Below are 128,075 nucleotides of genomic sequence, written 5' to 3'. Positions count from 1 at the left end.
ATCTGCTTGGAAGCCCCGTAAGGGGAAAGATAAGGGTGACTTTCCACCATGTGAGTCTGCTTGAGAGGAAAGTCAGCAGGAAAATACACCGAGACAGAGGAAGAGCTCAAGCCCTGAAATCCAGGGCTGGATCCAGCTGTGCCTGACTCCACCACCTGGGATTTTCGGTTTCATGTCAGTTGATTTTAATTGTATTGCCAGGGAGTCTGTTTGAGTTGAGGTTCCCCTGATTGTGGGTAGGAGCGGTCTCCACAGCACCCAGGAACAGTGCTGGTGGGCTTGTGCCAACCCCTGATGTGGCAGGTGAAGGGCCAAGGCACGGCCTGGGCGAGGGACAGGGGTGTGAAGCGATTCTCGGATCAGCCCTGGTGGGAAAGGCTGGGAGTCTCTGCAAAGTGACCGCAGACCCTGGCGCCAGCCCTGCAGCTGACGTCTCCCATCTCCCACGGCTGAATGGAGCACAGCTGAGTTCCGTGCCCCTCTACAGGGACTCAGGGGAGGGACTCAGTTCCCTCCAGGTCTCCTGCTCCCTGTGCCTTGGGCCAAGCGTGGAAGGAGACGTCAAGGTGACTGTGGACGGGTCTGTAGTAACGACGCCTCGTCCTGAGCCAGGATCTCAGGCGTCATTAAAGGATTGCACTCCATCCTGGTGGAGCGGAATCCTGTGGACGGAACCCAGGCCACGGCACACTGGCAGATGCAAATCATCCTACCGTAAACACCCCCATCTCCAGAGTCCCGCGGCGGACTTGGTCTTCCTCTGGCCCCGTTCCACTGTGTCAGTCTCTGGATGACAGTGTGTATTACAACATGCCAGCAAAGCAGAGTTACTTTAGTTACTTTGTACTCCTTCCAGAAGTGAGCCTCGAGGGTCTCGTGTGAGACGTGGCTTGGGTGGGCTGGCTCACTCCTTGTGCCAAGCATGAGCACGTGACCTAGACCTGGCCAATGGGTATGCTTTCCCCAGATCTGCCATGATGCCCTTAGAGTTCAGCTATTGAAATGAATTGGTAAAACTCAGAATCTCTAAGTAGGGCCAGTCCAAACAGACAATTGAAGGCAGCATGTGCTCTGAGCCCCTGTTTATCAGGATTCCTCTGTGACCATCAGTAGCCACTTAATGTAAACTGACTTATGGAAAACACTCACTGATCCCCTGATCCATCTTCAGGCACAGCTAGATCTAGTCTCAAACAGTGTCACCTAGATTCTCCCGTTCTGGTTCTGTCTTCCTGAGCTTTGCTCTCAGGCAAGCTCTGCCCTTGAGATGACAGATGATGGTCACCAGCATGTACTGGCCAGATTCTGCCAGTTCTGCAGACCCAGCAGGAAAGAGCATTTCTTCCTGAAAATCTCCAGCAAAGGCCCTGGGATCACGTCCGTTGGTCTGGGTTCTGAACCTGTGACTGAGCCACTTACTGTAGCCAAGAAACTGGGCTGCACTGCCTGGCCAGGTCTGGGTCATGTGCCCATGCTGGGCACGAGGAGTAAGCCAGCCCTGTCCAAATCACATAGATGAACACTGAGAGAAAGTCGGTCCCCAAAGGAAGGCAGGGGATTTCCTGAAGAAAAGAAAATAGAATGTGGGTAGCTAAAACTACCACTGTCCAGCACACGAGAACATCTGACAGTGTGCGTGTGTGTGTGCGTGTGTGCATGCAGGTTCAGCACCTCTAATCTGAAAAATTAACTTCAGAATCTGAAATGCTCCAAATCATCAGTGTTTTGAGTGTCCACATGATGCCACCAATGGAAAATTCCACACTGTGAAACTGTTCTGTGTACAAGACTATTAATATTTAAAACCACCATCAGGCTGTGTGTACAAAGTGTGTGTGAGACAACAACTTTCATGTTCAGATGTGGGCTCCCTCACCAAGACCCGGCCTTGTGGAGATGCAGAGTCCAAAATGTGAAGAAAACCTCAACTCCAAAACACTCTGTTCCCAAGCTTTTTGGACAAGGGACACTCAACCTGCATATGTAACATATGGAATTGTAGGGTGTTGGATTCAAGCTAATTTCATTAAATATACCACCAACAGGGCAGGGGATATAGCTCAGTTGGTAGAGTGCTTGCCTTGCGTGCACAAGGCTCTGGGTTCGATATCCAGCACACATACACACGCACACAACATATATATATATCTCAGTCACCAACAGCAATAATAATGAGGGCGACGGTCAACGAGTGTTCCTGGCTGGCCCTGTCCCGTGGAAAGCGTTACCCCTGCATAGCTCACCTGCCACTCTGACCCTGTTACGGTAGCTACTTCTCCACAGCTTTTCAGGATACATCTCAGGTGTGTCTGAATTCATTGGAACTCCAGGGTTATAGGGCCTCACATTTAGGAAGCACAAACAGAAGCACACTGAGGGTATCTGGCGTTTTCCTTTCTCTCCCAGCATCCTGCATCCCGTGCCCTGCAGTGTGCTGTCTCTTGCAAGATCCTCGGGAGACAAAAGTAACAGGGGGTGGGAGGTAGCTCGGTGGCAGGGGGCGTGCCTCGCAAGCAGGAAGCCCCGAGCGCAATCACAGTACTGAAAAATAAAAAAGAAATAGGACTGAAGTCCACCTCCTAGAAATTGTGCAGTCCTGGGCTGTCCTCTCATGTTGCTCCGGGCCCTTCATTCACTCATGCTGTAAATAAGTGTCATGCTCTGCTGCTCTGGGGACACACTCTGCTACGAAGCATCGGGGGTCCTCAGTGAACAGAACCTAAAAGATGCCCAACGTCCATGATGGTCCTTCCAGAGGAAGGGTGTCGCGGCAAATCGTCCGCCTTCCTTCCTCCCTCCCTCCCTCCCTCCCTCCTTCCTTCTTCCCTCCCTCCCTCCCTCCCTCCTTCCTTCCTTCTTCCCTCCCTCCCTCCTTCCTTCTTCCCTCCCTCCCTCCCTCCCTCCCTCCTTCCTTCCTTCTTCCCTTCCTCCCTCCCTCCCTCCCTCCCTCCTTGCTTCTTCCCTCCCTCCCTTCCTCCCTCCTTCCTTCTGTTTTTTGGCTGAAGCCTCCATGTGATCGGTCGACCAGGGACAGGAAGCTGTACCAGGAGCAAGGAGAGTGGCGGTCTGGGTCTGAGTTTAGATGCCAAGAAAGGCATGTGGGCCCCAAGATTTTGCAGGAGTTCCTGAGACACCCCGAAGAGAGGGAAGAGCTTTGTGCCCCACAGTACTGAACGGCGGGAAATGCACTTTCACGACGACCAAGACAGACTCAGAAGAGCTGAGGACGTGACCCGGCCTCCAGGGACATGGGACTGCTGAAAGTGGCCTCCTGACGGCAACTCGCGGGCAGAGCCTGCTGGGAAGAGGACAACTAGCCCAGTTGAGGCAGAACAAGCTCCTGGCTCCCGTCCCCTGTGCACCAGCACAGTCCCCAGAGGAGCCGAGCACCAGCTGAAAACTGGGCACACCTGGGTTCCAGGGGAAGTTTCTGTCTGCAATTCACAAGCAACAAGACTTCTGGGTTCCATTAAATCGCTGACCCTGCCTGGGCCTCCTGTGGGACCCCACACCTGGCCTTAACAGTTTGAATGTCCCCAACACAAACGAATGACAAAGGTCTGAAGTGACAGACGAGCTGATTACCCTGACTTGATCTGTGCATGTTTCGTGCATGTATTAAAATGTCACAATGTCCCCCTGAAATAAGTATGACTACTGTGTGTCAATTAAAAAAAAAAAGTTTTTTTTTTTTTTTTTTTTTTTTTAAATAAAGTTAAAAAAAAAGAAGAAGAAGAAAGAAAGAAAAGTGACAAGAGTCCCCTGCCCGGAGGCTTCCCGGTCAGGTGGGGGCCACAGACGCTGGAATCGGAGTGTGGGTGTTGGAAGCCGGGTCCCGTGGAGCAGCGTCCCTGTTGTCTCCTTTCACAGAAAGGCTTTAAGGAACCTGTTCCGGTCCAGTGGTGTCATGAACAAGATCAAGAGATGTCAGCTAAACCAAGGTGATTTCTACTAGGACCTCCCCAGCAGCTCCAGGTCCAGAGAAGGTGGCCCAGGGGGGCAGCCTTGGGCTTCTGTCACCTGCAGGGATGACAGGGACACAAAGCTCCCAGCTGCCAACCGCAGAGTGCCACATCCCTCCATCACTCATTTTCCATCACCTCTGGGGGCTGCTGAATTGTCCTGGGGCCCCGAGACCCAGAGACATCATTCGGATGGATCTGGTCTATTCCAAAGCTCGGGAGAGGTGACTGGTGAAGAGACTTTCAAGGCGTGACGGACCAAGTTTCAGTGTGCACGTGGTCACCGTCCCCAGGACTTCTGCTGCACTGTCGCGAGCGCCTGAGCCGGCCGGCCTCCAAGGCAGGGTGGTTCATAGGCCACTCGCTCTACCTGGCTGGAACTCGGTGTCCCGTGTCCCTTTCATGCATTTACTTTTAGAGCTGCCTTCTATTTATGGACCATTGTACAGCGTTTTCCAAGTATCATCACAGAGGTGACCAGGTTTGAGGAAGCACGTTCAAGTTGGAAGACGGCGTCCAGTAAAGCCCGCACAGGGACTGCAGTGGGCATGGTGGTGCTGGAGATGCTCAGACGGGCCAGGTCGTGGAACCTCACCTGAGTGTTTGCCTCCCGGCGGCTCCTGGCAGCCCTCAGCCCAGCGGGTTTCCCTCTCCCGCTCTGCGCCCTCCAGACGTTTTCTTAGATTCCCTTCGTAGCCTCCCAGTCACCTGTGGTGATCTGCAGGCAGGCTTCCTGGCCACGCGGTGAGCTGCCATCTTCCCAGCAGCACGCCTGGCCTGGAGTCGGCTCCAGGAGTAAGGCAGCTGCTCCTGAGCTCCCCGCATGAAGGCACAGGTTTCAGGCGTCCACCCAGGCTCGGGAGGGATGTCTGTCATGGTCCTGCTGGGTCACCGTGGAGGTGAGCAGGGGGCCTCAGCGAGGGCTTGCTGGGTCCCCAGGGGAGGACACGTACTCCTGGCTGACTCGCGGATGGAGGACAGGGGTGGCTTTTGCCTCTGAAGGGGGCATACTGCCCTCCCTGCACCATGGGCGGAAGCTGCCAGTCTTCAGGGGAATGCCCACACTCTGCCCGCTGCAGATGAAGCGGCTGGTGTCCTGTGTCCCCAGAGGGAAGGATGCTTGATCTGGTGTTGGACCTCATCTTGAGAGGATCATGATGGCGCACGCTGGCCACAGGTGCCTGAGCTGAGCACCTTCCCAGAGCATTTAGAGGGTGACATCAGCCACACGTGCCAAGTGCCTGACAGGCCTGGGACACAGTCAGTGCTTACAGAAGTGATGGCATTGACGTCTGTCTGTCTGTCTGTCTGGAGCTGAGGTGGGGCCCTGCCCTATTTCTTGGGCTTGTGTAAGGGTGTCCTGGGGAAGGACAGGGAGGGGACCACCGTCCCTGAATGCTGAACCTCAGCCTTACTGTAGCTCCCCAGTCCTGATTTTGAATATTTGAGCTTCACCTTGGAAATCCAGACATTCTCAGGCTGGCTTCCTACTTTGCGTTCCTTAAAGGTGTGACCACAGACAGCCCTGCATAGCATAGCGGGGCTCCTCTGCCAAACAGCCTTGAACGCATCTGCATCGAGGGCTATTCCCTCCTGGAGCCCCTGGGGCACCAGGCTTGGAGGGCGAGCCTCAGGCAGAGTGACAGGCAGAGCTACCTGTCCACAGTCCCTCCTCAGGTTCCGGGGTCTGGGCTGGGCCTGGAGCAGCCCGCTGACGCCAACATTTCTTTTGTCTCAAGTTTTATCTTAAAAATTCAGGCCAGGTTTGTATCCCACTGCATAATGTGTTCCTGCTCATTTTAATATGAACATAGGTAAAAATCACAATGGCCAAAGTGCTCAAATCTCTACTTCACACAGTTTTTCCCATTGCTAATTTTGGTGTAAAAATGAAGTTCCAGGAGTTGCTTTGGGTGTCTCCAAACACGGCCCTGCTGTGTGACTGGACTCCAGCGGCCCTGGCAGTTCCTGACATCCTTCCAGAAGATCCAGGGAGCTGCGGTGCTCTCCTCTGCCTGAGAGAGGGCTCTTACAGGATGGGGAAGGGGCCCAGCCCCTGGCCGAAGACTTGCGCTAGGGTCTGCCCTTCCCAGGGCCAGGGCAGAGGGAGGGTCAGATCCAAACAGGAAGACTGTGTGTCCTACTGGGGCAAACGCTTCTCTGGGAGAGTGAGAGAATCCTTTTCTTCCGTTCTTTTTCTAGTTTTCCTGGTGCTTGTGCATGCCAGGCAAGTGCTCTACCTCTCAGCTGCAGTCCCCAGCACAGAATGTGGAAATTCTGCCAGATGCAGGGGCACACCTGTAATCCCAGTGTCTCTGGAGATGGGGGATCACAAGTTCAAAGCCAGCCTCAGCAACTTAGCAAGGTCCTAAACAACTTAGCAATATACTGTCTTAAAATAAAAAATAAAAAGGATTGGGGATGATGCTCAGTAGTTAAGTGCTCCTGGGTTCAATTCCTGGTATCCACCCCCCCAAAAGAAAGTATAATAATTGTAGTTCAGCAAACCCATGTTCGCAGTGAGAGGGGCAAAGGACAGGAAATGGATGGACAGCCCTCCCCATCACCTGGGTGCTAACAGCTGCCGGGATGGGAGGATCCCATTTTCCAACACAAGCAATCACCCCCTGGGACTCTCCCTGCCCTTCTGGTCATTTTTGGTCATGTGGGCAGGATGGGAGGAAGGGGCATGAGAAGAAAGGAAATCCAAAATCTATAAAAGGGCAGGACACCCCCACTGCCTCGGGCACCATTTTTGGACCCCCTCCTCTGCAGAGAAGGCTCTCCCTCTCTCTCTCCCTCTCTGTCTCTCCCTCCCTCCCTCCCTCCCTCCCTCCATCTCTCCCTCCCTCCCTCTCTCTCTGTCTCTCCCTCCCTCTCTCTCTCTCTCTTTCTCCCTCCCTCCCTCTCTCTCTCTCCCTCCCTCCCTCTCTCTCTCTCCTTCCCTCCCTCCCTCCATCTCTCCCTCCCTCCCTCCCTCTCTCCCTTTCTCCATCTCTCTCCCTCCCTCTCTCCCTCCCTCCCTCCCTCCCCGTCTCTCCCTCCCTCTCTCTCTCTCTCTCCCTCCCTCTCTCCCTCCCTCCCTCCGTCTCTCCCTCCCTCTCTCTCTCTCTCTCCCTCCCTCCCTCCCTCCATCTCTCCCTCCCTCCCTCTCTCTCTGTCTCTCCCTCCCTCTCTCTCTCTCTCTTTCTCCCTCCCTCCCTCTCTCTCCCTCCCTCCTTCCCTCTCTCCCTTTCTCCATCTCTCTCCCTCCCTCTCTCCCTCCCTCCCTCCCTCCCTCCGTCTCTCCCTCCCTCTCTCTCTCTCTCTCTCTCTCTGTTCTATCCTTTACATAACATTTCTTGCCCTTGCTCTGCATTTCTCAGTGTTTGATCTTCAACACTGGGGACGGGATGGGATCCCTATATTCAACAGCAGCGTGTTGGCCCAGTTCCCAGAGCTCCTCCCAGGATGGCGAAGCTCGATGTCCCCTCCAGGGGCACGGAGCCACCAGCCTCTCCACTCTTCCCTGGGACTTCTGCAGGGCTCCGCAAGTGAACCACCTCGTGGGCCCGAGGTTGGCACAGGGAGGAAACCTGGCCAACCTTAGGCCTTTCCACACTCCGAAGACCAATGCACTGGTTACTCCGGGGAGGATGGGAGGACAGGCGCCCAGGTGGCTCCCTCCAACTGTGCCTCTGGGGGTACGAACTCAACCCAGTACCGTGACCTTCTGAAGGACGATCTAAATTTCAGAGCTACAGCGAATCAGCTCCCAAGCAGTAGTTGGTGAAAGTTTTTCTTTTTAAATATGTTTTAGATGTTGATGACCTTTATTTATTCATTTACTTATATGTGGTGCTGAGACTCGAACCCAGTGCCTCATACATGCTGGGCAAGTGCTCTAACCACTGAGCCACAACCCCAGCCCCTGGTGAAAGCTTTGAAAAGCCCCCTCTCCATCCTTCTGCCTGGGTTCAGAACAGAGAGGTCAGGGCGACGTGGGCAAAAGTCAACTTAATTTGAAGGGGCGCAGGGCATGCAGCAGTCATGGGGTTCCTGAGCCTGAACTCCAGCACCAGCTGTGCCCACTGACCCTCACGGGCACCCTTTGGGGCCCTTTTGTATGAAGGCTCCTGCCGAGGGGAACGTGTGCTCCCAGGACATCTGATCCCACTGTGGGGAGGAGCTGAGCCACTTCCCTAAACGTGGGCCACCTAGAGAATTCCTCCTTCCTCAGGGACACACGCAGCCCCTCTGACGAGCCCTGTTCCAGGGAAGGGCTGCAAGTCTCCACCCAGCAGTGCTGCCCGGGTTCGCCGGTTCTCGTGCTTCATACACACGTTGAAATACACGAATGTGCAGATGCTGAACCCGCCCCCGTTCTTACTGGCAGCCCACAGCGCCAACGCACAGGACAGCGGTGGTCAGTCCCACACAGTCGAGCGGGGGTCAGAGGCCGGTCGTGGTAGCACCTTTTGGATCTTGGGAGGAGATGAACCTGGGCTTCACCACCTGGACGCCCTGGATGCCGTCATGAATCCCACCGGTCTCTGAAGGAGAATTTGTGTGGGCGGTAGAGTCTCCTGCTGGCAGCGGTGTTCTGAAGTGTCCCACATGGCGCAGTCCCCCGGGGGTCCGCTGGGTCAGCTCCAGCTGGACACAGCCCAGGAAGCCCCGAGGTTCCCGAGCAGCGCCCCCTGCAGGCTGGGCCTGGCGTTGGCCGCGCTGCTGCTGTCAGCTGGCAGGCGCTCAGTGGGGACCTGGGTGAGGCCAGGGGAGGCAGGGTGGGGTCCCGATGGAGTGCGCTGGATGCGCTGGGAAGGGCTCTGTGGCCAAGTGCACTTGAGAAAGCCAAGGTAAGTAAACCCTGTCGTAATCTCCATCTAGAATGTCCCCCAAGGCTCCTGTGATGAAGGCTTGGTCCCCCAGGGGCCATGTTCACAGGTGGGGCTGCTGGGAGGTGATTGGGTCACCAAGGCTCTGACCTCGTTGGCGGGTTGATCCATCCCGGGGTTCCTAGCTGAGGGGCCCTCAGGAAGCAGTGAGGGGGTCAGTCCTGGGGTGTGCCTTTGGCCCCACCTCGGCTGCCCAGCCGTGAGGGGAGTAGCTTCCCTCCACACTCTCTGACCACGATGTCCTGTCTCAGCACAGGCCCAGATAGAACAGAACCAAATGACCATGGACGGAAATCTCTGCAACTATGAGCCAGAATAAATGTTTCCTCTCTTAAGTTGTTTTTCTCAGGTACTGTGTTACAGTGATGGAAAGCTAATACGTAAATATGAATCAAAGTAAAGAGTAACGTTCACACGGTGTTTGATTACACAAGAGGCTGCTTATGTTTATATAAAATCTGCAATAAAGACACTGTTGAACCCTATTTAATGCAGCATTTGCCATCTAATGTGTCCATGGAACAATTATTTCAGAATACTAATTGGCATTCGTTCTGGATACCCTTTGGGAAATGCTGAGTGGAAAGATTATAGATCTAGAAACTCTCAAGGTAATGGACTTAGGATTTATATATCCAAGTTCTTCCCCTTAGTAGCTGTGACGGTGGGTAAATTGCTTAATCTCTCAAGACTACTAATGTCCTTATTCCTAAAATGGGTATACTAATTCCCACTTGGAAGAAGTGTGGGGATGTTTAAAAGAGAGATCATTTTAAGGTACCCAACTAATAGCAGGCCCTCAACAAATTTAAATCATTTCTTTTAATTACAGTTAGGATTTGGAAAGAGGAAATATTTTTTGAACACCATTTTTAAGCCCAGGGAATAATTAGATTGGAGTCAGAGGCATGCTTTGGTTAAGGATCTGGAGGGACTTAGTGCAGGTACAGAGCTGGCTTTGGGATCAGATCCCTGCAGGTGGGCGGTGTGGACAGCACAGGCCACTGCTCATGGGACTGAGGTCTTGGCACAACTCCCGCTCTAGGGACGTCCCAGGAGGAACCTCCTCTTAGCTCTGCCACGCTGGGGACCAAGCCTCTCGCATGCCAACCCTTCCAGGGCCTTTGAGGGTGAGGTCAGTGTGCGTTCAGTGCCCCTCAGGCCCAGAACACAGCAGATACTCAGACGAACAGTGACGATGTCAATGACAGCACATCGTCACACACCTAGTCACTCCAGGTCAGGGCTGCACTGGGTGCCCATCCACCCGGGGCAGAGCCCTTCAGAACGTGGCCTCATGGAGGCCGATTCTGACTTCCAGGGGGCTAAGCCTGGGCACCTGCATTTGGCAAGCTCCCTGGTACACGGCGATGGCCGTGGCTTTTCTGGAACAGCAGACTGTGAGTGTGGCCGTCCCAGGAGCCACCCAAAGGCCGGCCAGGGATGGAGAAGAAGGGGGAGTCTTGGTCCCATCCCTGGAGGGCAGGTGGCCCTCCACGCCACCCCGCAGCCCACGTCTTGGCCAGTCCTGTTCTGCGCTCTGTGGTCTTGAGCCTGCTGTGGGGGCTGGCCCCCCGTGTTCTTCCCTCACAGGGGAACAGAGATTCGTATATTAATGGCCGTTGTTCCTGAGCAAGGCCTCCAGGTGACGGTATTCTTCAGGGTGTTGTCTTCCCTCAAGAGGGGTCCGTGTTGTGACACCCCGCTCCCTGTTGGCACTGGGGATGGAACCCAGGGGCTTAACCTCTGAGCCACATCCCAGCCCTTTTCATACTTTATTTAGAGACAGGGTCTCACTGAGTTGCTGAGGCTGGCTTTGAACTCCCAATCCTCCTGCCTCAGCCTCCCGAGTCGCCAGGATTACAGGTGTGTGCCACCGTGCCCAGCTGGGAGAGCCCTTCTGAAGTCCTTCTGTCCAGGGTCTTTGCTGGCTTTCTCTCACTCAGAAGGTGGGTGGTGCCGTCATTTTGTCCAGAGTTACCTGGGACCCGGGAGCTCCACCCTGGGGGTGAGTTGGAAATTGTATGAGTAATACACATCGACCAGGTGTACCTCCATGCCCGCCTGTAATCCTGGAGGCCTGGGAGGCTGGGGCAGAAGAACAGTGAGTTCAAGGCCAGCCTCAGCAACTCAGCAAGCTCAAGATGAAAATGGCTGGGAATGTGGCTCAGTGGTTAAGCACCCTTGGGTTCCATCCCTGGTGCAAAAACTAAAATAACTCACATCAGCCTGTACCTTCTATTTCTCGGGAGCAGGTGGCTTCCTCAAGCAGTCCCTGAGGCTGGACTATGCTACCCACTGCACCGCCGTGGCACGCAGTGCTGCCCAGCAGTAGGCAACGCCAGCCAGCTTCAAGCCTCCTCCGTGGTGAAGCCATCTGTCTTCAGGCAGAGCTGAGAACAGGTGGGAGAGCAGCGAAGAAAAGCACACTTTCCTTGCGTTTGTAGACGCTGTGGCTAAGAGGTGCCCTAGGGCCCAGAAAAGAGGCCCCCATTTCTGGACAACGCCCAAGCACAGCCTGCACAGGTTTCTTTTCTTTGATCCCCAAAGGCCCCAGGCTGAGACGCCAGGGCTGGAAGCCAAGCACCCTTCACCAAATAAAAGCCAGCCAGGGCCAGGGCCGTGGCTCACTGGAGAGTGGTCACGCAGCACGCGGAGGCACTGGGTCTGATCCTCAGCACCACATAGAAATAAGTGAATGAAGTGAATAATCGACATCTAAAAAATATATATTATAAAAAAAAAAAAAAAAACTCAGACACTTCATCCTCACGACAACGCTTGAAACCAGTCAAGCCCTTTTTATTTACTAAAAACAAAAACAAAACAAAACAGAAGAACAAGCCCGGGGGTAGGTGTACAGTCTGCATGCTACAGCTTGTCACCCTCACAGCGGCCACCCTGTGGGTCAGAAGGAAGCAAAGCCACCACCGAACTGTCACTTTCCCACGAGGTCACAGGCAGTGCTGAGGTACCCAGGGATCCCCAGCATCGTCCCGTGAGCAGACCCCAGGTGGTGGCAACGCCACCTGCAGGGATGGGGGAAGACCTGGAGGCGTCCTGAAGCAGGAGAGCGGCCGGCCAAGGAGACCGCAGCTCACCGTCACTGCTGGGGGTGGGCTGCTGCTATTAAGTACCGGCTGGAAGGCACAGCAGGCACGCGCCGGGTGGACAGACCCTCCGTCCTACCAAGCCGCTGCTGCTGTGGCGGCCCGGGCCTTCTTTTCCAATGCCGAAAGTGTGAAGGCGAGGCCCCTGGCTGCGGTCCGCCCAAGGACCAAGAGGCGGCGGCCCTCATCTCTGACGGGGCGGAGGAGGCTTCCTCTGCAGGACAGGAGCAGCGAGGAAGGTGGACTCTGAGTGTGGCGGCTGGAAGCCGAGCAGGCTAGCACCAGAACCAGGCACCACCAGCAGCAGCGGTGGCCGCTAGGAAGGATGCTCAGGGTTGCCACCAGCAGGCGAGGGGCTGGGGCCCTGGTGTGACGGCAGCTCCGCAGGGGACCCTGCTCCGGGTGGGAGCCATGCCTAGGCGGGGAAGCAGTGCGCCTCACCCTCAGGTCCGGGCACACACCCGTCTCCTACTCGCCTGGGCCTGGGTCCCCGGGTGGGGAATCTTTGGTCTGTGGCCTGGATGGCCACAGTGCACACCAGAGCACCGGAAGGCCAGGATGAGGCTGCCACGTGGCTGGGCTGTGAGGTGCCCGCCTCGGAGGTGGGCACAGTGGAAAGAGGGCAGGCCGGCCGTGGGGCTGCTCTTGCAGTGCTGGGCACGGAACCCAGGGCCTGGCACATGCCAGGCGGGCGCTCCACCACGGCGTCTCACCCCAGCCTCCTCTCAATGCCAGTGGCCAACTATTTGCGGGCAGGAACGGTTTTATCCGTAGCCGTCTCAGGGCTGGGCACTGGGCAATAAACACTAGACTGCCCAGCAGCGGCCAACGGCCTCCTCAGCCGTGCCCTCAGTGTGGCCGTGTAGTCTCCCACTTCCCACCTGGCACTGAAACCCCCAGGGGCTCAGAAATATTTTAAGGCCAAGAACTTCGCCCCGGAGAGGGATTCTACGGAGCACCGTGTGGCAGAGGTTTAAAATGACTCTTGGAAGCCTGGCAGGAGCGCTAGCGGTTTCCTAGGAGGGTGGGGACATCAAAAGAGGGTCTCAGCCTGGGACAATGACAAATGTCGCCAAATGGTAAAGACTGCTTTGGAGCAGGAAGCTGGAGCAAGTCCTGTTCTATCAAGTGGGGGTCTTCAATGCAGATTCTGCAGATTGGTGGCACCACAACAAGCTGCACATTTGCACTGGCACATGAGACAAGCAGCCATCACAAGGTGGGCGCAGCAGCCAGGAGGAGAAGACCCACCCTTGCCCAGGCTTCGGGCTGGCCCTTGTCCTATGACCTAGGAAATGCTGGATTGAGGGTGGCGATGGCCAAGTTCAGAGACTGGCTGAATTCAGCTGGCTCCCGGGAGCCCCACGCCCGTCATCCTGACAGGAGCAGGAGCGTCAGGGGCACGAGCGAGAACAAACCGGATCTGAGTCTGATCGTGGCCACTGACGGGATGAGGCTGGGCCCGCGCCGTCACCTCTGCACACCCAGTGGATCCTGCTCACCTCACAGGGCTGTCTAGAGAATAAGGGGGGCGTGTGGAAGTGCCAGGGACTGCCAGGGGCGCTGCTGACGGTCCCGGGCATCTTCCCAGCCAAGACTCGGGAATTCTGCATGAGCTTCATTGGTTGCTCCAGACTAGTGAGTGCCTTCCTGGTACCTGCTGTAAACCTAAGTCCTCAAGTAAAGACAGCTAGGAGGGTCACTGCCGTCGAGACCGTTGCCTGGGGGGCTGTCCACCACTGCAGCAGGGGAGCTGGACACAGGAGTCCTCAGGCCCACGAAGTGACCCCAGCAAAGAACAGCCAGCAGGGAATAAAGTGGATTCCATGCCTAGTTCGTGTCAGAGCTGTAACAGTGAAGGAGGCAAGTTCATTGATCTGCAGGAAAACGTTCTGCCCGCAGGAGGGCAGAGAAGGTCTAGTCCCCCGGGCTGACCCCGGGGAGAAGGACACGAAGCCACTGATACTCCTTCAGTGGACAAAGTGTGCGGCTCTTCACAGCTGGGGTTGGAGCCCCACGCACCCTGGTCTACCCAGCGTCTAGCACACAGTAGGTGCTTATGAAATTCCTGAAAAGGTCACTGGAAACCAAAAGTGAATCAGAGAAAACCAGTTTGTTCTGTCTCTTGAAAGGCAGTCAAGCCCTGCAAAGCAGCTCCACAGAAACGGTGTGGACCAAACTGGGTCAAAACTTTGGGAGAACCACGCCGGGATCCCTCCCTCGGGGAGGGCCTCCAAGAGGAAGGTGGCCTCTCCCACCTCCCCTCCCCCCGACGGCCACCTTCCTCCAGGTCCGGGGCACAAATCAAGCCCTGCTGAGACACCTCAGGCTGAGCCGAGGAAGCGCTGGCGAGGGGCTGAGGACGGGGCGGGGCTGCAGAGGCTCTCTGCACAAAATCTTTGGCACACAGTAGATGTGACTGTTCTGGGGAAGCCAGCTTCAGGTTCCAAAGGCCCCGCGGATGGGCGCTGTGATCTGGCAGCGGGTGAACGCTGTGCACTGGAGGTCTCTGGGGCAGGGCACCACCTCTCCTGCAGGGCCTGTGGATGGGGCTGGGTCCTGGTCATCACAGGCCAGCGGCGGTGCACAGAAAAGCTCTCTGGGAAGGGAGCCGGAACCTCGGGTCCTGATGCGGTTCTGCGTGACTCAGCTGCCTCGTTGCATCTCACTTCGACATCTCACCATGGCGGAGAGGCGGCCCTGGGTCTCTTCCCGGAGGCTGCATACAAGAAATCCCCTACACATGCCAGAGAGGAGCGGGAGGGCTGTAGGGAGGGATGGGCGGCGTCTGTCTGTCTCGGGGGCTGCCTCCTTACTGGGCTCCTAATTACTATGCTTAGTTTTGCAGAGACCCAGCTGCTGGCCCTTGAGTCACCTGAGCCCCTGGAGGCTGGCATGGGAGACCACCTCAGCTCCCTCTGCCCCATCAACATTATCCCTCAGGGGGTGCCAGCCAGGAGCAGGGACTAGGGCTCTGTGCCAACTGGCCAGGACCCCACGTCCCCCCATGTGAGCGCAGCAGCTGCCGAGCCTCTGGGCAGCCTCCTACATATGCTGCAGTGGTCTGGGAGGGACAGGGACGGAGGGAGCGGCTGCACGTGCGTCCCTGCTCACACCACAAGGAAGCCACCTGGCCACCTCTCCTGGCAGTCAGCCCCCTCCTTCTCTGGCGGGTTTGCCTCTTCCTGTGGGAGGGCTCAGCCAGCCTGGTCAGGAACCCCCCTTCTTTCTCTTGCTAGCTAGTGTCCCTGGCCACGCTGAGCCGAGTTTCCTCACCTATGAAGGGCGCCTGGGAAGGGAGGTCGCGGCGAGGGCTGAACCCTGAATGTGCAGAGCCACGTCCGTTTGGCACCTGCTAGCTACTCAGTGGAGGGGTGCTTGCGAGGGGCGTGGCTTGTGAATGGACCCTTACTCAAATAAACTGGGAGCCTCTGTCCTAGGAAGAAAAACATGAACTGTTGCAAGCAGGGGACAGGAGTTGGCATTTAAAAGCCTGGTGGACCCGAGCAGGCAGCAGGAAAGAAAAGCCTGCTGGGAACCACCCTGCGGGGCTGGTCAGGGCCCAAGGCAGAAGAGGGGCACCAGGTAGACCTCTAGGCCCATGGCTACGGGGCTGCACCTGGCCAAGCCTCAGGAGCTGAAGGGCCTGAGGCTCGGGGAAGAGGACACTTTCCCGGGGACTGGCCATGGAGCTGATGCCTGCTGGACACAGCTCTTCCTGGGACCAAGCATTTGGCAAGTAGTGAATAAAGCCTCTGAGCTTCTAGAAACATGGAGAACCAGCGCAGTCACTGTGGACTGGGTGGGCTGCCCCGTACCACGAGAGATGCCGTGAGGAGCTCCTCCAGGTCAGTCCTGGGGGCCGGGAGCGTCACCGCCACCGGTCAAGAGCAGGAGGTCTGTTAAGGCTGATGTGGATCCCCATCCAGCAAGGACCGTGGCTCTGAGCCCCTGGGCTGCCGCCGTGGGAGGGTCAGGCCCAGCTGCCGGCATCTTGGCCACTCTCCCCACCCTCGGAGGGAAGGAACCACCGTGCTCTCGGCTCTTCCTTCCTCTGGAACCGTGGAGACCGATGAATTAAGATGCCTGTTAAACACGCAGAGAGGCCAGCAGGGACCAGGGGACCTCGGGCAGGGAGGGCGGCTAGGGCTTCTTCCTGAGGTAGTTGGAAGGAATCCAGCCCTCCCAGGAAGGGGCCCCGCTGAGGACCTGGCAGAGCCACCAGCCGCTGCTGCTCTTCTCCCGGACTTCAAACACTGTCCCCTCCTGGAAGCTGCTGGTGTCTTCGTCCCCTTCAAAGTTGGCCACGGCCACGTACAGAGAGTCCTTCAGGCCGTCAAGGTCAGGAAAGGAGGCTGCAGCCACTTTCTCCCGGCTGCCTTCCGCCTTGCCGGCTACCCTCGGCCCCAGCCCGCCTTTGCTCCCTGAGGAGTTGGAGAGAAAAGGTTTGGCTTTTGGGGGCACGAGGAGGGCACGGCTGGGGGCAGGGGCTGCCCTGCTCTCGCCGGCTTCCTGCTGTGGTCCTCTGACCTCTGGAAGGGGCCTGGATGAAGATGAGGAGACTTTCTTGGGTGGGGGTGGTCTCCGGGGCGGAACCACAGGTCTCTGCTGGGCAGCCTCTTGGACAGGGACGGGCACGTTCTTGGGCCCAGGATCTGTGGTCTTGGTGGGCTGCAGGGGGGCTCTGCAGGACGGCTCCTTTGGGCTGAGTCCGTCCTGTCTGCTAGGCCTGTCCTGGGCGCGGCCAGGTGCCTCACCCGGAAGGAAGCCTCGGCTGAAGGCCACATCCTGGCCCCCAGCAGCCAGTGGGCCCTCCCCATCCAGCGCGGATCTCTCCTGGGCCTTGGCAGGCCTAAGCTTGCTCCTAAGGTTGCAGATGTCCACTTGGTCTCCGCCCTGAGCTGGCTCCGTCTTGGGGCAAGGCGCAGGCTTGGGCCTGACCTGAGGTCTGGACTTCAGGAACGGGTTCTGGGGGGCAGCTTCTGGCTTCTCCTCTGGCGGCTCAGCCTTGGATCTGGAGATGGGCCGCAGGTTGGGCTTTCTCACTTCCTTGGCCGACACCCTGTGGCCACACTCCAGCCCCATGTCATTCTTCAGCTGGAACAACTTGCCCTTGTCAGCTCTGGGCTCCGGCTTCCTGCTGTCCCAGGCTGGGGAGTGCTTGGCAGGGGCCACTGGCAGGATCGGGCCGGGCGGCTTAGGCGAGGAACCCCGCAGCTGCTCCCGCCTCTGCCGCTCGCGCTCCAGCAGCTCCCCTTCCGACTTGATGATGGACTCTTTCCGCGGAGGGAGGCTGGGCTTCTCCTCCGGGCTGGGCTCGGAGATCTCCTCGTAGCCTGCCGAGGCGGACATGTCTGCCGACGCCTTCCGCAGGGCCTCCTTCCCGCCCTTCCAGTCTTTGCTCCATGGCGTCCCTGTGTCCGTGGCCCCATGGGGGGTGTCTGGCAAGGGCCGGGAGGGGCCCACGGCTTCACTGCCCACGTGGTTCTCCACTGCTGCTGCGTCCCCTAGCCGGAGCTGGGTCACCTCCTGGGGCAGGGGAGCCAGGAAGTTGGGTCTCGAGGCCTTGCTGGTCTTCTTGTACTTGTCGATGAAGGTTGCTGGGGCCCAGCCCTCCTTATCGTCGATCTGAATGTACCACCAGCCACTCAGGTTCTTCTCGATCACCTGGAAGGGGGACAGAGGTTAGCATGTTGGCAGTCTGCCATGAGGGCCAGCAGATCAGAATGGTCGAGGGGAACCCACATGCAACCCAGCGCTTGCGGCCGTGCCTGTGACACCTGCAGGGTCTCCTACAAGGTCTACGGAGCCATTGCCATGCTGCTGCGCATCTTACGGGGGCAGATTCTTGTCCTATTTCAGTTCTGTGTTTGTTTTTGACATAAGTTCTGTGATGTTACCGAGTCCAGTTTGGAACTCCTGGGCTCAAGACATCCTCCCATCTTAGCCTCCCCAGTAGCTGGGATTATATGCATGTGCCACCATGTATAGCAGGTTCTGGTCCAATTTTGGATTCCTCCAAAAACAGCCCCTGAGCCCTGGGCCTGAGTACAGGTAGTTAATTGGAGAGGCAGTCCTAGGAAGCTCAAGCAGGGAAGCAGAGAAGGGAGGAAGGAAGAGAGGTCAGTGTCACTGCTCAGGGCCCACCAGGTGTAAGTGCACCAAGGACAGGGCCTCAGAAGGTCCCCTCGGGTGGCGCATCGATCCGTGGACACCAGCCCCAGGGCCTCGCCTCCCTGCCATTCGGGAGGCGGGAGGCTGGAGGCTGTCGGCCTGCAGGGACCGTTGCAGAGCCTGTGCTGCCCTGGATCCCACTTTTTGGTTGAGCCGGGATGAAGCAGTTGCCCAGTGGCTCCAGGACACCCTGGCGCTGTGTCCAGAGGAGCCGAGGCTGATGGAGTCCCTGAGCCCTCTCTCATCTCCTCTCCCTTGGGATCCACACACCCACTGAGAGCAACGGTGGCTGGAATCCGCCACGGAGTAGGGTCCTGTGTTCCTTGGTTCTCTCTGCAGGATCAGCCAGCTGAATTCACGTGGGCGAAGGGTATGAGGCCAGAGGCTCTGGCTGGACGTGCGCCCCCAAATCCACACGTTGAAGCCCAAACCTACCCAGACTTCCGGCTGTCACTGTCCTTGGACAGGGACTTTAGAAAGGAAATTAAGTGACAATGGGTCCTAAGGGGAGGCCCAAGTGCAACGTAACTGATGTCTTTATAGGAAGAGGGGATTCAGAAACACACAGAGACTGAGGCCACCACATGGGACACCATGAGCCATCGCAAGCCGAGGAGGGGCCTGGGGAGAAAGCAGAGCTGCTGACACTGCCATGGTGGACTCAGCCTCAGACCGTGAGAAGTAGGCCACGGCCACTTAATCCGCCCCGCCTGCAGCATTCTGCCAGAGCAGCCCCGGCGCACGGGCACGCTGCCCTTCCCTGCAGACCGTGCCAGCAGAGCTGGTCAGTGTGTGCAGCTCCTGCCAGACAGGACTGTTGTCCTATTTTACAAATGCAGCCCTGAGCCTCAGAGGAGGCGGGCGGGCCAGCTGCAGAGCCCATGTTCTTAGCACTGCCAGACCCTGCGGAGGAGCCAGGCCCAGGTGAGAAGCCACGGGGGACAGAAGGCTGTGGGAGTGGCCATGGCTGCAGGGCTCTGAGGCTGGCTGGCAAGGGACGGTGGGCACACAGAGCCAGGAGGCTGGGCCTGCTGCAGTTCTGAGGTCCAGTTCTAGCTCCCGGCTTGCTTCCTGAATGGCCTGGGCACCCACGTGCCTCAGATCCCAACAGTGGAGCCAGGATGATGATAAGCACAGCAACACGGCCTGCAGAACTTGACTGACCTCCGCAGCAGCACATGCACGCAGCAGCGCTCGGTGAAGGTGCAGAGCTGCGCGTGGGCTACTGCTGCATTAGAGGGGAGGTCCCTGGGAAAAAGCAGGAGGCATGGGGCCCTGCTCTGCTCAGCACAGGGTGGGCACCCTCCTGCACACTGGTGAGCTCTCCTGACCCCGAGGCAGTGCTGGCACACGGTCCTCGTCAGCACACCCAGGAATTCAACAGTGCCAACGTCGAGTCGCACGTGGGAGCACCACGGACAGTGTACCACTGGGGATCTGGGGATCTGTGAAGCTTCCGCTCTGTGCAAAGGACTGGGGCAGAGAGACCTGGGTTTGAATCCCAGCTCCACCACTTACTAGCTATGTAAGCCTGGGGACTAATTTGCCTAGCCCCTCCGAGACTCGTCTGTAATGAGGTACTCATCTGTAAAATGGGCTGATGCACTGACCTCTTGGGGCTGCTGTGAAGGATAGTTATCAAGTGAATAAGCACTGCAGAGGTACGTGTACCATTATCCCATCCTGACCACCGCCACCACCATGATCACCACACTGCGACTGTCACCACCACTGCCACCACTGTTGCCATTATCACATCATCACCATCAACATCACCTCCACTATCGCTTGTCATCACCACCATCATCACTGTCATCATAACCACCACCACCACCACCACCACCACCACCATCACCACCACCACCACCACCACCATCACCACCACCACCACCACCATCATCACCATCTGTAAAACATGTCTTAAACATTCTGGACAAGGAAGTAGGGTGTTGCTGACAGCCCTACTGCTAGAAAGCTGTGGCTCCATCAATATGTTTTGAAGACTAAGATGATTTTAATGAATCAGGAGCAAAAATGGGAAGGGAAAACAGAGCATTCAGAACTTATCAGAAGAAAAGAACACTTGATTAAGCCAAAATCCAGAGGCCACTATCTCCCACTCTTTCAAGCCACCTCTGGCAGGGCCTTTATTGACATCACAGAGGATTAAAGCAGGGGCTCGAGGCCGGGTTGGAGGGGTTTCCGGGGAAGAGCGCAGGTGTGAGAGCTGGTCACTGGATCGGCTTTGGTGAAAATGGGGGAGTGAAGCCAGACAGAAGAACAGGCTTCTGGCTGAGGAGCAGCCTAACCAAGCCGGAGAGAGGGCAAAGGAGGTGCTGAGGCCTAGGCCCTTCTGCTGTTTTTGCCTGCCTGGTGGCTGATCCTCCTCCTAGTGGCAGCAGCCTAGAGTTCCTTGGGCTTCTCTTTGTCCCATCTGAGATCCAGGAGTAGGGGCAGGGGGATGGCCAGAGCCGCTGGGCCCTAGAAGCCTAGAGCTGCTGGGCCGTCCTCCCTGCTCCTGAGGGAGGTGGACTTAGAGGAGAATGCTGATGGAAAACAGATGAAGCCCTGTTGACATCGTGTGACCCTATGCGGCCAGGTCTGAGGCAGACCTACAACACCTGTGTGGTGATGGTGACGATGGTGGTGGTGATGACTTCTGCTCGGGCAGCCTGAGCACACTGGTCCTAACAGCAGAAATTCCTCCCGAGACACCGCAAACCATGCTTTCAGGAGCCAAGCGCTGGCTTGCTTCCCTCCTGCCTTTGCCCCAAGCCCCACTCAGCCATGCCTTCCTGCCCCGCTTCCACAGCCAAGCTCCTTGAGTTTCCGACGACCAGTGGCCCCACTGCTTCACCTCCAGTCTCTCTGCCCACCTGTGATCGCATCGATGGCCCCGCCTCTCCACTGCATCACTTTTGCAGAGTTGCCAGCGACCTCCTTTCTGTGTCGCAAACACACTGTCAATCACCCGCCTCCTTCAACTGCTCCACTGATTTCTGTTTTCCCACCTCTCTGACTTTTCTGGATCATCCTTCACCTGTGTGAGCATTCACCCATCGGTCCATCCATTCATCCGTCTACTGTCCCTAGGGGCTTCCTCCTCAGCCCTCCCATTCGCTCATTTCTGGTCAGTTAAGCCACAACTTCCATCTGCCATCAATTGGTCGCTTTTGACCTTCAAACGATACCAAGTCCTACCAACAGGTCCAGCAGGGTGTTCCTCAGGCTGCTCTGCTTCCTCAGGCCCAGCCCCTTCCCCACCAGCTCCTGCGGAGATGACATCCTAATCATCCCTCACATCTCACGTGAGGCACTGGACACACCTGGGCGTCATTAATGATGACATCAGGGCAGATTTTCTGTTAAAAGAGAACTCAGAGTTTCTCCAAATTCAATCCTCCTATCCCTTGACTCAAATAATAGCAAAGTGAAATCACAGAAGGCATCAAGAAGCTTTTAATTTAATTTTTAAATCCGAGGAGGTTCTATAGGCCCTGAGGACCCAGAGGTGATCTTAGGGCAGTGTTCAGGAGGCCTGGGAGTACAGAGTAAGGACGAGACGGAAGAAGGAGCCCCACGGAGCTCTGGGGAGGGGGTTGGTCAGTGGTGCCCACTGGACTGGGCTGTGACCGAGCTCAGACAAGCACTGGAGCTGTGTCCTTCAGCAGGTGGAGGACAATTGTCCAGGGCCTGGGAAGCACCTGGCATGTACCCACTGCAGGACCAGGTACATCACGCCTTGGTATCTAAGAAGTGTTTCTAGAACCCTCTGCAGATACCAAAACCTGGGGACGCTCAAGTCCTTTGTAGAGCGGTGTTGTCCTGCCCAGAACTGGCACACGCCCTTCTTGTACCTTATGCTGGGTGATGTGATACCTATGGCAACGTGGATACTACCCAAGTAGTGGATGCCCGATGTTGTTCAGGGAACTGTGACAAGAACAAACATCCCCACGTGCCCAGTAGAGACGCAACACTTTAAAAGGTCTTTTTAGCTGAGGTTGGTGGAAACCCCAAACACGGAGGGCACCCTGCACTGCACTGGTGTGGGAATGAGTAAGTCAAGTCTGTGCCCCCAGGCGGGCGTGGGCAGGGTCCAGCAGCGTGTCCTCAGGACAGCGGAGCGAGGCTCCTGCCGCTGGCTCACCTGCGCCCGCGACGGTCTCAAGATCCACCTTTGTAGAGGGTTCCACGCGCGGGTCCTCATGGCTACCCTTTCGCTTACAGGCTGCCTGACAGCGTGGGAGCCTCCAAGAAGGCAGAAAAGAGGAACAGAGGAGAGAGGCCCTGGACCGCTCTCCGGGACCAGAGGGGACACGGGGAGGAAGGAAAGGAGAGAAGCTGGGCGAGAGCTGGGTGGTGGCCTGAGAGCCGTGGCCGAGGACCTCGTGGCGCATCCACCGAGTGCAATGCCGGAAGCAGGCGCAGCTGGCGGCAGGCGGAGTGGCAACTGCAGGCTTAAGGCGAGGGTTCTCTGTTTTGGAACTAGACGGAGGCACAGCTCCATGGACAGGACGAGGCGCCGGCTCTCACCCATGCTGACCGACAGCGTGGCCTGTGGATCATGCCTCAGGCAGACAGCCTCACCCCGTCCCTCACCCCGACCCATCCCCGGGAAGCAGACGGCAGAGGAGCAGGAAGTGGTGCTGAGGATCAAGATGCTGGGTGGGTGGCGCAGTGGTCAGCTCACCTCGACCTTCAGGCCGGCCTGGAAGCTGATGCCGTCAGGGATGGTGGTCTGGAACTCGGCGATGGTGTAATACTCCTCCTCCACCTGGGGCGGGATGGGCGGCTTGGGCAGGTTGAGACCCCGAGGCTAGAGGACACACAGAGGGCTCACTCCAGGGTGAGCAAGCCGGGGACGCCATCGGGGTGAGACTAGGGGCCTGGGACACACGGCCACACGGAAGGTGCTGGCAGCCTACTTAGATTCTAAGGGACACACAGAGCGTGACAGGCATCTCCCGGTGAGCTCGCTGAAGCCCGCCTTGGCGACGAGCACCGGGCACCATGGAAAGGCAGGCGACTGAGGGGCAGGAGGGCCTGGGAAGAGCAGCCCGCCAGGGGCCCGGCTGCCGGGGAAGACCCATGACCGGGTGGCCCCGGGCAAGCGGCCTCCCCGCGGGAGCCTCAGTCTTGCCTCTGGCAGGAGCATGGAAGGTCTCGCCTGGCAGCCGGCTGCAAGGTCACACTTGCCACCAGAGCATGGTGCCCAGCGGGCCTTCCAAGACGGGCCGCAGCTCCGAGCTCGGGTGGAAGAACCTCACCCAAAATGCTTGGGACCAGAAGGGTTCTGGGTCTCGGAACGCCGTGCTCCATAATGAGATGTCTTGGGGACCGAGTCCACGCACGACATTCTCCTGTACAGTCAGATCCAGAGCCTGACGGTGGACTCAGGCAGCACTGTCCGCACGCCTGCATCTGAAAGCAGCACGCCTGTGAGGTCAGGCGCCGGGGTGTCTGCAGGGTGTCAGGTTGGTGTTAAGGGTTCAGGGTCCGGAGACTCAGACTAGGAAGGGCTCGACCTGCGTCGGTCACCAAGGCCCCCGGAGAACAGAACATCAGAACGTGCCGCAGGGCCTGAGCTCAGGCCTAGAGGGCGAGGGGAGTGGGCGTGAGGAGCAGGTGCGGTGCAGAGGGCCCGGGCGAACTGCAGGTGGAGCGCCCTTCACCAGGTTGCGTGGATGGGAGGAGGGCTCTGGAGACCCGGGCCCGGGGGACCTGCGGGCATCCCTGACGGCCAGAGACCCGGTCTACTTACGATAGTCATATCCCGGCGAGGAGGGGGTCTCTGCCTCATCTTTGGTGACCCTGTGGAGAAAAGGGACACACTGCATTTGCTGCAGAGCTCCACGGGCAGAGTGCCTGACGCGGAGCCCGGGAAGGGGCCAGGCGGTGGAAGGTGGGACGTGAGCTCCGTGCGAGCCGGCTGGCCGTCTGGCCCCTGCATGAGCAGAGCCCGAGTGCTCGTCCTGTGGCACGGGACCCTCAGCCGGGCACTGACGGGGTCTTTCTCCATTTAGGAATCCAAGGGGACAGAGCTGTGTCCTCCAGCTGTGGATGACTTTCTGGGAAGGGCAAGAAGCACGGGCTTCAGAACCACGTGGACAAAGGTCCCAGCCTGGCTCCGAGGCTCATGGGCTTCGAGCACAGGACAAGTAGACGCCTGGACTCCCGGGGCCATGAGGCCACCTGCTGGGCAACAGGCACAGTCTGTGCCCCCGGGCAGGGGACACGAACACCGCCAAGGTGCCTGTCAAGCGGTGGGCATGCTTTGGATGTTGCCGGAGCCGAGCTGGTGCTCGGGAGAAGCCCAGATGGCTGTGCACAAGGGAGCCGAACCCAGCACACGGGGCTTCGGGGTGTGCACCCTGGAGTTGGGCTGCCTAGCTCTGGGGCTCGGGGTCCGCAGGACGACTGTAGAGGCCCAGGCTTCCAACCAGGGCAAAGTGACTCACTCTGCCTGACGTCGCTGTCGGGTGCCAGGCGGCCGTCCCTCTGGCTGTTGAGCAGCTCCTTCTCCCTGGCTACCGCGCTCTGCTGCCGGGGCACACCGTCCAGGTCGAGGGTGCCTGAGGGGGCGGACGAGCCAGGACCCAGCTTTGGGGGCAGGGGCTCCCCACTGGTCTTCTTTAGGTAGGAGGCAGGGGCCCAGCCTTCTTTGCCTTGGTACCTGGGAGGAGGCAGGAGGGGCTGGTCAGGCAGGTCTCTGAGGCCCACGGGAGGACACCAGGCTCCTGCTGAGAGTCACACTTCAGGGCCCAGATGGCGGGAACAACGGGCCTGACTGCCAGGGCCAGAGGCTGTGAGCACTCAGATAGTGCTGAGCCTCTGCCCACGCTCCAGGTCTTTCCAACCTGGCCTCTGCTGGCCTCGCACAGCAGCCTCCAGTCCCGCCCACCCTGCCCAGCTGCAGGCTCCTCGAGGCACCATGCCTCTTGCCCGCAGTAGGTGGCCTTGGCCACCCTCTATCTGGACAGTGCCTGTCCCTCTCCTTCCTGTTCTGCTCGATGCCAGTCCTCACGAGAGCTTCTGTCACCTGCCCAGGGGAGGCCCAGCCTCCAGGCAGCCCTCACGTCTCCTGCGGGCACTGCGGTCCCAGTACCACGACCCGTGGTGACAGCTGGCTGAGGCCCCACTGCTGTCTGTCAGAATGCAAGTGCTGGGGAGGGCGGTGGCCGAGTCAAGGCCACACCAGGGGCCTGGGTGTGTGAACGTGGCATCGTGGGAACCGCTGCAGACATGTCACGACGGCGCCCCCAGCCCCGCGGGGAGGATGGCAGTATGACCACAGAGCATTGCATCCTGTGGGCACTTCCTCTGTCCGTCTTGGCCTGAGCGCCTCACGGTCACTGTGCACTTAATCCCAGCGGACCCTGGGGGGCAGCTGAGCCCCTGACCTGGATGAGACGCTCCAAGACCTGAGGTTCCTGGGCACCGACAGGACACCAGACCTCACGTGACAGGTCACAGTCAAAACCAGCTGTGCCCGAGATACCGCCAGAGGTCACGTGGTGCGCGTGCAGTGCATGTGACCAGCCACGAGCTCCGTGCTCACGCTCGGTCCGTCCCCGAGGCGGCTCTCCTTTCTGCCGCCACCTGAACCCTCCCTGCTGCAGCGCCCAGCTTTCTGGGTGCAGAGATTCGACCCGTGCGGGGATCTGTTTACAGACGAGGGGGTGAGGGCAGAGGCCAGGGCGAGGCCAGAGGAGTGAGGCCACCTGCTCAAGGTCACATGGGCCTGGCAGGCACGGATTCAGCCCTGTGTTCTGCTGCCTCTTCCCGTCGGCCCTGGATGCTGGCACAGTGCTGGGCACTGCCGACGCTGGCCACGTGGGGATCGAATGCTCGTTCAGGCTGGCGGCCACTCAACTGGCTGCCAGGGACCCTGGCGGCCCAGCTCAGGGTGCCGCGGGGATGCACCGAGTGCAGTGGTCATCGATTCTCTGCACAAAAGACCAAGTTCAACAGCCACGACCTGAGGTGCCCAGGGGGATGGCGGGTGTGCCGGAGTCTCCGCACGCACCCTTCTCTGAACTCCGTGTCCAGCCACTTCACACTGTTAACTCGAAACTGGCCAGAGTGCAAGGGGCCACACTGAAACTGTCCAGTGTCCCGCCAGTGCACGTCACACCTGGGGAGAAGCTGAACAGACCACTGGCCACAGGCTGCAGGGCAGCAGGTCCAACTCGATCAAGAGGCCCTTACGTGGCAACAGCCCTGGCTTCCCATGGAACACAGGCGCTGTAGGACTGCAGGCAGACTGGCCGGGAGGCGGGAGTCCACCACTCAGCTCCTGTCCATCTACTCCCGTGGAGGGAACAGACCCTGCCCTAATTGGTCAGTGTCAGGCTACTTGTGATCCACGTCCCCAGCTGCAGACAGGTTGCCACGTGGGGACACAAAGCCACAGTGAAGACCCACGCAGTAGGACGTGGGTGGGCTGTGGGGTGAGGAAGGCCTGGCTGGCCCGGCTCCGTCGGAGCTTTGGTCGCCCCTTGGACGCCCTCTCTGCCCTCCTTCCCTGACCTCCTGGGAGACCCGTGTGCGCTCGAGTGCTTCTGGGTGCCGGGGCCGCTAGTGCTGGGATGCCTGGCTTCCAGCCCGGTGACAGGAGTGGGAACGGGTGCTCCTGAGAACCGCGGGCCCAGCGGCCCCCGTGCTGTGTGGACGCCAAGCCGGCTCACTCGGGACGCCACAGACGGCCGCTTCCAGGGCCACGAGCAAAACACAAGGCCGATCCAAAGGGAGAAAGGGACCCGAGAGACCCCGCAAGCACAGGTGTCCGGGGCCGCTGCTGCGGAACAGCTCGGGCTCCACGTGAGCCTGGCATCGAGGTGCAGCCAAAGAGCAGCGGCATGGGGACAGTGGCCTGCACGACAGACGCCTGGGACCGATGCCAAGCACCATGGAGCACTGACAACTGTGCTGCCACGTTAGGGTCACAGCACGCCAGGGACGGCTTCAGCTGAAGGCCGCAGGACACCCCTCCTCGGTGTCCATGTGGTCTGCTATTGTCTGCGACCCTGCTGTGCGGCACGTGACCGCATGTCCCCTCCATCGGGAGGCCTCCCTGACTCCCTGTGGGCGAGCCCCCTGGGCACCCCGCCAGCCCCCAGTGACCCCCGCCCTGCGGGTGATGGCGAGTCTCTCTGCGCTTGCTGGTGGCCACGGCGGGGCTTGCTCAGTGTCATCGCAGGCCGAGGAAGTGCTTGGGCAGCCCCCTGCCTCTGCGATGGGACTCAGGGATGAAGGGGACCAGCACCACCTGGGCCTCAGGGGGGCCGGAGGGCTATTACTGATGGCGGCTTCCCTCTGGTCCCTCACCACAAAACACATCTGGAGGTGAAGACCAGTCTTCCTGAACAGGGTTCCTGCTAACTGTGGCTCAGGGTGTCCGGAGAAGGTTTTGCCTGTTAAGGACTTTTTAGGGAAGGACGTGGGTAGGGAAGGAGGCCAACAGCACAGAGAAGTGCCCTTTGATGGCCCGGGTGGAAACTTCACCCACCTGCAATCACTTATAGATCACTTACAAACCCGTGAGGCTGGAGCCTGCATGGCCTGAAGCCCACCCAGCCACAGCGGGAGCCAGCGGGTACCTGATCTTCCACCAGCCCTCCAGGTTTCTCTGGATGACTTCCACCATGGCCCCTCTCTCCAGGTTCATCTCATCCTGGTCGCGAGCTGTGTATGGGTAGATGACTGTGTACTTCTCCTCTGCAGGAAGAAAGGACGCTGGGTGAGAAATGAAGGAAGAGTCTGGGACTCGGATCCCTGGGATGATGTGGCAGACTGCCTCACTTAGCCCTGGAGCCCTCCGTGCCAGCAGCATCAGGACACAGGACCTGGGCAGGCCGGTCCCTCGACACGCACAGCATTGCTTGCCCTCCCTTCCCGCAGGCCTGTCCTCCCAGGTCCCCCTCCTCGCCCACCTCATGCACGCCTCGGACCCTTCCCCCTCCTCAGGTGACCGCCTTCCAGGAACAACTTGCTACACAGAGGCCCCGTCCTGTTCCGCGTCTGCGACTGCTGGAGGGGAGACCCAGGAAGGCGAGGTGAGTCTGTCTCGGCCATTCCTCCACCTCCAGCGCTGGGAGTGTCCCTGGGACACACAGGGACTGCTCATTTGGTGAGCTAGCCAGAGCTTCGGAGCTGAACGGGCACCACGGGCCTGCCGGAGCCAGCCTGCTCCCAGGGCTGGCTGTGCCCCGGCGGCTCCCTGCCTGGGGAGGTGAGAATTCAGAGGGGCTGGACTTGGCGTGGAAGCTTCCGGCTGAAACCACCACTGAGGAGGGTGGCCAGCTGGTGTCACCTGGTGGACGCCGCTCCTAGCCTGTCACTGCTCACATTCAAGTGCCCCAGGGAGGGCTGCCCACTGCCACTCAGGCAGGTGCTCCAGAGAGCAAGGGCCAGCTCTGGCGGCCACGTGGAGAAACGTGGATGCCCACCAGGGGGCCTGCCAAGGAGAGGACAGGCGGTCCCATTTCATTTACAGCTCAGTCGCCAGGTGAGCAACTGAGCAGCGGTGACCTGGTGCCATGCTGTATGCTGGCCCGGCCCCGAAGTATGAAAACGCTACAAGTCATGGGGTTGCCCAGCTGCAGCGGAGGGAGGCGGGAGCCCTGGGGGTTACTGAGGGTCTGGCCTGTGCCCTGCTCTGCGGGTGGAAGGGGTGTTCCAGTCCTCGAGTGTGCAGTTCTGTTTGGCCCAGGCTGCGGGGGCGCCGGGTAGGTCCTAGGGTAAGTGCACTGGGTCCCGCGAGCCCTGGACTCCGAGGTCCCCTCACCCTGTGGCTGAACGGTGCAGGGGAGTCTGCAGCACCCACGAGGCCCCCTCTGGGGCCGTGGATGCCAGCTGATTCCAGACAAGGTGCAGGAGCCTTGCAGGTGTGTTGTGGGTACTGCTGACATGGCCCGTCTGCACCCACGCGCCCTCCCCCTGGCCTTGCTAGTCTCTGCCCGCGGGACGCTGGGGAGGCGGGGCTTGCCGCCTCCTGGAGGGGGAGGGGGTGTGTGAACCTGGCCTGTCACAGGCAGAAACCTCCCAGCCTGAAACTGGTTCAGGGACAGCGTGTGGGTCAGCTGGAACCAATCGAGAGGCTTGAGTTGAAGGAGAAGCCCTATCTTTGGTGGATGTCCCTGGAATGTGCCTGGAACTGCTGTCACCACGAGAGAAGGGGACAGACAAGGCAGAGAGCAGAGCAGGGAGGTGGAAGAGAGTGGCAGCTCCTGATGATACTCACAAGTCCCTGGATAGAGCCATGCCTGACGCCCGCCCTCCCTTGGGCTTTTCCGGGACACTACCCCCCTTTCTGCATAACCTGGTTGATGTGGATTTGTTTCTCTCCCAACTCATGATGGGAACAGGCCACTGGGTCAGTGTTGGGTTTTCAGGCTGGGAAACTTCTGAGCCCCAGGGCTGACAAGGCTCAAGGGCCCTCCTCCTAACCCACATGCCAGCAACACGCAGACAGACGAGACCACGCTTCTCACATGCAACAGGCACGGGCAGCGCCGGGCAGGGAGGCGCATGCAGACGCAGGGACGCGGTCCAGGCACTGCACGGGCAGGCAACTCCGCGGTAGGCACCTTGGCGCCAGCTGGAGGAGTACAAGTCCCCCAGGGTCCGGCGGCGGCCCACGGGCCGGGGCAAGGACCAGTACCTCCACGAGACTGGACGGGCAGCGTGTGGAGGGAGGGCAGAAGGCAGAGGTGAGAAGAAGGCACCGAGTGTCCGGAGGCCACGCGGCACAGGGCCCTGCTCCCTGAGAAGGGTCCCGAGTCGGTCCCCAGCCCCGGGGTCTGAGAAAGGCGAGTGCCTGCTCATCCACCTTGAACTTGAGCAAACGGGACCAGCAGACGCATCTCGTCCCCAGCACAACTGGAAGCGGGCGCCAAGGGGAACCCTCGTGGGAGAGGAGAGGAACGTCCACACCCTTAGGAGAACGGGTCTCCCCGCTGCCCTGGACCCCAGCAAGTCCCTCTGCCTTCCTAACCCTTCCCCATCTGTGGGTGGGAGCAGTGACCGGTCCTCACAGAGGCTAGCACATGCCGCTGTCATGGACCAAGGGACTCTAGGCCCACGTGGTGTGCCACCTCCCTCAGCCTGAGCTGGCCCCAGCACCTGGTGGACACTGAATGACAGCAGAGCAACTTGCTGCAGAACAACTACATGAAAACCACGTAGGGTCTTCTCTGAGCTGAGGACACCATCACTTCTCCTTACCCTGTTTTTGGCGATACTGGGGACTAAATTCAGCAGCACTTTACCACTGAGCTATATTCCAGTTGTATCTATTTTTTATTTTGAGACACAGTCTTGCTAAATTGTCTAGGCTGGCCTCAAACTTGCGATCCTCCTGCCTCAGCCTCCTGTGTTGTGGGATCACAGGTGTGTGCCATCCTACCAGGCTCTGCCCCTTTTCTGGTATGTAGACACTTACAGTGCCTTTGTGCTTTCTCCCAAGAGTCCAGGGTAAGCTGAGGCAAAATGCAGCTGATCTGATGCCTGCTTTGTGGTTACTATTCTAGGTTCTTTGCATGTAGCATCTCATTTAATTTCTTAAAAATCCCATGTTACAGATAGCATTACATCCATTTTCCAACAAGGCTGAGGCTTAGAGAGGTCATGTTTCTGGCCCAAGATCATCAGTGAGTATGTGGCATGGCTGAGATGCAAGTCCAGATCTGCCTAATTCCAAAGCACCTGTTTCCTGATGCAGGTGAAGGCAGGCTTTGGTTTCAGGAAGCTTCTGGGAGAAAGGGAGCCTTACTTAGCTTCGCTGGTGTGGCAGGTGTAGGGAAGGGTCCCAGGAAACAGGGCATGTGTGTGTGCGGAGGGGACACCCGCCAGGGACACTTACACCAGCAGAGAGCTGACCTCTGTGGGCAGGCGGGTCAATGTCTTGCACTGAGCCAGAAGCTCCAGTGTCCTGGCCACGGAACTCCAGGAGGAAGGGCAGGGCTGGACAACATCAGACCGGGCCCTTCTGAATCCCACGAAGGCCTCAGGCCAGCTGGGCCAGGCTCACCCAGGGGGCTCTCAGAGGCCACGGCCCCACCGCCGGCCTCCTTCGCGGGCTGCCCCGCTGAGCCCGTGAGCTCCTTCACCACAGGGCAGCGGCCGCCTGGGCCCCCTACCTTCTTCTGGCTGCAGGGAAAACTCGTCCTGCCCGCCGTCCTGCCCCTCCAGGCAGGTGGCGGGGACCCAGCCTTGCTCCTCAGCTGTGCTGACGAACCACCAACCTGTGGAGCGAGAGCAGAGTGACGTCAGTGCGCTCGAAGGTGACCATGCCACTGGCGTCCTGCACCTGGGCACCGGTTCAGGACCCTCTGAGGGTCCAGGCCCCGAGGATGCTCAGTCCCTCGTATGAAACGGGGCGATAACTGAGTATAAGCTAGGCACCTCCTCGCCTGCCCGAAGGCACTTCTACAGGGCCCAGGGCACCCCTCCGACGAAGTGCTATATTAACAGTCGTTACACTGTATCCTTTAGGGAACAGCGACAGGAGAAGAGTCATTGCCGTTTTCACCCTGAATATTTTCTACCCGCAGCTGGCTGAATCTGAGGACGCGGGGCCAGGGACGTGGAGGCTGTGAAATCCAGCCACTCCATTAGGTGACGCCAGGGGAGGCTAAGGAGTTACCAATCCACTGGACCAGCGTCAGCTGCTGCCCAAAAAACAGGCTGAAGAGGAACTGGCTTCCGAGCCTGGGACGGGGACAGAAGGGACACCTCAGGGAGCAGAGCCAAGAAGGCTCACCATCACGGGGCGTGTCAGGCCCCTGCCTCATCCCGCCATCTCACGTAATCAGCACCCACCACCCAGCGCAGTGGGAGAAACTGCAGCTCCCACATTCACCAAGTGGGGTTTGTGCCACCTAGGCCAGGCCTAGCAGCTTGTTGGAGACTGGGACTCTGTTTGTGCACGTCAAGGGACACCTAGCTGCAGACACCACTGCCGAGAGGCCTCACACCCCAATCCCCTCAGGCGTCCCTATGGGAAGGGCTGGTGGGGGCCTGGCCTTCCAGGATGTCCATGCTGGCCTGTGAGCACGGTCAGCCTTCCGTGCCTGCCCATCTGCACTGGCGATCCAACCCCCACAGAATCAGGTGTTCTTACAGGCCCGCGTCTGTGCTGGGCCCACGCGGATCTTTGCCTTCATCTCGGCCCCTACACGGCCTTGATGTCGCATTGGGTACAGTGAGCCGCGCAGGGGTGACCAGGCGGGTGGGAGGCCATGCCAGGCCACACCCAAGCCTGCACCATTTCATCCAAGGGACTTGTGCACCATGGAGTCTGGAATCAGCGGGGGGCTGGACCAGTCCCCTGTGCATGTCATAAGAACTGTGCTGGAAATGCACGTCACCAGCCTGCTGGTGGCTCAAGGACTGGACATTCACCACCACGGGGCCCCATGGACATAGGGACCCCCGTCCGGACCGTGCTCCTCTTCCCAGAAATTGGCCCCACCTGACTGCACTTGAGCAGGCGGCCAGGGCAGTGAGCGCGTCCTGCTGGTCTCCTGACAGCCTGTCCTCACCACCCTGTGTTCTGTGCACAACCTGCTCAGGAATCAGTCGCAGGCCTGAGACGCAGTGGCGAGGGGTCTGGGAGTCCAGTGGGGCTGCCTGGCACCGGGCTTGGGGCGAGTGACTGAGTCCCTTGGAGCCGTGGCTTCTTCAGCTGTGATGCGGGGAGAAGGGGCGGTCGAGCTCCTGGTCTTCACCCGTAGCTCTTGGCCTGCGGCTCCCACAGGTCCGCCAGCATTCTTCGCCCAGAGCCATGCTCGGTCATGTCGGGCCCCAGGCCACTCAGAAAGCCTCCCCCCCACCCCTGCCCCCTACCGCTGCCTCTCCCGCGGCGGGTCGTGGTAGCCGAAGCATGTTCACTCACGTCCACTCACCTATCTTCCCCGATGGCCACATGCTCTGTGCCTACTTTAACGGTAGGAAATCAGGGCCCCATTTTGGAAGGTCCTGCCCGAGCCAGGAGGAAGGCAGGCTCCAGGGAGGCCAGGAAGCCTGACCAGACAGCCCTGCTGGGTCCCCACCTGGTGGAGTGGCATCAGATGGGACCCTTCAACACTGGCATTTTGACAGGGCCACCTGTGTGTCACTCATGCCTACGCAGTGAAGTCTCCCTGAGACCCTTGGGGACAGGATCAGGGCCCATGGTGAACCCTGAGGCTCCTAGAGACCCTGCAAACTCTGCGCCTGCTAGCGCCCACCTGGCGAGTCTCTTCTGACTGTCGTGGCATCTTTCATGATGAACTGGTAAAGTGCTTCCTGGGTTCCGTGAGCCACTTGAGCTGAATAATCGAACCCCAGGAGGTTTCGGGGACCCGACTGTAGCTGTGGATTGGACGCACAGGTAAGACACCCTGGGCTTGGCCAGCCCTGGACATGGTGGGCAGTCACGACAACCAGGCCCTCGGCCTGCAGGATCTGACACCATCTCTGGCTGGCCAGCATCAGGTGAACTGGACCAGAGGACATGGGTGGGTGCCCGCTGCAGGGCCGCGTGCTTGCTGGGGGAGAAATCCCCAGACCTCTGGTCACAGAAGCGCCAGGCGTTGTGAGCGTGGAGGAGAAGCTGGGATCGGCTTGGAGCAGGATGTGCCTCTGGGTCTGCAGAGACAGCTCCTGGGCTGCAGAATCAAGGCTGGTTGGCAACGTGGGGCTCGTGACTGACGGTGGCGTGATCCAGAGGGTGCCAGAAATGTCACCGTCCCCGGTTCTTTGGAGCAGGGATGATTCTGGGTGAGCAGCTGAGGTCTCACACCCAACATGACTAATGGTAATGTGATCCACAGATGCTGGGCGTCTTCCTCCTGCTCCTCGATCCTCAGCTACCCGCGGGGGATCTCGGAGTCTGGCCCCTGATGACGTCATTAGCTCCGCCACCTTCTGCCACAGAGCCCGGGCAGTCCGCAGGCCTCTTCTGGCCCCTTCCTGCTTCCTGCTCTTTGCCTTCAATGGTGTGGTGGGTGCTCCGAGGCCTTGGGCGGCAAAAGGGAAGGAAACTCACACTTTTGGGAGCGCCTACTGTGTGCAGATGCAGGTTCAGGCCCGTGTGCACATCTCATTTAATCCTCGGGGGCTTGTGGGGGATTTCTCTGTATTTATGGCTGAGAGACCTGATGGTCAGATGAATGGAGCAAGCTGCACTGCTGTGAGGTGTGGCACTCAGGACGAGATCCGGGCCCCGCGCCAGGGGCCGTGATGGGCAGCAGTGCCGAGGACAGAGGCATCGGCCTCACCTGCACCCAGAGCCGTGGGAGCTTCTCCGACTCCCATGGAGAAACCAATGACAGGTTCCCAGTGCAAAGCTCAGCCTTCCCCAGAGTTCACAGAGAGGAAGCTCATTGCAAATCACTCGCACCTGAGCTAGTGGGGTGCTGGCAAGTGTGACCAAGTGGTTATTGAAGCCTTGTGCCCAATCTACGCAGGGCCCTCAGCTGGGTATGGGGAGATGGACTGGTGATTCATTCCCGAGTTTCCCTGTCCTTCCAGTCCGAGGGGCTTGCTGACAGGGCGGGGTGGGCGGTGCGTCCCTACCTGACTCGTTCTTCTCGATGATGTCCACCAGCTGCCCCGCGCTGAGGCTGATCTCCGAGCTCTCCTGCTTCTGGTAGTCGGCCACCACCACATACTGCTCCAGGACCAGGGGGTCCACCGAGGTCAGGTCGCCGCCTGTGGACAGGAAATGAATCAGATGTCACTCTGGCCACCACCCACGCGTGGAGGAGCAGGTGGAGAGGTAGGCGGGTCAGCAGGACATTCCACAGAGAAGGGAGTTGTCCAGGGCTCGTCTCCAAGGTAACCCACCCATGCGGTCTTTCATCCACTTGCCCACTCAGTCACCGGTTCACCCAGTGCCCAGAACGGGCCCTGGGGTTCCGAGAGACCTGCCCCCGAGAAGTGGATGGCCCAGCAGGATCTCACAGCTTGGGGTTCAAATGTCCTCTCCAAAAGTCAAGTGGAAATGTGACAGTGGTGGTGACAGTACTGGGAGGTGGGCCCTTAGCAGAAGATCTGAATGGGCTGAGGTACTTATCACGGCGCCAGGGGAGTGACTGAGGACTGGCTTTGCTATGAAAGTCCGTCTCTTTCCCGCCGTGATGCCTGCGCCACGCTATGCTGCAGCAGCAAGGCCCCACCAGGTGCCAGAACCGTGGTACTGGGCTCCAGAACTGGGGAAGGAAGTTATTTTCTTCATAAACCACCCAGTCTGTGGTGGTGTGAGAGCATCTGAATATGAACTAAGACACACACTCACTCATTTCCATCCATCACCTACCTGGCCCAACGTCCATCCATCCACCATGCCTCAGCCACCCAGCCGCCAAAATCTATCAAGCTATCTGCTCGTCACCCATCCAACACCGATCACCCTGAACTATTCATCCATCATCAGCTCATGAAGTCACCGTGATTTCCAGACACCTCGGGTACAAGGTGGACGTGGTGGGTACCAGAGTGGACGAAGTGGGTATGATGGCTGGCCTCCACCACTCGGTCCCGTCGGAGACAGGCACACCAAGACACGTCATCAGAGGTGTCCCCAAGGGTAGTGAACCTCGGGAAACCTCCAGGGCCCAGGCAGAGGACGACTGGGAAACCTGAGGCTGTACTGAGTGGGCGGTCAGAGGAGCGTCTGAAGGAGGTGACAGAGCGGAGGTCCGGGAGGGGCAGCACCAGGAGGGCTGAGGAGTGGAGGGCCAGGGTCTGGGGCCCAAGGCAGGGCAGAGGGAGGCACGGGGGCTTGGACGGGGCCTTCGAGGGCCAAGCTAAGAAGGTTGGTTTTTTAAACGTTGAAGTAGAAAGTCCATCAAGGGTTGTAAGAAGAGAAGGACAAGATGCATCTTCTGGCAGCCACGTGGAAGGTGGAGCCGAGGCTGGCAACGCAGGCAGCGGGAGCAGTGATGGAGGCCACACAGGTGTCAGGCAGGAGGGGACAGTGGCCTTGGGCCAGGGCAGCGCAGCAGGAAGGGAATGGCACGGGAGGCGCTCCTGGGGTCCTGGAGTCAGGCAGCCCTGCTACGTGCCAAGACTGATCTACGGACACACAAAAAGCCTGGGAATACGGGTGATTTAAATAAAGGGACACTGAGTTCAGGGATTCCAAAGGGAGGGGGCAGCGGAGTGACTCCGAGCAGTGGGCTGAGCTTCGTGGGAGGACGGCAGGACACCCGTGGCCACAGTCCAGATTCACGATACTCCTGTCATCTCCACATATCACCGGTGCACCCAGGAACCCGTTTCCGTGTCCAAATGTACCCAGGAGTAGAGTCACTTGCCCTGAGCTGATTTTGTGTACTTCTTTCCAGCTCTGCTGGGTGACATCTTGTGGGCAGCTTGAAATTGGCTGTGGCCGGCAACTGGTGGAGGCTGCGAGCTGGGCTCCCCCTCAGGAGAGCCAGCTGCTGGGCGTTTGCCAGCACACCACTGCGCCCAGCCTCTGGCACCCAGGAGCACGGAAGCCCCTTGTTAGCCCTGCATGGTGTGAAGTCTGGGTGTGGGCCACCGGAAGAGGGCACTGTGGCTGCTTCTTGGCTCTGTGACCATGTTCCAGCCACTACCCACCCCTGACGGGGGTAATGGAGGCAGAACTAACCCTGCCACCTGCACCCTGGGTGGAGAAAGCAGGAGGATGGAGTTGAAGAAGGGAGGGAAGACCAGACAGAAGCAAGAAGGTTTAGAAGATGGGACGAGGCAGCCTCAAGAGCGCGTCTCTCAGCAGCCGCACGCTGCACACAGATTTCTCAACACGGCTGCTCTGGAAGGTATTGGCTGTTTTCACCCAAGAAAACAGAGGCTGACTACTGTCAAAGCTAGGCCGTGCACCTGGCTCCAACTCTCCTCAGTGTGGTGGGGCATGGCCGAGGTGGGTGAGGACAGAAAAGATGACAGGGAAGGACGGATGTTCTGAGGCCTGCTGGCTGTCCTTCCCTGAGTCCCTGGGGTCCAGTCAGGCCAGGCCTCAGTTCCTTGCATCTCTCAAAGGTTATCTTCACTACTGGCAGTCCTCTCCCCATCTGCCTCCTCCCCAGAGTTCAGGCTAAAGGCTGACATCTTTCCAGCCTCCAGGACAATAGGTCACCCAAGCCAGCTGTGCCACTTGCATAAGGTCCTGAGATTAGGTGTCTTACTGTCTCCATTGACCTCCAGAAGCCACTCAGGTGTTACACGGAGACACCTCCTGGTGGAGTGTGGTACTGCAGCCAAGCTTTATCATGCATGATGATTCCAGACCTCAAAGTTGGGATCGGCAGCCAAGTTCCAGGACATGCCAAGAGTGAACTCAGAGGATTCTCAGGCAAGAAATGTCATGTGGTCCAGCAGGGAACAAAAGAAGGGGAAGAGGTCCAGAGGAAGGAGATTTGACAGTGGAAGGATGATTTTTATCATTAAGTGCTAAAAAAACTTCTCAAATGGTACAGTGCCTATTTGTCTTTTTTTTTTTTTTCTTCTTTGTGATGACAAGTCTTGAGTTTTAAAAATGATGAGTAATGGCAACGTGGGATTTTCCTTCCAGAAATTCACTATTTTGCTAGGCTTGCTGGAAAAATCCATAAACAAGAGAATACTTCAATAAGTAAAGGGTAGAACAACCAAGCAGAGAGACACCCCTTAAGTAATCAGGGGATCTTTTAAATGGTAGTGAGAAGATGTTTTTCCTACAGGATGAGCAGAACTTGAAACCACATTAGCTGAAGTCTGCAAGAACCAGCTAGCCAGTCATGACCGGAAATGCTAAGATAATCCTCCTCCGATGCAGCACGCTGGCACAGAAATCTCAGGAGTTAGGTCTGCTCATCTTAAGTCCTTTAAAATTCAGTCAAGAAGACTGGTTCTAAAATAAAGGCAGTGTCCAAAGGTCAGTAGAACATAGGGCCAAGCCCAGAGAGGGCTCCGGTCTGAATGAAGAAAGATGCCATTTTCCACCCGGTGGGACTATAAATAAATCCATCCCCCTCATTGCAGGTGAGTGATGTCAACAGAGTTTACCACAAATTAGAGCTGCTTCTCTCTTTTCCAGACAAGTCCCTTCATCAAGCCTGTTCCAACTGGCACTTTGGTTTTCACAAACCAGAGCCGCCTCTTTCCTCTCTTCCCTCCCTCCCACCCGCTCCTTCCAAGGAAAGTCTCCGCGTAGTTGAAGCCAGGAACTCTGTGACCAGCCCAGGAGTGGCAGCTCCTCTCTGCCCTTTTCTAAGAAATAGGTAATTATCCCCGGGGTTCAGGAGCTATTTGCAGCTTTAGCAGGATACCGCAGCGCTGGCCAGTACCTATTAAACCAGAGAGAGAGCGGCGTGCAGGGTGGCTGAGCAGATGCCAGGGTTCACGTCGGATGCAAGGCTCTCCAAACCTGCCTCCAGTGTGGCCTTGAGCCCTTAAAGCTGACCACAGGCCCCAGACCCAGGAGGCAATGGACAGACCAGAGCCACTGAATCTGGAACTGCTGCTGATGCTGGGCAGGGGTGCTTTTGGTTAGAGTGGTAGCAACGAAAGCTTGCCAGACACTATTCTAGGTACTTTATGAATATTATGAATTCTATAAGAATCCTAGAAAACATTATTACATTCCCATTTTTATACATGTGGAAACTGAGGCTCAGGAGAGAAGTCCTTCATTTTACTTCTGGGATCTCTGCTTGTGCCAAGCCCCATCCCCATCCTCACCAACCCCCTCAAACCCCCTGGAGTCCTAGGAAATTAAAGGGGTTAGAATTCTGGAAGCATTGGAGACACACTGGCTCCAGGTCTGGTATGGTCAGGCCTCTGCAGATGCAGGGGATGATCTTGGGTGGTGGGAGGACAAAATAAGCCTGCAGCTGGCGACAGCTCTGATAGAGCCCAGGCCTGTGAGAACGCAGCGCTTGCTCTGTGCACCCTGCCTCTTCCTTTCCCACGGTTGCGTCTGATGGAAGAGTTGTGTCATCCAAGAACCAGGAAGATTGTTAGGCAAGGGAAGAGCTCATGTAGGGGGAGGGAAGTGGGCACGGGGACCTCTGGATGCACAGGAGTTGCTGACCAGGCAGTGGCTGACTGGACAGAGTGGAGGCTGGGCCCGTGCTGCATGTCAGATGGCTTAGGTCCAGGCGTGCGGCTCACTCCTGCCTGCCAGCCTGGGGCATGCTGTCCCCTCAGCCCAGAGTGCTCTCTGCTAGGTGAAAGTTCTGCTCCTTCCTTATAACCCTGTGTCCCTTCTTCCTGACCTTCTAGCACCTGGAAGACTACTGTGAGCTTACCAAAGGATTGCATAAAGAGGAAAAGGCATCCGCCCCCACAGTGTGGTTAGGAAGCCCTCCCAGCTCACGTAGGGCTTCTCAGGGAAAGACGTCATCCTTTTTGTAATTTTTGGAGGGTAACATGATCTCAAATCCTTCTTTCAAGAAATGTGTTGGAGTATCAATCAACCAATCAATCAATCAAGCATCAACCCACCCACTCACCCAGCCTGCCACCAGACCCGTTCCATTCATGTGCATATCCAATTATTCATCCAACTATCCATCCATCCATCCATCCATCCACCCACCCACCCATCCCCTGCCCACCCACCCACTTACCCATCCAACTTTCAATCCATCCATCCATCCTCTCACCCACCTACTGACCCACCTACCCATCCAAATCTGTCTGTCCACCCACCCACCCATCCATCCATCCATCCATCCATCCACCCACCTACTCATCCATCCATCCCTATAACCCAGTGTGGAAGCCAGCACCTTGTACCTGGCAGGTACTGAGTAGGAGGATGCTAAACACTAAATGAAGAGAAAAAAATGAGGTGGGCATGGTGGCACGTGCCTGTAATCTCAGCTGCTCCAGGAGCCTGAGGCAGGGAGATCCTAAGTTTGAGCTCAGCCTGGGCAACTTAGTGAGACCTTGTCTCAAAGGAAGACAAAAAGGGCTGGAGTGTAGCTCAGCAGCAAAACTGGGTTCAATCCAAACAAAACAAAACAAAACACAACAACAACAACAATAAAAAACAGAGATGGGGGAATGAAAAATATTCTTACCAGATTTCTTTTTCCCAATGTGCTCCCTGTATAGGAAAGAGGGCAAGAAAGAGCAAGGAGCTGGTTAGTACTTGCTGCGTACAGACAGGAGAACCCTGTTAGAAAACCGATTCTCCATCCCACAACATTCCAGTGAATCAGTGAAATCCAAGCCAACCGGACCTACGTTCTTTAAACCAGTGTCTCCAGGCATTTACAGAGTGGAGGGCCCGGAAAGAGCTGGGGGGCCACACAAAACAGGCTTGCGCCCCGCAGTGCACGGGGTCTGGCGCCTGCCCTGGGAAGAGCAGAGGTTCTGCTGCTGATGGGGGCAGACTATGCTCGCCAGGAAATGGCAAGGCAGACACTGAAGCGGGAAGGAGTGCGGACAGCGGCGTGCTCAGTGCCTCTCCCCGATGGTGACCCGGATGGCTCTGAGGCTGGAGTCCCTAGGGAGTGGTGACCGATGGCTCTCCTAGGTTGCCAGCGGGTCAGAGTCTGTACACACATCTGTACTGCAAATACCAACAATCAGGGTTCGCACAGCACGTAAGTAAATCATCTCATTAGTGACAACCAGCAGCTCCCAGTGGCGGGGCGCGCTGTGGCCACAGTGCCTCACTCAGTCGACATGAAAGGCGACCTTGGTGCCAGGGCCCCGCGAGGCAACCGTGGCTCACGGGCTTAATACTCAGGACAACCCTGGAGGTACGCAGGACTTCATCCCACTTCACAGCTGAGGAAAATGGGTTGGGGAAGGTCAGGTAACTTGCCCCAGGTCAACAGCTGGTAAGCAAGATGGGCCAGTTCTACCGAGACTTAAAAATCGAGGGACGGCTGGTGCGGTGGTGCCCACCTATCACCCCAGCTACTTGGGAAGCTGAAGCAGGAGGATCACAAGTTCAAGGCCAGCCTGGGTAACGTAGTGAGACCTTGCTTCAAAATAAAATTTAAAAGGGCTGGGGTGTAGCTCAGTGCCTGAGGTTCTGGGTTCAACCTGAATAAAAACATATTAAAAATGAAATATCGAGAGATAATTAACCAACTGCCAAACTCATCCTTTGGAAGTACACAGTTGATTCGTTTTCGGTAGAGTCACGAGGTTTTGCAGTCATTGCTACTGTCTAATTCCAAAACATCTTTTTTTTTTTTTTTTTTTTTTTTTTTTTTATGTTTTTTTTTTTTTTTTTTTTTTTTTTTTATTGTAAACAAATGGGATGCATGTTGTTTCTCTGTTTGTACATGGCGTAAAGGCATACCATTTGTGTAATCATAAATTTACATAGAGCAATGTTGTTTGATTCATTCTGTTATTTTTTTCCCTTCCCCCCACCCCTCCCACCCCTCTTTACCCTCTATACAGTAGTTCCTTCCTCTATACTTGCCCCCCTCCCTAACCCTAACTCTAACCCTTCCCTCCCCCCCATTATGTGTCAACCTCCACTTATTAGCGATATCATTCGTCCTTTGGCTTTTTGAGATTGGCTTATCTCACTTAGCATGATATTCTCCAATTTCATCCATTTGCCTGCAAATGTCATAATTTTATCATTCTTTATGGCTGAGTAATATTCCATAGTATATATATACCACAGTTTCTTTATCCACTCATCAATTGAAGGGCATCTAGGTTGGTTCCACAGTCTGGCTATTGTGAATTGAGCAGCTATGAACATTGATGTGGCTGTACTTCTGTAGTATGCAGATTTTAAGTCCTTTGGGTATAGGCCAAGGAGTGGGATAGCTGGGTCAAATGGTCCAAAACATCTTCATGGCCCCAAAAGAAGCCAGATGCAGGCAGCAGTCACCTCCTCTTCCCCTCCTCCCAGCCATGGACACCACGGGTCTTTGGCTGTTGCTAATGACCTGCCTGCACCGGACACCTCCCATGAACAGAGTCACGTCACGGTGGCTGTTGGTGTCTGGATCCTCAGGCTGGGCGTTTGCAGGGCTCAGTGTCACAGCACGAGGCTGGTCTTCACTCCTTCTCGTGGCCGAGGACATTCCACATGCAGTGGGCCATCGGTGCCCTGGCTGGTGGGCGTCTGGGCTACTCCCACCTTTTGGCTGTTAGGAGTCATGCTTCTGTGACCATCACGGGGGGGGGGGGGGGTGTACATCCCGAGGGTGGGATTGCTGGGTCACGTGATCGATTTAGGGCTAACTTTTTGGGATGCTTCCAGACTATTCCCCATGGCAACTGTCTCACATTCCCACCAGCGACGTGTGAGGCCCTGCTTCCTCCACATCCTCCACAGCACCGGCTTCCTGTGTCGTGGCCGTGACGAGGGCAGGGCATGCGCGGGTGGCTGTGTCTCCTCCTAAGGATGCTGTGTTCCTTGCCGTGCTCACTGGCCCTTCTTGGGAGGATGTCTGCTCGATGTCTGACTTGAAGGTCTGGGTTTCAATCGTCGTGGGATGATGCTTCGGCGCCCTCAGGAGGGCAGGGAGCTAACCCAACCCCAGGAACCTGGGCTACGTCCTGTGTGTCTGGGGGCAGCTGCTGGCCAGGGCCTGGAGGATGCTCTCTGTGAGGAGCGACTTCTTGGCGTGGTGCAGAGAGCCAGCTCACCTTCCTTGCTCCAGCTCCTGGTGGGGACGCCGTGCCTGCACTGCCCACATGCCCGTTTTGCAGATGGAGACACAGGCCCATCAGCTGGAGTAGCTTTTTGCCAGCCCCGGCCTCCCCTGTGGGTGCAGGATGCCCCAGCAAGGTCCTGCCAGGCTGCCTCTGCATACCCGCTGCCCCCAGAATGGCACTGAGCCTATGACATGGGGCGCTGCTGAGGCTCCTACCCTGCTTGGCCTCCGCTAGCTGCTTTGCCATCCCAGCAGGAGCGGGGTGCAGGCAGTAGGACCTGGGGGCAGGCAGCACAGTAGCAGCAGCAGGGTCCCGAGGCAGGCTCACTATCTTCTCTGCGACCCGCTGGGGGCTCCTGCGCCCTTTGCAGCCCTCACCCCCTCCCCAGGAACTGCCAGAAAAGACCCCATTTCAAGCCCTAACTCGGGGTTGAGCTTCTGTTCCTGACTGAGAGATCAAACCCACTGAGTGGTCACCCTGCTGTTCATGGCACCTGCACCAGCCACTGGGGCCCAGACGCCCTCCGCCTCGACCGCCTGCCACCTTCCTTCCTTCCCTCAGAGCCGGCCTCAGGCGGGAAGGCGCGGCCGGGGGGTGCTGCGGCCCACGCGGCAGGTGTGCGCAAGTATAGGGAACGAACATATCTGAATGAGCTGACGCTGTCCACGCTGGTCCCCACTCAGAGACCTGGGAAGGGATGTCGTCGGGAAAGGCCAGGCAACGACAGCTCCCCTCAGCCTTCCAGGAAGGGCTCCTGCGCGAGGCGAGCGTCTCCCTGGGGACCCGAGTCCGTGCAGGACTTACAGCACACCAGGCAGACGGCCCACTTTCTCCATCACTGTTTCCAGGGGACTGCAGAATCCACGCACCCCGGCCCCGGCTTCAGGAGAAGGGCCGTGAAAGCTGTGCCCGGCGCCCGGCTGAGCCCGCGGTCCCCAGCCACACCTCCCACTCCCGCAAAGTTGGCACAGCTGCCCCCTGTGAACAGGACCTGAGGAGACCCGAAGTCCAGGCACCTGGTCCCAGCACTCAGGGGAAGGACCGGCCTGCAGTTCCTAAGCACACCTGGCTCCGCGGGCAAGGCGCTGAGGTGACCTGGCCACGGTCGAGGCTGCGCGGGGCAGCCTCCACCAGGTCCGACAGGTTGGCGAGTGCTGCAAGAGCAGAGCATGTGGGGTCACGGGCCCCCGGCCAGCTGCCTTCACCTGTTGAGGGGACCAGCGTGACCCTCACAGGCGGCGGGGGCCCTGTGGCCGGGCCTTGCAGGGACTGAACCAGTGCGATGGGGCCTGATGTGTACTGTGCTGACTCGGCCCTGGGGCTGGCTGGTCCAGCAGAGGCAGCGGGGGCAGGGTCTGGGGACTCAGAGACCAACTTACTCTTTGGGGGGATTCAGGTCCTCAGGTCTTGTCTCAAAGAACTGCAGCACCTCATCACACTGGGAGATGTAGGGGGGCAGCTGGATCAGGGCCTGGAGAAGAGACAGAGGTGAGTCCGTGGGAATGACAGGGTGTGGGACATAGGGGACAACACGGGTCTGACTCACCAGGTGGTGCATTTTATCAAGTTCCCTGGTGATGCTGATATTTTTGGCTTAAGAACACACACACACACACACACACACACACACACACACAATGCACGGGTACACCTGCACATGTATACTGTGGGCATATCTGGACAATTTCATGGACACACTCATAGAGTATCAGGCCGCACCGTGCCTGCTAGTTTGCAAAGAGAAACAACCAGCAGTGAACTCCACACGACCTCACAGCATCCCGGCATCGAGGTGCTGGCTGCTGCGCGTTTGCTGTGCAGGGCACCAGGCTCCACCCAGCTGCCCATGGCGAACACCAGGCTCTTCCAACACACAGCACGGGTGCCAAGCTCCCCAGTCTGAAGCGTTACACGAGGGCTGCTTCAGCATATGGCAGAGGTTAGACGGACGTCTCCGGGTTGGCGAGGGGCTGCTTCATCCTGGGTCTTCCACGGGCCCATTCCATGTGACTCTGCCACGGAGGCCTGGAGCTGGGCCAGGAGGCGCCTCCACTGCACCGGCCAACAGGCTGGATGGGGAGGGCGCAGCGCGGGGCGAGGCCTCGTCCTCCTGGCCTACCCACCGACACCGGGCACGTCCTGTGGGTTCTGTGGCCCCCGGGAGAGAAGGATCTGAGACTAGGGCCTCCCGGTCAACAGCTCAGCTTAACACATATCTACCGAAGCACCTCTGGCCCGAGTACTGGATGGGGAAGACAGGGACACAGATTGGTGGCAGCAGAGCTGCCGTGTGCACACCTCATCACAAACATGCGCCTGCTTGTGCGTGATTTAAATAGCACAGGTGGCTGGAGGTGGCCCGGGGGTGCGAGGCCCTGGGTCCAATTCTCAGTACCCCCACCCCCACAGCACAGGGCACTCAGCCAGCCTGTCATCTGCCAGTGGGGCTCTGTAGTGAGGGGGACTCTGCTGTCCCTGAAAGGGCTTGCTTCCTGGTTCCTTTCACCCCACTCTGGCCATGCTGAGAGTGGGCCTGACGTCTGGCATGGAAAAGATGCGTCTGCATTTTCTACCATCCCTTAAAAGCTCGCCACCCCATGCCCGAACGTGCCAATCCTACAGCAGCACTGGGCGCGGATGGACCAAGGGACAGGTGCGTGGAGGTCTTCAACACGGTGCCTCACGTAGGGCTGCAGGGCTGTTTGACCCTGTGTGGTTCCTCCTCCAATCAGAAGCGCTGAACTGGACACAGGATATGACCCCACATCTTCTCCACTCCCCAGTGTGCACTCAGGGGCCTGAGCACATTTCTACTGCCGCAGCACCGCCACCTCCCGTGCCCAGGACGCTTCACATCTTGCAAAACAGAGACTCTAACCGCCAGACAACAGTGGCCCTCCAGCCCTGGCCATCTGCTGGCTGTCCCTGTGAAGTCCCTCGGGGCCCTCACCTAAGCAGGACGCACGGTACTGTCCTCCTGTGTCTGGCTGATTGCTCTCAGCACCCCCACCCACTCGAGGGCCAGCCTGCTGCAGCACGCGTGAGACCCTCTCCTTGGGCTGAATGCTGCTCCACCGTCTGTGGACACCACACGCTGCTTCTCCACTCACCCACCAATGGACGCTGGGCTGCTGACCCTATGTGAGTTTTGACTCAGGCTCTAATTTTGCCAGAGTCCCCGAGCGTGACCTGCCCCACATTCCTAGTGGAAAGACGAGACATGAGGTCAGGCACCGTGCCTGTCGCTCTCCATTCTTCCATCCTCCTGGGGTGAGGGATGTGACCTACAGAGCTTGCTGATATTTTTATTGGCCATTAAGTAGCTGCTTCTCTGCGGCCGGTCCCCGGGGCTGACCTTTTCCAGGCTGGAGGCAGAGTCCCTCCTCCACCTCCTGTGTCTGACCTTCCGCGGCAAGCGGTCACCCTGCCCAGGACGCGCTCTGTCCCAGGCCCTGCCTTGTGGCCTCTCCTTCCTCTCTGGCCTGTGGCTCTTGCAGTGGGACCCCGTAATGAAGGGGCTGATGACACGCTGGACTGTGGTGTGGCCTTGCTGTGGGTGCGCACGTACCTCCCGGCTTCACGGGCTGCAATTGCGGCACCTCCTGAGGTTGGCTTGGCACCCGATGGATGCCAAGTGCACAGCATCTGTGTCACCCGGGATGGCTGGCGCATCTTACAGCAGGGAAATGGAGGCTCTGAGGAGGTGACCTGGACTCGAAGGACCAGGACTGGCTGGACCAGGGCCCGAGGGCAGGCATGGCAACGGCTCCACCGACCTTCGCCATCTGCCTCCAGAGCACTGGGCACATGGTGACATCGGGCGAAGAAAGAGGCCTGCCCTGCCACGTGGCCTGGCGGAGGGCAGCCAGATGGACGTGGGCTGTGAGCTCCAAGGTGGTCCTTGACCAGGCTGGAGGGTCCTGGGAGCTCCTGCTGAAGAGCGGAGGCCCCAGTGGAAAAGCACGGGGAGGGACAGGAGGCCCATGGCCACCTCTGGACAGAGCCGAGCGCTCTGCTGGTTTTGAGCTATTCCTAAGGACCAAACGCCAAACCCAACGCGGCACCTGGAAATGCACCAAGTCACCAGGGAAAGGAGTGCCGTGCTTGGGGACACCTCCCGGGTCACAGGGCTGGCCGGCCCTGCTCGGGGACACCTCCCGGGTCGCAGGGCTGGCTGGCCCTCACGGGACGGGACTCAGGAGGATGCTGCCTCTGCAGCCTGCGGGCCGCCCTGGGGCTGACAAAGCTCCGAGCTTCCAGCCAAGCTCTGCAGGCTTCAGAGGGAGCCCTGGCCCCCCGCGGATGCGGGGACAAGGGGACAGAGTCCCGCCTGCTGCGCTCCTGCTGCGGGCTCCCTTGCTTCCCGTTACTTCCCTGAGCCTCAGTCACGCTCTGGGGAGTGGAGTCGGCTGCCCCCGCCTGGGCGGCCGTGCTACAGACGAGCGAAGAGGCTCCCCGGAGTCTCTGGCTCCCTCGGCAGCACGCCCGGGCGAGACAGCGTCTCAGTTCTCTCCACCTGCTCACCTTCGCAGACCCAGGTCTTACACGCACCAGGCTCGGCTCTACCACGGAGCTACACACCCAGCCCTAAAACATATCATGTTAAGAAGTTTAAAAAACCGAGTAACACACTACAGCAAGGCGAGCACACTCACGCACGAGGGTGTCTGTGTGAGAGTGAGACTTAAGCTACACTCCGGTGGTGGCCAGTTAGCCCCTGAAGTCCCTTCCTTGGGAACGAATGCTCGGGAAGTGAAGGACTCTGCTCCAGGTTGACTATGGCTTGTCCCCTCGGGAGCTCATCTTGGATTGAGCTGCCACCGTGGTGGAGTAAGGACAGGAGCTCAGCTGAAGCTGCTGGGACATGGGTGGAGCCCCACCCTCCAGCACGTGAGCGTTTGCTGTTTGAGGGACTGCGTTGGCCACTGTGGGGGTTGGTCACCACGACGTGAGGCCGCCCACCATGTCTTCCTCTTCTGCACACACTGGCTTGCCCTTTGCTTCCCACTGTGAGCTGAAGAAGCAGGAGGCCTTCACCAGCACCCTGCTCCTGGACTCCCCAGACTCCGGAGTTGTGAGCCACAATAAACCTCTTTCCTTTTAACATTAGCCAGTCTCAGGTACTCCGCCACAGCAACAGAAAACAGACTAAGACAGGCCTTAATCCGAGGTCCTCGCTGTAGAAAGGCTATTCCGAGCCCCAGCTGCTTCTCAGGGTAGTACCACGCCTGTGTTCAGTGTATCAGTCACAAGAAAGGCTTCTTTTCCTACTAGTGAAATGTGGGATGTTTCAGAGAGTCCTGGGCACGCTGGCCCTTGCATGGTAAGCCCAGCATCACACACAACCTTCAGAATTGGGGCCTGGGTGTAGGATCCTGGGGATTAGGATTAGCAGAGTCAGGTTTCCACTGTCTTTCAATGAACACAGGTTCTTAAATGTTATGTGGTCAAACAGGCCAATCTTTTAATGGCTTGTACAATTTGTACCTTTAGAAATCCCTCCGTACCTGGAGATTGTGAAGACGCTCTTCTGTTTTCGTCTTATAAACTCTTTCACGGCATTACTGCTAACCCTCATGTCTTTCATTTCCTTTTAAATGGTGCCCTCGTGGCGTGAGGTAGGTTAGGCCTCGCCTTTGCCCCTCTATTGAGGAATCCAGTCTTACCTCAACGATCCATGAAGTCGCCTCTGCTGTATCCAAGTGTCCAGAAGGTGTAGGGGTGTGTGTGTGTGTATGTGTGTGTGTGTGTGTGAGAGATCTGCTTTCCGGTTCTCAGCTGCATTCTAGTCTTTTCCATCCTGGCCAACAGCACACTATGCTAGCTCCCGTCCCTCTCTCGTAGGTCAGGCAGAGCAGAAAGTTCCACTGCACACACACTGGGGGCCGAGTCTGGGGTACACACAGCCCTCTTCTTCTGAGCCTGCTGGGCGCGGCCAGCGTCCGCCACTGTACACTTAGCTGTGAGAGATCAAGTACTTGGCTGAAGTCAGTTCATGGGTCACCAGACAATACCCAAGGGTCAGGGACATCCTCTGAAGCCTGGACAGGATGGCGAATCTGGTGACAAAAGGGATATTCCCACTCCCTCTAGCACAGGGCAGGTCCCCTGAGGCTGAGCCCAGGAATGTGGCCAACCCAAACCCTCAAATATCTGTTGTTTCTCGTGATCCATTAACAGCAGGGATACTAATTTCCACGTGGCTCTTGTGACATAAGCAGCCTCTTCGCTGTGGTTAATCCAGATGGATCTGTGTTCTTCCAGGCACCAGCCAGCTGCAGACAGCTGTTCCCTCTTATTGCTTAAGGATTTCAAATTTCCTTTTCAAAAATCAAATGCCCAGAGGCTGGGGCACCATGGGTAAGAGGAAAGTCTGACTCTGGAGAGACGCAGGGGCTGGGGCTGGGTGAGCTGGGCCCAGGGGTGACTGCTTCCATTCCTGCAGGAACTCCCAGCTGGGTAAGGCAACCCCACAGGCCCAACGTTCCTGCCAGCAGGGCCTGGACAAAGGAATGCACTTTCCAGAATGTGAATTTCTGGCTTCAGAGGTTTGGAAAAGGACAAAGTAAAGACCCACGTTTTCCTCTGAGAGTTGGAAGGCAGCAATAGCATCCTTGAGGCTGAATGACTGTCCTGCCCTTGTCCCCATTCCTTTTCAAGGACATACTCGAGAGAGATGAATCTGAATAATCTGCTTGTATCAGTCTGTTTTGTACTGCTCTAACACAATACCTGAGGCTGGGTACTTTCCAAAGTGAAAAGGTTTCCCTGGCTCACAATTCTGGTGTCTGGAGAGTCCAAACAGCATGGTGCTAGCATCCTGGCAAGAGCCTGTTTCTGCATCTCAACACGGTGAAGTGGAAAGGGAACCAGCTCGCTGTGTAACAAGCTGCTCTGAGAACTCATTCCCTCTGAGGTGGGCATTAACCGCTTCCTGGGGCCCAGGACCCGATTCCCTTGCACCAGGCCCTGGTTATCAAAGGCTCACCACCTGCACACCAACACACCAGGGACCACGCTTCCAGCTCAAGAGCCTCTGGGGACACACTCAGCCAGCTCCACGCCCTGCTCTGCTGGGAGCACAGGCTGCACATTTCCACTCCTGCACCTGCACCTTCTTAGGCCCCTGGAGTGTGAGCCGCAGGATGCAGGAGGCGCGGGTTCAGTTCCTGACCCTGCTGGCTGTGAGGGTCCGGGACCTTCCTGGGCTCTGCCTCCTCTCCTTCGCCTCAGCCCTGCTGGAGGGATGGACGAGGTCACGCCTGGCCAGCGCAGACCAAGGAGTGGCTGTCTTCCCTTCCCTGACGTCCCCGGCCAAGTGGTGGGGGCGGGCATCAGTGCCACAGCGCCCCTCGGGTTACGTTTTTTAGATTTTACTGCAGCATGATTCACGAGCCGTGGAACCCGCCGCTGTCAAGGCAGGACACGGTGCTGCTTCCCGACGTGGGTAGTGCCCTCGTGGCCAGCACCTGGGGTAGGGCTCCCCTGGGCCTCCGACCTTTCCTCCCCCATTTGCTCTCCAGCTCTACCTCCACCGCCCGAGCCCAGGTTGCGGGTCTGCTTCACACACTTCGTACAAATGGCATCACCGAGTGTCGGGGCTGCATGGCCTGCTTGCACTCGGCACTGGGATTTGCCGGGGCTGCCGCTCGGTCGCGTCCTCACTGGTGCTACAGGTATGCGGGCGGCTCCCAGGCTTGGGCCATCCCGAGCCCCAGCTGCTACGTGTGCTGGCATGGAAGGCTCTGGCGGAGCTCTCAGGGCTCTGGAGATGTCCCCAGGACGGTCCTGTGACAGGGATCTGCCTGTTTTCCAAAGTTTCCGCCCTGGGATGAGGCCCCGGGGCCTGCACCTCGCCCACGATGGCTGCCCAGGCTGTGGCCCGCCAGAGGCTGCCTCGGCACGTCCTGCTCCTGTCTGCGTTCACCTGAGCTCTACGCTGGGCATCCTGCCCCGGTCCCTGTGAGGGAAGAGAGCCCTCTCCATTTTAAAGCTGGGTTGCCTTTTTATCCGGCGGGCGTTGGCAGTGCGTCTCTCACCCGCTCTACCGTGTTAAGATGCGCTCATCCGCCTGAGGCACGTCTCTCCACTGTCTTGACGGCATCTTTTGAGTCAAAACAGTTTTAAGTGGATTTGGTGGAGTTCAATCTATCAGTTTTTCTTTGGGGTCCGTTATTCTCGGTGTCGTATCACAGAACCCCTGCCGAGCCCAGGGTCATGCAGGCTTTCTCTTGGGAGTGCCTGTACTTACTTGGGTTGATTTGGTCCAATGTCCTTATTTCTGGCTACCTCCTCCCCATCCCTTAATTCACATATTACCTAAGTCCCGATCCCCAGTGCCTCGGAGGTGACGTACCTGGAGGTAGACAGGGCCTTTAAAGAGGCAATTTAAGTCATTAGGGATGGTCCTTCACCCAGGGTAACTGGTGTCTATGAGAAGAGAGATCAGGGTAGGAACCGGTGCAGAGAAAAGGTCACGCAAAGTGACAGGAAGAAGCTCTCTACAGGCCAAAGGAGGCAGCCTGGAAACCTGCTGCTCAGGATTCCAGCCTCCAGAAGCACGGGGACGTGGATTTCTGTTGTTTAAGCCACGCGGTCTGGGACAATTTGTTACGCAGTCCCGGAAACCAGAGTGATGCAGCCGGCCGGCTGCTTGTGAAGACCCCTGTCGTCCTGTCCTTGTCGTGGCACCTCCACTGGATACTGACAGCACGTATTCTGCATGAGCTCCTTTCCAGACCCTCAGTGCTGTTCCCCGACCTACGTGCTCACCCCCACGTCAGGGCCAGCCCACCTCCATCACTGCAGCTGTGCAGGAAGCCGTGGAGATGGTGAGCGCGGCTTACGACTCTTCCTCTCCCCCAGTGGTCTGATTAACCGAGGTCTTTTCTAGTTACGCGTATCCTTAAGGATCGGCTTGTCAATTCTACCAAAAAGCCCTACAGGATTTCAACAGGAGTCACACTCGACACAGATCCACTGGGAGAACTGTCTCGGCATTGGCCTCCCAATCCTCGAGCACGGACACCACCCGTTCATTGAGATCTTTGATTTCCCTTGGCAACGCTTTGTGGTTTCAGTGTAAACTCCGGCGCTTCTTTTTATTAAAGGTTTTTCCTAAGTATTTTATTCCTTCTGATGCTATGGTGAGTGGAACTGTTTTACTTCCAAGTCTGGATTATTCATTCGTGGATTACATAAATGCCAGTGAATTCAGTATGTCCATCTTGCACCCTGGGGTCTCCCAAGCTCACTTCCTAGTTGCGTATTTTGTGCGTGGATCTCTTGACGGTCTACATAGAGACTCGTGCCACCTGAGGTCACGGCAATTTCACACCTTTCTTTGCAACCTGGATCCTTTCCTCTTTCTTGTGTGCTCACACTGATCTGCCCCTTCAGTAACAGAGGTGGTGAGCGTTAACATATTCGCTTTCTTCCCCATCTGAGGTGCAAATCACTCAGCTCTCCATTTTCAAGGCATCTCCTGTTTATCCCCAATCTCACAGCTATTTAAGTTGGAGAAGTGAATACTAAGAGAAACTAAACGAATACATATATATTTCTTTCCTGACCACAGCCTCTGATAAAATGAAATACAACCTAAGGCAGGCACCTAGTTTCAAACATTCAAGGGATAGGAAGCCAGCTGCACCACCTGACAGCAGGCTGGCTGAAAAACTTCTCAAATGGTCACACACAGTGGAATACTACGCAGTCATTAAAGTAAGCTCAAGGGGACTTCTACTAACATGGGGACATTCTTATATCACAACAGCAAAAGACGAAAAGTAGCAAAAAGTACACACACAGGGTAGTCTCGACACCACAAAGAGGGGCGCACACGGAGAAAAGACGGCACGGAAGCACCTAAAAGCCTTGACAGCTGGTGCCTCTGGGCCGAGGGGTCAAGGTGATTTCTCCCTCGTTATTACATTTCTTTCAATCGTACAACATCTTTCGCCATGAGTGTCTTGTAGCCAGAAAAGGAATACAAAACAAAAACCCGCTCCCGCCCTGGGGGGCTGCGTTTCCCAGCCTCACCTTGCAGTATTCGTCGATCGGTATCAGGCGTTTGACTGCCACGTCCCGGATGTGGCTTCTCCGGAAGAGGATCTTGCCTGCGGGAGAGGAGAATGCGGGCTGAGCCGTCAGCGGTTCGGGAGCGGGTGGAGAGGCCGTCGGGGTGGCTAGGTGGCACGTAGCTGCTGCCTGCGGGACTTCCACACAGCCGGGGGGCCCATGAGTGGCCCCAGGCCCAGCTCACAGCTGCAGCGCAGGACGGGGCGAATGCACGTGAGGCTTGAGGAATTCATGAGGAGTTCTGAACATTTACCGACACGCAGTAACTACGTTTGTGGGGACCGTGTGACACTGCCACCTGTGCCTGCCGCTGTGAACCAGAGCTGGGTGCCGGTCCAGGCGCCATGGCAGACACCTGCCGTTTCTTTGCCCAGGGAGCATGCAAAATCCTCTCCGCTGGCTTTGTTGACACGTGCGCCTCGCTGCTGTCACCCACAGCTGCCTGCTGTGCAGAGCACAGGAGCGGCCCTCCTGGCCCGTGCCCCACCACCCCCCCAGGGTCTCCTGGCCGTTTCCTGCTCTCCATGTGCCCAGAAGGACACGCAGGTCTGAAGACGCCCACCCAGAGGGACCAAGGGCGGCGACCGCGGGGGTCCTGGGCCAGGGGCACAGTGGCCGTCCAGGTCCACTGGCCCCAACAGTCCAGCACCCACTCGCCTTCCGCCCCGCCTCCCGTCCCCCAGCGTCCATGCCCTCATGGGCCACCCGAGCTAGAGAAGCAAATCCAGAACAGGCATTGAAGGTCTTCTGAGGTCGGGACAGCGCTGTCTGCTCCTTGGGGTTTTCCCCAAGGTTTCTACCATGAACTGTTGCTGCTTCCAGAATCAGAAAAATTCCGGATCATTTGCGGGGCTGTGGGACCTAATTATGTGGCACAGAGAAGGAGGAGCGTGCCTCGGTCACTCGCTGCAGCCTCCACGGGACCCGGCTGTGTCAGTGCAGGGGCCACAGGGAAACAGTGCAGTGTGTTCCCCAGCATGGAGGGACCTGCTGGCGTGCGGGGGGGCACCGCAGCCCTTCCCTGGGCAGGCCTGCCCGCCCTGCTGACGCTTTGGCGTCCTAGTCTCAGACCAAGACAAAGCGGGGGCCTCGCCGTGATGACCAAGGACCCTCTGGCCCTGTGGGTAGGACTCTTGAATCTAGAACCCCAGGAGGGTCCCCGCCTCTGGGAGAAACCAAGACCGTCCTCCTGAAGAGCAGCCCGCGTGGCAAGGCCCCTGCCCCTCACTGACTTCTGCGGGGTGGGGGGGGTGGGGGGGGGACTCCCTGACCAGTAAGACTTTGGCTCTGTTTTGGTACCATTTCCCCTTTTGTGGCCCAGGGGACAGTGGAGGGCGGTGTGCCGGCCTCTTACTGACAGCTGTCAGCAGGCTCCAAGTGTTCACAGCCAGCACGGGACAGCACTGGCCCTGGTGAAAAGCAAGCTCGTCCCCGTCACTGGACCACTTCAGAACTCGAGGCTGAGGACCCGCCCCAGCTCAGCCCTGTTGCTGAAAGAGGACAGAAAACCCAGGCGCCTCCAAGGCTCCCTGGGGGTGCGACATGGGCACAAGAGTTCCACTCCTGTCCCAGCAAGGACATGGGACAGGGCTGCTGGGGAGGCCGGAGGCCCATCCCAGGGCTGCCTCTGCCGCCGTGAGGCCTTGAGGAATGTGGTCCTCTCAGAGCCTCCGTCTCCTCTACAGATGGGAATGCAGCCCCGTGGTCTCGGAAGTAGTGGGAGGACACTCCCAGCATGGGGCTGGCCCTTAGTAGGTGCACACAAAGGAATCATGACCTGCTTTTCCTTTTAAGGAGCAGTCTGGGTGATACTGCGCGGCACTCTGCAGTTAGGAGCACACCATCTTCCTCCAGGCGTCTGCTTGGGCCCAGCCTCTGGCAGGACCTTCACAAAGCCACAGCAGAGGAGAGGCGCCCAGGTGGGGGTCAGAGCCACGCGGCCAGTGGGCTCTGGAGCCCCCTGGCCAGCACCTGCCTGGTGAAGGGCCTGGGCGCAGTGGCCCCTGCCGCCTCTGTGGGATCAGGGCCTGAGGGCGTGCCTGCCGCTCACTGGCGTGGAAGGGGTGGGTGTCTGGGCGAGGACTCTGCTCAGCGTGGAGGAAGGCCAAACTGTACTTCTTATTTTCCAAGCGGCCTCCTCTGCCAACTTGGCCTCCCCAGCGCCTGCCGGGATGGAGAGCGGCCGGCCCCCTCCCCCGGCCTTTGTGCTAGCATGAGACGTGCTTTGTTCTGCTGACAAGGCAGTCTGCGCGGAAGGGACCAGGGAAAGGGGGCTGTGCGCCCAGCCCTGGGCACTGGCCTCTGGGAGCAGCAGAGAAAGGGGTTCAGAAGGGAGGTGCTGGGGTCCTGGGGCCCAAGGGGACCTCTGCAAGCCACAAGGGGTGCCTTGAGCAGGGACAAAGGGGCCGAGTCCAGGGGAAGAGTGTTTTCACTAAGTCTTGGGTGGGAAAGGATTACGTAACTGCGAAAGCGTCCAAGCGCCTGGGAGAGGGCCCGGCTCAAGTTCTTTTCTTGGGAAGTTTCTCCAGAGCTGCTTTTGCCTTTTGTGCAGAAAAAAGCTCTAACTTACTGCTTTTCTTTCCTTTCTTGAAGAAAACCCTATATTTAGAGCTCAGTTTAACTTGACTATCACTGAAGTTCTTGATGGTTTAAGGGCAGCTCTAACATAAGAGCTAACATAAGAGGGAGCTGGGGGGATAGCTCAGTTGGTAGAGTGCTTGCTTTGCAAGCACAAGGCCCTGGGTTTGATCCCCAGCACCAAAACAAAAACAGAAGCAAAAATTAAACTGACATAAGAGGCCATAAAATCCCTAGGGAATGTCCCAGGACCCTGTCTACAGAGCACCTTGCGAGGCAGGGGCCACTGCTCCTCTTTAAAGAAGTGGAAACTGAGGCCCCGGGGGCACGCCCTGCTCGAAGCCCCAGGGTTGGGCATGTGCTCTGCGGCCTCAGGGCATCTGTCTGGCAGATGCGCCTGTTCCTGGGTTTCCTCCAGCAGGAAAGGAATTCCAGCAGTGACTGGCTTTCCCAGGGCCAGGGGGACCTGACGTGCCAGCTCTTCAGGCAAAGGGCTCTCCCAGCGGGGGCATGGGAAACCATCCGCCCTGTCTCCACACCCGCCAGAGGTGCCGGCATCTGAAGAACCCACTATGTCCTGCATGGAGGGACGGGCGGACAGGTGCTCCTGCGGCCCGTGACTGTTCCCTTGTCTGAAGCAGGAAGCCTCTGCAGCCCTCCGGCTGCGACACCTGTGACCGGGTGCTGCTGCTCACCATCTGCCCTGCGCTGCACCTCCTCCTAAGAGCCCATCCTCAAGTGCCTTCATCAGCTCTGATTTGTGAACGAAGAAATAAACTCAATGCGCCTGTCATTCAAAGTAGGTGTCCCCACGGTGGTGACTGTAGTCCCAGCCATCCGGGAGGCCGAAGCGGGAGGAAGGGCCTTGAGCCCAGCATTTGGGAGCAGCCTGAACAAAACAGGGAAACCCCATGCCCTTCAGAAAAAGAGGTGGAGAGAGGCGCCCAGGCGTCCCGAGTGCAGGCGTGGAGTCAGCCATACCTGTGTCTGAACCCTAGCTCTGCTAGCTCTGCAAGCACTGCTGGCTTTCCTGAGCCTCAGTTTCCTAATCTGTGGAATGGGCTGAGGCATCCAGAAAGCGGTCCCTCCTGGACGGTGCTACCTGGACTTCAAGGAAGAGCACTGGCTCAGATGACCCCTTCTTTCGGCTGCAGCCTCGGCGCTGTTTCTGGTTTTCTGGGGACGGGACACTGAATGCCTTGAGAACGGGGACTAGGCCCAGTTGCTTTCGATCCTTCCTAGCATCTGGCCTGACACCTGGTCCTCGGGAAGTAACTGCAGCTGTGGCACAGACAGGCAGATTCCTAGAGGGACTCCACGATGTCCTCCCTCGTCCCACATCCTGTGCCCACGATGAGACATCATAGGCCTTAAGCTCCCCTTCAGGGACAGATCGCCCAGGTCAGCCAGGTGACCCATGAGCCCCGCCAGGCAGACTGTGTTCTCCGAAGGTGGCAGACGGGATGTCAAAGGGATCCCCTGTGGTGGGCCCGAAGAGAGAGGCCACGTGCCGAGAAGGCAGGCAGACACCGTGGGGCCCAGCAGCCAGCCAGCAGGCCAGCGGGGTGCACCAGGAGGGACCGAGGACAGCAGTGCACTCCCCAGACGCCAGGCCAGACGCGGCCAGCCGGCACCTGGACGCTGGCCTCCAGGCCCTAACCAGAGCCAGCCAAGCGGCCTGCAGGCTGCCTGCAGGACTGAGGGAATCGTGGGTGTTGCTCAGGGCTGCCGAGCGGGTGTCTGTGGGGCAGGGGGGAAATGAGCGTGGCGGCCGGGCAGCTGGGCAGCAGCGGGCAGAGCCTCGCTCCACTGAAACTGTTGACCCAGCGAGCCCCGTTTTGGAGCTGGAGGTGAGGCTCGGTGGTGCCCAGGGAACAGGTAGCCCGTGTCCTGGGCACTCATTTCCACCCACAACCGAGACTCCGGTCAGTGGGCCAGCATCCCCTGATGGAGGGGGAGGGGCTCAGGAGCCGTCCTGGGAGGCCTGGAGCTGCTCTGCAGTCCCCAGCCTCGGTCCCCGGGGTCCCGTCTGAGCCTGCACATCACCCACCTGGCAGGAAGGGGATGATGCGCTGTTTGGGGTCCTTCTGTCCTCCTTCCATGGGAAATTTGTCCAACATCTGCATCTGAAGGCGAGAGAACACCAAACACTCGAGACCGCCCGTGACACCACGGGGCGCCTCTGCCCAGAGGGCTCGTGGGAAACAGGAGACCCGACACGGCAGCGCGCTCTGCCCGGCTCTTCAGCACCCAGGTGCAGGGAGGGGACTTCAGGCACCGCCCGGCCCAGGAAAGCAGTGCCTTACAGCCACCGCTGCGGACGTGGAGCTCAGACTGCAAGAGCTGCTCCCGGCTTCCCGGAGCTTCCTGCCCTGCGACTTGAAGGAAGTGCAGATGCCACCCTCGGGGGCACCAGGATTTCAGGGACAGGGGGTCGTCCTGCTTCCTAGAGTTGCCAGGTTTTGCCAAGGAGCAAACCATAACAGGATCGGTTAGGTCTTGCCTGTGACGCCATGGCAGCCGCTGGACCCAAGAACTGCCTGGCGGCTCAGCGGACAGCAGGGTGCCTGGCTGTGCTGGCTGTGGGCACAGCAAGGAAGACGGTGGTCTGCAGGAGGCTGAAATGTCAACTGGCCACGGCCAGGAGGTGTAGGAGGCACCAGGAGACAGTGGGGAGGAGAGGGATGGGCACAGACAGCGACGAACCGAGACCTTCCAGTGTCCAACGCATCGGACACTTTCAAGATGCACGTGGAGCACCTCACCGTGTTCAGAAACCAAGGTCTGCCACTTACCCCCAGGGCCTCTGGGGAGAGCCTTGGCCTGGAGGCCTCACTTCAAGTCTGCCATAATGGCTCCACAGGTTGGAGCTGGGCTGTGGCGGTCACTGACGCTGTTCCCACATATTTCTGGTGACTAGGAGGTAGTTTGCACCTCCCCTTCCCCTGGTGCTGGGCCAATCCTGTGCCATCAGAAGGTACATGCAAGCGTGGAGGCTTCTGACTGGCACGTGGTGTGCCACCTTCTATTTCCCTCTGCCAGGGGGATGGCCACACTCCTAAGAATGACTTCTCTGCCAGCTGGGGTCCTGGGGTGAGGGTCCAGAGCCCCCAGCAACCTCTGATGCCACGTTGCAGGAGTGAGGCCCAACAACGTGCCCTGTTGTCTAGTGAGGTTACTTGTTGTAGCAGCAGGTCCTGAGCCATCCTGACTAGTACATGGGTCAAGAAGCCAAAAGAGACAGAGAGGGAGTCCTGAGCCTCCCAAAGGAATGGATGGCAAGTGAAAAGTTTGCCCACCATTGCATTTCAAGGAAAAGGCCAGGCTGCCTCTCAGATCTGTCCCTCTGATAGAATGAAAGCACTCTGGAAAAGTCAGGAAGGAATGAGGATAGCTGCTATGCAGGACTTTTGCAAGGAACAGTGGTTCCCCAGGTGGAAGAGAAAAGAGAAGCCTCATTGAGTATCTCCTCTATGCCAGGCATGAGCTAGGTTCTCAGAAACGCTCAGGGCCGGGTGTAGCTCAGGGGTCGAGTGCGGCCTGGCCCTCGCCAGGCCCCACGTTTGATGCCCACGCCACGTGCACACACGTACGCTCATGGAATCCTCAGGACACTCCAGCATGGACACCAGGGGGCAGGGCCAGAGATGGACGCCCACCCACCTGCCGCCTGCCCCCACCCTTGGTGCTAGGAGACATTATAAAGGAGATGGAGTTTTCTCAGGCTGAGTCCCTGCCCCTACTGAGCCGTTTAATGCAATGCCCCGGAGAGGTGGCAGCCTCAGCGTGGCTGAGATCGCAGGCCTGACCCAGCAGCTGGGCTCAACTCGTCCCTGGCTTTTTTCCTTGTGCTGAGGGCAGAACGCAGGGCCTCGGGCGCATGGTGAGAACACGCCACCAGCCCCGGTGTCTGTGAATTTATTTGTAGCTTTTGATTGTTGGCCCTGTTCTCTTCTGCGTGGGGACAGGGTAACCCTTGGTCCACTGTCCTTCAGAGACTGGTGAGGCCACTCTGGGGCCTGTCTGGAAAAGGCAGGATTCCCCTCGAGCTCAAGAGCTCTTCAGCACCAGCACATAATAGGCACTCAATAAAACGGACAGAACCAGGTGCCAACAGTGGGGAGGCCTGAGCGTGGGGCAGGGTATGGGAATGCTCGCCTTTGTATGTTCGCCTTTGCTGCGAACCTACAACAACTCTAAATGTAAAGTTCATTAATGCTAAAAAATGGCTGCATGGATGACCGCGAAGGAGAGCAGGGGTGGAGCTTCAGGAGACGCTGCCCAGAACCCCATGGCGAGTATTCGGGTTGCTCTCACAGAACGCGACGGTGATCGAGCCGACCCTGCGTGGCTGTCCCCGGGCCTCACACCCGAGTGCATCTGACCTTCACAGCAAGCCTGGGAAACAAGCGCCAGGTCCCAGTCACAGGTGGGGAGGAGGGAGCAGAGGGCGGTGACCTTCCAGGGCACGGAGCGCAGCAGGGTGCCACCGACCCAGCGCCCTGGCCTGAGGCCCATTCTCCTTCCTGAGAGCCCTCTGAGTGGCCTCGGAGTGTCACATGCACACCAACACGGCCAGCGGAGGTCAGTTCTGGGTCCGAGCCTGTGAGCAGGGTGCTGCCATGGCAGAGCCTGGCAGATTCCGGGAGCCGCTTGACTGGTCTCCTTTTCCCTCCCCAGTGGTGTCTGAGGGGACCATGTTGAAGCTCTGGGACTGGCAAACTTCTTTTAAAGAACGGCGGCTCCCACCGCCACCCGCGTGAACCCCTCAGCCGTGGCCGCCCAGGCTGGGTCCTGGAGTCGCCCTCACTCAGCTCTGACCCGCGTCCGCCCCACGTGCAAGGCGGCCACCTGGGTCACGTGCAGGGCTCTGACCAACGCCCGGCGCCTGCTGCCCGGCTGCACGTCCTTGGTCCTCTGCGAGCACTCGGAGCCTCGGTGCCCAGCAGACGTGCCCCCTCGCCCGCTCGTCCCCAGCACGTGGCGCTGACTTACTCGGCAGTAACTTTTGGTAGTTCTGTTCTTTCTAAGTCACGTTGAACACCCACACAGAAGACACACCACTGACCACGCTGAGGGCCGCTCGCCACCCCTCCGGCGCCTCCAGAGCCTCCTCACCCTCCCCGCCTGGAACAGGGCTCCTCCCTCCCTGGCAGCCCTGGGTCCCTTTCCTCTCTACCAGTTGGTTGGCCAAACCAGACCCCTCCGTTGGCCTGAGTCCCCCGTGGCTGGAGCTGGACCGTCCAGTAACGCTTCCTGTGATGATGGTGCTATGGTTTCCAAGTGTCCCCAGAGGCCCATGTGCCGCAGGCCTGGTCCCCCGGCTGGGGTGCTCCTGGGAGGTGGTGGCACCTTTAGGAGGGGCCTGGCGGGAGGCAGTTGGGCCTCTGGGGACGTGCTCTTGAAGGGGATATGGGACCCTGGCTCCTTCCCGCCTCTTTCTTTGCTTCTTGGACACCATAATACGAGCAGTCCTCTTCCACCTGCTCCCGCCATGATGTCCTGTGCCACCTCAGACCCAAGCCACAAGGCCAATAACCACGGTCTGAAGCCCTGAAACCCTAAGCCCAAATACACCTGCCCTCCTCTAAGCTGATCATCTCAGGCATTTTCTCAGAGTGCCCGCGGCCGACCCCCAGGGTGGCTGGCTCTGTGTGCGCCCCAGCTTGGCGGCCATGGCCCAGTGGCTTCTGAGCACGCGAGAGTAGCTCTCGCATCGGAAGAACTGACTTCTAAAACTTTATGTAACTTCAACAACTGGCCTTGCGTGCCTGGCGGCCAGCGTGCACAGCGCAGAGGTGGAGCGCAGTACTCCTGCGCGGCCCGGCCCGCTTCCCGCACCGCCTGTGGATGGGAATGCCCCTGCAGAACTGCTGTTAGGAGGTGACTGAGGGTCAGCTGGAGGGCTGCCTGCTTTGGGCTCAGCGTGTCCTGGTGCACAGGCCTGTGTCTATGCAGAGAACTGTCCCCCTGCACACAGCGGCCTTGAAGAAGTGCCTCAAGACCCCCACGTGGACTCCGGACCTCACTGCCTGCAGCTGCAGGGCCAGAGGCATCCCTGGATAAAGGCCACCCACAGACGTCACCCTTGGCAACAAGAAAACCCACCTCCCTGGCCTCCCTCCCAAAGGAGACTGCTGGAGACCAAGGGAAGGGGTGCTGGCGTGGGTGGGTGGGGGGGCGGAGACCAGGGGGAGGGGTGCTGGAGTGGGCAGGGCACTGGAGACGGGGGAGGGGTGCTGGCATGGGTGGGGGAGCTGGAGACAGGGGGAGGGGTGCTGGCGTGGGCGGGGGAGCTGGAGACAGGGGGAGGGGTGCTGGCATGGGCAGGGCAGCTGGAGACGGGGGAGGGGTGCTGGCGTGGGCGGGGCAGCTGGAGACGGGGGAGGGGTGCTGGCGTGGGTGGGGGAGCTGGAGACAGGGGGAGGGGTGCTGGCGTGGGCGGGGGGCGGCAGGCTGCCAGCTGCCACGTCACGGGTTTCCAGGGAGGAGAGAAAACGCACCAGCACTTTTTCAGAAGACCTCAGCTGGTGGAAGGGAAAATGGCCTCGCTGCCCAAGGCAAACACCCCAGGCTGGCGTGGGGAGCCGCGTGGGTCATGAGTGGCCATCACGGAGCCTGGCCTTGGAGGTCTGCTCTCTCAATATCGCAAAAGCCCTGGGCCCCCAGGAGCTGGAGTGGGGAGTGGAGAAGCGCTGGGGAGCAGGCAGGCTGGCGGGGGTCAGGGGGTCCTGGGCCGGGGCTTTGGAGCGCAGCACAGCCACGTGGTATCTGGGCCCCCTCGGTGACTGGGTGTGCTGTTTGGGGATTCTGACCCCTCGTGGGCTGGTCTAAACGTCAGAGTGCTTGGCGCCCTGCTGGACATGCCACAGGGAGCCCGCGCCCCTCATCCCTCCTCGCAGCACCCAGGCTGGCCTCCCTGTTGGCCCATGCACCCGCTCCTCTGCCTCCCCGCTCCTCGCGGGCACGTGGAAGGAGCCTGGTGTGTATCTGTGCCAAGAACGAATGAATGAAAGGAAGGAGAAACGTGCTTCGCTGGTTTGGTCAGCCATTGCCCAGGAGCAGAGAAACACAAGGAGCCGCACCAAGGCCTGGCTGCGCGTTCAGATGCCAGTGCCCAGGACTGTCACGCCGCTGGCTGTTTCAGGAAGAAAGGATTGCGAAGTGCGTGGAAAGGACCCCTACCGCACCTGCGTGGCTACCGCCATCAGTAAGGCAGGAACTTTCCAGGGGGCAGAGAACGTTCCGCTCGGGTGCACGCAGGCTAGCCGCACACTCACTTCAGAAGGGGACCTGGGGCAGGACAGCGTCGGAGTCTGACCGGAGGAAAGGCGGTTTCTGGATAAGTATGGCCCTGGTGTCCTAGGCTGGTGCTGGCTGGGCTCTCTCTAAGATGCCGCCCAGCCGTGCCAGGCTGCCTGCCAGCCCTGTGCCCGCCCCAAGAGGTGGAAGCAAACACTGTGGGGGCTTCTAGGCAGACAGCCCTCCGAAGGTGCACGTGGCTGCCACTCTCAGGAGTTTGGACGACCAGGCTCTCGAAGGGGAAGGTCAGTCCTGTCTCAACTGGAACAGGAAACAACCCCCTTTGGCTGGATGACCTGGGACGGGCTTCTCGGCCTCTGAGAGGCAGCTGCGCCCTGGGATCTGATGCGTCGCAGAACAGGGGCACTTGTGCGCGCCTGCCCGCTGCCCTGTGGCTCAGCGAGGGCTCAGAGGAGGCTGCAAGGCCTCTCTGGACCCCACAGCAGGGACCCCCCAGCCAGGAGCGCTCCTGCGACAGAGGAGGCTGGTGCTTCTCCCCAGAGCGGGCTCCCCGGCAGGCTGAGGCTCAGGACGCGTCCCACCCGCTCTGCCCCAGGGGATTCCGGAGCTCAGACTCCAGCTGCCCTGCGGGAAGGCCCTTCCCACCAGTGGGGGCAACTCTTCTCCACTGTCAGGGCTGTTCAGGGTTCACCTGCACCAGGAAGCAAGCCTGGTCCCAGGTAAGGTCCCCCTGAGCACCTGGACCTGGCACCAGCTGCGGTCATCCGCTGGTCCCCACTACGCAGAGCCTATAGAAAGCAGAGGCGCAGGGGTCCCCCTGTGCCAGGCCAGGGTCTAGGTCAGCAAATATTTAGCCGCTCGTGTGAGGGAGGCCCTGGCTTTGATGATGGCCATGACCCTGGGGGATACCATGGGCCAGGAGTAACTCAGAGGGCAAAGGTCACATATGAAGGCAAGGTGCCCCCCCCCCCACGTCTGAGGCCTGTTTGCAAAGACTGGGGGGCTGGTCAGAACCACCCTCTGCAGGCAGGACATGACAGGGCGAAGGGCAGCTTGGCCAGGCTCTGCACAGGCAAACCCATGCCTGAGCAGACCCGCAGGCAGTCCTGGCCCGGGGAGGTGGGGGAGGCACTGTTGGTGCCCTGCTGCTTCCTGAGCCTGTGCTTGCCTCTCTGAGCTTCAGTCCCCTACTTGTGACATGAACCCAAGCTGAGCTCACACCTGTGAAGGGGTCTAAGTGAGAGAAACCCTTTATTCCCAGTATGAAGACAGGTGCCTGCACCTCTGGGTGCACAGTGTGGACACCATTACTACTTGGCTCGACCAGACCTTATTTCCACTAGTGCTGCCCTCAGCTCTGTGGCCATCCAATGCCCTGCTTGGATGCCAGCTCCTCACGCCATACTCTGATGAACTCAAAGGAGAGGCCCAGGGAGGCTGCATGACCTGCCCAAGCTAACACAGCTGGGAGAACAAGGGGTGGGCCCGACTGTGCCGAGTGCCCTCATGTGATAAGACATGTGACTGGCTGTCACTAGCAGGGGCAGGCATGACGAGCGGGGTCTGGTTCCTCTAAGGCAAGCAACCAGGACACCAAGTCAGAGGCAGGTCTCCAGGCGGGGCGAGGGGGTCTCACTGCTGACTGAGTCTCCTCACACGAAGGACCTGGGTCATGCTCCAGTGTTTCCGAGTGGCCTCTCTGCAGAGACCACCTGCCCCCACGTCCACTGGGGAGGGGGCCACCTCGGTCTAGGCACATGGGCAAGGTGTGGATTCTAGTTTCAGTCCCTGGGCTGGCCCTGAATGGCCTGATCACGTGACCCCAGACGGGCCAACAAGATTTCTGCGCCAACTGCTGGGGCGTCTCTCTTCCCTGGCACCACTGTGCTGGTCTGCTGGATGAACTGGAGTGACCACCATCCCGCCACGCCTGGCCTGGGCACGAAGAGACCAACGGGGGTCCTCGGGTCGCGCCTCACCTGCAGCCAAGCGCCTGGGTTTCTCAGCCTCGGGTGACGAAGGTGGTGCCGGAACAGCCCACCTTGGTGGGCTCCTGCCATCTGCCCCTGAAACGAGACCTGGCGGCAGGAAGAGGCGGGGTCTGGGCCAAAGCCAGCCCGCCTCATTCCAGAGCCCGGGGTCTCGCCACCCTGGCATGGCCGGCCCCCGCCTGCAGCCGACTCCCCGCACGGCTGCGCCCACCACGACCCTGGCAGCGACGCCGTCAGTGGCAGCCGGAGGTGCCCTGGTGCGCCGCGCCCGCGAGCACCTGGGCACCGCGCCGTCAACACGCCCTCACCGCGCATCGGTGACCCCAGGACCAGGACCGTCACTGACTCCAGAGCATGTTCATCACCTGAGACCCCAGTGCCGACAGGCAGGGTCTCCCCTGCCCCCGGCCTTTAGCAGCTCCCAATCTGCTTCTGGGTCTGGCTTTGCCTCTCTCAGACACAGTCGTCCATTTTAACTCCCAAGCACCTCGGGGTGTAGCCACTGAAGAGAGGCAGTGAGGACCAAAGGCGCCGAGGGCGTGGACTGCTGTCACCCACCAGCCTCAAACCCGAGTCCTACGCACTGGCTGTGTGACCTTGGGCCAACGAGGGACCTTTCTGGGCAGGGTCCATGTGCGTGATGGGATGAGCCAGGTGGATGAGCGGGTCTGGGGATCCAGCACAGGCCCAGAAACGCCAGCTGTTTTACTGCCCCCACACCCACACCCTGTCCCCGAAGAGGACACCCAGGCACGAGGGGTAAGGGGTGCCCGAGGCCACACAGCTCGTGGAGGCTGGGCCTGGCCTCCTGACCGAGTCCTCTGCTTTCTTCATCACCACACGCTGGCCCGTGGCTCCTCCGTGAGCCCAGCCCTGCCCACGCTCTGCGCCAAGTTACTGCTGCCAACACCAGGGCTGGGAGCCAGACGGGAGGGCGGGGGCCATGAGCTCATCCCCGGGTGCTGCGCCCTCGGGGCTGGCCTCCCGCCCGGCCTGGGGAGCAGCCGCGGCCCTGCCTGACCTCACTCTGCCTCCCTGGGCGGGAAGGCTGCTCCCAGGGTGACCAGGACCCTAGGATCCCGTGACTTCCCCACAGCCGCCCATCTGGGACTCCTTAGGCCAGCCCGTCTGCAGCCCAGACTTGGAGGACGGGGCTGCGGTGGGGCCACAGGGCCCGGGCAGCCACTGATGTGACGGCAAATGCCCAACTGCCACCAAGTATGCTGAGCTGGGAGGAAAACCTAAGAATACAGTCGAGTCAGCGCAGGGGGGAGCCGGCGCCCAGGCCCGGGGTCAGGAGCCTGGCCAGCCTTCCCCAGGCGTCGCCAGGCAGCCCACATCCGTGCAGGCTGCCCCGGGGCCTGGCGCTCCCGGGCCTCGGGGTTCACTCCCCCCACAGCCTCCCAGACGGCACCCCGCATCCTCAACACACGTCCTGTTTGTTTTTCTATTTAACTCACGCTTGCAGAGCAGGAGAAATCGCAGTGTCTGACGTGGCTGCCTACGGCTGAATAAAAATGAGCTCGTTCCATCTTAACTAATTAAGCCACTGGCCTCTCAACTGCCTTACGTGATGCCGGATGTCTCGGGTGCCTCCTGAAGGCGCATACATTGCTCAGGGAGCCTGGAGAAACCCGTCAGGAGCACGTCTTTTCTCCCTTCCTTGGCACTAATGGGACATGGGCTCTGAAAATTCTTTATTCCACATTTTCAGGAGCAAGGATGCCTGAGATTAGTACCACCCAAATTTCTGGAGACCCACAGGGTGAAGGGACAGGATGGGGGCGGGCCAGGGGCCATCCTCTGCCACCCAGCACTGCCACCTAAGCCTTGATCATGGCTGCCACCTCTGTCCAGGGCTCAGTCCACACCCAGGGACTCCAAGGTGGAGCAGGGACCCAGGAAAGCCCACTGCTGTGCACAGTGTGGAGCTGAGCCTATGACACACGGCACGCGCTGGCACTTCTGAGAGGTGACTCTGAATTCTCCCTGTGAGTGCAAGCTGGAACTCTGGAGTCTCTGTGTAGCCCTGAGGCTCAGGACGAAGCCAACACCACGGAAGTGGGAATGCAGGAGAGAAGGGCAGGGCAGCTGCGCTGCGGAGACACTTGACGCAGCCGTGCCTGAAGCCCAGGAGGACATGCAGTTACACCAGCCGAAAGCCCTTCTTGCTCACTCTGGCAAATCCGAGCTGGTTCTGCCACTTGGAACAGAGTTTCCTGAGGGATATACAGGAGCAAAGACCTCACCCGCAGTAGAGCGAAAGCTGGGCAAGTGCCCCTGGCCCGTGACCACCCATGCAGACGCTTTCTAAGAGCTCTGTCCCACTCCACCCCAAGGGTAGAGCTCCTCACACCTGCTCCAGGTTCCTTGCCTTCGAGACAGATGGAGCGACTGGCCCAGGGCTCAGGATGGCACTGCCCTCCTGGGCTGGGGGATACTGGGTGCCCTGTGCACGTGGGGTTGGCTCACTGGCTCACCCACTGTCCGTCCATTGCACCCTGGCTGAACAGGCACTGTGCACTAGGCACTGAGTCAGATATCACAGAGGCAGGCTGAGGTCATGTGCCCCTGCCCGTGACCACCGCCATCTAGAAGGGAGACAGGCAGGCAGTCGACACCGAGGAGCCCACGGGCCTCTGGGTGCTGAGCAAGTGGGGCTTGCTGGCTGGGGACAGCAGCCGAGGCTTCCCAGAGGACGCGTGCCCCAAGGAGCTGCCTGAGCCAAGCCCTGGCTTAGGAGGGGCCGAGTGTTCAGGCAAGGAAAGTGCAGAGGCCTGGCATGGGCAGGGAGCAGGGGGCATTTCTGGGGCTGAGAGTGGACGGGCAGAGGCTGAGCCGACCAGAGACAGGGTCGGCTTCAGAACCCAGGGGCCCCAAGAGCCCAGCTACACCGAATGAGCTGAGCTCACCAGCAAATGCCATGAGCATTCAAAACTCAAGTTCAAGATGGTACCACAGGCCACCTGGAAAGGCCCTTCAGACCCCACTGCCTTCTGCACAGTCCACAGGGCTTTTTCTCCGATTTGGAAAATATTAATACAGAAGTCTGAAGCAATGACACACGACTTCCGTGGGGAAGTAACGCGTGGCATTTTAAAGTCTGGGAAATAAAGGTCCAGACTCTAAAGCCATAGTGGGGACTCGGCCAGTGAACCCCTTCCCACCCTGCAGCTCAGCTGGGACCCCGCGTCCTTACCTGCAGGTCAAAGAACTTGCTGTAGCGCCGGTAGATGGCCTCCGTGGAGCCACTGGACCACGTGACGCGGATGATGTAGACCTGGGGGAGGAACAGAGGGTGTGAACAGAGGCCGCCAATGCCGGGGGGCGGGGGGGGTCCCTCTCCGGAGAGCTGCTGCCTTTCTTCGGCTTGCACTGGAGATTGAGCTCGTGGGCACTGGCCACGGAGCCGCACCGCCAGCCCTTTTCCATATTTCACTTAGAGACCGAGTCTCGCCGAGTTGCTAAGTGCCCCACTAATCCGCTGAGGCTGGCTTTGAACTCGCCATACACCTGCCTCGGCCTCCCCAGCGTCTGGGATGACGGGTGTGGTCACCGCGCCCAGCGCAGCAGCCGTCTTGGGATGGGGTTTGGCGGCTCTTCCTCTCTCGTGTCCTCCCGCCCCTCCTCTCCCCGTGGATCTCCAGGTGCCCGCCCCTGGAGCTTGGACTCCTCAGGTTCCAGAACCTGCCCTGTGCCATCCCAGAGAACGATGGCGAGGTCCTGGGTCTTGGGAACCCAGAGGCAGCATGGGGTCAGAGTCTGCAGCCTCCACTGCAGCCTGCCGAGGGCATCTCGAGCCTCAGTCCCCTCGGACCGTGGGGCCAGAGCCGCGGCCAGAGCCGTGCAAAGAATGAGGAGTCAGCTCAGGGGCAGCTGTGGGCTCCTTGCCCCGGCTGGCTCCTTCGCCAGTCACTCCTGGAACTCTGACTTCACCAGGAGGGATCTGAGACACAGCTGCTGGCCATCTTAGACCTGCAGGCAGAGCGTGCCGCATGTCCAGCGCCGAGGACCTAGGCCTGTCACTATCCCCCTCTAGTTCCAGAGTCCCCATGAACTAGGCTGACGGCACAGGCCTCTACCCCTCCCAGGACAGACCTGAGGGTCTGACAGACCCCAGGGCTGTGTTCCCAGCCTTTGTCCTGAGTCACGGCACCCAGGCACCCAGAGAAGACAAAGGGTAGCTGGTTGTGGCAAGTGAGGCGGCAGCTGGAGTTGGGGGCGCCTGGCTGGAGAGCCAGGGCCGAGGCGCCTGTGCACACGTGAGCTGCTCCTGGCTCGCACAGACCACCTGCTGTCGTCAAGCAGTGCCCATGGGGATGGACACAGCCTCCCCGCGTGAGGGTCAGCTGCAGAGGGCTGGAGCCTGGATCTGCGGCGTCACACGAGGCCAGCCTGTCGGGCCGTGGGGAATCTTGAGGAGTGGGCCTGGGGGGAGGGAGTTGGCCCTGGGGTCATGCCCTTGAAGGAATACTGGCCCCAGCCCTTCCTGTCCCTCCGGCCTGTGGGCCCCATGAGGAGGGCCGCCTGCCCCACCTGCTCTCCAGGCTGTGACCCGTCGTCCTGCCACAGGCCCCAAAGCAGGTGGGCTGACCGTGGACCCAAACCTATAAAACTGAGCCCAAACACCCTTCCTCCTGGTAAGCCGGGTTACCTCAGCATCTGTTGGAGGGAGAGGAACCCGACGGACAGACGCGCGTCGGAGAAGGCCACCAACCCGCGGGCTGCGGACGCTGGTTCTCACCCGGGACCAACTGACCTTCTCCAACCAAGAACACGGACACTCCTCCTGGGAGCCTCCCTCCCTACCTCAGCCCCTGCCCAGGAACGGCCTTCGGCTGGAAGGTGGACGTGGGACCCGAGCCGGGCCAGTCACGGCAGAAGCCCAGGCTGACTCAGGCATCTTACCAGCACCTGAGGGGCCTGTCCCACGAGGAACGTGAGGACACGTCTGGCCTTGGTCCGGCTCTGCTTGAGGCTAAGCCTACCCCTGGACTGTCCCCTTCCTGGGCCCTGCCCCTTCTCTTGAAGGTCCTCTGAGGTTCTAGTTGGTTTTCGACCGTCACCCGGCCTTAACCCATGGAGGGGGCAGCAGAGAGCTCCCAGAAGCTTCTAGTCAATGCCGGCACCTTGTCATGGTGTGCGGCGTACAGGGAGGAGGGACATCGTGGGAGGAGCCCAGCGGAGTCTCTGAGTGAGTCCTGCCAAGGATGCCCACGTTCGAAACAGGAAAAGGGACGACAGCTTCGGGGACTGGAGCGGGAGCCCAGGTAGAACTTCGTGGGCTTCACGAAAGAGAGAGTCAGGACAAGATGGGCAGTGGTCTCGAGCGCCAAGCTTGGGGACCCCTCCAAATGCAACGACTTTATCTCAGAGACGCCGGGCCGAGAGGAAGGGACCCCAGCCCAGAGCCCAGAAGCCCCGAGTCACCGCCCGCCTCCCGGGGCCTCCTCAGCTTCCTCACCTGCAAAACCAACCACAGGCGAAGCTCCCCTCGCCATGCAGACCCGAGCAGCCAGGAGGCCTTGGCACCCACGAGCCCGGTGCCCCCCACCTCGCCTCTGCCGAGCTGGCGCACCCTGCCTGCCCTCTCCCCTGCGTGGGCTGCTGTCCCCAGGCAACTGCCCAGGCCTGCTCGGGAGGCGTTTCCTGTTAACCCTGAGCAGCCGCGGACCTCTCTGGATGCCCCGCCCTCCCTCGCCACACCCCCCCAGGGGGACTCTGAATGGCTCCCATCCATTTCTTCATGCGCTCACCTACTCCAGTGCATTGGTTAGGCACCACTGTGTGCCAGCCCTCTGCTCAGATGCACCCAGCCCCTGGAGAGTCGACAGGAGACACGTCAGCAAACCAGCAGGTGCGTGTATCTGGCTGCCACTGTGCCGGGGTCGCAGGCCCGGGTCAGGAGCCTCCGTGGCTGCTGACTGTACCACATTGTTCCTCCACAATGCGCCCGCGCCTGCACTGAATGCATGCAGCCCTTTTCTCACCGCTATTCCTGAAACAACGCAATTTAGTGACGATTCCCATGACGTTTGCGCTGTAGTGGATACCCTAAATAGTCTGGGTGTGATCTAAGTTACACGGGAGGATGGGGCAGGTTCTACGGCGATTATGAGGCTATTTTATATCAGGCACGTGAGTCCCCGCGGATCCCGGTATCCGCGCAGGTCCTGGAACCAGTGCTCCTCTGATACGGGGTGACTGTGATCACGAGACACAACAGTGCTGGGAGGTACCAGAGCCTGCTGATAGGGCGCCAGGGGGTCGGCGCTCGGGAGGGGTGGTCTTGGGGGTGAAGGCCTCCAAACCGAGACCTAAGGGATAAGGAGGGAGGAAAGTGAGGCTGAAGATGTGGAAGGTGGACTTGGCTGGGCCTGTCTCAAGACAGGCAGACCTGTGGGGGGAGGCCAGGGAAATGGCGAGGCTGGGCACATGGCGAGGCTGGATGCTGGGAGGCACGTGGGTCTCGGAGAGGAATTGGGCTTTCATCCTGTTCAAGAGCTTACAGGGGTGGAGGGAGGCAGCCAGTCGACCAGAGCATCTGCGAGGGGCAGGTTCTGGGACCTGCAGACTTGAAAATGGAGGATGCTCCAGCCCCTTGTGTAAACAGGAGCAGTGTTTGCAGAGGACTCACAGGATCCTCCCCCGTGGCCTTTGCGTGTCTCCAGGGAACCTAAACACCTGGCACAACCTGGAGGCATTGCTTGTGGATTCTTCATGCACAGCATGTGGCAAATTCGAGTCGTGTTTTGGAACTTTCTAGATTTTTCCATTTTTTAGCACTTTCTGAGTTGGTTGGCAAAGGATGTGGGGCCTGGCCGTGCATACACGTGCGTTCCTAGGTGTTGATCATGTGCATCTCACACAGTCATGGAAAGGAGGGTGGCAATTCCATGCAGGTAAAACGCGCACTGACCAAATCAGAACAGTGCCGGCTCCATCCAGCTGTGCGTTTCCAGAAACGCCCGTGGGATCCCCCAGCTGTGGGTGGAGGGCGCTCTGGGGGGTGGGGGGCACAGACGGGGCTTTCGCACCCCTAGGGGAGGGTGGACACCGATGGAAGCCAGAGCTGACCGCCCCCTCTGGATGGGCGGCTGAGGCCCAGCCGGGGACAGCACCGAGCCCAGGGCCTGCCCCGGGGCGTCCACACAGCTGCCGACAGGATAAAAAACAAGGAAAACGGTGAAAAGAAAGGTCGTCAAACGTTATGCTCTTTTAATAAACCGACAGAGCAGACACCCTAGAACTCACATGTCCCCGTCCCTTCCTGACCTCTCTGACCCGTGCAGTCTGCACACGCGGTACTGGGACGCCGCGGCAGGCCTAATGGGCTTACTGGCACCAGTCTCTGAACAAAATGTGACAGCTGTGCGCTCAGGCCCAGCCTAAGTCGTTAACGAGAACTGGCCTGTGGCAGGGCCCTGGCACCGCCCGGGGCTTGGGCTGGGGAGATGGCACACACACCAGGCTCCGAGGTCAGCTCTGCTGCGGCAACGATGACCTTCCCCGAGGACTAAGCACAGTAACTAGCGACCCCGGGGCTGTGGTCAGTGCCCGGAAGGCACCAGGAGGCCCTGGCAGTTCCCCCACAGGGGGGCCCCAGGTCTGGCCTGCCTGGCACCCTCCCCTCTTCTGGAAACAGCACCCTGAGGTCCCCTGGGCAACATCGCCTCCCGCCCCTTGTCTTGGTGGCGGGGTGGGCATGTCTCCCAGGCCCTGGTCAACCAGAACACTGGCCGGCACGGGTCAGGACTGGGCGGTTCCAATGGCCCTGGAGGGAGCCCCTCCCCACTGCCCGGCTGGTGAGGAGCTGGACACCAGGAACAAAGAGGTGCCCAGGCGAGGGCCGATCCTTGTGACGCTGTCCGACTCCAGGTCCGGCCCGAGTCACTGGCCGTTCCCTGGCAGGAGCAAGACCATCTTCCATGGAGTGGGTGCAATCTGGGTGACACCCCCAGGTCCACGTGTTGAAGTTTGGTGCCCAGGTTGTTGGTGGTGGGAGGCACTGTGGGCCTTTAAGGGGCGGGGCCTAGCAGGAGGGTGGGTTGCTGGGGACATGCCCCCCAGGACTGTCCAGCTGGGTCTCTGGGTCTCCCTCTTGGCTTCCTGGCTCAAGACTCCACTGTGTGGCCCACCATGGCCACACGCAACCCCCTGAGGCCCTGAGTAGCGGGCTGCAGCCTTGAACTTGAGCCTCTGAAGCTGTGGGCCGGACGCGCCACTTCTCGTCACCAGTTCAGGCGCCTCGCCTTCTAACCGACGGCCCGCACCCAGCACCCCTCCTCCTGAACCAGTCAAGAATCTGCTGTGACCTGCGACCTGACCATCCTGACACGCCAGGCCCTAGCATTTGGATTAGAACCCAAGTCCAGTGGCGCGCCGGGCAGGTGTTAGGGAGGGTCAGCGACCTTCTCAGCAGCTGTTCACGACGACCCGAAGGCAGGAACACCAGGTGTCCCTGTGCAAGGGCTCCGGGAGCCGGGGCCCCGGGAGAGGTGGTCCAGCCACAAAGCCTGTCAGCCCAGGAGCGGGTTCCTCGCCGCCACAGTGGGTTCCTTGCCAAGGGCGAGTCGGGCCCCTTTATCTCCTCCCATCCTCCTGGTCCTTCCGCCGCCTGCTGTCTTGGCCCCATGGGGTGACAGGACGAGAAAGCCCTCACCAGACACCCCTTGTTCTGAGACTTTCCAGCCTCCAGTGACATAAGCCAACAGACCTTGTTCGTTATAAATTGACCAGTCTCTGGTATCCTGTTACAGCAGCACAAAATGGACCGGGACACACGGATGAAGACGTGCAGCGCACGCACGCAGTGGACACTGGGCAGCCCTGGGGAGGAGCTGACACACCCTGGATGGACCCCCACAGTGCCGTGTCTGCTGAGCGGAGCCAGTCACAACAGAGCAGGCCTGCGGGACAGGGGAGGCGGAGCATGGACAAGTCAGACGGCGGTCGCCAGGGAAGTGGAACACGGAGCTGCTGTTCACCGGGGACAGGGTTTCAGTTTAGCAAGGGGAAGCCTGTGGAGATGGACCCGCGGCACCTGCGTGACAAAGTGACACGCACTTGAGAGTGGCAGGCAGGGTGAGTTCCTGTGTCGCCACAATGTGACACCACATATTTCACCAGCAGATTTCCTGCACAGATTCACTATTCCACGTCATGGAAGCGACCCTAAAATGCTGTCCCCTCAGGACACGTGTGACCTCTGGGGAGGGCCCTCCCTCCAGAAAGCATTTTAGAAATCTCTAAACTCAAAGTAAACCCGATGACAAGACGGGCAACAGACGTGAGCAGACCCTCCCCAGTGGGACCCTGGGTGGCAGGGCCGCCCAGGGCAGGATGCCACGAGGAGAAGCCAACACTGCCACGGTTTGGAAAGCCACCCTCCAAAGGCCCATTGCCACAGCTTGGTGCCAGCCTGCGTTGATAGCGGAGGTGGCGGGCTCTTCAGGAGGGGCCCTGGAAGGAAATGAGGTCACTGAGAGCGCGCCTTTGAGGAGCAGACTGGGACCCAGTCCTTCCCGTGTTCTCTCCCTCTTGTCTGCAGCGGGTCATTAATTCCACCATGACGTGCTGCCTCACCTCAGACCCAGAGCAACAGAGCCAACCAAACATGGACTGGAACCTCTGAAACTGTGAGCCACAATGAACCTTTCCTTCTTGTAGGTTTCTTATCTCAGGCATTTTCTCACAGTAACGGAAACCTGACTAACACAACTATGCATCTGTTAACGTGGCTACCATAAAAAATGCTGCCAATAACAAGTGCTGACAAAAATGTGCAGCAACTGGGACTCTTACGCTACTGCTGGGAAAGCAAAATGGCAGAGTAGCTCTGCAAAGACCCTCAGGGGATTGTGAACCACTGGGTAAACCACTGGAAAACAAGGCAGTCCCACGATGTTGACGTGCTACCCCAGGCCTACTTTCCTAGCACAGGGAAAACGTGTAACCTGGTACAACTGATCAAACCTAGCGCTACCCACAGAGGGACAAGCAGACGCTGTATGGCCCTTGAGGTGATGCCCACAGCCATGCAAAATCTGACTGCTGCCAAAAACACTTAACCTGAATCTCGAGCTCCGTGACCCACGTTTCACCGTTCCGGAAATGTAGGGACAAGTTAAGTGACACCTCACAGAAACATCAGGTGAGCCCAGAACACGGGGCTCCACAATTCAGGGAACAGGGCGCAGCTCAAACGCTGCTCCTTGCGGGGCCTCTGCCACACGGCCCCGCGGCAGCCGGTCGCCGCGCAGCCCAGCACGTCTACTGTCCTCGCCTGAGAGCTGGCTTCCCAGGGGTCCCAGGTTCCACGAGGGCGGGCCCCGCTTGTCTTGCCCCCCGGCTGCTGTTCGCCAGTGAAGGGCACAGCGGAACACAGACAGCAATGCAGACAGACGCGTCCCCCAGGCGCCCCGCCCCCTGGCTCCCCGCCGTCCCCCGCTCTGCTTCACCAGTCGGCAAACCCCTGGTCCCGGCTCCCACACTGAGCGGTCCTGGGGAGCAGCAGGGACCTCCCCCTCGGGGGTGTGGAAGCAGAGGCCGCGCTGCAGAAATCACTAGAACGAGGCTGGAAGATGGCAAAGCACTGTGTTCGGGGACGGAGGGGGTGCGGTGATGACGGCCGTATTACTGGTGCCACGTGAACCCCACCAGAACACCAGGGCGCTGCCTGCAGAGCCAGAGAACCAGCCCTGACCTTGACAGGGAAAAGGCTCTGGGCCCAGAGAGCACCATCCCGACCCCTAACAGCCTGGGGCAGCGGGCACGGGCCAGACAGGCTGCTGCCACCCGCCACCCGGCTCAGGGCCAAGGTGCCAGAGGCAGGCTGGAGAGGGGCCTTGCCACAGCGCCGGGAGAACTGCAGGATGGAGCAGGCCCCTGCGCCTCCTCTCGAGCCGAAGTCGACTCCAGAGCAGTCAGAGACGGACGCGCAAGACCTGAAACTCCTGGCGGAGCCCAGGGAAGCACTTGGGACCCGGGCTCATACGGCTTCCGGAACAGGACGGAGCAGCAGGGCCACGGCCAATGGAAAGCTCCTGGCCAGCAAGGGGACGACGGGCAGGGTGAAGAGCCAGCCCACGGGAGGCACCGAGGCTGGCGAGGAGGGTGGACCCCAGAACACGCAAGGAACGCAGGCACACCCCGGAAGATCTCAGACAGCTCCACACACGGCAAAGGACCGAACAGTCCCCAGCAGAGGAAGGAAGAACGGCCAAGAAGCTATGAGAAAGCACTCAGTGTCGCTCACCATCTGGGAACGCAAATCCAAACTGCACCAGGGGCTGGGGTGGCGGCCCAGTGGCGGAGTGCTTGCCTGGCCCGTGTGAGGCCCTGGGTTCGATGCTCAGCACTGCATATAGATAAATAAAGTCAAGTCCATGGACGACCAAAAAACCAAACTGCACTGAGCCCAGCTCTCTGCACTCAGAATGGCAGTCTTGGAAAACAGCAAGCAAACAGCACCAGCACGCCGGCGAAGGCGGGAAGGAGCCCTCAACAACAGCCGTGGGATCGCAGACAGCTACGGCCGCTGCGGGAAGAGCGGGCGAGCTCCTCAAAACACTAAAGGAGAACCAGCGGCGACCCAGCTTAGCTGGGGGTCAGGGCAGCACACCCCAGAGCCCCTGGCACCAGCAACTCGCAGCCCAGCGCCCTGGCCAAGTCACGGCGTGAGCCAAGGTGCCCACCAATATGTAAGTGGACAAGGAAAATACAGACACGAAGGAGCGTTATTCAGACATGAAGAAGAACGAGCTAAGCTGGGCGCAGTGGCGCACGCCTGTAATCCCAGGGGCTTGGGAGGCTGAGGCAGGAGGGTCATGAGTTCAAAGCCAGCCTCAGCAATTTAGGGAGGCCTTGACTCAAAATCAAGAACAAAAAGGGCTGGGCATGTGGCTCAGTGGGTAAGCACCCCTGGGTTCAATCCCTGGTACAAAAACAAAACTAACAGGAAGGAGGAGGACCCGGGCACAGTGCACTCCTGCAGTCTCAGCCGAGGTGGAAGCGCTGCGGGTTCAAGGCCAGCCTGGGAAACTCAGCAAGACCCTGTCTCAACACAAAATTTTACAGGGCTGGGGATGGAGTGTGGAGGAAGGAAGAGCACTTGCCCAGCATGTGTGGGGCCTGGGATCCATCCCTGGTTCCAAAAAAAAAAAAACAGGGAAGGAGACGGAGAGAGAACAAAATTGGGTCACGTGCAGGAAAGTGGGGGAACCCAAGAGCACTGTGTTGCGCAAACGAGCCTGACTCGGGGCCGTGTGGCAAGTGTCCCCCATGTGTGGACTCGGGGCAGAGATGATCTGAAGGTGGCAGGAGGGAGGGAGGGGGCGGCGGGCTGTGGCGGAAGCACATGTGGTGCCTCAGCTGCAGCGAGGCCCTTAGTCTGTGCTACTGAAGTGCTCGCGGAAAGTGGCCCTGGGGGACCAGGAAGGGGACATGTCTGGGGTGAGCCACGGCTCCCGAGCGCTGCGAGGACTGAGCTGAGGTCGGGAATGAACAGGGGCACGCGTGGGATCCAGAGGTCACGAGCTCTGACCGACCAAATGACCGCGTGTGCAGGGCTGCGGGTCCCGGGCTGGCGGGAACACGCAGGGCTGCACACCTCGACCGTGCTGCCTTTCGTATTTCTGGAGTCTTGACGGTGCAGTGGCTCCTCCGCCCACCCTAGGTCTCCCCAGCACGCCCTCCGACCCACCCGCCCTGCCAGGCCTCGCCTGTGTGGCTGTCCGCCCCCTCATGACACGCAGCTGCCTGGCCGCAGCTCCCTGGACCGCCCAGCGTCACGAGGGCGTTGGACCGTACATCGCTAGCCTGGGAAAAGGTCCAAATTCCCAATCTCCAGAGTGATTTAAAGCCAAATGGCAAGTCAAACGGTCCTGAGTCAGGAAGAGCCCGTTTCTAACCAGAAAGAAGGACGTCACCTCCTGGGACTGGAAGAGCCTGTCCAGGGACATCTTTCACGGAGTCCAGCCGCTTATCGCCGATGCCCTGGCTCAGGCCCTGGGCCTGGTTCAGTTGAGGGCAGAGGGAGCCCCAGCGTGGGTGGGCACAGCAGGGTGCAGGAGGACGGTCCAAGCTCAGGGACCTGGGCGAGACCACCTCCTGGCGCCTCCACGTGCTCTGAAGGACGGCCTGGGGCGCTGTCCTGCCACCCTCGGGCTATCCTAAGACTGAGCGAGGACTTTCTGCGAAGCTCCAGAAATGGAAGACACGCTGGTTAGAATCTCTGCTCACGCTGGGACTCGAGGGAGCACGCTCTGTGGCTTGTCCTGTCCTCACCTCCTGTGGCAGGTCCAGCCCCGGCCAGTGCGCCGAGGTCCCCATGAAACACCCAGGAATGTGGGCCCCATTTCCAAACGTCAGCCAAGGAGTCAGTTCTGCCATGAATAAAGACGGAAGCCAGAATCAGGCCAAGTGGCCGTTGAGACAGGAGTGCCGGCCTGGGCAAAGCCAGGGGCAGCGAGAGGCCTCTGTGAGCCCCAGAGCCCCGGGGGACGGACAGCCTTGCTCCTGCCACCCACTAACCCAGACCTCTGCATGTGGCCATGGCTCTCACAAAGGCCCAGAGCCCCGTGGACAGGCCGCCCGCCAGGATGATGTGAAACAGCTGGGCCTGGCCTCAGCACACAGTGAGCTCACAGGTTTCCACGGTGTGGACCAGCACGCCAGGAGGGGCTTCCGCCCTGCTGACCAAGTCTGCGGTCACTCGCCTTGCAGACCTCTCTGGCAGGATTCCTAGTCTCAGAGGCTGCTTCAGAGTCACCTGGTGGGGCTATCACACTTGGGGTGCACTGGCCAGTCCGACTGGGGGGACGGGGCCTCCCGCACTGTGTCTCCTGGGTGAAGAGGGAGCGGGCCTTGGGCGGAGGAGTCTGGCACTGGCTCCTTCCTGCCCCGGATCCCCTCTCCGGGTGGCCCAGCCAGGGGTACTCGCTTGCCATCTATGGCGGGTGGCTGAAGTTCCCCTTTAAGAGCGACCCAAGTCAAAACGTGAGTCAGCGTGGAGAACAGAGCCGCGTCCAGAAGGAGGGAATCGGGCCGGCTCGGGGGCAGAGCGCTTGCCTAGCCTGCGTGAGGCACTGGGTCCGATTCTCGGCCCCACATGCCAATAAATACATAAAGGTTCATCAATAACCAATAAAAATATTAAAAAAAAAAGGAACAAGAGACTCCGAGAGCCCTAGAATCCCGTGGCCGTGATGGTGCCGTCAGGGCCAACAGGACAGGGGCCTTCGGGGCCTGCCTCGCCCCGCCCTCTCTGCAGCTGTGGGTCAGGGCAACCGGCCACACACTGCTCAGGCACGGCCCTCCCCTGGCTCCAGAGTGCTGGTGGCAGTGACCTGGGTGACAGCAGAGACGCCTGAGGAGAGGGCACGGGTGGGCTGGGGGCCACCGGCAGTGGCTCTGAGGCATCAGCAGGCCTGCCGTGGAGGGCACCCGGGCCAGGCCGCGGAGCGCCCGCATCCCCGATCTGGATCCACCCTGCGGTGACTTGGGCCTGCCCTCGGCTGCGGACACTCTTCTACTTTTGCGACGGTGTCTGAAGCTGCTTGCGAGTTCCTCATGCCCTCTGGGCCTCTGGCCCGAGGACTTGCCCAGAGGACTGAGTTTGGACAGCTCTCGGAGTTGACGGGCCAGCTGACAAGTGGGCCTCCAAGGAGCTCCGGCATCCTGCAGAGGAGAGGCAGGCAGGCGCCAGGCGGCCACCTGGTTTCCACAGCACGGCACTGCCGGCTCTTCTGCGCACGGCAGAGGCGGACCCTGCAGCCACAGGCCAAGTCCTCAGACAGCATGGGTCCGTTCGGCGGAGACTTGAGCCAGGGCCTGGGTTCGCTACCCGCAGGCCTGCCGAGCCCGCTTCAGGCAAGACTCCAGCATGCAAACGTCCCGCCCTGGACCGTCCTTTATTTTACAGTTGGGGTGTGAGGCCAGAGACCTGCTGAGCCCCACGCCACTAGGCAGGAGGGTCGAACCACAGCTGATGCCCCCTTGGGAGGTGCCAGGGATGGGGGCCCTCCCGGATGCGACTTTTCATACCCGAGACAGGATACAGCCCTTTCTAGATGGAGGGAGGAAACCCACGGTCTCTGCAGTGTGCCGGGGCCCTGGCTTCTGTGCGGGCTGCGCACCCTGGGCAGCAGGGCACTGGCCCAGGACAACCAAGGGCGTCCTGCTTTGCAGCTTAAACACAAAGCACACACAGCCCTGAGGCCACCATGTTAGGTGGAAAGGCTGGGCAGAGAGCAGGCTGGTGGCCACCAGAGCCTGGGGCCAGGTGCTGCCGAGGGGCGTGCTGCCTCTGCAGGAGGACAGCTCTGGGGTTCGACTGCACAGCAGAGGGACCACTGCCCATCTCAAAATAGCCAGGAGGTTCTGAATGTTCTGACCGCAAAGAAATGGCCAGTGCTTAAGACAACGGACATGCTGCTCATCCCACCTGACCCAGCGCGGCCGTTCAGGTGTCACACCAGAACTGGAAAGTCACGCTGTCTCCCTAAGGACATACCTTATTTTTTGTCAATCAGAAGAGCTAGTTCAAAGCAGAAAGATCCAGAAGAACCCACTTCCTGCAGAAGGGTCTGGGAATAGTCCAGGGTGTCCAGGGGTCTGCACCCTGCATCAGAAACCGTCTTTAAAAGGCGGTGTGATCCCCACCCTCGGCGCTCCCACGCTGGCTGCCTCTGGGCTGGCAGAGCTTGCTAAGGCCTCCAGGCTGCTGCCCTGGCCTCAGGCCCGCAGTGGACAGCACAGGCCTGGGGGTGGGGAGCAGGCAAGGGGGGAGCCGTGGTGGCCAGGAGAGGGGGCGGGGCAGAGGCCTGGCTGATGGGAGCAGGGCGGCAGCGTCTGGCCTATGTAGGTCAGAGCTCCGGGCCTCTGCGTGGAACTGCGACACCCTGCAATCTGTCTGCCGCCCCGACACCCACGGCGGCCTCACCACCGGAAGTGCTGAGAAACAGGGCTCCTCTTTTAAATGGAAGCACAGGAATGTGTTGCTGCAGAGACACAACGCCCAGCGCCCTCAGGCCACTGGGAGGGCCGGGGTTGGGGGAGGGGCCAGGGTGAGGGGAGCTGGGCTCCGCGCTCCCACGAGGAGGCTGGCCTGCCGTGTGCTGTCCCGTGCTGGGGACACCACGTGCCCCTCTCATGGCTGCAGAAAGGCGGAGGCTTTGGGCGGGAGGGGAGGACAGGAGGCACCTGCCCTGGGCTGAGCAGCTGGGAGCGGGCACCTGGGGCAGACCCCAGCCCCCAAGCCTGGGATGCCCAGCCCCTGCGGCCGGGCTTCAGCTCCGCTGTCCCCACGTCAGCAGCGGGATCACCACGCTCAGGCGCGGTGGCAGGTGACCTGCTGGGATGGCTGACTGCCCAGTTTTCTCTTCTTCCAGTTTTTTTCAATTAAGTGAGTACTTGGATCAGGGCCCAGACTCCAGTGTGTGTGGTGCTCAGATCAGGCGGGGCCCTCGGGAGCCAGGGCTGCGTCCGGCCGTTTTGTCCACGTGGCGCAGAGCAGGCGGGGGGGGGGGGGGGGGGCTGAGATTCTGACCCACCTGTGCGCAGGTGTGCAGGGGGCAGTAGCCAGGAGGCGCAGGTTTGCTGTCCTAGAGACTGGCGGCTCCCCCAGGCCCAGCTCTCCTGTTGGTCGCTCCCGGGGCACGGGCAGCAGAGACCCACGCATACCCAGCTCCTGGCCAAGGGCTGGGTGGTGCTCAGGTCCCAGCAGGACCACAAGCAGCATATGGGGGCTGGGGGCCTCTGCCGCGGGCCCTGCTGGCCCTGCCCAGGGCCTCCGGCAGGACAGTGTCCTTCTCTTGCTAAGATCTCCTCTTCTCTGTGCCCATCCGGGTGCCCTCCCCCTGCGAGGGGTCTAGCTGCCAGCCCAGGTGCCCATGGCCACTTCGCTGCCCTCTCAGCACCTGTTTCCGTGGGTCCCTGGCTGCCACCCTGTCTGCTGGCGCCCTCCAGGGCAGGGCTAGGTCTGTTCTCCTCACCACCGTCCCCCCAGGCCCACGGAGAGTGCGTCTGGGGAAAGATCCTGGGGGCAGACACACAGACACGGAGACGGGCAGAAAGCTCAAACGGGAGCGGTCCAGCATCACGGGCCCAGCTCCAGGCTCTGGGCCTGGAGGGAGGACTGCTTGAAATGGCCGGATGGACAGCTCAACTGCCAAGGGACCAGAAGCAGAGCTGGCTTTGTCACAGGGGAGCGCAGGCAGGGAGCCCGACCCTGGAAGCACAGTCCCCAGTCCTGCCCAGGCCCTTCGGGCCAGTGACCGAGAAGCAGAGAAGACCCGCGGCAGCTCACGCCCCTCAGGGAGGTCTGGCCCACCCGGGAGGCAGGACCAGGGGCCTGGGAGGTGGGCATCGCTCTGGGCCCTGCCTGCGGGGGGCCCCTTAGAACCTGGCGTTGGGGGTCACGACACCCTCCCCTCATGCCGGAAGGAAAACATCAGAGCCAACTGGCTGCTGGACGCCGTTGGGGTCCAGAGGTGGAAGGGTCCAGCCTGGCTCTGCGGTGCCCGGACGAACCTGGCTCTGGGGCTCGAGGCTCGACATGTCCCTCCGGGGCTCTGGCCTCGCTGTCCTCATCTGAGCCATGGGAGAATGGCAGCAGGGCCGGCAGGGGACCGAGGGGCACAGGCCTGGCACACACGCCCACCAGGAACCCCAGGGCATGGGCAAGTTAGGAGGGTCAGGAGCGCCCCCGGGCTCAGCCCACAGGGGCTCCCCACACTCGGACACGCACCCTGGCGCTGGCTGGGAGACCCGCGCACAGACCCGCGCACAGACCCGACGCCGACTGGTGGCGAGGCCGTGGGCCCAGCGGCCAGCTCACACACCTCTCCACACATCTGGCCGCGGCGGCACGGGCGCATGCCAATGGCAAGCACAGGTGCTGGCAGCGGAGCCCAGGCAGGCTTTCTAGGAAAACCTCCAGGGCGGCACTCGGGCCTTGCTGAGGTCTTGAAGGCTGCCAGCCTCTGAAGAGCCTGGGCAGGGCGGGGAGAGACGGGAGAGACGGACGGGAGAGATGGGAGAGATGGATGGCAGAGACGGGAGAGACAAATGGGAGGAACGGGAGAGACAGACAGGAGAGACGGGAGAGACGGACGGGAGATGGATGGGAGGGATGGGAGAGATGGGAGAGACAGACAGGAGAGACAGACGGGAGAGACGGGAGAGACGGGAGAGATGGACGGGAGAGTCAGATGGGAGAGATAGGAGAGACAGCAAGCTGCGCGCCACCCCAGTGAACCAAGCAGCCGAGCTCGGCACCCACCACGCACAGGGTGCACAGGGTGGAGATGGCCAAGGGCAGCCCACGCAGGCTGCAGGCATGAGGAAGGACGAGCAGGAGCCACGGGGTTGGTCCTACTGTGCACGACACTGAGTACTTCCCTAGGGTGTGTCGTGGGAGCCGGAGACTCAGAGGGGGACTGGCTTACCCAAGGAAACACAGCACCATGTGGAGGGCAGGGAACTGGACTCGGCCTGGGCAACGTGTGAGGAAAAGCCAGGCCAGGCCTTGGTTCCCACCCAAAAGGCCCAGCCTGGTGCCCAGCACAGTGGGCACTCAACAGAGAAGGGTTCTGCAGGGTTCTCTCTCAGGCTCAGCCCTGGGCACTCTGCAGAGGGGATGAGGGCAATCCTGCCACAAGAGTGGGGAGGCCTTCTGGCTGGAGACGCATGTGCCCTGGACCTTGAGGGGTGCCAGGAGCTCTCAGCTGGGGACCAGCACCTGGTGACCACTGGCTCTATCCCCAGCACTCTGCTTCCGGGAAACCCTGCAGAATGGAGCCCATTTTCTGCCCCATGTTATTAGCAGACAAAAGTGATGTTCAGAGAGGCTAGGCCACGTGCCCAAAGTCACACAGCTGGTTAGGAAGGGTGCCAGAATAGGAACTCAGGCTTGCCTGTGTCCAGAATGGCCCTGCCTAACTGAGGGCACCCGATGAGAAGGGGTCATGTGGACCCTAGGCAATGGCACTGATGTCCTCCAAGATAGCAGAGCAGACTTTGACCCACAGTGGAAGAGCAGCTCACTCCGGTTAGAATGGGAATTAAGAAAAAGATGGAAAATAGCAAATGCTGGGCAGGCGCACAGAAAGGGGCTGTCGTGCTCGGTGGGCGGGAAATCGATCGGCACAGCACCACGGAAAGTCAGGGAGGGTCCTGGGACACCAAGGAGCAGCACTGCCACGTGACCCGGCACCAGCACCCAGTAACAGCACTGCCGTGTGACCCACCACCAGCACCCAGGAACAGCACTGCTGTGTGACCCAGCACCAGTACCCAGAACAGCACTGCAGCATGACCCAGCACCAGCACCTAGGAGCAGCACTGCAACATGACTCAGCACCAGCACCCAGGAACAGCACTGCAGCATGGCCCAGCACCAGCACCCAGGAACAGCACTGCCGTGCGACCCAGCACCAGCACCTCGGGCAGGTATCCATAACTGAATCAGCACGCTGGGTGGAGGCCTGGAGGACCACCGAGGGATGAGTGGGTGAAGGACACATGAGCGTTCACAAGGTTCCATCAGAATGGATCCCGTCACCCAGCACGGCAGGACCCGAGGAGGCTCTGCAGGTGAACTAAGTCGGCAGAGCAGGTGAGCCCACCTCTCTTGCTGCGTGTGGACACTGAGCAGCGATCTCAGGGGCAGAGTGGGACAGAGGTGACCAGAGCGGGCAGTGTGGGAGGCCGGGGAAGGTTGGCTGACAGGAGAACGAGCTTCGTGCCTGTCAGCACGGCAGGGCGACCACGGCCGATAAGAACTAGCGACTAGAGGGGATGGTGACTGTCCCCAACACTGGGCGAGGCCTAGAGCTGGAGGCAAGGGGAGCAGGCTGGATGCGGGCACAGAGGCCTCGCGGCATGCACGGTCACATGCTCACCTAAGGACCTTCACCAACCTCCACCACTCAGCAGCCATGTGACCACCCGTCCCGAGAGGCCACGGGGCGGCACCTGTGCAGCTGGTCAGTGTGGTGGGCAGCAGGCCTGTGCGCACAGGGACAGGCGGCACTGGCCACGCGGACACCCCAGATGCATTTCCAACTGGCTGCTCGGGACCCTGTGGAGCTGACCCTGACCCTGACCTTGCCCTTGACTTCCCAGCTGAGGGGGGCAAGTCCTGCCAGCCCGACTCCTGCACTGTGCAAAGAGGCCAGCTGGCGGGGTGACAGCCAGGACAGGCATGCAGCAGGTGCCAACACAGGGTGGCTGCTCTCCGCCCCCTCCTCTGCTGAGCCGTCGGTGGGTTCAAGATGTCCAAGATGACCAAGGGGCACAGAGGACTCGTCCCTCCAGCCAGGATTCGGGAGGCCTCCAAAGCCTGGTGTAGGAGGTACGGGAGCTCGGAGGCACCTCCAGGTGGCAGGGGGCCCGGGAGCGGACGCAGGTCAGGGACGGGGAAGGGACAGAGCGAGGAGCCGGGCAGCAGCTAGCAGGCTCCTTGCCATCTCCCTCCCGGGCCTTTAGCTCAGGCCTGGCCTGCAGGGCAGATGGCGGACTCCTCGCCACCCTCCGCCTGTCTGCTCACCTGGCGCAGGTGGCTCCACGGCAGGCTATGGTTTGGATGTGTCTGTCCCCAGGGCTCGTGTAGGGAGCGTGGTCTCCAGCATGACTTTGGCCTGCTGCAGGGTGACTGAGCCATCCTCGCCTCCAGGAGGGGCCTGGCCAGGTCTGCCACAGTGAGCAGTTACAGAAGGCGGTCTGGCCTCCCGGCTCCCTTCTTCACGTGGTCTTTCCCTCTCAAAGCTGCAGTGCCACCCACCAGGAGGTGACACAGCCAGGTGGACCCTCACCAGAGCAGGCGCCATGCTATTTGGATTTTTTCAGCCTCCAGAACTGTGAGCAAAACAAACCCCCTTTCTTTGTAAATGACCAGGTCTCAGGTATTTTGTTGTAGCAATGGAAAACTGATTACTCCCGAGATTATCTAGCCTGATTCCTCTCCTCAGAGTCTCTTGGTGACTCCTTTTAAAGAAAATGTGGATTTGTATTTAACGAGCACTTCTTTACTACTGACCAGGCTCTAGTGCTGGATAAAGGAGAGGGGCTGCCCATGTGGCTTCCACTCTGTGAAGACAGGCAGCCCCTTTTTCAGCAGAACTGTATGTGGTTCCTGAAGGTCGGACTCTGTGGGTACTCTGGGCCACCCCTGATGGTGCCTTGCTGGGCTCCCCATCAGGCAGAGAATCATCCCTCCACCCCAGTAAGAGCCCCAGTGGACTCGGCTGTCATGTCACACTGTCCCGTCCTCCCCAGGGAGAGCTTGGACAGTAATAAACGTGCACAGAATTCCATGTGATCCCTGACGCCCAAGGGTCAAGGTGCGGGACGCGCCCATCTTAGCAACACTATGAGGCTGCCTGCGTCACTGTTTCTAGACTGCAGGGGACGGAGAAGGGCCAGGAGTGAAGTGACCTGCCAGCCAGCAGTCCTGAGCAGTACGGGGAGACTGGGGTCTCAGCCGCCTCGTTGCCAGCCCAGGGTGATGTGCGGGGCGGCTTCCTGGACCCCTTCTCCACACACAGAGGTACTTCCGGAACTGAGATCACACTGCCGTCCATCCTCGGCACGAGGGACGGGTCCGCGTGACACCCCGATCCTAGGGTGCTCAGGCCCTGCTCTGGATGGCAGAGTGCCTGCTTCAGCCGCTTCGCGGCAACTTAAACCCAACGCTGCAGACGCCACCTCGGCGGTGGCCATCCGTGCTGCTTGAGGGGCGAGGGCAGGACCTCCACCTCGCCCAGCAGAGGAGGCGAGGGGCCGCGGGGCCAAGGGCAGCCAGGCGGCTGCTTTGGAAATATCTCTGGTCCACAGTCGGTGGTGTCCGAGCGCGCGGTCCACGGAGGCCAGCACCGCCTCGGGAATGCTCTGGAACGCCCTGTTATGGGATTCTCATGTCCCGCGGGCGATCTGCACTGGCTTTGCTCGGGCCTTCTGAACACTGTCCATTGCCACCCTGCTGACTGTCCAGACACTCCAGCCTTTGAGGCAAGCCCCTCTGTACGTTTCAAGGGGCTCCTTTCGGGACCAGCTCATTGAGAGTACGCGTCTCAACGTGGTCCACACAGCCTGTGTCGGGTCCATCAGTCCTCCCCCTGATGTTACTCTCAATGTACAGAAAAGAAACCGGCAAAGAGAGGTTAAACCACTAACTCAAGGCTGCACAGCCAGGAGCTGGCAGAGCCAGGTCAAACACATGCCACGTGGCTTCCAAAACGTCTACGCAGGGTCCTTTCCAGTTTTTGGGGAGGTGGACCTCTTTGGAAATCTGATGAAACCCACAGATCCCTCCTCAGAATGATTTAAAATGAGTGAAACACATAGGATTTCGAATTAAATGAATTAAATGGAACTACAGTTACTGAAATGTTTGAAAAACAAAACCATGACTGTATGTGCGCTTTGTTACCACAACAAAATCACAAAGTCGCGCGGTGGGTCAGAGGACGCCATGATGGCTCAAATGACCTGCGAGGTTCCAGGGAGCAACTGTGAATTTCTACAAGTGGCAAAAGTCCCAGGTGTCACTACCGCCACTGAAGGCTGCTGCCTCATTACACAGAAGGCAGGCTCGATTTCAGTTGGAGGCCTGGGAACATTCAGAGTAAGCCCCCCTCCAAGCTCAAGGGCCGCGCTGGGAAGGTTCTGCGGCCTCCTGGAGCCCCGAGGCGGCTGTCCTGTTGACGCCACCTGGACACCTTGGCAGTGGGGTGGGCAGCCCAGGCCTCTGGCCCTCCCTGTCTGCAGCCAGCTGGCCTCGCTGGGCCCCGAGGCACACTCAACAGAGGGCCACCCCCCTGAGGACAGGACTGAGCCTGGTCACCTCCACCTCTCAGGCCCCCGGCCAAAGCGCAGACAATAAACCCACATCTGCGGAACTGTCGCGAAGCCAAGGGCGGCCAGTCGCAGGCTGCTGATTCACACCCTGGCCCGGGAGGCGGAAACGGTGACGCGCCTGCTGGTCCCAGCTTCCCCGGCCCACGAGGCGGGGGCCACCGCTCAGCAGCTCTGCTGGGTGGAGCAGACCCCATTGCCGTCCTCCTGCACCTCGGGGACGCCAGGGTGTGCCGGGGGGTGGGTGGGGGGGGGGGCGGCTGGCTGGGCCCCTCTTCCGGGTCAGTGGTGGGGAGCGGGGCCAGTGTGATCCTGGGCTCCCCGCTCGGCCTCGGTTTCCACATCTGTGAAATGGGCTGCTGATGGCCCCCAAGGTGCTGCCCGGGCCCCGCCTCTGCCACCCGCGACTGGCTGCTGCCTCTGCCGTCAGTACCAGCCATGCCAGTGGTGCTGTCGATCGTGACGCCCTCCACCCTCCGAGTGTGAGGTGACCAGTCAGAATCTCTCTTCCCAGAACTGGACTCGGGGCTGAAAGGTGTGACAACAGAGGGAACAGGGTGGCCTGCCAGACTCACGGTCACTCCGAGGCCTCCAGCTGCCCGCGGTCTTCCCGAGGCCAGGTGCCGAGCTCTCCGCTGCCTCTGCCAGCCAATCTGCCCGAGGCATCCTGTTGGCTCATGACAGCAGGGTCTGTGCCTGCCACTAGCAAACCAGAGTCTGCTGACTCGTGCCCACAGAGGGGCAGCTCAGGGAGGAAGCAGGAGACCCCGGAGCACAGGAGAGACCTGGACGCAGCTGCCCGCCCCGGGAGACGGTGTCATGGGGCACGGAGGACAGAACAGGCCAGGGCTCTTTATTCCGCTGGCTTCCTGGGGCGGGGGCGCCAGCGCCTCCCTCCCTCCCTGCTCAGCTCCGCCGTGCACACGCGCCGCCCTGAGTCTGGACAGTGCTCCGTGCCTGGTCTGCACTCGGGCTGGGAGGGCCCTGGGCACCAGCTCCCGAGCCCGGGTGCCAGCCTGCAAGCATTGGACTTTGGCTAGGGCCTCCCTGAGGTGGGGCCCTGCCCCTGTCCCCTGTGGTTCTTGGTGACCAGGAGCCCCAGGTCCTCCTACCACCAAGCCTCGTCTTCTGTCCAAACTCTCCTGCTTCTTCAAACAGGCCACAAGCCAGCTCGTCCGCTCCTGCCCTCCCGTCCTTTGCCTGTAGTTCCTCTGCCCTTGTCCCTGGATAACGGCCTCCCATGCTTCGAGAGCACCTCGGGTCGCCTCCTGCTTTCCCCAGGTCTCCCCAGAAGCCAGGAGGGAGGCTGGCCCTAGGTCGCCCCTGGAGGCCTCCGTGCCCAGTGCACCCAGCCGGCCACCCGCTGAGCTTAGCAGCGCCTGGCCCAGAGGGACTTGTGTTTGTCACCCACTCTCCAGAGTGACTGCTGATACGACCGTGTGGACGTTTTCTGGTGGTGGCCGTTTCTACAAAGCTATGGCCCTGGGCAGCTCTGCGCCGAGTCTGGGATGCCTGGTGAAACCTGAATTTCAGATGCGTGACGGAGCAGCGGAGCACTGTTTAACATAAACGTGTCCCAGATATTGTGAGTTTATCTGAAATTCAAATTGTGCTGGGTGTCCTGTGTTTTCATTTGCTAAATCCGGCAGCCCTGTGCCCCGGGGTGGCTGGAGATGGGCAGAGCTCCGCCCGCCCGCCCTCCATCGCCACCACTGGAGAAGGCGGCCAGCTAGGAACCAAGGCCAGGCCTGCCGCAAGCTCGTGGCCCGGAGCCAGGGGGAGAATGGCCTGCAGCCCGGAGACCAGGCAGAGGAGCCCAGCTGTGGCCAGTGGGGACTCTGCAGGACCTGGAGGACAGAGTCCTAGGGGGACAGCCACCCTGCCCACAGTGCCCCTGCCATGGGCTCTGCACCTCGGGCCTCTCCCCCCACATGGTTCCCACGACACACCCAGGGGTCAGGGACCACAGCTCCACGTGGTTCTGGGGCCTGAGCCCAGGCAGGGGGGCTCCAGAACCAACTGACCAGCAGCACCGAACGCAAGCTCCCGAATCTTCCAACATGCCACTGCTCCCTCTGGGAGGCCTAGGGCCAGTGCCAGCAGGGCAAGAACCAGGCTGCAGCCCAGCCAAGGCAGAGCCACAGTCTTCTGAGTGGGCCTCCCATGTCCCTGGCTCCCAGCTGGGCCCTGCGGACCAAGAGGCTCCAGGAGCCCAGGGTGGGTCCCCATCACCAGGGGGTGGGAGCGCTGAGCCAACCTCCTGGACACGGGAGAAAGGAGTGTGTCACCTGCAACCAGGACGCGCTTGGCCCAGAGAAGGCCCCCAAAGGGAACCTCATCCTCTTGGAGAAGTCTCCCAAGGAAGCCCCGTCCTCCTGGGGGAGAAGTCCCCCAAGGGAGCCCCGTCCTCCTGGGGAAGAAGTCCCCCAAGGAAGCCCCGTCCTCCTGGGGAGAAGTCCCCCGAGGGAGCCCGGTCCTCCTGGGGAGAAGTCCCCCGAGGGAGCCCCGTCCTCCTGGGGGAGAAGTCCCCTGAGGGAGCCCGGTCCTCTTGGGGAGAAGGTCCCCCGAGTGAGCCTGGTCCGCTCGCTCTGGCTGCACCTCTGGTGGTGACAGGTGGGTGAGTACTGGCTCCAGGGAGGGGAATGGACACCCCCTAACTTGCAGGGCCTCTCTGGTGCCACTGTGACCTTGGGGTGCATTGGGGCCAGGCCGCAGGCAGGACGGCCGGCGGGCCAGGTGCACCGTAGGAGCAGACGGCCAGCTGGGTCACTTTCTGCTTCTTCAGCTGGGACAGGAAAGCCACATCCTGAGACCTCTCTCTGCGTGGGGCTGGGAGAGCGGAGGGGCCGGCCTGGGAGGACAGGATGTGGGGCTCGGGCGCCTGGCACAGCTTCTTTCCCAAACGAGCATTCCTGTTTTCTTCTTTTTTACTAAAAACAGGACCGTGTTCACTGCAGACATTTGGAAAACAGAAAAAAGAGCAGACAAGCAAAAAAAAAAAAAAAAGCAACATACATTTTGTCAGCTCTATTCCTGGGCACTTGGGGACGCTCGTCCACCCTCCCTCGGCCACCAGGTGGGACTGGCCGCTCGCTGCTCTCCACCAGCTGCTGTCTGTGCTGCTCCAGAGACAGAGGAAGGGCCTTGGCCACCCTGGTGGCACCCTGGCATGTGAGGACAGCCACGTTACTCTCCTGGCTCTGTCCCTACCGCAGGTGACAGGGGCCAGTGCTCCTGAGACAGCAGCTGTCATCGAGCCCTGACCAGGACCAGCCCCGCCCCTCACCCGAGCCCGATGGCACCGGAGCTACCGCCATCCCCATCTTACAGATGAGGAGGCCGAGGCGCGGAGAGGGCACGTGCTGGGAGGCGGCACAGTGGGGCGTGACCGGAGCTGCCTGGTGCCGGGACCGCAGGTCTGCACGCGGGAGACGAGCGACACTCTGAGGACGCGGCAGTTCCACAACTCTGGCCCCGGGACGCCTGCGGGAAGCGGCGTGCAGGGGAGGCCACGCGCGGGCAGCGGGGCAGGGGCCTGCGGGGATCAGGACCACAGCGCACAGCTGCCAGGCCTGCAGGCCTCCTGGAAGGACGGCGTCAGGGACAATTAGGCCCTGTGCCCGCCCCTCCTGAGGCACACCTGGCCTTGGTGACAGGCAGCGGTCACTAGTCATCCCATCGGGGTCCACGGGCACTGCCTCTGCAGCGAGGGTCAGTGCCGAGCAGGACCTGGCTTCATCTGGCTCACGGGTCTGTCCAGCTGCAGCATGGTGCCCAGCCCGGACCACACAGGAGCCCAGAATGGCCTTGGCATGCCCTGGGGGCAGCAGGCAGGAGGGACGTGGGGACTCAGGCCTCGGCCGTGTCTCTGACAGTGTCCATGGCCATCATCGCCACCTGCCTCCCCCGGGCGCCACCAGGCTCAGCCCGATGACCACCCTGCCCTGTGCAGGCATGAGCCGCCACCCACGCACAGACACTCGGGCGTGTTGGAGGGCAAGCAGGCCTTTCCAGGAACGGGCTACCCGCTGGCACCCACCCCGAGCAGGGACGGGGCACAGACGCGCGTGGGCACCCTGGAGCCCTTGACCAGACGCAGCGGAGGGGGAACTGGCTGCGCCTGCTTTACAGACCTGGACGCCCAGGTCGGGGCCGAGTCACGGCCAGCAGAACTCCCTGGACACGCAGCCTCTAACACGGAGTCCTTCCCGTGTCTGCTGCCCACTGGGGGTTTCCACGTGGGTGTCCACGGCAGGGCCCGGAGGGAGGCGGCCAGAAAACACACACAGGGAATCTGGGCAACAGACCCACGGCTGGTTCCAGACCACAGGGCCAACCTGCCAGGGGCCCTCCATGCGGTGGGGACGGGGCACAGGAAGGCGGATCTGCCCTGACCCCGTGCACCGCCCGGCCCGGTGCCTGCAGCCTCCCCGAGTCTGGTAGACCAAGGAGGGGCTTCACAGGCCAGGCTCACCCAGCACTCCAGGATCACCTTCACCCCGAGCTTCCCGGGGCGCAAAGATGACCTAGGCTGGGGGTGATGTCCAATTCCTCTCTCCTGGCTGGATGAACTGGGGGATCAGGGGAGGGCCCGGGATGGCTCCAACACCTTACGTAAGGGAAAACTGGGGCCCAGGAGCCTAAGTGAGCCACTCAAGGTCACCTGGCTGGGTGGTGGGATCACAAGGCTGCTCTGTCTCCCCCAACACAAAGGCATCTAGCTCAGTTTCTGGGCAGCCATTCCTTGCTGTGTGACCTCAGGCATATGCCTCGACCTCTCTGAGCCTCCAGCTCCTCAAGGGGAAACCAAGAACACTAATATAACTACCTGAAAGATTAGTATCCTTAAATGGAACCTTCAAGTCTAGAGAAGACAAATAAGAAAACACGCTGGAACAGAGGAGGGTGACAACAGGCAAGTGACAGAAGAGGACCCTGACGTGTCCCATGCAGGTGTGAAGCCTGAGCAGATGGGGGCAGACAGTTCAGAGGGTCAAGGAGGGTGAGGAATGAAGGTGCCAGGGCAGGGCTCCCGGAATGCCCACGGTCGAGAACGCACACAGCCCAGGCCCCAGGCCCCGGTACCGCACAAGGAAGCCTCAGGCTGGCTGCCGGGGCACCCGAGCCCAGGAGAGGCCACCACCGAAGCCATTGCCTGGCAGCGGCCAAGGAGCGCGGCGTCAACAGGATGGCCAAGGCCAGACGCTCCCTCCCGCACAGGGTAAAACGGTCAGGACAACATGAGCCGGCAGCACGTGGAAGGCAGTCACTGCGCAGTGCCCGGAGCGCAGGAGGACGTGAGGCATCCTGGGGAGGCCGGGACGGGAAGGTCCGAAACCGACTGCGGGGATGGCTGGTGGGCTCTGGAAACTCACGCGAAGGACCAGACCTCACTGAAGCGACTGAGGTCTTGACCTCATTGTTGACCTGAGGTGTTGACCTCTACACGTGGGTATTTTGGGGCACGGAGGATTGAGCCTTGGGGCGCTTCACCACGGAGCCACGTCCCCAGCCCTCTACAGTTTTAGTTTGAGACAGGGTCTCGCTGAGTTGCCTGGGGCCTCGCTAGGTTGCTGCCACTGGCCTGCAAATCCCGCCCTCCTGCCTCGGCCTCCCCGGCGGCTGGGATTACATGCCCAGCTCTTTTTGGTCTGCATTTTTCGAGTGTGTGGCCGAGGCAGACATCGAACGCAGCACGCCAGTTCTCTCACAGAGGTTCTGCCCCGTGGCTGGGAAGGCACCAGGGCCTGGCGCCCACACCGGTTTCTTGTTCTTTTTTTCTTTTAAGAAGTTGCCCAGGCTGGTCTTGAACTTTCAATCCTCCTGCCTCAGCCTCCTGAGCAGCCGGGATCACAGATGTGCACCATCACGTCCAGTTTAGTGGTTATTCTTAAAAATCTAAAACAGCTCTGCAGCAGCCGTGGAGAGCGTGGACTCCCGTCTCTGTGCCATCTGTGGTCGGAGCACTGGACTCACCGCAGGCGCCTGAAGGCCCGTGGTGACTGTGGGCACAGAGGCCACCTGGTCGGTGCCTGGGCACAGCGGTGGGTGCAGCGTGGCTCCAGGAGGAGGACCTGTCGGCCCCCGAGACCCCGAAGGCTCCCCAGCAGAGCAGGCGCCTCTCCAGGGCCCGCAGGCCAGACTCTGCTGAACCGAGGGCCGCCGGGTACCCTCTCCAGTGCAGGAGGTGGTGCCCCTACCTGAGCCCGGCCGGAGAGCGCCATCGGGGGTCTCCAGAGGATGGCGCGCTCAGGTGCCCCCTTCCCGTTCACTCCCAAGCCCGGGGCCGGGGCAGGCGCAGCTCCAGGGAGGCCTCTTCACACAGTTCTGCCACCACTGCCAGCCCAGGCGCCGGGGTCCAGAGCCCTGCCAGCTCTCGCCCTGCACCTTCCACCCCGGGAAGATGCAGGCGAAGCGGGCTGGCCGGGGCCGGAGCCAAAGCCATCCTGGTGTGGAGAAGGTGACCCTCGGGTGGGACAGGTGGCCCAGCCCCGATGGGCAGTCCTGCATTCCAGGCCTGCCCTCTCCTGACATCTGCAGCACCATGGCCTGTCCCTCCAGGGGCCGGGTGGTGACCGACTCTCTGAAACCGCTCTGCATATTCTAGTGCTGACTGGGGGGCTGTGTGAGATGCTCTCTGCTGAGGTCAGAGGTCAGTGGGGGGGTTCCTGCGTCGGAGGCTGCACCACCAGCACGTGGTAGCTGGTGGAATGGAAGAGGCGCAGCCCAGTGAGTGGTATAAGGTCAGGGCTGCTGTTGAACGCCCTACCATGGGACAGTCCCACAACAAAGCTGGATCTGGACCAGAAGGTCAGCAGTGCTGAGGTTGAGAAACTTGGTCGAAGAGTAATCTAGCAGTATTTTCAATTTGCAGATCATGAAAGCCAGGGCTCAGAGAGGCAAACCAACCAGTGCAAGGTCACACAGCAGGAAGTGGTGGAGACCAGGACTGCCCAGCTCCCTGGCTCATGCTCTCTTCACAGTGGTTTCCTAAAGGGGACATTAAACGGAGTCCAAGTCCAGGCCTTTAAATAACTGTCCCCTTGCTATTCCTTCCTGGGTGTAGGTGGGGACAAACTTTGGGAAAAGGAGTGGTAGTGGTCTGGTTCCTGCAGGTTTGAACCCCTTCCTATCATGGCACCAAGCTTTCTGTCCCTGCAGACAACTCAGCTTCAGTTGAGCCACATTGCCCCTTCAGGCAGGCTAGAAGGGAGACGTCCCCTTGAATCACAAGAGTGACTAAACACACACACAGAAAAACAAGTCCCTGGTGGAATCCCCACCCCCATGTGACTTCGGCATGCTCCCAATCAGAGTGACGTGGCCACCATGCGGCAGGCAGGCTGCAGGGACCTAAGGAGCTCCACTGCTGCCAGTCACAGGGTGGCCACAGTGGAAGAGAGCACCAGCATCCCCATCTCACAGATGAGGAGACCAAGGGGCAGAGAGGCCACACAGCTGGCAAGCTGGGAGACCAAGATCTGAGACAACAAACGGGAACACAGACTTGCTTCAGGGGGACCCTGAAGAGTGGCTGAGAGCTTAGCAAGATGCCCCCAAAGTTGCAAAACCTTCAAACCTGTAGCACAGAGGCATCTGCTGGAGCAGAGAACCACAAACTTATGGTTTGTCATAAATGATATGGCAGATTTCCCAGTTTTTGAGAGGACTTTGCCCAGGGAAAGTGTAGGGACCTGGGATCTAGTGTGGTCTGGAAGGGCAACAATTTGGGGGCCCAACAGACCTGGACTGTCCTACTTGCTCTGCTCCTGACTGTGACCTCAGGCATAGAACCTCAACTTTCTGAGCCCTGGTTTCCTCATCTGTCAAAGGGGCACAATAACAGTCCTCTGATACACTTGAAGGGAGAGGACAGGAGGGAGACATGGATGCCACTGCCCAGTCTCAGCAGCTCACAGACCCGGGGGGAGGCAGCAGGAAGAATTCCAGACTTCCTCCTGTTGCCATGTTGGTGAAAACTGTCTTCATACCAAAAAGGCAACTCAGTTAACACACTTAACAGGCTCCAACAAGAAACCAAGATTTGGCAGCACTTGAAGCAGTTAAAAAAAAAAAAAAAAAGGTTGGGCGGGGGGAGACCATTTAGCTCAGCTGGGATCGAGGGAAACTTCACTCTATTTAAAGATGCCACAGGTCCAGGAAATAGCTTCCCACCAGGCTGAGGGCTGAATAACTGGCTGCCTGGCCAATAACAATACAGACTCGCAGCACGCCCTTCTCCTAGACTGCACAGTGGATTCCCCACTATCTCCAGATTTTACAGGCTATTCATGGAAGGCATGTCGCTCTGCTGTGTAAGGATGAGTCTCTTTGAAAACTGGATGCAGACAGGGCTTCCAGGGAGGCCCAGTCGACCCTCCACAGCCAACGCCCTTTCCAGTCATTGTTCTCACTTCTCCACAGGATTCTTTCCCTCCCTCCAGCTCTCTCCCCCTTCCTGGCTAACTTCTCTGCTGCCCCTTGTCGTCCCCAGAGACACCACAGCCCCTTCCTCCTGGAAAGAGGCCCTCCCCAAGACCTCTGGACCTATCACCTCTGTACCCAGAAGCTCAGAGGTGGTCCCAGGGCCTCCTGGACCCAGACATGGTCCCTTTCCACCTGCAGGTCTCCGGGAGCCCCAAGTTCACCTTCCAGGAGGGAAGGGCTGAAGGCAGCTCTGTGTTTTAGAACCCGCAGCCTCTGAGCCTCACCCTTCCCATCTGCAAAACGACACTACTGACCCATTTTTTCAAGTCCTCGCCAGCTCCGAACAAGACTCGTTTTACAGAGGGAGATTCCCAGAGAAAACTTTCCTACAGTTTTACACGGAAGTTATGGGGGGGGGGGGGGCACTCCAATGATCCATTCCCAGAGATCTAGGTCGCTCAGGCTGGCTCTCCCAAAAGGACCGGGCCAAACTCGGCGGTGCCGGAGGGGCTACCTGTTGGCCGGGCACTGCGGGTCAGGTACCCCTGGACAATGAGGGGTGACCTGAGAGCGGGCGCTTCCCGTGTCCCTTCTGTCCCCTACACCGGCTGGGGCCGGACCTTTCCAGGGATGGGCAGCTCCGGAGCTGCGGGGGCTGCGGGAGACGGAAAGGGGAAGGGGAGCGGCAGAGGCGGGCAGGGGCCCGGCGGGAGGAGGCGGAGGAGGGGACGGGGCGCGGAGGCGAGGGGGAGGGGAGCGGGGCGGCGGGCGGCGCGGGGCCGGGGCTCGGCTGGCCCGGGCGCCGCGGGCTCGAGGGGGCGTGGGGGCCGCGCCGCACTCACATAATGCTTGTTGGGCACCCGCCGCTTCTGCACGTCCAGCACCTTCACCTCCACGATGCTGCGCCGCGGCGGCATGGCGGCTCCTCCGCGGGGCCGGGCGCGGGCTGCGGGGCCGGAGGGAGCCGGGAGCCGGGAGCCGGGAGCCGGGAGCCGAAGCCGGAGCCGCGAGCGGGGACGAGCGCGATCCGGAGCCCGCGCCGAGCACGAGCCGCCGCCGCCCTTCGCTCCGCGCGATCTCCGGCCGTCCCGCTGCCCGGCCCCGCCCCCTCCAGGCCCCGCCCCGTACGGCCCCGCCCAGGGCCCGCCCCTTAAAGGGCCCGCGCCGCCCCGGAGCGCGGCCCCGCCGGCCACGTCCGGCCCCCGCCCGGCCTTTGTCCCGGCGCGCAGCCGTCGCGCCCCGGGAGGGGTGGGCTGGCGTCCGCCGTCCGTTCTTGGAGTGACGTGGGTCGCGTTCCCGCGCTCGCACGCCCCGGGAGCCGCGGGGCAGGGCCGGCCGGGAGAGCCCGACTCCAGGGTTCCCATTCCAGCTCTGCCTCTTCTCCCGTCGCTTTGTCTCTCTGGGATACGTTTCTTCACCCATAAAATGGGCCCAGCATTACTGTCTACCAACCGGGGCTGTCCTCGAATGCCCGCGAAGCCATTGGCAGTGTCCAGCCACTGTATACACGTTGGTAACTACAAGCCCACCCCAAGCCCTGGGGATTCAGGGAGGAGCAAGAAGCTCCTGACCAGGTCTTCCAGGTTTAGTCGGGGAAGTAGGGAGAGAGGAAGAGAAAAACTGAAACAAACTCACTCCAGGGTCATCCCGGATGAGAGCAGCACAGAAGGGCAAATGGGTGGTGCACACAAGCCAGCGGCCAGGTGGTGCTTAACAGGGCCCTGAGTCCCCACTGCGGAGTCCTGGCTCCCACCAGGGGCTGCACACCCGTGCTCTTGAGAAAACTGCTCAGGATCCTCAGGACCACTGGTGTGTGTGGCGGGGTGCTGGTAATTGATCTGATTTTTCAGGGGGTGCAACTGGCAGCAGTGGCCAGAGTCCGGCGCTGGCAGGCAGAGCCCATGGTGCTGCTGCCCAGTGGGCTGCCACCCGCCCTGGCGCTCACTTTCCAGGGGTATTGTACTGGCAGAGTGGGTGAAGGATGAATGAAGGACCTGGCCAGTGCCCTGGTCCTTAGCAGGGGCTCTCTCCAGCAAAACTCGCAGCTCTCCCTCTGCTTGGAAGAGCCCAGGGCTCCATCCCCAGCACCTTCAAAATCAGCCATTGAAAGAGGGCAGGGACTCGTGGCAGCAGGAGCGGGTGCTCCTCAGCCACCCTGGTCAGGTCAAGTGGACTGTGTGGTGCTGATTCATTTGGAGCCACGCTGCCATTTACTCCTGGGACTTCCTTCTCAGCTTTTGCCAATCTGCTCTGGCCGCAGAGGCCTGAATGCATCTCCTAGCAGGCTCCCTGTCCTCTGGCTTCTGTTGGACTTGGCTAGTGGGAGGCCCTGAGGTGGGGAGAGAGATCTGGGTACCCACTTCCTCCTCCCCTGGTTCCCTTCCTGCAGGATTGTCCTTACCTAAGGCGACCTTCTCTACATGGACTCTCGCAGGGTTCCTGTAACCACTGTGGCACCGGGGGTGGTCACAGTCTTGCCGTTGCCAGCCACAGTACAGCACTGTCCTTTTGATTCCCTTGGCCCCGTCCACCTCTTTGTAAGTGGACTCTTTGCACACTGTCCTCACTGGCCCAGTTTGAGGGCAGCATCTGCAACCAGGACCCTCGCTGAAGTTGTAATTCCAGTGAGGCCCATTCTTTGCCAAGTCAAAGAGTCCTGCGGCCTCACTGGACCGTCCAGTGTGGTGAAGGTCTGGTTTTTCTGTCATCTTTACCGCCTCCTCTGTGTGATTCTCGCCTTCCTTCCTAATAAGGCAGAAGCCCAGAGTGCAGAGCTAGAGGAAATCTGTGAACCAGATAGCTTCCGGATTTCCCAGGGAGGCAGACCTGCCCCAGGCCCACCCTGAGGGCAGAGCTGGGCTCGGGCCTCCTCCGGGCGTGTCCACTTCTGCAGTGGCAGGGGCAAGCCTGGCCCGGGGAGACCAGGCTGTCTCTCCACCTGCTGCACCTGCATCTTCCCACATGGTTGGTGTTTTTTAAGGCCATTGCAGTAAAATATCCATAACACAAATCTTTAGCATTTCAACCATTGAAGTCTGCAGTGAGGTGGTCTGAACCCATTCACCTCGTGGTACGGCGCTCACCAATGTCTACCTCATTTCCTTCTCCTAAACTGAAACTGTCTGGATCCATTAAATAATGATCCCAACTCCCCTCCCCCAGCCCCTGGCAAAGACCCTGCCATTTCGGGCCTCCACGACTTTGACTACTCCAGGCGCCCAAATAAGGGGAACCAGGGGGCATCTGTCCTTCCGTGCTGCTTGATTTGCTTCATGTAACGTCCTCGTGGTTCACCCACGTTGTAGCAGGTGACAGAACTCTCTTCATCTTCATGGTTGAGTAATATTCCATTGTCTTTACATATTCACAGCAGATGGTCACTGAGTGGCTTCCACCTTTTGAGTGGTAGGAAGATGCTGCTGTGAACACTGGCGTAGGCGTCCGCTCCAGACCTTGCTTTCAATTCTTTGGGGTACCTAGCCAGGTGAGGTATTCCGTGTCCCATAAATCTATGCCTAATTGTTTGGAGGTGCTGCTGGGCTGTCTGCCCCCGAGGCACCATTTTTCACTGCCCTCAAGGACGCACGGTGCTCCGCTCTTCTATGCCCTCACCGATGCTTGTGATGTTCTGATCCTTTGGTTTTGAAGCAGCCATGCCAATGGGCGCAGAGAGCGATTTCTCTGGTTCCGATTTGCATTTCCTGGTAATTAGCTTTGAACCATTCCACGTCTTCTTTGGAGAAATGTCTAGCAGAGTCCTTGCCTGTGTTAGAGTTGAGCTGTTTCTTCCCTGTTGGTTTTCAATACCTGCCATTGGCCTCCCCTGGGCTTTTCTGAGTGGACAGCCTCTTTCTTTTGGGAGAACTGAATTGTGCATTAGCGGTGTAGTTTGGGTTGGTTGTTCAGACTGGAAGGATCCACACGGGCAGTGACTGGGAGAACGGGGGGCCATCTGCAAACACGCATCTCAAGCCGAGGTCACTGCAGTTCACTGCGGCCAGAACGCTCTGATTCCTGGTGAGAAGCACAAACCACTTCTGCAAATTCAAGTCCTCCAGGGAGTCCAAACAGCGGGGAGCGCTCAGACAGAGGGTAATCCCGCTGGGACCTGAACCCTGCGTGTAACGCGCTCTCCAACTGCTCGCTGTCCTAATATTTGTGGTGTTCGCCAACAGGCCTGGATCCAGCTCTGGGCTTCACACGCATCATCCGTCCCTTCAGGGGCCTCCCGAGTCACACTCCACCTTCACGTATGCTGATGGGATGGACGCTGTGTGAGGAGAAAGGGCGCCCTGAGACCCAGAGCCCGGATGCAGCAGGCATTGGAGGCCAGTCTGACTGCAAAAGTTGAACTTGACCGTCCATCTGTGCCAGCGCTTGCCGGGCCCCTCTCCAGGTGTGTGAGCGTGGGCAAGTCCCTTCCGCCCTGTGAGCCTCAGATTCCTGTGACCCTCCAGGCCTGGGCTGGGGCTAGGGGAGGCCAGACCAGCACCGCTCATGTGTTCTGAAGGACGTTGCTGCTGGCTAAACTGATAACGGCCACACATCCCTTTAACCTGCATCCGAATCCCAAAGCTGAATTTCATCTCCCTGCTGCTCCGATGGACATCTGCCCTTTCCTCCACCTGACTTCTTCTCCCCTGGCTCTGTGTCTAGACTCATTCCCTGTGACGAGCAGAAGTGACTCGTCACCTCCAGAGGAAGACAGGGTGGCTTCCCCAAGTGCGTCTTGACGTAGCTGGTCCTCCTGCACTGTCTGCTTGTGACCTCTTAGTCAACCTTCAGAGCCCTGCTGGCACGTCCCTTCCTCCAGGAAGCCCTGCCTCCCAGACACGCGGTTTCCTCCTTCCCCCGGCTGCCATGGCGCCTGGCCCCAGCCATGATTCTGGGATGTAATCATGTCTTAGTATCTGACTCTCAGGTGGCTGGAATGGCCTTCTGTCTCAAATTCCCAGCGTCCAGCACGGAAGGGCCTCTGCTTGCGAGCTGGGTGAACCTGCGCTTCCTTCACTCCGAGTCCTTGCGAGCACTAAGGAGCCTTCCGGGCTGGGCTTGCTGGGGTGGCCCATTTCCAGAGACCCCCTGGGTCCATACTGCCTCCGGGGGCTCTGGTACCTCCCTCGAATCAAGTGTGTGAGGACGGGAAAGAGCAGCTCCGTCTCTTGCCTTCCTGATTTATTCTCCCGAGTTTCTGTTCTAGAAGTGCATTGTGGACCCTCGAGCATCAGTGACAGGCCCGTGGGCTGCGGAGTTCCATGTGGCAGGATTGTTGGGAGAAGGGCTGCAGAACGGCGGGGCGCTGGGGCCCTCCACTCAAATTGGGCCTGGGTCTGTGATTTGGGTGCCTTCCTGGCCGGCAGTCTGCCCTGCTCCCAAGCTCCAGGTCCCCAGGACGACAGCTCATTGCTGCCTCTCCCCATTACCTGTCTCTGGACCAAGTTGAGCTTTTTTCCAGGACAGGAGAAGCTGGGTCTGGTTGGCTGGTGTGGCAGAATGTTGGTCACTAAAACAGCCAAGCCCCAAACGCTTAGCAGCCACCAGGTTGGGCCTGGGGAAGAGATCAGGGCCATAGGGAAGCAGGGCTTTAGCAAAATTCCAGGTGTCCAGGCTGCAGGGCAGAGCCTGGGGCGGGGGAGGGGAGGCCCGTGATCTCACTTCCCAGGGGGAGAAAGAGCCTCAGCTGCTCCCTTCCCTCTTTCCCTCTTTCCTGACTGCCATGTTTATCTTCCCAAGGGGAAACCCTGTTCACGATCCTCCTCCACTCGGAAACCCTGTGGCTCCTGTTCATGGCTTTAGGTTGCCATTCAAGGCCTGCACGACCGATCCCTTAGTTCTGCTCTGCGTCCTCCTGCTTGGTGTGTACCGACTGTGGTGTACAGCGTCTCTGCTTCCTGCTTTGTAAAGGGATGTGTGTGTTGTGCTGTGATTTTCCTTGAGCGCCACCCAGATGCCACCTATGGTACCACACCTCATGTCCATTTGTTTAGCTAATGTGTCTGTATTAGTCCATTTTCTGTTGCTATAACAAAACACCAAGGTCAGGTGCTTTTTGAAGAAAAGAAGCGTATTTAGCTTGCAGTTCTGAAAGGTGGAAGCCCTAGGTGAGTGGCCCCATCTGTTCAGGCTCTATGAGGGTCTCACTGTGGATGGTAGCCCAGGGGGATTGTGTGCAGAAGAGGCAACACAGGAAGCCAGGCAGACTCGGGCTCATCCTTTTATAACAACCTGCCTTGGTGGGAGCTAACCAGCGTCCTAGGAGCACTGTGCTGATCCTCCTGGGGCGCCCCATGGCCTGACCACATTCCACTAGACCCCACTCCTACAGATGCTCCACCCAACACGCCATGCTGGGGACCAGCTTCTGGCTCAGGCACCTGGGACACACACCCAAACATACCCAGGCCATAGCGATACCCAAAAACTCTGCAGCATGAGTATTTGTCTCATTTTAATGAGAAAACAGAAGCACAGAGCCATTGCCCAGGGTCACAACACAGGACAACACAGTCACAATACAGTCACAACACAAGTGGAGCTGGGACTTGAACTCAGACCCGGTTCCGCAGGACAGGACTGCAGCCTTCCTGGTTTGGTGTACCCTGCCCTCCACTGAGCCCGCGCTCCTCAGGGCTATTGTCCACCTCAGCCAGAAGGGTCTTCAGCAGAGCAAAGTCAGATCGCATCTCCCACCTGCCCCGCCCAGAATGCCGCAGCCCTGCCCATGGCAAAGATGGCACCACGACAGACCCCGTAAGCCTGGGGATCCCGCCTCTGACTAGCGTGGACTGCATCTCGCCCCTCCCCACACCTCTGCAGGTGCCCTTCCTCGTCCTGGGATGCTCTTCCCTCCCAGGTCCTTCTCTTTCAGGCTTTGGTCTAATGTCACCCGGCACTCCCCTCACACCTGATCCTTGCCATCCTGTCCTGGTCTGTCCCAGCTAGCACGTCCACTTCCTGAGGACAGTGCAGCCTCTCACTAGTGAGTGCTGTCCAGCGCCTGTCCAGGGCCAGCGGGCTCTCAGCCAGTAGTCACTGAAGAAGTGGAGGCTGTATTTTCCACGGGAAGAGAGGGGCCTCCTCCTCCGCGCCGTGTCTGGCCCCTGGTAGCTGCTCAGCTGGCAGACTGGCTGGCTCCACGAACCCATGGATGTGTGTGAGTGCACAAGGTCGTGTTGATCACAAAAAAGCCTGGGGTTGCACTTCAGGTCAATGGGCACCTGCTCCAGAGGCCTCTGAGAGCTCTGAGCCGGGTGAAGTCTTGTTCCCAGAAGTTTCTGAAGCTTTGCAGAAATACTGTTTCAAAAGCGGCTTTCCAGGCAGACTAGCTGCACTTCCTCATTCAGCCACAAGGTGGCAGCCTGTCACCAAGGAGCAACAAGTAACTGAGCGAGAAGGGTTCCCGCACCTCCCATCCCCACAGTCCCAGGCCAATCTGCTTGGTTGCTATGAGGTGGTTCTAGCAATGAGGAAGACAGTGGCTCAGCCTTGTTGTGCTCAGATCAAGTGTTTCAGAGCATGATCCTAAAGTGCCACTCAATTGGGCAGCCCAGAGCTGCCTTTGCTAATTGGAAGTATTTACTGGGCACCTACTAGGTGCCAGGCACTGTACCAGGTGCTGGGGAGATATCAGTGAGCTCAATGGGAGATTGCTTTCCTGTGGCGCTGCAGGGCTCGCTCCTGGGGAGAGGCCAACAGAAGGAGGGAGCAGGCTGTGCCAAGCTGGAAAGTGGCAGCCTTGCAGGGACCCTGGGAACCCTGGTATCCCGTGGACCAGGGAATGGAGGGAGGGCAGCAGGATGATCTGGTGTCTGTTTAAGGAGCTCACTCTGTCTGCTTGGCGAGGACAGATTCCAGGTCTTGTGAGCTCATGCCCGAATTGTAATCTGCCACCGCGCCCCAGAACTCAGAGTCAATCATGGGACACACTTCGTCACTGAAAGTGAACAGAAGCAGAGGGTCTCATCTTCAAGCAGGAGGGCCCACAGAGAACCTGGCCTCTGCTCTGCACCTGGCAGGGTCTGGATGGTGGCTGCTTCCTGGGCCAGCACCCTGGAGGACCAGGGTAGAGCTCTGTTCGATGTAAGTGTGAGAAAATCTTTGGCAGTTGAGTGATTGGGCTTTTTGGTGCTATTTGTTACAGCAGCATGAGTCAGCCTATCCTGACTGCTATCAGGGAGGCAGCTGCTGCAATAGTGCAGAGGAGAGCCGTGTGCTCCAGGCTAGGATATCAGCAGTGACAATGCTGAGATGTGGCTGGATTCTGGAAATAGTGAGTTCTACCTTGTGGGGTTGGATATTTTTACAGGTAAGTATAAGTATTCTTGAACTTTAGGATACAGTGAGACTGTTTAGAAATGGTTTGATCCTTTCAGATCTTGCCCTTATGTTTTATTGGGAACATCAAAGCTGCATTTAATCTAGGATTGATTTTTCCTCATTACTGAGGCTAGGTCCTTCTTGGAAGGCCGACTGACGCCTGGTGAGTTATAAGGTTTCCCACTCTCGTTGTTGAGAGTGGACGCTGTTCCCAGCCCTGTGTGCTTCTCTGAACTCCTGAAGGGTGGCTCTTCCCTGGCATGGGTGGTGTTCTCCTGTGCGTGTGTGATTCCATGTGGGAGCTGTCCTGGCTCCTGGGCACTCACAGCCTCTTGTCCAGGGCTCAGGGCTGCTGCGGGGTTTCTCCCATCTGCAGTCCAACATCCTGACTACAACTGCTCCCTATGTTTTGTCCCATTTTTTAGTTCAGGAGGGAGGGTAAGTCTGGTCCCTGTTTTTCCCTCTTGGCTGGACATCTATTACTTTTTGATACTGAACTCGTGCCAAGGAACACACCCATCCTCACCAAACAGTGCAGCTGGGTGGGAGGGAAACTGCCCAATCTCTGGACAAGATAAGACTCATTTCCAGACAATGAGGGGTTGGTGTGACTGGCAGCTGATTTTTAATTTTTGGTGGAATGTAAACTAGTGCTGTCCCTAATCATTAATAGCATTTTGGAGTCGATGAAACATGCTATAGCACAGTCTTTCTAAAAATTCCAATATCTGGGGATTCTATAGGTCTATTTCTATAATCTATTGTTTCTGTTGTACCTAATTCATTTTTGCTTTTTCTCCTATCTTATTTTTTTTTCCTGGTCATTTTATTTGAAAAAATACTAGTAGAGCTAGTTTGGGGCCTAATGTGACATTATCGTCCCTTCGAAAGGGTTTGGGGACCTTTTTAGCCTACACTCCAGGCTTGATGTTGCAAAGCCAAGCTGCGGTCTATTCTGTGGTTGGCATCTTTCCTAGTTGCCCTTGCTTCTCAAAGGCAGCCTGTCAGAGCCCCAGATCATGGTGGTGATTTACTAAGATCTCATGGTCTTAAATATTTCCTGTCAGACGATGAGAGCCGCATCAGACAGTGTGAGAGTTTTGCTTCACTATCAAATATAATTTAGAAAACTCAGCATCACGGAATGAAATAGGTAAAACAGAGGAGAGAAAGGAAACTAGGCCCCAAAGGGGAGGCATGAGCCCGACACCACGGCACCCTTTCTGAGAACAAATGGACAAAAAATAAAGAGGGGCCCAGAGCTGCGTGGACCCTGGGAGCCCTCAGCTCTGGACCCCAAGTCCCTGCGGGTGCAGACACCTGGGCATCTGTTCATCCTCCGGCTCTCCTTCAGTCCCTAGCCAGGAGCCCCGGATGTGGAGGACGGGGGAAGCTGGCCCACGCTTCGGAGCCAGGTGAGTCTGAACCCCACCTGCACGCCTCTGCTCGTGTGACCTTAGGCAAGTCATCAGACCTTGCTAAGCCCTGGTTTCCTCATCAATATTAGGAGCCTGCAGGGTCCTGGGGGATGAAGTGAGAAGATTCATGGAAAGGCTGATCGCCCAGCAGTTCTCACAGGACGAGGTCAGAGACCAGCACCATCACGACCATCAGGCAGAGCTAAGCCACACACTCAGTCCCAGACTTTGCAGACAAAAAGCCAAACTTCTTGGTGCTAATGAATCAGGCACGAAGCTATCCAAAGCCACCAAGAACAGTATGATTAAGCACAAAAGACAGAGAGTGTATTGTCCATCTGCATTGGCCACCATGCCGTGAGAGCCACCCAAGAATAACAAGTTCAAGTTATAAGGAAAAAACAAAATCCAAACCCAAAGCTGTTCTCCTAAGCAGAGCTGGGACCCAGGAGGAATCACCAAGTCCTCTCTGATGGTGGTCAGGAAGCGGTTGGCACTTCCGTCCCTCACCCCAGAGTGCAGGGGATCCTCGGCTGACCAGTGTCTGGCCACGCCTGGGGCCACCTTCCTTCCTCAGCAGAGTTTAGGGTAGACTCGGAGGTTCCTTTAGGCACCGAGACCTCTAGGACGGTCTGAGGACCAAAGCCAGAGTAGAAGAGGGCCTGGAGAGCCAGGACCAGCAATGCTTGACGGTGGCCGGGGGCCCTGGGCGGGTGGTCAGCCCGAGGAAGCAGCCCGGAGGAGGGAGGCGTCAGGACCGCTGGGTAATCGGGGTCCTAAAGGGAAGGGGCAGTCCATATCTGTGGCTTGGGCTGAGCAGCCAGGAAGCACAGAGTGTGAAGATACGGGACAGAGAGCACATCGGCCCGGGGAGAATGGGGGCGGGTGTGTCACAGAGCAAGGAAGGAAAGCAGTCACTCAGATCGTAGAGCTGCAGTAAAGGCCAGCTAGCAAAGGAGGGGTGGCGGGAGCCCAGCCCTGGTCCCAGCTCCACGCCGTGTTCCACAGGGACAGCGGGCTTCGCCTGCCTTCCCCTCCACCGTCAGGGCTGGCTCTTTCCTGGACACCCCAGACGCTGCACTGGGCCCCAGTTACAATGAACACCGTAGCGCGTTGCTGGGGTGTGGACAGGGCTGGGCCCCAAAACCCACGTGAGAGATCGATGGACTGCCGTATCGGAAGGTGGGGCCTTTGCAACGCGATTACGGCACTAGGAGGGATTGATGCCTTTCTCCAGGAGGGGGCTGGTCATTGCCAGAGAGGGTTGTCATGAAGCAAGCCCAGGACCTTGTGCTTGTCTGCTCCCTGCGCACCAGCTTCCCATCTGCTTTCCCACCTGTGACGCAGCATGAGCCCTCACCAGATGCAGCTACCTCACCTTGGACTCCTCAGCCTGCAGGACTGTGAGCTAAATAAACTTATTTCCTTTATAAATTTCCCAGTCTCAGGTATTCTGTTATAGCAACAGAAAAGCCATGGGCATTGGGAGCCCAGAGACGGGGAGGATGACTTCAGTCTTGCAAGATGGAGATAGGCTTGAAAAGTGGGTGAGAGTTGAGTTGGGCCTTAAAGAGTGAGGAGGGCTTCACAGAGAGCGTGGGGAGATGCCGAGTCCTCCCTCCTTGTGGGGTGAAGAGAGCTTATCGGTGAAATGATGCCTACTCCAGGTGCCCACAGAGGTACATCCATGTGCAAGGCAAGGTCCCAATGTCTAGTTAGCCAGCTGCCTGCCGCTCAACAAGATAGGACAACTAGGAAGAAAAGGTTGGTCTGCGCTCCTGGTGTTGGAGGTCAGTGCAGGGTTGGCTAGACCTGTGCTTTGCTCTCCTCAGAGCAGGAGAACCTGCTGCAGCGTGTGGCTCACCTTGAGGAGGCGGGAAAGCAGGGAAGAGAGGGAGAGGCCACAGTCCACGGCGCCCCAGGGCAACGCCAAGACCTAAAGACCTAAAGTCCTCCCGCCAGGCTCCGCCTCCACAGGATCCAGCAGCACCAACCTGAGGACCATGCCTTGACCCTGGGCCTGCGAGGACACTCCAGGCCCAAACTGGAGGACGCTGGTCTCCGAGGACCGCAGGAGGGTGTGGGAGATGGGAGACCCCGGAGAGAGGCCTGGGCGTGCTGGCAGTGTTCAGCTTCCAGGCATCAGAGGAGGCCGTGGGGTGCGGTTTCTGAACTACACCGTTAAGTGTGAAAAGGAGTGCTTTTTTTTTTTTTTTTTTTTGGCACAAATGGAGCACGTGCAGGATGAACTGACCATCATGAGGCGGGGCCTGGCGGTGGTGAGCGGGAGGGCAGGAGGAGGATGCCGTCATTCGCTCTCGGCTCTCGAGCTCGCCAACGTCCACAGGACTAGAAGAGGGGGCACGGCCAGGGGCAGAGTGCTTGCCCGCGACGAGGGCCCGGCTCAGTCCCCGCTGACCCTAAGCGGGTAAATATGTGGGAGGAGTGGAAGCGGCCCTAACATGGAATCAGATGGAAGGCGAGAGCCGGTGGGTGGATGGTGACCAGCAGGCTGGGACCAGCCGTCAGGAGGGAGCCTTTCCCAGCAGAGAACATGACCAAGTCACGCTGGGCCTGGAAGGGGCCTGGCTCTCGCTGGGCAGGGACACAGCCACCTGTGCCCTGTGATGGCCCTGTGGTGATGTTGCAGCTGCCAGCTCCCACAGAGAGGGGGATGTGCACAGGTGTGGGGTGGGCCAGGGCATCCGGCCTTTGAAAAGCGGCTTAGGTGGCTGTGGCCTGCAGCCAGAGCGGGCAAGCGGGCACCGACAGCCTGGGAAAAGGGCTCAGTTAGCCCTGGAGTCAGTGTTAACCCGACCCACTCGGGTCCCTCCCCTGCTCAGCCTAGCCCGCGCCCCGTTGGCCCCGGCCCCGGGGGAGACCGAGCACGCAGACGGACGGTGGCCAGCTCCTCTGTTGAGGCAGAACTCAGACCTGCGGCTGGAAACCAGGCAGCCCACAGCCCGGCAAGGCAGCCTGGCTGGAAGGAAGGGGCACTGCTGGCCAAAGGCACAGGCCGGGGCCTCTGGGACTATTGGTCCCCAAGGGTCAGGGCTCCGTTAGGACTGGGAGAGGCCCTCACCTGGGCCCCTGCTTCCCACTTGGGACCGATTGTAGCAATCCATGCCCTTGGTCAAGCACACAGGACACCCGGTGCTGCTCAGCCCACCCAGCCTCTGAAACCTGCCCAGCTGGAGGCCTAGCGGAGGCCCAGTGGAGGCCCAGCCAGGGCCCAGCCAAAGCGGCCCTCACCTGCCATGGCGTCCTCGGGGCAGGCGCTCAGCACTCCAGCCCAAAGGCTCCATCCGACACCTGGACTTTCACGTCAGGGCCAGAAGTGCCCCCAAGGCCGCGCCTGTCCTCAAGTGGGCAGATAAGCATGGGACAGACAGGATCCTCTGTGAGCTCTCTTGCGAGCTGTGACAGGCAGGGTGGCCCTGGGGCGAAGGTAAAAACAGGAACTGATTGTTGGAAACGCGTCCTGGCGTCATCTCACAAAGCTGCCCTGTTCTCTGATTCAAAGATGAGAATGTGGGGCCCAGAGAGGTTCGGCGACCAAGCTGCGGTCACACAGCCGGTAAGAGGCAGAGCTGGGACCTGCACCCGGGTCATCTGGCTCAGAACATGCAGTCCGTATTGCAGCTCCCCTGCCTCGGAGGACAGGCCAGTTCCTGACTGGGACACGCTGAGCGTGGACATGAGGCCAAGGGCTGTGGAGACGTGAGGCAGGCGGGCAGGCGGGCAGCACCGAGCCAGGATGGGCCTCCACCCCGGCAGTGGGGACGGGTTGTGTGGCTTGGTTCCAGTCCCTCAGGGTCAGGTGGAGGGTGGACTGGAGTGGGGCTGGCAGGGCAGGGGGCTGGGGGCAGGCGTGGACAGGACGTGGCCATCTTGTCCACAGTCCCTGACACACACAGGAAACCTGTGGCCACCGTTGAAATGGACGTGTGGGCAGGGCGGGCAGGGGCCCTGGGATGGGCGCACAGGAGGCAGGAGTGCCCCAGCGGGCCTCGGGGCTGGCGTGGGGTTGGACGCAGGCCACCCGGCGAGGGCTCGGAACGCCGGCTGCGCAGCAGGCGCTGGCCCCTGGCGGTGCCGTCTCCCCCGCGGGGCGTGCAGAGCGAGATGGCAGACAGCCCCGCCTGCGGCCCTGCCACCCCGGGACTCGCCGTCCTGTCTGGCTCCAGGGTCACGTTCCTGTGTCCCCATCGCCGGTGGCTGCCATCCCAAAATGCCACGGACGGTGACCTGGACAGCAGACAGGGGCTGCCCAGGGCTCTGGAGGGTTGGGGGTCAGGGTGGAGGCCGGTGAGGACTCTGCTCAGGCGGCGGCCACCTTCTCCCTGGGTCCTGGTGTCCTGGTGTCTCCTACAAGGACACAGCCCACTCCAAGGGCCCTCAGGACCCCACTCTCCGCTTGAAGGACCACCTACAAATACATCAGGCCGGGCTGGGGCCCTTGTGAGGGATGGCCACTCGGCCACCAGAGTGGGATGTGGACGGCCGTCGGGGGCCTCTGGGCTCTGGCTCTGGGCTTGGCCTCTGGGCTCTGGGCTCTGGGCTCTGGGCTCTGGGTTCTGGTTCGTTCAGAGCAGCTGTGCGAGCTGCACCTCTGGGGGCCTCGGTATCCTCTTCCGTAGCATGGGGCCTCGCAGAGCGATCCGGAGGCTGGGGAGATCCGGTGGCATCCGGGGGGAGCCTGGCCGCAGCAGGTGGTCCCCAGACCTGCTGCTGCACCCAAGGGGCTGGCGCCTCCTCCGGGCTCTGGGCTCGGAGTCCCTACCCGGCTCCGTCCAGAGGGGGGCAGTGGCGGCCCTCTCTTCTCTCAGGAGCCCTGGGCCGCTCACCGCCAGGGCCACGCCTACCCCGGAGCCGCTTGGAGGGACGGACAGAGGGACGGACAGAGGGCCCAGCCGGCCAGCCATGCGGTCAGGCCCATTGCTCACAGGGGCCTCCCGCTGAGCCCCGCCTTCCAGAGGTCACGCCCCGTGGGCCCAGGTGAGGGCCATCGGGTGGGTGCACATGGTCTGCTGCCCGCGCCTGCTCGGGGCGCCCGGTGTGGTCAGCGCAGCCCGAAGTCAGCTTGCTGGTTGCAGTGCGCCTGGCCTCGGCCTCCACCGGCAGGGGGAGGCTAGTGCTGCTGGGCAGGCGTGGGGCGTCCTCCCTGCCCGGGACTGGAGGGGTGCAGGCTGGGCGCAGCCACCCAGGGAGGGGCCAGCTGGACCAAGCCCACCTCCAGGGGACCATGGAGGGCCCTTGTGGGTGTCCCTGCTGTGCCCAGGCCCCGAGGGGGCTCTGTGGGGGCTCAGGAGAGCAGCCCCCTGCCTGGCAAGCCAGGGCACACCCCCAACACTGGCACCTGGGACTTAACCGCCAGCCTCTGACCCGATCCTGAGAGCAGAGGCACAGAGGAGGAAAACCCAGGAGGAGGAGCAGCCAGAGTGGCCATGCCTGTCCTGGGCAACTGGGGAGGCTGAGGCAGGAGGATCCCAAGTTGGAGGCCAGCCTCAGCAACTTAGCCAGGTGCTGTCCTGAATTAAAAAATAAAAGTGCATCTTATTTGTGTACAGTACGATGTCTGCCTCTCACGACAGGCGTTCTCTTCAGGCACAGCCTGGAGAAGGGCCCCCAGGCCGTCCTTGTGGCGGGGTTTATGACCCATGGCTGTGATCAGCGCAGGGCCCCAGGAGTAACCGCAGCACACTCTCCACACCCTTTGGCTTCTTACGCCTCGCTGGGCCATTAGAACGTGGCCGCAGGCAGGACTGCCCGAGAGGCTACTGTGCTGCCTCCTGGTAAGCCTGGGGTCCCTAGTGGGGGACCTACTGTGTGCTGAGCTGCGTTTTTGCAACCCTTTGAAGTAAGAACGACTATATTCATCCGTAAATGAGGAAAAAGAGGCACAGAGAGGTTGAGGATCTTCCCAGGTCACACAGCAGCAGGCGGCAGAGCTGAAGTTTGGAATCAAAGCCTGTCCGGCTCCAGAGTGGCCTATGCTTCTGTGCTGTGTACTATTCCCTTTGGTGCTCGGTGGCCTTCTCTGTGTATATGGTGGCTCTCCGTGGTAAGGCCTTATTCGAGGCGTCTACTTCCACAGCCTCCTGCTCTCTGATGTCTGTCATCTCTGCAGACTGGTGTGCGGATACAGAGCCTTTGCCGCCACCTGGTCTCCGTCACACCTGGGCCCCAGCTGAGTGCTAGCTGGAGGTCTGCACGGGCTCAGACCCTGTGGGACTTAGGAGACCGTCGCTGCCCTCAAGGTCATTACGGCAACCCGCCAGGGGGCAGCTGGGATGTGTGGGCACAGAGTCGCTGCCCTGGAGACCTGGTGGCCACCGGGGGCCTGCGAAGCACATGCACATGGGCGTGGCCAAGTGCAGGAAGGGGGTCGGCTCTGCTCACCTTGCCCTGAGCACTCTAGGATCTGGGGTCCAGCAGGAAACAAGACTGCAGGGTGGGCAGACAGGTGGATGCACAAGAGAAGGAATAGCAAGGTGTCCTGAGACAGTGGCGTGGACCAGCGGGATCAGGGTGGGGAAACACAGGGGACAGGGACCCAGCCTTGGACGGGGTGGTTGGAGGAGAAGTCACTGAGAAGGTGAAGGCCGAGTGGCAGGCAGCCAGACAGGAGGTCGGAAGGCCCGTCCCGGAACAGAGTGTGCAAAGGCCCTGGGGTAGGGTGAGGTTGGCCTCTTGTGAGGGGCCAGGGCACACTGGGCGGGGAGGGCAGGGCAGGGTCACGTGGGGTCTGGGGGACAGGCGGGAAATCAGGACTCCCTCTCAGGGTGCCGGGACTCAGCGGATGATTCTAGGGCAGGACGGGAGCGACTCCGCCCCCAGCAGTGGGACCCCTCTGCTGCTGTCTGGGACAGCTCCCCGGCCTCCGTCCTGCCTCGCCACATCTCTGCTCTCTGGAGGGCCTTCCGGGCAGCTGCAGTGCCCACAGGGCTCTGTGCCCCCAGCCCTGCTTGTCCCTGATGCCCTCTTCAGACGTCCCGGCCCGGGCGGAGCAACTGCCCCTTCCCATCTGGGACACTGTGCTGTGCCCTTCCTGCTCCGGAATCCTCCCTCTCTGGCTGAACTGGTGAGCTCCTGATCACCCGCCGAGGTCCAACTGAAAGGCAGCCAGTTTGTCTGGAAGGCTGCCCTGATGGCCCAGGGCTCGGCAGGGTGCCCAGCTGCTTGTGTGCTTTAGGTGGTACGCAGCACGACCCTGAACTCAGAGTCATAAGCAGAGTGACACGCAGTCTGAGGTTGGGCAGACCCAGGATGATTTGGTTCAGGCAAAACCAGGTCTTTCCCCTGGCCCTCTCGTTTTTGGCGATGGATCCCCTCATGGTTGCAAAATGGCTGCCATGGATCCAGACTACGAGCTTTCTGCTCACTCGTGTGCTGTCCCTTTCTCCGGGGTCACTTGCTCTAGGAGAAGCCATGTCCTGAGCAGCCCCACAGAGCAGCCCGGAGGCCAGGAGCTGAGGCCTCCAGCCACAGCCACGTGAGTGTGTCCGGCGGGGATCGTCCGGCCCTCGGCCACCACAGCTGGCCTCTCAACTGCAGTGGTGAGCTGCAGGTCTGGACCCTGACTGAGCACCGTGCGAGGAGGAACGTCTGTCCAGGCTGCCATGTGTGGGGTCACTTGTTACATGGCACAGAGGACACGTGGAGCTGCAGGTGTCCGCAGGGCCCTGGCACGTGCCCCGCTCCCGAGATGCCAGTGTCCTGCCTGCACCAGCTCAAGCGCAGGAGCCAAGTGGGTGTGTGCACACATGCATGCACCAGGGGGTGTGCAGGCCGGTCCCCCCAGCAGGGGACGGTGTCTTCTCTCCTCTGCCCCTCGGCTGGGGCTGGCTGGGCTTGCACAGAGAACTCAGAGGGAATGGATGGCGCACAGAACAGGATCCGGGCGGGAGAACCCTCTCGGCTGCCATGGCGACTGTGGGACGCAGCAGCCTGGTTCCACCCAGGAGCCGGAGGTTCAGCAGCGATCTTTCCATGAAAGGGCTCGGGAGGCGGAGGCAGCCTCTGCGGTGCCCACCTGGGGAAGGAGCACCCAGCCTTCTGCCTCCACGTCCTCCGCCAACACTTGTCCAAATCTGCCTTTTGTCCCCTGAAGACCTACTGTGTGCCCGTCTCTTGGCTGGGTGCCTTCCACCAGCTCTGGGTCTTAAGCTGCACAAGGGCAGGGCTGTCTGTGTCTGGTCAACAGCTCGAGTCCCAGCACACAGTAGGTATACGGAACATATTTTGTGAGTGAGCGAATGGCTGGGTAGGATGAGTGGGGAGGGCCTCTCCCGGCCTCCCTCATAGGAGACGCAAGGAGCCCGGCCAGGAGAGGGCGCAGACAGGGAACAGGGTGGGAAGAGCACGCGAGAACGGGCCCTGGGGGAAGCAGGGTCTGCCGCTGGACGCGGCCCGTCCCTCTGCTGGGTGGGCGCTCTCCTCCAGGGCTCTCCAGGTTCCTCTGTCCTCTGGAGAGCTGGGTCCAGGGGGTTAAAGCGTGGGGCGCAGGCTGCTGGCCTGGGCTGGGCTCTGCCAGTGAGTAGCTGGGCCTGGGTCTCCCCACCTGCCAGGTGGGGTAACAGCAGAACCTGCCCCGTGGGGGGTGTGATTCCATGTGTCCCCCGAAGTCCATGTGTTGGGAATGCCCCGGGGCTGGCCAATGTCGACGGCGTTTGGAGGTCAGAGCATTTGACAGACGGCCTTTGGGGGCAGTCGTGGGAGACCAGGGCCTGGGAGTGGGCCCCTCCTGATGGCAGTAGTGGCTTCATAAAAAGAGAAGACAACTTGAAAGTCTGCTTGCTGGCCTCCCCGGATGCTGCCTCCGCCATGTGGGGTGCAGCAAGAGGGTCTCCCCAGAGGCCAAGCAGGCGCTGCGCCATGCTCCTGGGCCTCCCAGGCTCCGGAACTGAGACCCACAGAATTTCCCTTTTTTCTTGCTCGTCCGTCAGTCACCCGGCCTCAGGTCTTCTATCACAGCAACAGAAAGCAGACTGAGCCGTGGGGCTTCGTGCCACTCACTGGGCTCCTGTGCACAAGTTCTCAAAACCCTGCCTTGTGTCTTTACCTGTGGGCAGCAGGGCTGTGCAGAGGCAGACCCAAGTGGGGTGCCTCGGGAAGGCAGCCTCCTTTCGGGCAGCAAGGACCAGGGGAGGGCTGGTCACCTCCACCGGAAGCAGGACGATGCAGGGGGTCCATCCGAGCTTCTCTTCTGCCCGAGTCCCCACCACCCCACCACTCGGTGTTGATTGGGAAGGACATTTGGTGCAGAGGGTTCGTCCTCTGTGGGAGGCCCTGGGCCTGTTGTCTCCATTTCCAGACAGATCCAGACAAAACCACGCCAGCTTCAGAGGAACAGGAGAGCGAGACAGAGCTGCTATTTTAAGGCAGGCGCGAGCTAGGGGGTGCCACTCTGCGCTCTGTCACCAGCCCGAGAAGTGGCAGCCAGGGCAGGCCAGGACGCTGGGAGCAGGGGCCCTCCTGCGCATCACGAGCCAACCAGGAGAGCCAGGGTGAGAGGAGAGGGGTGGGACCCAAAGGGCGCCACGGGCCAGAGGGAGGCCCGGCCACGGGCTGCAAATGAGGGCGAGCAGGTCCTAACCACGGCCACACATTTGTTTTGTTTTTCAAAACTGATCTTTAGGAAGGTGAACCGGGTGCAGAGTCCTCGGAGGTGGGGCGGGGAGAAGGGCCAACTCCAGACCAGCCGAGTACCCTGGGCCGCCACCCAGCCTCCCGCACACCCCTAGGAGGGGCCCTGCGGAGTCCCTGGCTTCCTGGCCAGCACTGGCCATGGACCCCGGCCCGACCTGCCCGTGGATGAAAACCTCAAGGCTCTGCCACTCCCGCCGCACCTGGAGGTACCCTGCGCCACCCTGGTGGCGCACACCTCGAATGTCTCTGGGTGACTTGCCGTACCCGGAGGGAGGCGAACGCTGTGTGTTGGTCAGTTTATAGAGAAGAGGCTCACCTGGGCTTGCAGCTCCGGAGGGTCAGCCCACAACCCAGCCCCTCGCTTTGGGGCCTGTGCGCAGCTGCATCACAGGAGCGCGGGGAGCAAGATGCACTCACCGCCGGGAAAGGGCAGGAGCCGGGCTGTGGCCACGCCTGTCATCCCAGCCGCTCCGGAGGCTGAGGCAGGAGGATGGCAAGTTCAAGGCCAGTCTCAGCAACTCAATGAGCCCCCAAGTAACGCAGGGAGACCCTGTTTCTAAATAACATACAAAAAGGGCTGCGATCTGGCTTGGGGGTTGAGCGCCTCTGGGTTCAAACCCGGGTACCAGGGGCACGGGCACACCCCAATGACCAATGACCTCCTACCAGGCCCCGCCTCTTAAAAGTCGACCCAGCCTTTAACGCCCGGGCCTTCGGGGAACAGTCCAGGGTCCAAACGGTAGCAGTGCGCACAGTGTCACGCTGCACTGTTTCGACACGGGAAGAAGTCTGTGTGTCCAGCAGAGGCCCATTCAGTTTTCCCAGGTGTTTTGGATCTGAGGTCAGCCGGCTCCAAGAGCCGATTCCTGAACATACCAGGGCCAACAGCAGCTCTGGGGCCATTTCTGTAAGCTTTTGTGCCGCTCATGGCTGAGCGCGCTGCTGTGGGTGGTGGGGGTGGCTCAGGACTGGGCCGCGCAGCTGGGAAGCTGCTGGACGCACAGGCTTTGGTGCTGCAGGACGGCCAGCTCTGTGCTGGCACCTGCTCGGCCTCTGCCAGCTCCTCTGTGCGCCTGGCTCCAGGTTGCAGGGCGCACCTGGTGTCGGGGCCCCGGTCGCCACACCAGGTGCTGGGACACTGCCTGGCTCCCAGGGGTGCCTCCAAAGGGGCCTGTGGGTGCTGCGAGGGACGTGGTCGGTCAGAGCCCAGGAGGCAGAATCTTGTCAGGCGGCCTCCAGAGAGAAGGTGAGAGCCCCAGGAATGTCCCCCGTGGAACCTGTCCCACCCGGGGCAACACGGGTGCCTGGCTCCTGCAGTACAGGCGTCTGTACCTAGCTGGGCTGGTCCTGGGCTGGCCTGGGCTCTCAGGGCTGGGCCTGAGGAGTCCTGGGGAGGAGTGGGACTTGCACCTGGCATCTGCAGGTGAGCTGGGGGGGGCTGCTTCTAGAATGATCCAAACCAGTCTGGGCCTGCCCGCTGGCCCCCGCATTCCTCTCTGGGGCTGGGAGAGGAGGCCTCGGCCCGCTGAGCTCAGCAGCAGGATTAAGCTTCGGTGAGTCGTCCACCGAGAGGGGCCTCATCGGGAGGGAGCAAGAGGAGACCCCGTTTCCCCAGCCACCGTGGGATGCTCTGAAAGGGGCCCGCCCACGTCAGCTGCTCGTGGCTGAAGGGAGCTGGGCAGATTGGAGATGCCTCCACAGCGACCACCCCGCCACCTTTGCACCTGTGCCTGCAGTGACTCAGCTCCTGGGGTCCATGCGGGGGCGGGCAAGCTGCACAGTGCCGCTCAGCACCAGGCCGGACCATCTGCCATGTTGCAGAGGTACAAGGGCCACAAGCTCCACGGCCAGAGGAGAGGACGGAGGGGCGGAGAGGAGAAGTGGCCAGTCCACAGTGGCCTGCTGTGGAGCACCATGCTGGGACTGATGGCAGGGAGCCAGCGCCTCCGAGAGGAAGTCCGGGTTTGCTGAGCATCTACTACGTTCCAGGCGCTGCACCAGGTGCTGGGTTACAGCAGACACATGGCGGCCTCTGCCCGCTGGGCCTTCTGTTTTACTTATGAAGTGACAGAAGAAATAAATGAAAAATAAGTGTAAGAAAGAATCTGAAGCAGAGATAAGTGCTCTGAAGAAAAGCAAGAGGGACCAGGAGACTCGGAGCAGGAGAGTCGATGTGTGCAGGGGAAGCCGCCGCTCCCGATGGGGCCCGGAGGCCCTCTGGGGAGGGGAGGCTGGAGCTGAAGGAAGCGAGGGACTGGCCCGGAGGACCCGGACAGCATTCCCGGGGGGCACAGCACGGTGGCCTGGGGCATCTGGTGTGCTCAGGGCTCCGCCAGGAGGCTGGTGTGGCCCAGGGGGCGCAGAGTGTGGAGCTGGGCTGCAAGGGAGGTCAGAACGTGGGGCGTGGAGGCCATGGCTGGGGTGCTGGGGCTCTGGGGGAGGAGCAGGTGCTGGGCTGGGTGCAGATTCCCGCTGCGGTCCCCTCTGCGCACCCTGGCCTCCCCTCACTGCAGTCCCCTCTGCGCATCCTGGCCTCCCCTCAGGAAGGCTTCTGGGGACCCGAGCCCCAGGCTGCAGAAGGGAGGGCTGGAGCCTCACAGACTGCCCGGGACATCTGCAGGGCCGTTGCCTGCTGGCTGCCTGCTCCCCAGGGCTTCTCTCTTCTTACAGCCCTGGGGATTGACCCCAGGGCCTCACACATGCCGGCAGGTCTGGGCTCCATCTTCAGATCTCTTAATGTTTATTTTGAGACAGGGTCTCCTGAGGTTGCCTGGGCTGGCCTTGAACTTGCCAGCCTCCTGAGTGTCTGGGATTGCTGGAGCGCGTGGCGCCTGGCCCGTCCCTCTGCTCTCTCCAGGGCTTATCCCAGGCCAGGTCTGGGAATCAGGCACACAACCTCGTTTCCCACGGGCTCAGAGAGGTGGGGCCTGCTCACAGTCACTCGGCAGCCAGTGGAGCCCAGGGAGCCTGGGCTTGGGAGCCCTCCTGGGAGGGCCTCTGACTCCTCATTTTCCTGAGGCAGGACCTTCTTTCTCGTGGGCTCTCTGAAGGGTGACAGTTAACCACCCCAAGCAGGAGACGTTCCTGTGACCCATGCTTCTCTAGAAAGTTCCGTTAACAAACAGAGACTTCGGGAACCAGTGGCCACTTTGCAATACTTTTTGAAGACTCTAGTTTATTCAGGGAAGATAAAAATCAAGCAGTCCAATTATTGTACAAAATGTGGACATTAACGAAAAATGTAAGGAAGCCCTGAAGGTGGGCTGGATCCACACCGTCTGGAGCCTGGACTCGCTCAGTTCCAGACGCGGAGGGGCATTGAGCCTCCGGCTGGACGAGGAGCATCTCGGGAGTGAGCCCTGGGCTGGGCTCCGAGGAGCAGGGCCTGGGCCAGTGGTTCTGGTAGACAAGGCAACTCCTCACGCTTGGCACGGAGGAACATACTGGAAGATTCTGGAGCGCCAGAGAGTCCACAGAGAGGCCAGAGGTCTCAGAAAGGTGGAACTGGACTCGCAGGCTGTGGGGCCAGGAGGCGCGAACCCGCCACCACCTCCCGGGCGGCTGTGCCGGGGGGACAGCCAGCACGGCCTGCAGAGTGGCCACAGTGGCTCTGCCGGTGGCCCTGGCTGTGTGCGGTGCTGGACCAGGCTCCTCCCGGCAGGACCGCAGGGCAGGGCAGGCCCCCAGCCCCATGGCTCCTCCGCTGCTTCCTCTGTGGAGTGGGGTGCGGGGTTTGGGGTGGGCTGGAGTGCTCGGTCAGTGCCCAGCTTCAGCCAGGGGTCCCGGGACCAGTGGCCTCGTGGCCTGGCTGCTTCTCCAGGGGTCAGTCTGTTTCTCTGCAGGAAATGGGATGTGCATGGGCCCTGCCTGCCCCATAGTGGCCGCGAGGACCAGAGAGAGAGAAGAGAAGCTTTGCACGTGGGACGCGACACGGGGACTATTAGGGGAGAGGAAAGGACGGCCCCCAGCCCCGCAGCAGCCAAGGGACAGGACACCAGCCGCTCCCCAGCGGAGGGTTCCCACAGGAGGAGCACACCCACGTCCTGAGCTCCGGGCTCTGTGGGGGGAGCAGTGGCCGCTGGGCAGCAGGAGGATCCCCGCACCGGGCACGCGGGACGGCGGGTGTGGGGTGGGGGAGGGGCTGGGGCCCACGCGACGGCCAGTCGAGGGCTTGAAGGGTGCGCATCTCCGAGCGGCTCTGACCTGGAGGTGGGCTTCCTGCAGGAGGCGGCCGAGCGTGAGGGAGGGCCCTGGGCCTGGAGTGGGAGGAAGGGCTCTCAGAGCAGCGGGCAGCGCAGCAAAGGCCCTGTGGCAGGAAGAGGAGGCCCCAGGCTGGAGAAACTGGTTCCAGCTGCAGGAGCACAGCCTTGCCCAGGCCCGGCCAGGAGCAGGGCCCAGGGGAACCCGTGCAATCGGGTTCTGGCCCGCCTGGGGTCTGGGACTCAGAGAGCTGGAGCGTCTTGCCCAGGAGCGTTCAGCCTATAGGACAGCCCAGGGAGGGTCAGAGTTAGAGGAAAGGGCTGGGGATGCATCCTGGGGTTCTGGGGCAACGTGGCTGCAGAGCGGGGTGGCTGTGCCCTGGGCACAGGGGACCGAGAGGCTCCAGAGCACAGCAGCTTCCGGGTGCAGCAGTGGGCGCGCCCCAGGGTCAAGCTAGACAGTGGCCGGCCGCACCACACGCCGCCTTGAGTTCGGTCAGCAGTGGTCTCGGCTCCTCCAAGGCAGGGCTGATCGTGGCTGGCACCTGAGTGTCACGGGCGTGCTGTGGCCACCCTGCCAGCCCCTGTCCCTGAGGGCTCGCTCCTGGGGGTTGGGGGCGGCTGACACTCCCACATCCAGCACAGCCAGGGTCAGGGGAGGGGCCCGAGGGAGGGCCCTGTGCCCTAACGCCCCGGACAGCTGCAGCCTCCCCTGCTCGGTTGTTTCCTGGCATGGTTACCTTCCGCGATGGCAGACCTGTCTGGTTCCCTTTTGTGGTCATGAAAGGAAATTCCTTTGCGTCAATTTTCGGTATAGATATTTGAATACTACATCATGACCCGTGTGAAGAAGGAAATCCGCGTAACTAAAGCGGCTCCGTGTGGCGGTGCCGAACGGGTCTCAACCGGGGGCAGAGGCCGGCCAGGGCTGTCTCTGGGGTCTTCAGGAGTCTCTCTCTCCTCTTTTATAGCCGGGATCGCCGAGTCCCCAAGACACTGACCTGCCCTCTGCCCCAGGCCGGGCTGGCACCTGGGTGACCCCATGTCTTTCTGCCCTCCAGCCCCCAGCTCAGCAGGTCTGAGCTTCTGGTACTCTCTGGATGTTGGGGTTCTGCCCAGGCCCGGGTGCCACCCCGCTGGGTGGCCTTGGGCAGGGGCCTAACTTCTCCATACCTGGTCGCTCATCTTAAGACGGGAACAGCACGTGCATCTCAGAGATCTGTGGAAGGCTCCGTGAGACGCAGTCCGTTGCTGTCCCCAGGTGGAGGTGAGAGCGCAGGGTCCCAAGCCTTGGAACCCCGCCCCAGGGCACTGGGTGGAAATGTTGGCCTCAGGTCGCCCGCGGCCTCCCTTCTCCAGAGAACAGCCTTGCTCCTGGTCGGAAGAAACCGAGAGTTCCCGGGGAGCTGGGGTCGGGAAAGGTGCCGGGAGGCGCGTCCGGGGAGAGATCTGGTTTTCTTTAGGCAGGAGCCTGGCCCTCTGCCAAGAGCCCCAGAAGCAGCGGGGTCGGGGCCGAGGGCACTTTCCTGTGGGAAAATAGAGGGCGTTTCCACTTATAGCCCCATAATTGGGCCCAGCGAGGTCCCGAGCCTGGTGACGTCATCCAAGTCTGGCCTGTGGGGCTCAGGGCGCCTCTGGGGGAAAGGGGCTGGGAGGGAGGGAGGGCAGAGTCTGGGAGGAACGACAGACTGAGAATGGGTCTTGAGGCTCGGGTGGGTGGACTGCGGCCGAGCCTGGGCTGTTGGAGAGGGACGGCCCACAGCAGGAAGCGCTCACCCTGCTCCAAGACAGGAAGGCTGGGGGTGAAGGATCGAGTGGACGAGGGACGCGGAGTGAGCGGAAAGGTTACCGCAAGGCCAGGGAGGAAGATGGAGTCCAGGAGGCAGCGGGGCTGGGGGAGGGCAGTGCACTGGATAGGGCTCAAATCCCAGTTGTCATCCACCAGCTGTGCTGCTTTGGGCTAGCATCTTGACCTCTCTGAGCCTCCGTGCAGTAGAAGTTACCAATTGCTACTTGGTAGTCCTTTCCTAAGTCATGTTTGCTAACGGAACCCCGAATCTCTCAGGGTGACAGTGCAGTCAGCCCTGGGGCCTCTATGTCCCCAGCCTCCTTTACAGCTGGGGGTGGACTTGCTGAGAGCCTCAGTCTCCTCGTTTCCTTGACGTGAAATGGACCGAGGCCTCTCAGGGAGCAGGGAGGAGAGCCTGCCGCAGGCTCCTCAGAGTCCCCGAGGTCACGCAGGCCTCTGCCCTCGAGGGTGGTCTGAGCATCCCCCGCAGGAGCTCCTGACCCACCTCCATCCCGCCACCCTGCGCGGTCTCCAGCTTCCTGGTCACTCAGGGCTCTGGCGCCCACTGTTGGGATTCAGTCCCCCATGTCCAGCCTTGTGTGACTGCCTTCGTGTCCCGAGGTGCCTGTGGGGCTGGTTCTGGGACCCCAGGGTCCTGGCACCCACAGTGCGGGCGTTCCTTGTGTGCAGTGCCATCTCTGCACGGCCCTGGCCTCCAGGGACGCGTCTCCAGAGTCCCTACGGCACCTAGTGCAGCGTGAACGCTCCGCGGATCGTCTTTGCGCTGTGCAGTGGAGGGAGGAGCGACGGTGTTTGAGAGTGTGCGTGTCCCACGCGGACACAGAGTCAGATAGAAGCGCTTCCTGCCTGCAGCGGGGGCTCTGCAGGGGCGGCGCCTGCGGTTCCGAGGCCTGACTCTGCCTCACCCGCACTGCCCAGGGTCAGCCTCCAGGGTCAGCCTCCCGACCTCGCAGGGCCAAACCCAGGGAACCTGCCACGGACTGGCACCCAGGGGAGTCACGGACTGGTCCCTCCATGGAGAGGACGGCCAGCTCCGTGGCATGACCTCCAGGCTGCGGCCCTCCTCCCTCCCTTACCCGTTCCCTGGGGGCTGGGCGGCCGGGCCTCTGCTGGAATGTTCCGCCTGACACCTTCCTCTCTCTTAACCTTGAAGCCTTCATCTTTGTCACCACCTGCAAGAAGCCCCTCCCTCAGCCTTCCCACCCATCCTGACTGATGCACCACGGGGCACAGTCTCCTCGGGGTTTGGCCTCAGCCCCTGCCCTTGTGCCTCCAGGGCCCAGAGGGTATGCGCCTGCTTCCCAGGGTCTGGGCCTCCTCCTCCTCCTCCCTTTCCTGCTTCTCTGTCCTCCTCTTACCTCTCTCTCCTCCTCCTCCTCCCCCTCCTCCCCCTCCTCCTGTCCCCCTCATCCTCTCTCCTCTTCCCCTCCTCCCTCCCCCTCTCCCTCCCCTCCCCCTCCTCTCTGTCCTGCTCTTGGTCAGCATCTCTGGCAACCTGGACTCACTCAGCTGCCATTCCACTTCACAGAAAGGAGAATCTTGGAGGTAAAGTGAAGGGGAGAAGAGGAGTGTGAGGTCAGGGTGACACCTTGCTCATGGGGAGAGGGGGACCTGGTGTGTCCTGGGCTGGGTGCAGCTCAGTAGTGGGCCTGCAGTCCGCATGTGCAAGGCTGGCTCCATCCCAGCGATAGTCATGATGTCTAGTGTCTGCCCAAGGAGCCTCAGGCAGACTCGTCAGGAAGTAGGCCAGGCTTGCTAAGGGAGAGGAGCAGGAGCGGGTGAGGCCGGACCCACCGCGGGCCTCTTATTTTTGAAGCATTGAATAAAGTTATCTATTAAACTGCTGGCGATTTTAAGGTGGGGTAATGGAGTGTCTCCTTCAGAGGACCGTGTGAGGGCCAAGTCAGGACAGGGCACGGTGGGGCTGCTCAGGGCGCAACTGGCGGCTCGGACCATGGGCGTCGGCGGGGCGGGGGTTGGACGGCCCTGCCGCCTGCCGCGCTGGGTCCCTTGCGCAGAGCACATGCCCGCGGGCCCTGGCTTCCCAGGCGTGAGGACCACGGGGAGCCTGGACTCCCCGCCCGGCAGCTGGGTTCACCTTCCTTCACAGGAGAGTCGGAGGGCAGGAAGGGCCGCAGGTGCCAGGCGGGACTTGCAGGGACTGACCAACGTGTTCTCCACACGCCTCTGGCGGCCCTCGGTCAACCCTGCGGGAATGGTGACTGCTTCCCTGGCACAGAGCGAGCAGCGGAGGCTCGGTGGCGTGATCGTCAAGGACACGGCTAGAAACAGGTGGCCTCCGACCCTGTGGTCCTCTGCGAAACCGCTGGTCTTCCCGCTGCTCCGTGGTGTGCGGCAGGGCCTGGAGGCTCTGGCGGCTTGGCTAAGTGAAGCCAGGGAAGGCGTGGCCTGCGAGTGGGTCACACTGGTAGACGTGGCATGGGAGCGGTCCCCAAGACCCTCCAAAGGGCCCTGAAACTGCCAGAGTCACAGAGGGCGGCGACTCCCGCCCGGCCCGCTCATGCATCCGTGTGTCCGTCCGGCCTGTCGTTACCTTTCTAGAGAGAGCTGGACTCCCGCCTGCAGCTGGGAGCTCAGGCGTGCGGATGGGTGGACCACAGGTCTGCGCCCGGGAGCGCACGTCCAGCAGGAGGAGGACGCACCAACTCGTGCAGATGCGCGGGCGTGAGGACCGCCAGGAGTCTTCAGACCGTACAGCAGCTTTCCTCGCGTGGAGCGAGGCTCCGAGGGGCGCTGGGGAGACAGCCCCGCGGGTTTGGAGGGGGTGGGGGCCGAGGCGCAGGTGGGCTGCCGTGGGGCGGGTGGGTGAGCCAGCAGGCAGCCATGTCCAGAGGCGTGGCGGGACGGCGGGACAGGCGCACCCGGCTCTGCAGGCCACGGGTCGGGTCAGCAGGCTGCTCGGCGGTCCTGGAGGGGCAGAGGCTGGAGCCCAGGCCGGGTTCTCGGGGTGCAGGGTGTCCTGCAGGGCCTGGGCCTGCGGTCTCTTCTCTGACACGCCCCTGTGCCGAGGTTCTTGTCGAGATGATTCTTGATTCATACACGACCGTGAGACGTGACCCAGATCCCGTTTGTCCACCATCCCTGTGGGCCTTTTGCAAAGCCGTCACCCTCTCTGTGGGGATCATCCAGGTGGGTACTGGCGTGCTGAAGGACCGCTGCCCAGGGGGCCTCCTCCCGGTCATCAGCCTCCCTGCGGAGCCAGCAGCCATCCACAGGCACCTCCTGGAACAGGCCTGGACGCTGTCGCATCACTGGTTCGTCAGCAACGGCTCCTTCCTGTCCAGTCCCAGGGGCCAGGCCACGCCCTCGGTCATCCCCGGAAGTACACCTGACATGCCGAGGTGCCGCCCAGGTGACCAGTGACCAGCACGGAGGTGGCTGGGAAGCACCCGCCCAGCAGGAACTACACCTCCCAGCATGCCTGGTGGTCCGCACCAAGGCGGGTGAGCAGCAGGGACGCTTGGCACTGTCCTGCTGAAGCCTCAAGTAACGTGCGGATCCCCCCGTCCTCCTGCCAGTCTACTTGGAAGACACCAGGATGAGCCTGAGGTCACAAGATGGGGCGGGACCCTCGCAATAGAAAAGGCCCACGTCCCAGAGCCACCCCTGGGGGAAAGCCACCCCGGAGAGCCACGGGGAGGGACGTGAGCCTGGGGCGTGCACGAGGGGAGACCAGCAGGCCTCCGTGCCTCCGGAATGCCCGCCAGCCCCCACTGCTCAGCTCCCAGGCGACCTCGACTGCCCGGGCTTCGTGGCCACGCCCTGCCCGCTTGAAAACTGTTTGCTGGGCTGTTTTAAAGTGGTCGGACACGATGTGACCCAACGAGCCCAACTCCAGACACCCTTCATCAGGCCGAGCCCACCAGACAGGGCCCAGTTGTCACAGCAGGCCCCAGGCCTGGCTGACCCCGAGCACACGGCGTCCAGCTGTGGGCTCCAGCACAACCGGTCTGTTCCCCGGGGCTCCTCAGCGTGCAGAGGAAGGTGCCCAGGCTCAGAGCAGAGCTGCCAAGACTGCGGCCCACCTGCTCCCTTGGCCCCGCTGGCCCCGCTGCTGCAGCCAAACCCACCCGAAGGGCTTTTCCTCCCGCTTCCTCTCTCCAGGCCCAGGGCTGCCAGAGGAGACCCAGACCCAAGGCAGGATCAGGAATAGCCATGTCCTTGGCCCGGGCTGGGCTGGGCTGGGTGTGGCAGGGTGAGGCTGGGCTGGACCCAGGAGCAGACAGGGTGGACTCAGGGGACCAGAGCTGGGAGGGAGCCCTTCAGCCTGGCGGCGCGCGTGGTTCTGAAGCTGGGCCAGGACCACGCTCGGGCTTAGCACCTCCGTGGCCTGAGTCTGCTCAAAGCGCTAGCCGAGCCCCATGTCCAGGCTCAGCCATTGGTTGCTCAGGCCTCTGTAGTCCCCGCAGCCCCAGCCTCGGGCTCCCTGTGTGGAAAATGGGATGGAAGACGACGTGTGGGCTCCCCGGAGTCGGCGGGATGTGGCCCCCAGGGTGTCCAGGACTCGAGGCCGCTGCTAGGGACCTCTGCTGACATTGGCGAGCCAGGAGCCGCCCCCCAGGGAGGGCAGAAGGCCCCGTGCTGAGCCCTCTGCTCCCCAGAGCTGCTTCGGCTTTCTCTGGGGCGGCCAGGTCTCACTGTGTGTGGGAGGAGCAGGTGGGTGGGATCCTGTGACTCAGGGGCTCCTTCCTGGAAGGGGCTGGGCGGCACACAGTACTCCTGCCCTTGGAGAGTAGTCCCACAGCTGTCAGGAAAAAACAGCCGGGCGGCTTCCTCAGTCCCCTGGGAGGCAGATGGAGACAATAGGACAGTGGCCCCCTCATGGGCTCTCCAGCGGGGATGGGGTGGGTTCCAACCTGCTCTGCTGCTGGCTGGCTGACTGGCTGTGTGGCCCTGGGCAAGTGGCTGCACTTCTCTGAGCCTTGGTTACATTGTGAGATGGACATGGTGCCTGATAGCCAGGAAGCATGGTGGGTGTCCACCGTCAGACCTCTGTCCCTGCATGAAGCTCCTGGTCTTCTCTCAGAGACTTCTGAGCCCTGCCTCCTCTTCCCCCTGGGCAGACGGACACATCAGTTGTGTCCTGTGGCATCGGCTCTGCGGGTGGCATCCGAGGCTGTGGCCCTCTTGCTGCCGGGGGCCGTGGGTTCCTGCTGCCTTCTCTGAGCTGCGCTCACGCTGCCTGCAGCCTGTCCGGTGGATCGTTTATTCAGCATGCACAGGCCCTGGGAGTCCGACCTGGTCCTGGGACCCCTTCCTGTGGACGCAGATATCTACAGACGTCACGCCCCTCCCGGGAACTGGCACGGGATGTGCATGGCACCTGCGCATAGCCCGGGGCACCTTCCACCCTCTCTAGGTGGCTCAAAATGTCTAATGAAGAGTCCTCGCTCCACCTTGTTTTATGAGACTTTTCTGATGTTTTCTTGTTGCATCTTATTTCTCAAATCTTGGCTCTGTGGGCTAACTGAGGGACCAGGGCCGCGGGCGGAGGGTGCTCGATGGCCAGCCCCCGGCCCCGCGCTCCCTCCTGCTCTGCCCAGCCTCCCACCGTCCCTTCTTCTTAGACTGCTGGATTTGCGTAGACTGAGGCCTGCAGAGGTGGCCAGCGCAGCGCGGGCCTCCCCGGCCTCCCTCACGGTGGCCTGCCTCCCCGCCCACCATCAGCCGCCCGTCCACGGGCTCTGTGTGCAGTTCCACACTCAGCGACCCGAAATCCTCAGGAAAGGATTGGGTCTGCGCTGAGCGCACACAGGTGTCTTTCCGGTCATTTCCCCTGAGGACATACTGGGACACCACGGGTGTAGCCTCGGCGTGGTCAGGAGTCCAGCCCCACCTCCCCCTGGACTTACGTCCTCCGGAATTGCGAGAACCAAGTCCTGTCGTCTCAAGCCACGAGTCAGTGGCGGCTTGTTGCCTCAGCCACAAGAAATACAAGGGGTACCCACAGGGTCCCTGCCACCTGGGACCCTCCCTGGACGGGACTCAGTCTTTTTCCACGGTGGGCCAAGGGGGCCACGCACCAGGACGGGAAGGGGCCCTCAGTGGTCTCCCCGACCCCGGGGCTTTCCCTTTGAAAGGGCACGTGGTGGCTGGTCGGGTTGGCGGGGCTCATGGCCAATGCTGATGGCCAGCGCCCAGGGACCTTGTGGGGGTGGAGAGGAGGGAGCCCCTGACCCCGGCTTGGTGCTGAACTACACGGAACAGGCTCTGGGGTCCCTCTTCAGACCTGCTGCCCTGGGCGCCAGGCTGCTCCCAGCCCACCCCCCACCGCACCCCGTGACCCCCCACAGCCCCCGGCGCCCTCAGCCCGGGCGCAGCATGCGTGACAGTTCCCAGCTTGGCACAGTCATTCCTCGGCCGCAGGTCCCGGGAGTGGCCTGACGCCCAGGCTCCGGGCACCTGTCATCCAGAGGCAGCCGGGATCTCCCTGCAGCAGGGCCCAGAGCTCACCGGGCTCACCGCCCAGCGCAGTGTCCCGCCTGCGCTCTCTCTCCCAGGGAGAGCTGACCAGGGCAGGGCGGGGCCCAGCAGCCCCTGTGGCCCCCGTGTGGCTCTGCCTGCTGCAGGGGCCACGAGGCCGTGGGGGGCCGCAGGCGAGCTCATACCTCCACATCCAAGGTAGCGGCTTCCTTTTGGGGACTGAAAATGTGACCTACTTCCTGGTGGCAGGGAGGCTGCTGCTGCACCTGGCGGGAGGCAGGTGAAGGATGCGCTCCTCCTGGGGGGAGCCCGGGCCAGAGCC

General features: G+C 60.3%; 1 protein-coding gene across 1 annotated transcript; it reads right to left on the bottom strand.

Annotated features, from left to right (window-relative positions):
- Positions 1 to 14,538: 14,538 nt before the first annotated feature.
- On the bottom strand, positions 14,539 to 96,995 carry SH3PXD2B (SH3 and PX domains 2B). Its single transcript, XM_079145399.1, has 13 exons — positions 96,758 to 96,995; positions 67,831 to 67,911; positions 57,428 to 57,503; positions 52,762 to 52,838; positions 44,100 to 44,191; positions 40,161 to 40,186; positions 34,687 to 34,821; positions 31,266 to 31,370; positions 27,726 to 27,843; positions 24,585 to 24,799; positions 23,888 to 23,937; positions 22,817 to 22,942; positions 14,539 to 17,616 (listed from the first exon to the last, which is right to left on the bottom strand). Exons 1-13 carry the CDS (start codon positions 96,830 to 96,832, stop codon positions 16,093 to 16,095), a joined length of 2,700 nt encoding a protein of 899 aa, XP_079001525.1. The 5' UTR covers positions 96,833 to 96,995; the 3' UTR covers positions 14,539 to 16,092.
- Positions 96,996 to 128,075: the final 31,080 nt, after the last annotated feature.

The sequence above is a fragment of the Sciurus vulgaris genome, assembly GCF_902686455.1.
Source record: "Sciurus vulgaris genome assembly, chromosome: 6".
NCBI lineage: Eukaryota > Metazoa > Chordata > Mammalia > Rodentia > Sciuridae > Sciurus > Sciurus vulgaris.
Note: the sequence above shows the minus strand (reverse complement) of the source record. Positions and strands in the feature narration are given on the sequence as shown.

Bases quoted from the DNA above. Each gene is read 5' to 3' on its own strand.
- SH3PXD2B (XM_079145399.1), bottom strand. From the start codon at position 96,832: ATGCCGCCGCGGCGCAGCATCGTGGAGGTGAAGGTGCTGGACGTGCAG. The intron at 34,822-40,160 runs GTAAGAATATTT...TCCTGTCCACAG, and splicing joins CATTGGGAAAAAGAAATCTG to GCGGCGACCTGACCTCGGTG. The intron at 31,371-34,686 runs GTAGGGACGCAC...CTCGCTCCACAG, and splicing joins CATCGAGAAGAACGAGTCAG to GTTGGTGGTTCGTCAGCACA.